This window comes from Gorilla gorilla, chromosome 1, assembly GCF_029281585.2.
Source record: "Gorilla gorilla gorilla isolate KB3781 chromosome 1, NHGRI_mGorGor1-v2.1_pri, whole genome shotgun sequence".
Taxonomy (NCBI): Eukaryota; Metazoa; Chordata; class Mammalia; order Primates; family Hominidae; genus Gorilla; species Gorilla gorilla.
The window spans coordinates 180,881,372-181,025,550 of NC_073224.2; the positions used below are offsets into that span (position 1 = coordinate 180,881,372).

General features: G+C 42.7%; 1 long non-coding RNA gene and 1 pseudogene across 2 annotated transcripts; both read right to left on the reverse strand.

The window, feature by feature from the left end:
- Positions 1–17,799: 17,799 nt before the first annotated feature.
- Positions 17,800–85,613, reverse strand: LOC101147157 (uncharacterized). Of its 2 annotated transcripts, XR_008671039.2 has the most exons (6): positions 85,416–85,613; positions 84,459–84,548; positions 63,856–63,914; positions 60,559–60,645; positions 43,945–44,014; positions 17,800–18,079 (listed from the first exon to the last, which is right to left on the reverse strand). It is a non-coding gene; the product is annotated as an uncharacterized lncRNA (long non-coding RNA). The 2 variants fall into 2 exon arrangements; XR_010130843.1 differs by lacking the exon at positions 43,945–44,014.
- A 19,927-nt stretch (positions 85,614–105,540) lies between these two features.
- Positions 105,541–106,359, reverse strand: LOC101146444 (prohibitin 1-like; annotated as a pseudogene).
- Positions 106,360–144,179: the final 37,820 nt, after the last annotated feature.

The following is a 144,179-nucleotide window of genomic DNA, read 5'->3' on the forward strand; positions in this document are numbered from 1 at the left end:
CCCCACCCCACCCCTACACCATTGCTTGCTTGGCATTTGGGAGGTTTCTCCTTTGATTGTTTGTGCTTGAGGATGACACAGTGGTAAACATTTAACATCTGACTACAAATGACTATTTTCTTTTGGATTTTTTTTTTCCCTTTGGGCTAATGTCCTCAGAATGGAATTACTGGGTCAAAAAGTACAGACAGTGTTATAACTAAAAGAAACCTAGACTTAGCAACTCTCCCAGGGGGAAGAACTCACTGCTCAGAAATCTGAAGGTGGCTGGGATGTTGGTGTCTGAAGCAAATTAGGGAGTGGAGGGAGAGCCCAGAGCTGAATCTTCAAGTCAGCAGTAGGAGATAACAGTGGCTGGGGGAAGAGAGCCCTGGACTGAGAACAAGATGCCTATCAGCCACTGGTAATTTCCCCAAGAAATGGTGTTTAGACCAATGCCTCTCAAACATTAATGTGCTTAGGAATTCCTTGGGAGATCTTACTAATATTCAGGATAAGATTCAGGAGGTCTGAGGGGGGCAAGATTCTGCATTTCTAGCAGTTCTAGATAAGTTTTGGTAATGCTAATTCTGCTGATCAATGGACCACACTTTGGAAAGGCAACGGTTTAGGTTACCATGCTTTTGCTCATGGTATTTCTCTTTCTAACCCACCAGTCCCACCATTTTTCAGGCCCAGCTCTGAAGATGTCCCTGGATTTACCTCACCAGGCTGGGCTGGGTACCCCTCTTCTATGGTACCCTGTACCTATGACTATGACAGCACTTACCTTGCTGTACAAAATTGTCTGTCCCTCTCTCTTCCTAGAGCATGGAGCAGTCTTATTCATCACTGTATTCCCAGCATCTAGCACAATGCCTTTTTTGATGTGGGCCTAATTATTATTTATTTATTTATTTATTTATTTATTTATTTATTTATTAAGACAGGGTCTTGCTCTGTTGCCCAGGCTGGAGTCCAGTGGTGTGATCTCAGCTCACTGTAATCTCCACCTCCCGGGTTCAAGCGAGTCTCCCGCCTCAGCCTCTTGAGTAGCTAGGACTACAGGTGTGCACCACCACGCCTGGCTAATTTTTGCATTTTTTAGTAGAGATGAGGTTTCACCATGTTGGCCAAGCTGCTCTTGAACTCCTGAACTCAGGTGATCCGCCCACCTTGGCTTCCCAAAGTGCTGGAATTACAGGCATGAGCCACTGTCCCTGGCCGCCTAATTATAATTATTACTCTAGTGGGTAAATAGATGGATAGATGGATGGATGAATTAATAAATAACTATAAGGAGAAGGGAATAGAAAGTGATGGGTTAGGAAAAGCATCATGAGCAACCAAATTTGGCTTCAAGATCACTGTTATCCACTTGGCATTCTTTGAACCATATTCACCTACTGAAAGCCCGGAGTCAGTGACCCTCCTCTGATCCTTGCCAGCTTTTTCCAGGCCCTGAAAAATGTTGACCCTGAACCAACAGTGAACTCAGATAAATGAATAAGATCCAGGAAGCTTAGAGGTCCTTCACAGGGTGGCTCTAATAAATACCAGAAAACAAATAGCAGGTGTTGGCAATCTTTCTCCTGCCCAAAGAGCTATTTACACAAGTTTCCAAAACAATCCCTTCATCGCTTTACATGCCTATTACATGGTTCTCTTTAGGGAAAGGTCTGGAGTTGGTTAGCTCAGTGGATTGAAGAGTGAGTCCCTGAAAGACAAAGGGTGGTGGGAGGGGGCCTTTTTCCTTCATTTTCTCCAAGGCTGCAAACTGACTCCCCAATCCTGGCCACTGTGCCTATGATCCTTTGTCTTAATGATTAGAGAAAGCATGAGTCTGTGCAAACCCGATTCTCCTGCTCAAAATGAAAGGCAGTGCCACGAGGTAGAAAGAACTTGAGCTTTGGTATCAGACAACCCTAGGTACAAAAACACACATGCCTCAGTCACTTCCAACTGTATACTCTTTTTCTAAAAATACTTTTTATTTTGTAACATTTCAAATCTGTAGAAAAGTTGCAAGAACAGTACAGAAAACTCCTGTGTACATTTTGCCCAGATTCACCAATTTTTTTAATCTCTTTTTTTATTATTATACTTTAAGTTCTGGGATACATGTGCAGAACATGCAGGTTTGTTACATAGGTATACACATGCCATGGTGGTTTGCTGCACCCATCAACCCATCATCTACATTAGGTATTTCTCCTAATGCTATCCCTCCCCTAGCCCCCTCCCCTCTGACAGGCCCCGGTGTGTGATATTCCCACAACCCCCGCCGTGTCCATGTGTTCTCATTGTTCAACTCCCACTTATGAGTGAGAACATGCGGTGTTTGGTTTTCTGTTCCTGTTTTAGTTTGCTGAGAATGATGGTTTCCAGCTTCATACATGTCCCTGCAAAGGACAGGAACTCATCCTTTTTTATGGCTGCATAGTATTCCATAACAGATTCACGAATTTTTAACAGTTTGTCATATTTGCTATCTCAGTCTCTTTCTTTCTTCTGAGTTTTTTGTTTCAGTCTTTCTCATTGAAGGTGGCAAAAATTCACTGAAACAAAAATATTAAAATAAAAAGGTTATTCAGAAGTCACAAAACTGAATTAAAAGAAACAAGTAAATTTCAAAATGATACTGTTTGTAAGTTGTAGCATTTATATTTTGAAAACTTTAAAAGTTAAATCTGCACTAAGATTTGTGGGACACTCTGTAATACAGTCATGTGTCGCTTAACGAAGGAGGTATGTTCTGAGAAATGTGGCATTAGGCAATTTTGTTGTTGTTTGAACATCATAGAGTGTACTTACACAAACCTATGTGGTATAGCCTACTGTGAACCTAGGCTTATGGTATAGCACATTGGTGCTAGGCTACAAACCTGTACAACATGTCACTGTACTGTTGTACACATGGCAATTTTCACACAATGGTGAATATTTGTGTATCTAAACATAGAAAAGATACAGCAAAAATACTGTATTATAGGCTGGGTGAGGTGGCTTATGCCTGTAATCTCAGCACTTTGGGAGGCTGAGGCAGGTGGATCACCTGAGGTCAGGAGTTTGAGACCAGCCTGGCCAACAGGGTGAAACCACGTCTCTACTAAAAATACAAAAATTAGCTGGGCATGGTGGCAGGCACCTGTAATCCCAGCTACTTGGGAGGCTGAGGCAGGGAGAATCACTGCCTCCGCCTGGGAGGCGGAGGTTGCAGTGAGCCGAGATGGCAACCTTGCACTCCAGCCTGGGTGACAGAGCGAGACTCTGTCTCAAAAAACAACAACAACAACAAAAACAGTATTAAAATCTTATGGGAACACCATCATGTATGTGGCTAACCGTTGATTGAAATATCATTTACAGTGCATGACTGAATTATATAATAATATATAATGTATTTTTTGAACCATTTAAGAGTAGGTTGCCTATATCATGCTCCATATAGCATACCTTTTAATACTTCTGTATATACTACCTAAGAACAAAGGTATTCTCTTATATAACCCCAGTGAAGTTTCAGGAAATGTAAAATTAATAGAATACTTTTATATATAGGTCATATTCCAGTTTTTAAAATTGTACCAATAGTGTCTTTTACAGTAGCCTTTGTTTTTCTCCAGTATCTGAAGTAATTATTTGGTATATTTGTTTCTGTTTGTATTCAGTTTTATGTTTTTCCTTGTTGATTTAACTTTGTCTTTTGAATCTGTAGAATACTGACATTCTTCCAAAGTCAAGCTATACAAAAAGGTGTACTCAGAGAAGTGTTCTCCCTTCATTCTCTCAAGCTTTGCAGGTAACCAATTTTATTGTTTCCTGATTTATCATTCCTGTGTTTCTTTTTGCAAAAGTAAGGAGATAGATACATATGAGTTTTCTTATTTCTTCTTTTTTTCTCACAAATGGTAGCATCCTATATGTATACTTTTGCGCTTTGCTTTTTTCTGGCAATCACTCCAGGTGCACTCATGGAAATATTCCTTATTTTTTTTTACACTTGCGTATTTGTGGTAGATTATTTGCTGCTCCTCTGAGCTACAAATTATCTGCTGCTCCTCCTAGGGAGAGGTAGAGTCTATTTCCTCTCCCTCAAACTTGGATGGCCTTGTGAACTGTTTGAGCAATAGCGTGTGGTATATGTGATGTTCTGGGACTTCTATGCTCAGACCTTAAAAGGACCATTGGATTTTGTTTTCTCACTCTTGGAAGGCACCTACCATATTGTAAAGAAGCTCAGGATAGGCTGCTGGGTGATAAGAGGTCACATGCAGAGTGGTCCTGGAGAACAAGAGACCATCTTGTGTGTTCCGGCACCAGCTGGGTGACCTCAACCTATTTCATATGGCCAAGAGAACCACCCAGCTGAGCCCAGTCAACTTACAGAATTATGAAGCGTAATAAGTTGTAGTTTAAAGCCAGTAAGTTTTGAGGTGGTTTGTTACCAAGCAATGGATAACTGAAACAATAGTATGCCACTGTAGGTATGCTTGATCTCCCACATTTGAGCATTTAGGTAGTTTTTGCGATTACAAATAATGCCTCAGTGAATGACCTTGTGCATACGTATTTTTGTATTATTGGTTGTGTATCTTTAGGGTAAAACTCTAGAAGTAGGATTACTGAATTTTGCTTCTGAATTTTTGCCAATCTGATGTGTGAGAAATGGTATCTCACTGTAGTTTTAATTTGCATTTGTATTAGTTATCTATCATTACATAACAAATTGTCCCAAAATGTAGTGGCTTAAAACATTAAAAGATTGCTATCTCATAGTCTTTGTGAGTCAGGAATCCAGGCATAGTTTAGCTGGTATTTCTAGCTCAGGGCCTCTCAAACAGCAGATCAAAGTGTCTGCTGCGGATGCAGTCATCTCAAAGATGACTATCCATTTCCAAGCACATTCATGTGGCTGTTGGAATGCCTCAAGTTTTTGCTGGCTGCCAACTGGAGACATTGTGGGCCTTTCCAGAGGGTGGATCACAACATGGCAGCTGGCTTCTCTCAGGGCAAATGAGTTAGAGAAAGAGAGGAGGTACCCAAAACAGAAGCCACAGACTTTTTGTAACCTAATCTGAGTAGTGACATCCCATCACTTTTGCAATATCCTACTCATTAGAAGACAGTCACTAGGTCCAGCTCACAATCAAGTGAAGGCAATTATATAAGGGTGTGAATACCAAGAGGGGGAGATCATTGACACCTTGTTAGAGGCTCCCTACCACAGCATTTCTTAGCAGGAGTGGCTCATTTATGCATATATCTCTGGCATCTATTCATGTTTTTTTACATACAATCTTTGTTTTTCCCCTTGAGATTTGAAGTCTCTTTATATGTTAGAAATTATCTGTGATTTGCATTGTAAGTACTTTTTCCAAATTTTTCATTTGTCTTTTGGCTTTGCTTATGGTATTTTGCCATGCAAAAGGTTTTTTGAATCTTTTAAGTAGTCAAATTTATCAATTTTCTTCTTTTATCATATCTTGACTTTGCATCACAGTTAGCAACCCTTTCTCAACAGTCAGCTTATAGGAAATTTGTCCATGTTTTCTTCTAATACTTGTATTATTCACTTATTTTACATTTAGATCTTTGATGCATTTGGAATTTATTTTTATCTATGGTATAAGGAATAGATCTAATTTTATATTTTTCAAATGTCTAACTAATTGTTCCAATACCACTTATTAAAAAGTCAATTTTTTTCTGATCATTAAAAAAAGTTTGAAAAAAAGTCCATTTTTGTCCTAATGATCTGAGTTATTACTTTTATTATATTCTTGAACTTCATATGTGGTTAGGTTTATTTCTGGACTTCCTAATCTAGTCTATTGGTATGCCTAGTCACATAGCAGTGTTACAGTATTTTAACCTATAGATGTTTTAATATTTGGTAGGGCTAGTGCCCTCTTCTAGCAATTTCCTTCAGTGTTTTCCTAGCCATTTTTTGCATTCTTATTTTATACAAATATTTATTTATTTATTTATTTTTTTGAGGTGGAGTCTTGCTCTGTCGCCCAGGCTGGGGTGCAGTGGCGCGATCTCGGCTCACTGCAAGCTCCGCCTCCCAGGTTCACACCATTCTCCTGCCTCAGCCTCCTGAGTAGCTGGGACTACAGGTGCCCGCCACCATGCCCAGCTAATTTTTTTGTATTTTTAGTAGAGACGGGGTTTCACCATGTTAGCCAGGATGGTCTTGATCTCCTGACCTTGTGATCTGCCTGCCTTGGCCTCCCAAAGTGCTGGGATTACAGGCGTGAGCCACCGCATCTGGCCTTTTATACAAACTTTAATATCAGCTTGTTTAGCTTCAGGAAAAACAGCTTTTTTGTATTTTTATTAGAATTCCAATAAATTAATAAATTAACTTAGGGTAGACTGGCTGACTGATAATGTTGAGATGTCTGAACCAAGAACAGAGATATTTTTCTATTTGTTCACGTCTACTTTTATGTCTTTTAGATGTGTTTTAGTTTTCTTCATATAATTTCTGAACATTTCTAATTTAAAGTTATGTAATCTTAAGTTACTTCATCCTTCTGAATCTCAGATTTCTCATCAATCAAAAAGGGGATTGTAATATCTTTCTTGAAGACTTGTTATGAAAAGTAAATGAGGTAAATTGCAGAATAAGCGCTGTGTTAATCCTGGTTTCCTTATTCCTTCCCTTGAAGCTCATGCTTGCTCTTGGGCAGGGAGAGAAAGAGAATAATTTGTTACATACATCTAGCAATAACATTGTCTGTGTCAGTCAATAAGTAAATCGATATTCTGGAGTTCATCGTGTACCAGGGGCTGCGCCAGTTGTTGGGGATATAATGATGAGAAAATCAAACATGATTCCTGCTGTTATAAAGCTCCTGGTTAATGAACCTTTCCTATTTATCATGTGGGGTTTTATAAAAGCAAAATGTAAACCCAATTAGCAAGCCAGGCCCTGGAATTTCAACAGATTCTATAATAGCATAGCATAGAAAAGTGAAGGCTTTAAATACTTTTATGATCCAGATCCCAGTTTGACTCATCACTCAAGCAGATATTACCTAAAATGAGACAGAATCAGAACTGGAGGGAATACATGAAGGAGGGAACTGGGGAACAGTGGGTCATGATCTGACCAGGATCATATAATTAGTGAGTAACCGAACTGGGACGGGAACCTTGGTATCCAGCCTTCCAGGCTGGGGTGCTTTCCAGCACACACCCACTGTCATTCTACTTTCCATCTGCATCTTTTGTCACTGCCATGGATGTATCAGGGTTTCAGTATCTGTGCTGATTGTCTAGGGAACATTAGCCAGAAATGAACAGCACGTTTCTAAGAAGGACCTGATATCACCAGTCATTATGTCATGAGGCTGCAACTCAATCCCCAAAGAGGGTAATTTAACAAAACTACACTGATATGTAGATTCAGGATGTGGACTGAATGTGAAAAAAATTAGAGTTACTCTAGCACAGAGTTCTTTGGAATCAGACGCAATAATTTACTCTCTGTGTGACTTTTTTCAGGTTGTTTAATTTCACTAAGCTTTATTTTTTTTCCACCTTTGAAATGAGCTTACTAGCATGTTTCTTGTGGGATCCAGGGAAGAGACTGCTAATTGTTCCCAGTTTAGTTTTCTCCTTCCTCTATAATAATAGAACTCAAAAAAATAAAAACAAAAAAACAAAACAAAAACAAATAGAACTCTTAGTTCTTAGCTGAGCAAACAACTGTCTGGAATGAAGACAACATTTCCTCAGTTTTTATTGTAGTTGGGGATAGCCACATGAATCTGTTCTGCACAGCGGGAGGTCAGCAGAAATGGCATGTCCAGCTTCTAGGAAATATCCTTAAAGTACCAAGGCATGGCCTTCTTTTTCTGCCATTTTTCCGCTGCCTCCCTTTGGTTGGAATACGGGGGTGAAAACTTCAGCTAGAGGAGCTATCGGGGACCATGAAGTAACTTTGGGAATGAAGGCCACATGCAAGGAAGCATAAGATAACAGTCTGGGATGCTGTGAGCACTAAACCCCTATCCTTTTTAAACTATGGCTATTTGAGAACTAAGATGTCTCACACAGTGATGGGAAGAAGTCCCGCTAATATTAACTCCTTGCTCTAAGGACAGCTGTTGCTTTTGTCTGCTTGGCTTCCCTTTCTCCTGATTTTAATAATTGCATCTCACGTTTTCTTTGAGGAATGACCTCTTCCTCCAGACTTAGTGGAACTGTCAATTTAAGTTGTATCACCCTTTCCTAAACTGGACCAACTGGACTTTGATTTTGGATGGAACTTGAATCTTGAGCAGTGTAACCCAAGCATGAAGAGTGCAAGAATGGATATGTTCTGGAGGTGGGTGACAAGGAAAGCTCTTTCCTACTAAAGAATATCAATATGGAAATGTAGCAGGAACTCTAAAAATAGAAAATCAGCATGGCTATCATACTGGATTCAAACAAAAATCATCAATGGAGCTAAAACCATTGCATGAAAAGATGCTGGGAAACAGAATATTCATACAGTCTCCAAGTATAGTACTCTACAGATTACTTATCAACTACAAAGGCATAAAGCTACATCCCCAGTGGAGTAATCTGGTGAGCATCACTTAGCCAGGTGATCAAAATGTATATCACCAATGATAGAGCATACTGTCGGGCCCTGAGAAGGAACATCACCTATCTAGTATTCATGCCCAAATGGGTTAACCCGAATCGAATCAAGAAGAAATAAGCAGATGAATCCAGACTGAGGGAGATATTTTATGTCAGTTGGCCTAGACTCTTCAAACATTTTACTGTTATGAAAGACAAAAGGCAAACAAACACAACAACCTGGGAATTCTAGTTGAGGAGACTAAAAATAATGATAGTTAAAATACATGATGCTTGATTGAATCCTGGGTAAACATAACAACTTTAAAGGACAGTTTGAGGACAATTGGGGAAATTTGCATCTGGACTGTGTATTAGATTATAGTATTGTATTAAGTTTCCTGAGTGTGAAAACTGTGGTTATGTGGGAGAATATTCTTGTTTCCTTGTTCCTGGAAGCTCCATGCTGAAGTATTTGGATCAAAGTATCATGACTGCAACTAGTATTAAAATGGTTCAGCAAAAAAATTGAAAATAAATACACACACATACACACAGGAGAGAGAGAGCGCGCAAATGTTGCCAAGTGTGAACCCTTGGTGGGCTGCTTGGTGGCTTGATGAACTTGTACTCATTGTACTATCCATGCAATTTTTCTGTAGCTTTGACACTTTTACAAATAAAAAGTGGAGGGAAAGTCTTTCTTCCTCTTTCCATTTATAGAGTGAAACACAAAGACCTTCAGTGCAATGCTTATCTCTTGTCACATGCCTTGGGTCCTTAAAGCCAAAAAGCCAGTGGATGGTCGGGGTGTGAGTCTGCAGCTATCAGCACGGAGCCAAGGAGACTGTCCGCTGCTAGGGGTGACACTTGATGTGACGTCCGTGAAGTCCGCTCAGTCCGTGTATCAGTGGCCTTTGGGACATTCCCAGTGCAAGGAAATTGAGAGCCCATGGCAGAAGTAATGAGGCCTGGCCCCTCTCCTTCAGACTTGTCTCCTACCTCTCTCCTGGCCTTCTACTCTCTGGTTCCTTCTTCTCCATAAATAGGTCCTGTTGGTCCCCACCTCTGGACATTTGAGCCTGCTGGTCTCAGAGTCTGTAATGTTTTCCCTCAGGAGCCTTGCATGGCTGCCTCTCTCAGCTAAAAGCAACCTCATCACCAAGGTCTTTCTTGCCCGCAACAGCTAATGCTTTCCTCCTCCCCCAGACCCCTCTCTACCCCATTTCACCCTTAGGTTTCTTTCACAACCTTCATCACTAGCTGAAATTCTAGCTGGAATTCTCTTACTCATTGTCTTCTGCACCCAGATATTGTATTATTCAGGATTCTGCAGAGAAACAGAACCAATATGAAAGGAGATTTATTATGAGGAATTGGCTCAAGTGCTTACAGAGATGGAGAAGTCCCATAATCTGCTGTCTGCAAGGTGGAAAGCCAGGACAGCTGGGGGTGGAAAGCCAGGACAGCTGGGGGTGTAATTCAGTCTAAAAGTCTGGGGGCCAGAGATCCAGGAGAGCCAATGGTGTCATTCCCAGTCTGAGGGCAGGAGAAGATGAGATCAGCTTCCAGCTCAAGCAGTGAGGGAGGAAAAAAAAGGGGGGAATTCTTCCTTCCTCTGCCTTGTGTTCTATTCAGGCCCACAGTGGATTAGATGATGCCCATCTAGGCTGGGGAGGGCTGTTTGCTTTACTAAGTCCACTGATTCAAATCCTAGTCTCATTGGAAGTACTCCTGCAGACATATCCAGAAATAATGTGTAGTCTGGGCACACCACGGCCCCATCAAGTTGATCCATAAAATTAACCATCACAGATTGGACAAGGCCTGCACAGCTGCTGGTCTTGTGGTGCTTACATTCTAGCAGGGAGGGTGGCATTGGACAAGTAGCCAGGAACATGATGGGGTTAGGACATGGGGAGGAGCTATGGGAGGGGAGGGCAGGCACTTGGGCTGGAGGTTGGTGGGATTATTTGCAATCATCCAGGGATGGAGTGATTCCACTCAGGGCAGGACATATACTCTACCTGTGTCTAATAATAAAGCTACAGTGAGGAACTAGGTCTCACTGAAGCTCCTTTCCCTACTCCTAGAAACCACTGTATCAGGCTTCTATGGGTGTGGTGCCACTGAAGTTGTCCTCTCTAAAATCATTAACTGGCCTTCCAACTGCCCAATCCACTGGTCACTTTTTTAAAACTTTACATTTTAATTTTTTATTTGATAAGAATATTTACTCCTGCAAGAAAAAGCTCATAAAATTAGATTAAGTGAAAAAGGTAGTATACAAAACCAAATAAAGTATGCTCTCACTGTCGTTATACATAAATCTATGCTTTTGTTTATTTGAGCATGTAAACCGATGTGCACATTGCAGGAATATGCAGCAAAATCCGAACAGGGATCATGTGAGGAGATGGAATTATGGTGATTTTCATTTTCCCCTTCATACTTTTTCATGATAAGCATGTATTACTTTTAGAGTCAGGGGAGGAATATTGTTATTTTTAAAGTGTACTGAGTGTGTTCCACCATCTTGCACTATGAACTGACTGTAGCAGCCATTTGTGGATGTGAGATGGCAGCTTAAAGAAGTGGCACCAGCTCTTCACCTTTCTCTGGACCATGTGACTGCAGCTCCTCCCACAGTGGCAGAGTGAACCTCATGGCCTCTGTTTTGTTTTGTTCTTTTTCTTTTTCTTTTTTTGTTTTAGATGGAGTCTTACTATGTCGCCCAGGCTGGAGCGCAGTGGCATGATCTTAGCTCACTGTAAGCTCTGCCTCCCAGGTTCACACCATTCTCCTGCCTCAGCCTCCTGAGTAGCTGGGACTACAGGCACCTGCCACCATGCCCGGCTAATTTTTTGTATTTTTAGTAGAGACGGGGTTTCACCGTGTTAGCCAGGATAGTCTCGATCTCCTGACCTCATGATCCGCCTGCCTCGGCCTCCCAAAGTGCTGGGATTACAGGCGTGAGCCACCATGCCCAGCCTGTTTTTTTCTTTTTCAACTGTTACTTTAGAATTGGGGGTATATGTGCAGATTTGTTGCAAAGATATATTGCCTGATGCTGAGGTGTAGGGTATAGCAGAACCTGTCACCACTGGTTACTTTTAAGGCCTCTTCTCACTTGATTTTTCTCTCTGACATCTCTAGCATTGATGGTCAGTTTTTCAAAACTCTTTCCCTTCTGTGTTTCTGTGACACATTCTCCTGATTCATTAACATTTACCACACTCTTAGTAATTGCAGGACACTTTTTTTTTAATCTTACTTGCAACGTCTCACTTGATCCTCACAACGATCTTATAAGCTAGATGCCATTGTTGTTTCCTTTTACCAAAGAGGAAATAGAGGCTCAAATGTGAACTAAGTTGCACAAGCTCACAGAGTTCAAGTGGCAGAAACTAGACTCAAGTCTACTCTTATCTGATGCCCAAGACCATGGCCTTAGTTGGGCTCCATGCCGTCATGCCATCTTTTCTCTCCAACCCCTCTCAATCCTTCTTCATCAGTCTCCTTTGTGGGCATTGCTTTCCAGCCAGCTTAGCAAATATCAGGGTTCACTAAGGTTTTATCTTCATGTCTCTTCTTCATAAACTTAGCAGTCTCCTCTTAAATAACCTCAGCTACCTTCAGCTTCGAACTACCTACATGCTGATGATAACCTGTCTATGACTTGGATGCTCCCAGGATGCTACTGTACATCAGTGCCTGGTGGTTGTCTCCTGGGCATTACTGTCCTAATATTTTCCAACTTGAACTCATCACTGTTAAATGAGACCTGCTTTTTGCCTTCCTGTGTTCCCTGTAGATGGTGTGAATATCCATTTAGTTGCCTGAGCCTCATATCCTGCATTCCAGCAGTTAGCAAAGCCTGGGAAGTCTATTCTCACCTGTTTCTCCTTGCTCTATTTGTCCTAGCACTGGTCCTCTTAATCTCTCAGGATTGTTCTCCCCATCTGGACCCCTCCAACCCATCCTCCACCCATTGTCTAGAATGTGGAGACCATCACAGAGACCATCACTTCATGTCCCAGCTTAAATTTAGGCAATGTCTCTCCACTCGGGATGGAACCCCAGTCCTTGTTGTGCACAGAGGGCCTTCACCCTTGGATCTTTTATGCTTCATCCAGATATATTCTAATTTGAGTCTTTTACTATGTTTTTGTACCTATGTACAAGTCAGTCTGGACCTTCTGTTGTTTGCCAGCTTCAACACGTGCTGCTTTACATTTCAAGGCTGCCCACCAGAAGTGGCCCTCCCCCTTACCCTGTCTCCAGTGACCATCCACACTTCCTTCAACCTTAGCTCAGTGCCTTCTTTAGTGGAGTTTTTCCTCGTCTCTCTTCCTGATACAGAAATTACTATGTCTACCAATCTCCCTCCCTGACTGACCCCAGTATACACTTTCATTCTAATTGAGGCATCTAAGACCTTTCTCTCTTCATTGATCTTTCTCCTTCATGATTTTGTGAACTTCTTGATACTGGAAATGATGACTGAACCATTCCAATGTCAAGAGAAATGTCTAACACAGAGAAGGCACTTCAGGTTTAGGAACAAATGAATCAATCAATCAATCAAAGGTAAAAGACTTCAGGTTTAATGATAAGATCAACCACAACAGCAACACTGTTGATAACAAACATTTATTGAGTAGTTATTCTGTGCCAAACATTGTGCTAATTGTTTTTACCCAAATTACTAAGTTCCCAGAGGAATCATGGGTTATTGGCTCCTAATAACAGACAATCAGTATCAAGCTATTATCATGTGTCTAGGCATTTACATGCACTTGCTCATTAAGCCTCACAATAGCCTTAAGAAGAATATTACTACTATTATTATTTTCTCTTGAAAATGAAGATACGGAGGCCTCAAGAGATAAGGTTAATTGTTTCAGGTGACACATCTAGTAAGTGAGGGAAGTGGGATTCATCTCCCTAAAGTCAATGACTAGACTCCAGAATCCATTATCACATACCTCCAAGTGTCCTTTTCAAAGTTTAGAATAACTGTAACTATAGTGTATAGTTTTGAATATTCAGTGTGGTCATTGCAAACAGTTCTGAACTTCAAAACAAATTTTTGGGAGGTGAGAATGTGATTCACATGCCTATGCACACCACACCTCTGAGTCGCCTGTTACTTAAACTCAGATGTCATGATAACAGACATTTTTACTTGCATCACGTGAGATAAGTAACATGATAAAATATCTTAGCATGAATAAGTGCAGAAGATGTGACCAGGAGTGCTTTGGAAAAGCCATTCGTTCTGGATTCCTAAGTTGTAATCCTCCAGCAAAAGGACTTGAAATTCAGACTTGCTGGAAACCAACAATAGACTAAACATTGCATGCTCACATTCATGCCAGAAGGTGGGATGTTAGAGGAGCCTGACTTGCTGGCTTCAGCCTCCGGCTCCTTGGAATATGGAGTGAAGCAGGATCTAGAAGTTCACAATTTGTACATTCATTTGGCATGAATGCTTGAATCACAAGTGGACTTCAGAAACGTTGGGAGCTAGAGTCAGAAAGAAGGAGCTGAGAACAGTGGATATAGTGACAAGTCTGGAATCCTTCAATCTGGGGCTAAATTCATGCTCTATAGCCTTCTTTCTGTGTGAACCTAGGCAAATTACTTAGCCTCTCAGTTTTATTTTCTGTAAGATGGCAATAATAGTTTCTACCTCATACATTTGTGAGAATTAAATGAGAATATGTCTGTAAAGTTCTTCGTAATAATGAACAACATTTATTGGGAATGTCCAATGCCATGCATTGTTTTAAGCATATTTTATATGCATTAACTTATATAATCTTCCCAAGAACCTATAAGGAAGGTACCTGGAAATCAATAGGCTTTCCTGGGACACCAGAGACCAGGGATCCAGGAATGGAAGTAGTCAAACACTCTGACTGTCCCACATAGCAGGTACATCTTGGAAAAGCTACTGCTTAATCTATATGCCTGCCCCTCACCTCCACCTTTAACGAGGAAGCACAGCAGTGAATAGGAGCAGACAACTTTAAAGTTAGACAGACTCTGTCCTCATTCTAGCTTTTCCACATACCACTGAATGTCCTTAAGCAAGTTGCCTAAACATTCTGAGCTGTAGTTTCCTCATTTATATTATGAGGGATAATCCACTGAACTAAGAGGTGGCAATGAGAATTAACTGTGATAAGATCTACAATGATCCTAACTTTAATGAGGGCTCAGCAATGAAGCTGCTCCTGTTATCATTTTAATTATTATTTCCCAAATGTAGGCAGTGCACACCTGCAGCCCCACCCTTGCCTCAACTTTATGCAGGTCTCAGCGCTAATTTCCACTCTCCAGAAGAAATTCGTTTCTACCAAAAATGGATTTTGCTGGAGATCTTATCAGGGAGACAGAAGAGGTAATTTACATCCCACATTCCAGATCAAGAACTTGGAATCCTCTGTTATCTTTCTTCATATACTTACTAAATCTATTTTCTGTGCTGCCCCTAAACTAGCTCATCTGTCTACCATACAAAGCTCCATTCTCCAACTTTCAAATTCTTCCAGGATCCTTTCAGTCTCTCACCGCTTCTTAGTCTTGACTGAATTTTACATCTAAACTCACACATCCTACTCAACAAACACAAAGGGCTTCCATGAACTAGCAGAGCCTCCTTAGAAGCTGTTTAACTCTTTAGGGATCTCAGCTCTGCCTCCACCCTAAGCCACCTATTAAAGTTCCTTCTAAACTCACAGAGCCCACCTGAAAGGTATTCCATTAAGTAAATTTTCTCTAACTCATTCCATTACTACACCCTTCACTACTAATATTGGGTAGTGAAACCACCTTTGCAGAATTATAAGTGACAGAATTCTGACATAGCTGATTCAGTCTTGCTTCTAACCTCACAAGTTACCTTTTCTCATTCCTACTTGTATGCCAAGCTAACTATGAGAAGAATTTAGTTTACATTTTAATTTTAAACTGAGGATGATAATAGCCTCCTCCAAAAACTAACCCCTTTCTTGTTCAGTGACTGAAGCTGTTTTTGTAAAACTAATGAAAGGCCACAAGGTAGAATTATGGTGGGGGCCTCAATTATGCTGAGATGTAGGCATAAACTCTAATTGGTCATTGTTTCTTCTGCTAAGATGCAGGTATTGTTAAACTGTAACCAGGCTATGTTTTATAATCTGTCTTTTGGAACTGCTTATTACTCAAGAGTCACATAGCCAGTGGTCATAAGATTTATAACATCCCCAATTGCCCCTTTAGATAATGTCACTATTGTAAAATCTAAGACGGGTGTTTGAGATATTTTTTAGACCTTCCTTTCTGATGGACCAACTGGCACCACCTGGACTGGTAACCCATGCCAAGAAACTGACTCAACTGGTCCTGTAACTCCCAAGAACTGACTCAGTGCAAGAAGACAGTTTTTTGGTGTTTTTGAGAGAGTCTCACTCTATCACCCAGGGTGGAGTGCAGTGGCACGATCTCGGCTCACTGCAACCTCTGCCTTCTGGGTTCAAGCGATTCTTGTGCCTCAGCCTCCCTAGTAGCTGGGGTTACAGGTGTGTGCCACTAACACCGTGCTAATTTTTGTGTTTTTAGTAGAGACGGGGGTTTCACTATGTTGGCCAGGCTGGTCTCGAACTCCTGACCTCAGGTGACCCACCCTCCTCAGCTTCTCAAAGTGCTGGGATTACAGGTATGAGCCACAGCACCCAGCCAAGAAGACAGTTTTGACACCCTATGATTTTATCCCCGATCCAACCAATTACACTGTCTATTCTCTAGCCCTGCTGCCCACCAAACCATCCTTGAAAAACCCTAGCTTCTGATTTCTCAAGGAGGCAAATTTGAGAAATATCTTCTGTCCTCCTCATTCAGTTGCCCTGTGATTATTAAACTCTTTCTCTGCTGCAACATCTGCTGTTTTCAGTGTAGTGTCTTTTTCTGGGAAGCAGACAAGAATAACTCAATTGCACAATAGCAGTAGCTTGGCACATAATAAGTATTCAGTAAATGACAATGATCATATTATTATTTACAGATGACTCTTTCTGTTCTTAGTAAAGCAGGTTTCTTACTGACTTTTCTACAAAATACACTTAACGGATAGAGTAATTCTGCATACGTGGGTCACAAACATATAACTTTTTAAGAACATGATAGTAGAGTGGCTGATATGGTTTGGCTCTGTGTCCACAACCAAATCTCATCTTGAATTGTACTCCCATAATTCCAAAATGTTGCGGGAGGGAGCTGGTGGGAGATCATTTGAATCATGGGGGTGGTTTCCCCCACACTGTTCTCATGGTAGTGAATAAGTCTCATGAGATCTGATGGTTTTATCAGGGGTTTCTGCTTTTGCATTTCCTCATTTTTCTCTTGCCACTGCCATGTAAAAAGTGCCTTTCACCTTCCGCCGTGATTCTGAGGCCTCCCCAGCTATGTGGAACTGTAAGTCCAATTAAACCTATTTTTCTTCCCGGTCTCAGGTATGTCTTTATCAGCAGCATGAAAATGGACTAATACAGTGGGCTTACTCAAGATTTATTCAAATGATGGTGACTCTTTCCACAGTTTAACATGTAATGACATTTTTTAAAACTAGGATTTTCTTGAATATTACTCATTAATAAGTAAATAAGGAAAGTTGAACTGGTACAGAAACACCCTTGCTTGATCCTTTAATAACAAGGAAGACAAAATTATATCGGCTCTTTATAAAGCAGCAAATGACCATTAGTTTGTTGGATGTAAAACACTGATGACCTGCAAGTGATATTAGCAGTTAGACAAAATCATCAAAATTTCAAATATTATTCTGGTTTCAAAGGATTGGACTATCAAGTCTCATTGAATATTCTACTGACAAACAAAGTGTGTGTGTGTGTATAGAACAGATGGAGTGAGTCTAAGCAGTTTCTGACTATCCAGGCCACTTTCTAGAACAAGTTTTTAACTTTCCCCCCAAGGCTGATGAATCCTATTCTTCACTACTGGAGAAGAGGGAAGGTCTTCTATTCTTGGACAGAAAAGAACTCAACATAAGATCCGACTTTCTTTATTAGAACCATCGGCTCTGGGCAGAAGTTTGCAGATCTTGGTAATATGCTACATTTCTAAAGACTTTTCTTATTCTTTTTGACTTTGGGTGTTTCCAATTCAGGTGTATGAATCCAAGGGAACAGAAGTAGGGTATAGAAAGAAAATACAAGAGACCGAATGTGGGGGATAAAAGCATTTATTGAGCACTCACTATATTCCAGGCATGCTGCCAATTAGTTTCACCTACATAAGGATGTTTAATTTTCATTACATTTCAGGTGATCTGTATTATTATTTCAATTAAATAAATGAGGAAACTGAAACTCACAGAGGGTAAGAGGCTTGCCCAAGTTCTCAGAGCTCTGGAGGGGCAGAGTTAAATTGTTTCTTGGTCTTCTGATTCCAAGGCTATGTTCTCTTGTATGTTCTTGGTCTTCTGATTCCAAGGCTACGTATACTATAATGCCTATGAGAGAGAGAAGAGAGGAAACGTGCTACGGTTTTCCGTAGTCAGACTCCTTGCATGCATTTTGGGGAATGTGGGGTGGTGGTAAGAGCTCAGGCTTTGGAGAGAGTTTGCAATGTACCTGTAAGGCTGCACCAGTTGTTAAAATAGTAAAAATTGAAATATTTTTATACCAATTGATAGATTTCTGTTGCCCTGAGTCCCTTGAATATTCTCTGTTACCTCAGCCATTCCAGACTCTACTCCAGGATTTTCCATACCCCCCTGTGAGTCGGCAGCCCAGTGGTTAAGTCACTGGACATTAGAGGGCCTTGAGGACCCTAATCCAATTCCTTGGCTAATCTATTCTGATTCATAGGTGTCATTATGATATGGTTTGGCTGTGTCACCACCAAAATCTCAACTTGAATTGTATATCCCAGAATTCCTATGTGTTGTGGGAGGGATCCAGGTGGAGGTAATTGAACCATCGGGGGCTGGTCTTTCTCATGCTATTCTCATGATAGTGAATAAGTCTCACGAGATATGATTGGGTTTCAGCTTTTGCTTCTTCCTCATTTTCTCTTGCTGCCACCATGTAAGAAGTGCCTTTTGCCTCTCGCCATGACTCCGAGGCCTCCCCAGCCATGTGCAACTGTAAGTCCAATTAAACCTCTTTTTCTTCCCAGTCTCGGGTGTGTCTTTATCAGCAGTGTGAAAATGGATTAATACACTTTACTATATCCATTGTTAATAATTTTGAGTACCATTTCTGCCCCATTCTCCTTCCTCCTCTCTCATGAACCCAGTCCATCTATGGAGATTTCTATCTTTGCTAATATGAGTCCTTGATTTTTGTGGTGCTTTATGTGAAATATGGGTAGGGAAAAGCAGGAGAGGTAGTCCATATGAGGCAGAAGACAGAAACTCAGTTAATCTACATTATAAAGAATTGAGAGGAGATATAGGAAAGAAAATAGCACCTTGAAGGCTGAAGTTTGAGAAAGAGTGCCAGTGTGTTTGCTGAGGATGTGGTCCTGCAACAACAGTCAAATTCAATAAATTAGTAAGGAAGGAAAGATTTCTTGAGACATGTTTTTTGGGAATTGATCTTTCTTAAAGTTTTCAAAGGACATAAGAGAAAATGAGAATTTGTTTCTAATTACTACTGGGTTATGCTTCTTTATATTCTAGTCAATGCAAAGACTGGGCCACATGAAGCTCCGGATTTCTGAAGGCGACAAGATGGTCTCTAAGATTCCTTCCAATGTTAATCACAAACAAAACACCTGAATCAATCCCTCAGAGGTCCATCAACTTCTGTGGGTTCTATAGGTAAGATGACAAGCTATGAGGTCACATGAAACTGATCTCAGTATGTGAGTTACAGTCTTGGATGTACCTACATTTGACTGTGAGTTCTTAAGAAAGTATCTTACCTTTATTGGTCTCAGTATTTTCATTTGTAAAATAGTAGGTAACATTTATTGCTGTTGCTTATTTTGAAATTGTTTTTGTTGTTACTATTTTTTGAGTTTGACTTGTGCCACTCTACTTTTTGTCTATCATTTAATTAAATCCGTACAGCAAATGTGTGAATTATGTATGATCATTTCCTTTTCACAGAGTAGACCTAGAAAACATGAGAGGCATGCGTAAGACTCCTTGCTAGACAGCGGCAGAGCTGCAATTCACGGTGTCCTCTCTGCTCCAAATCCAAAGCTTTCTCCTTTACAACATATGGCTTCCCAACCTACCTCAAGACCCTAGACTGGAAGTCATGAGTAAGCTTTTGTCTAAGAGAATGCTTTGAAAAATATAAAATGCCATAGAAATATCAGGGTTTTAAATATATATTATTAGCTACTCGTCTTCTTCTCTGTACTTTTTGTTGTTTCATCAAAATTGACCTTATAGATTTGAGGTGGACACTGGGATGCATCTCCCATATCTCCTTCCTTCCTTCCTTCCTTCCTTCCTTCCTTCCTTTCTTCCTTCCTCTCTCTCTCTCTTTCTTTCTTTTTTTTTTTTGAGACAGGGTCTCACTCTGTCACCCAGGCTAGAGTACAGCGGTGCGATCTTGGCTCACTGCAACTTCTACCTCCCGGTTTCAAGTGATTCTCCTGCTTCAGCCTCCCAAGTAGCTGGAATTACAGGCAAGTGCCACCATGCCCAGCTAATTTTTGTAATTTTTGATAGGACAGGGTTTCACCGTGTTGGCAAGGCTGGTCTCGAACTCCTGGGCTTAGGCAATCCGCTCAACTCAGCCTCCCAAAGTGCTAAGATTACAAACGTGAGCCACTGCACCTGGCTCCAGATCCCTTTTCAATCAAGAACTTGTTACTCTAGTTCCTGGGGTACTGTCAACCTTTAGGGAAGAGATGGCTGATCCCAAGTCACACTCCTTCCTGTAGCAACCTACATCCAGTGACTGATTGATACAGGAGTATAAAGAGCTCTGGCTTTCTTGGCTTCACTTTTGACAACTCTGAAGGGTCATTTTAGTTCCAGAGCTGTTGGTGGGGTTGGCCAAGATAGTTTTAGAGCCTGCATCATGCTTTGCCTTCTCACTCTGCCAGTCCTGATTGTGGCCTTTCCCTCTTCCACAAGTGTTCATCTCAAGGCATTCCCTGAGAACACCCTGAGTGCTAAACACCTTCTGAGCCTGCTTCCTAGGGGGATCCATCCTGTAACAATATTTTATTAGAATTGGTTCTTCATAAGTCTGACTTCCCTACTGACCTGAAAACTTCTTGAGGGCAGGAAATGTGTCATATTCATTCCTAAGTCGCCAGTGCTTGGCTTGTTATTAGGTCCAGAAAAAAAAAGAAAAGGTTCATTGTATGTTCAATGAACCTCTGGGATAATAATAATAATAGTTAACCATTATATAGTATCCTCGATTAGCTAAATTCTATATTAAAAGCTTTGAACATATTAGCCTAAACCTACAACAGTCCTAGAAAGTAATATTATTATTATTACCATTTTACAGATAGGTAAAGGCAAGCACCTAATGGTTCGAAGTTCTACCCAAGCTTACATATCTAGTGGTGGATCTGGGCTTTGATTGCTGGAAGTCTGTCTCTGAAATTCACTCTCCTAGCCATTACTCCTTACTGTTTCTTGTATCTGTGTACCTATCAATCCACCACTTTATTGAAGGGGGATAGGAAAGAGCTAGGTAAGAGGATAGGAAGGGTAGTTTTTTTCTTTGTTTGTTTTTTGTTTTCAATTTCAGGGGAACTGGAATTACCACAGAACATTTCTGGGGATGGAGTGTCTGCTTGTTTTGCCTGGAGTCCAGGCATGGCATATGAAGAGTGTAGGGCAACAGAGCTCCCCAGGTGACTCAGATGCACAGACAGGTGTGGGAATTCCTGATGCAGGGGGCAGTTTCAAGTGTGCAGAAGGCACTTACACAATTGCCATAACAGAGGCCCTAAGATGTGAAATGATCTGGCAATAGCTACCCTGGTAGAGAGAGAGGAGCCAAGACTCTCCCTTGTTTCAGGGTCCTGGTCCAGGGCTCTTTGAGCTGCACTTCCTGAAGTGGGGCCAGGAATCTGCCTTGGGCATGGGGGAACCACATACCTCACACGTGCATCTAGTGATTACTCAGGAAGTGGAGGCTTTGGGGCTGACAAACGGTACACCGGAAAGGAGAGGGGAGAGCCTGCCAGGAGGGGGTCGGCAAAGCCAGTTCCCTCAAAGCATTGTCCTTTCCTTCCTCCAACAGGATGCCAGGAGCCCCACAGAAAAGGGACTCATTTGTCTTCCTTCCCAGCACAATAACCTGTTGCTGGCCTTTCTCTTGGGCCTTGCTCAGAGCAACAGGATACAGTCTTTGCCAGGGGAGAAGGAAGGAAGGAGGGGAGGGAAATGACAGGAGCTCAGGATCTCCAGTCCCTAGCCTGGGCCCCGGAGAGACCCAGCACTGTGAGGCCAGGACCCAGACTAGGGCTGTCCAGGTCCATTGGGCCTGGTATGAGGAACAATTTCGTTTTACAGAAAACTTTAATCAGATGTAAGCTGAGTAACCGTTAGAAGCTGAGCTATCATTTCTGAGCATATCTGAGTGGCCTCTCTCCAACTTTTATCTTAATCTCATTTAGAAAAGAAAAATAAATTGGGTCAATTTAGAACTGTACCTTCTTTCCTTTTTTTATTCATTGTTAAAAAGAAGAAAAGAAGGTATGCATTGGAGTTTGTTTGCCATGGAAAAACCCTCTTATTTGCTTGATTAAACAAAAATAACACAAGCTACATAGGAAAAATTTCAGCTACATAGACACCACCTTTGTTTTAAGGCTGTAGTTGTTGACATAGCATCTTCTTGCTACTTTCTCCAGCCTTCTCTGTGGACCACAGTGATACATTCAGAAGCCTGTTAGTTAACGCAGGAGTTTTTGAACACTTTTCTATTGGTTTTTCACCTGCTCATTGTCCGTCATGCCTGAGGCCTGCAATAGTAACCTTTAAAATTTATAGGTGAAAACTACTGGGCACAGTGGCTCACACCTGTAATCCTAGTGCCTTGGGAGCCCAAGGCAGGAGGATAGCTCAAGTTCAGGAGTTCGAGACCAGCCTGGGTAATGTAGTGAGACTCCATCTCTACAAAAAAAAAAAATACAAAAATTAGCCGGGTGCCGTGGTGTGCACCTGTAGCCCCAGCTACTTGGGAGGCTGAGGTGGGAGGATTGCTTGACTCAGGATCACTGGAGCCTGGGAGGTGGAGGTTACAGTGATCTGAAATTGTGCCACTGCACTCCAGCCTGGGCAACAGAGTGAGACCTTGTCTCAAATTTAGAAAAAAAAAAAAAAGGAGGGTGGGGTATTTGGGGGGAAGCTAAAAGAGAAAAAAAATTGGGGCATTTTTAAAGCTCTTTTTTTTATAATCGAGGTTCTTCTGGTCTCACCCGAAACCTACAGCATCAGAAAGTGCATGTGTGTGGATGGTAGAGGCGTGGAGGGGGCTTAGCTGTGGAAAAGATGGCAGTGGGTGGGTTGTAGAGTTGGAATCAATATTGCAATCCACCACAGAGGTATAAACAAAACTGAACAAATCAATGCATTTTAATAAATGTTTATTTGTTGCATTTACGAACACATATAAATGCCAGACCCTGTGCTGGGTGTGGGTTGTACAAAGCTAATTCTGAAGCTTACAGTTCAATAGGTGGCTCAGATGAGTAGTGAATAACTGAGAGCATTAGAATTATTTACACAGGGAGAGTCAGCTTTCTGGGAGACTGAGGGGCCCTCCTGAGGTCCCTTACCCTGGCCAAGCACATGGGGGAGAGGGACAGATGGAAGTGAGTCTGAGCTCACCTTCCTCTGTGGGAATGGTTGAAGAAATTTGCACTCCTTTTAGATTAACATTCTAATCTTGCCTCTAAGACTCTTCCAAGGTGAAAAAAAAAATTCGTTATATTCAGTTAAAACATGGGCCCTTGATATGAACTCTGCTGCCTGTCAAAGAGATCACATAATTAATTTTTAAAATTAAAGTTATTTGGATTTCAGCACCGACAATTTAGTGATGAGACTAGTGCTCTCGCATACACACACTCTCTCTCTCTCTCTTTTCTGTGTTTCCCACCTGGAGTTGAGATGCAGGTGTGAGGTGGTGAAGAGGGCCTAAAGGCATTTCTGTGATGGGCCCTGAGGGAAGAAGGGGAAGAAAACAAAGTCCCTGACCTGTGTAGCTCCCAGCCCTGCTGGAGGTCATAGTAGAAAGTAGTAGACTGGGACAAGGTCTAGAGTCAACTGACTCCACCCTCTCTTCACCACTCAGAGTTGCCCTTGGAGAAGATTTCCTAAAAGAGGTGAGAAAAACAGGAAGGGTGGGAACGAGCGAGAGGGCCAGGGAGAAAGAGGGGCAGAGGAGACACTCATTTAAGTGTGCGCTCTGTCAAGCACTTTACACATAGGATTTCTCTTGGTCTTTACTATTAATACATCTCCATGAATTACAAATGCTCATCCTCATTTTCCCCGGGGTGAAAATGGAGGCTCAGAGGGATGGATGATTCATACACAGTCATATCACTGGAGGGGAAGAACTGGGATTCTTCCCCAAACCAGCCTCATTCCAAAGCACATGTTCTTTAGACTACCCCACCCTTTGGATTAAAGACCCTTTCCTGGCTGATTTTGCATTATCTGATGAAACTGAGATGTGACTGGACGGCAGGTGAACCTCGCCTGGTGAAGAGCCACTCCACTGCCCAATGGGGAAGGTGCCCTCTTTCAAGTCAACAAGGGCACACTTTCTTTCTCAGAACTTTAATCATTATTTTACAACTTGTAATTTATCCTCCTTTCTGTAGGTATCTGGTGTTTCTTGATTGTTAAGGAAGGGAGGAAGTTTTGGTTTATTAAAAGAGAGAGAATTTTTCTGGCTAATGTGTGGCCCATGAGCCACAGCCTTCGCATCACCTGGGAGCTTGTTATAAAGGAAGAATCACCAGTCACAGTCCTCCAGAATCAGAACTTCAACAAGATCTGCAGATGTTTCATATGTACATTCAAGTTGGTAATGCATGGGATAGAGGACATGATTTAGATTCAGACCCGGGTTCAAATTCCCATTCTACAAATAAGACCTTGGGCAGTTTACTGAATTCCTGTGGGTTTCACTTTCCTCACTCATAAACTAGGAAAGATGATGCCCATTGAACAAGCCTGTTGGAATAGCAAGGGAGCAATGTTAACTTCAGTGCTGCTACTCAGTACGTCAGTATGCCATCCATGAATGGTACTTCTTTTCTGCCCCATCTTCCCTTCCAAAAAAAAAAAAAGCATTTCCTCTTCAAGAATGTGCACACTACAGAATCTGTTCTCTGAAATAAAATGCTTCTGAAATACTAATCATATCCATTTGACCAGTGCTTTGCAATGTGGTAGCGACTTGTCATGCATGACGATTTAAATTAAAATTAATTAAAATTAAATAGAACACTTCAGTTTATCTGTTACTCTAGCCACATTTCAGTACTCAGAAGCTGCATATGGCTAGTGACTAGTGTGTTGGACAGCATTGATACTGGACATTTTCATCATCATGGAAAGTTCTACTTGACAGCATTACCTGGACACCTCCTATTTCTCCTGGGTATTTGCTAACCCACAGCTTAACTGCTCATGCAGTAGGAGCTCAATAGGTGCTCCTTGGCTTGAACTCTGCAGCCTCCCTTATTGGAAAAGAGAAATGATTTGAGAATCCCAAGATCTGTTTTCCAATTACTGCTCCATCTACTCATGAGATGCGTGACCTTGGGTAACTCACTTTTCCTCTCTGAGCCTCAGTTTTCTCACCTGCAAATTTAGAGGGGAAAAGGTAACAAGAATACCTCATATTAGTCTAGAAGCTTTTTCACTTTTTATCTCTTTTGGTAGTTTCAGCAGCCTTTCATCCCATGGGGTGACCAACTCATCCTAGTTTGACTGGTCCTGAAAACTGAAAGTCTCACGTCACAGGAACCCCATCATTCCTAGGCAAACCAGGACGGTTGGTCGCCCTACCTACAGGTCCCCTCCAGTTATAAAATCCATGGTCCTGTGCAAGCCTGAGAGTGGTGTGCCAGAAGCCCCAAAACTGCTGCAAATACCAGAGGAGTATGAGCTCAGGCTCTGAAATCAGACAAACCTGGGTAAGATGCTGATGCTCCCACTTTATTTCGATGCGAACTTAGGCAAATTCCTTAATTTCTCTGAGACTTAGTTTCCCCCCTGCAAAATGAGAGTGCTAATGATACTTCTTCCTCCTGGGTGTTGTTGTGAAGATTAATTTAACAAAGCTTTGCAGAATGCTGAGCGCTCTGAACAATGTGAGTAATTCAGCAGACTCTGGAAAGGGGGCTGATCTACCTTTAGGGAGACTGTGATTAGGACATTCATGTGTAGTCCAAAGTATCTGCTAAAAGAGAGATGACTTGCTTATGAGCCATTAAGTTCCTCTTATCAAAAACTCCCGCAACCTCTGCCCCAGACTCAATTCGAATAAATAACAGTTCAAACTGGTTAAATAGAGCACATTTCAACTCCCCCTGCCCCTGCTGGGATAGTGACTCTGATGCAGCAAGTTTACTGAAACACAAACTAATCATTCCTGTTGCCAAAGTAGGCTTTTGGCAGAGGTCTGTTAAGAAAGAAGAGTGAGAAAAATGTCCTGGATTGCTGAGGCAGCACTGTATTTAGACAATTAAATTTGGAAAAGCAAGACAGTTCCTGTAACTACCTCCCACATCCCCTACTCCAAGAACAAAAGGTTTTGTTGAAAGTATTCATATGGATATTAATACTGAAACTTTAATGAGCCCCTCAGTAAACTCATCAGCTAAGTAATTACACCCAGCCACGGTGCTACCAGTGGGAAGGGTACAAAATCTCGCCTCCAAAAATTAGTCACTTGTAAGTTAACCCCACAGTCACGTCAAGCAACCCACACTTGACAGCTGATTCACAAAGATTCCTTGACATCTCTGTAGTTAAAGGGGCCAGATCACCATGGGAAGTCTGCAGAAAGGGAAAAGTTCACATTTACAAAAGACCTTTATGTTGGAGAAGAGTTTTGAGGAAAGCAGGGTTATAAGTTAGTCACTGGGTTAATGAGGGCAGAAAAGACTAGTACTGCCAAGCACTTGTTGGGTGCCAAGCAGGGCGCTGAGCATTGCACCTGCCTGATCTAGTTTAATACTCACCTAAATCCTGGGGGCAGGGATGTTTCTACCATGCCCAGGGGAGGAAACTGAGACTCAGGGGATGTGGAGGGCTTTGTCCAAAGTCTCATTGCTAAAGTGGCAGAGCCAGAGCTTTGAACTCAGGCTATAGGTGAGATTTGAGCCTCACCTATGAAATTGAGATAGAAGAAAAAGATGGGAGTTTTCTTTTTTACTTACAGGAGTTGTTGCAGGGGTTACATATTCACCTTGGGTTTGGCCTTGACCCTCGGAATGTAAATCCATACAGGAAAGACTCTCTTTGCTTTCCTAACCCACCCAATCTCTAATTGTCTCTCTCTCAGTCTCAGAGTCTACACAAAAGATCAGGGCTCAGACCTCTCATCTACTACCCGGACTGCTATATCTTTGTCCAATCTTTTATCTTTCTTTTTTTCTAGCTGGTTATATAGGGAAATAGGAAAGACTAAGAATGAAAGAAAGGGAGCAAATAAGAGTGAATGAGAAAGAATGAAAGAGAATAAAGAACCAAAAAATTAAATAAGGAACATTGAAGAAGAGCAAATGAGAATGATAGGTTAGGCTTTTTTGTCACCCAGACTGCATTTGAATCATTGCCCTTACATATACTTGCTAGCTGTAAAATTTTGAGTAAATCGCTCTGTCACTCAGTTTCCTTTTCTTAATTTCATAGGATCATTGTGATGATCAAATAATATTGTCCATGCATTTTCTGTTCCCCATTAGGCACTCCATAAACCAACCAACCTCCCTCCCTCCCTCTTGCTAACTTCCTTCTGGTTTAGTCCTTGAAACAACTCATGAAGCAAGTGGTATTTATATTCTCATTTTACAAATGAGGAATGGGGAGCCTAGGGAGAGGAAATAATAAGGATCACCCAGCAAGTGAATGTCCTAGCCAGAATTCAAATGCAGATCTGTCTTTCTCCACCACTTAAGAAAGAAAGAGCAAGGTTGAGGGTGGGGGGCAATCTGAATGGCACAGGCTTTTACAGTTTCTCCTTTAGCTGCTCCACTGGAGGGCTGTTGAGAAAATTATCCAAATCATGTTAATGAGCAATTGAGTGCTGAGTTTCTCTGAGGGAAGATAACGAACAAAAGCTCTGGTTAGGGCTGGCAGCCAGGAGCTGCGATAGTTATCTCAGCTGATACCACCAAGGGGCTCTCAGCTCAAATAATTAACTCAATTGCCTCCTCTCAGGGGTGAAGTGGGGCTAATAAAACGTAACCACCTAGCCTGTGGGAAAATGACTGAGTGCCCGTAGATGAAGTGCTTTCAAGACCATCTGGCACCTAGTGGTATCATCGCAGAAGCCTTGGTGAGTACCGGCTGGGCCCAGGGAGAGTTTTGACTCCTTGGAAGGAGCCCACCAGTCTTGATGTTGGCTCAACAGAAGTGGATCTGAATCCAGGATGTATCACTCCAGAGCTTAGGATGTTGGATGTAGCTCTCAACCTCTCTTGAGACTTGGTTCCTCCTCTATAAAATGGAGTTAGTAGAATTTATATCCTGGAAAAGGTGTTAGATGGGTATAAAAGAAAGATCTCCATACAGGACCTGACACAAAGCAGTTACTCAGCATACTTGAGATTTCTTCTCCTACAACAGATGTCTTTGGGGAAGGAGAAGAAGAAAGAAATGCAGTCCCCACAGGCAAATAAACTGATTTGCATCTTCTTGTTAGGGAAATGGCAGTTTCCCAACTCTAAGATTTGAGTAGGCAAATCACTTTTACTGACAGTGAGTTTTAATGGCTTCAGCCAGTTGGTCTTTTCCTCCCACCGCTCCATTACTACAGAAATGTATTTCCTTTATCCTTCTGACCCACAGTCCTTGTTGATTGAGAGCTTACTTGAGGCACCGTGGTAAATGCTTTCCCGAGATCTCTTATTTCACAATAATAATAAATGAGTGATCGCATGTATCCTCCAACAACTCTGGAATAGGTGCAATTGTTATCCCTATTTTACAGATGAGGAAACCAAGGCACGGAGAGGTCAAGTCACAGGCCCAGGGTCATTTAGTAATAAGAGGGAGAGTTAAGACTCAAACACAAGTCTGTCTGAGTCCACTGCTCTTAGCATGGTTGGAGTCAGGAACTCTTTCCTAGATCACCCTGCAAACACCAGCTGACCAGGCTGAGCAGCTCATCTGTTCAGTTCAGTCACTCGTTCCTAGAGTCTGATGTCCTGTCACCCTCACCTCCTGAAAGCAGGTTCAGAGCTTCATAGTCATTCGGAAGTCACTGGTTACCTTTCCCAAAGCATCAGTAGGGTTGCCTGACAAAGAAGGTTATACTAAAGTTGCCAAATTGAGTCGTGGCCCCTCTCCCCTTGCCCAGCCCATCTCTGCTCCCTCATTCTGTAGATCCAGGCTTCCTCTTCCCCTCAGTGCTGCATGGCACACAGTAGATACCTCCCCCTCAGTGCTGCATGGCACACAGTAGGTACCTCCCCCTCAGCACTGCACGGCACTCAGTAGGTACTTGTCTGTGGCCTGAGCTCTCATCACATTTACAGTCTTGCTATATGACTGACCACTGGAAAAATCATATTCTCTGAACCTCATTTTCCTTATCTATAAAACCAGCAGGGGGAGAGATGGGGATAATTCCCAGAGAGAAGTAACATAGCTAGAGATTAAGAGCATAGGCTTTAAAGCAGACTGCCAGAGTCCATATCTTGCTCCTACTAGCTCTGTAACCTTGGCCAGTTCATGTAACCTCTATATGACTCAGTTTACTGTAAAAGGCGGATGATAGCAATAGTACGTAGTTTTCAAGGGTGTTGTGAGGAGTAGTGAATACATGTAAACTACTTAGAACAACCTTCTAAAGGGCTGTATTCAGGATTTAATAATAATAAAAAAACAATTATTACTGCTTGTATCCTGTTACAGAATATAAACATTTCACAGATCTCATTAGCCTCTCATGGAAGCCTTTGAGAGGTTTACCCTACCTCTTTACTTTTGAGATAACAGAGATTCAGATAGGCCAAATAATTATTCCAAGATCACGCAGCCTGCGAAGGACTGAAAAGGGATGCAGACCCAGGGTTTCTCTCCTCTGCAGAGGCAGATATATGGTAGAGCCTGACATACATCTTGGTGAGTTTCGCTTTCGCTCCACGCCCCTTCCTCCTCCATCTCTGCGTATACCTGAGAATGTCTATGTAATCTAAGCCTTAGTTTCTTTAACTATAAAATGGGGGTGATACAGACTATCATCTGGGAATATCTAAACCTTTGCTGCTCAAGATATGAGCCACAGAACAGCAATATCAGACCCCCTGGAGCTTGTTAGAGATGTGAACCCTCAGAACTGCTGAGCCCAAATCTGCATTTTTAACATGATCCCCCAGGTGATCTGCATACATGTCAAAGTTTGACAAACACTAGACTAAAAGATGTAAAAGTGTTTTGTAAACTATGAAGTCAGGTACACCATGTTAATAGTAATTTGATAGAAATGAATAGCAGCATTTCCTATACATGCTCACTATTTCCATTCACACGGTCATTACTGGTCACTTGCTCCTGAAGAAGGGGAGGACAAGAAAGTGACCAAAGAGAGGCATTCTCTTGGTTAAGTGAATTGGTTCCTGGGGGAACATGCTTATGTGGGACATATACTAAAAAATTATTGTTGCTTATCTGAAATTCAAATTTAACTGGGTGACCTGTATCTTTTGTTTTTTGTTTTGTTTTGTTTTGTTTTGCTTTTGAGACGGGGTCTTGCTGTGTTGCCCAGGCTGGAGTGCAGGGGCAGGATCTCGGCTCTCTGCAACCTCCGCCTCCTGGGCTCAAGCGATTCTCCTGCCTCAGCCTTTGGAGTAGCTGGAATTACAGGTGAGCACCACCATGCCTGGCTAATTTTTGTATTTTTAATAGAGACAGGGGTTTCACCATGTTGGTCAGGCTGGTCTCGAACTCCTGATCTTGTGATCCACCCACCTCAGCCTCCCAAAGTGCTGAGATTACAGGCATGAGCCACCACACCTGTCTGTGACTTGAATCTTATCTGGGAATTATTCCTAAATGGATCCAGTTGTCTTTTAAGTGCAAAGTCCCTGACGTTTGGGGTATTCATTTAGCTAATCGCAGAGCCCAGTGTTAGGGTCTCTTTTGATCCTAAGGTTACTGAACAATGGTAGGGAAGGGAATCCTATTAGCAAGTGTCCAACTTTGTGGAGTACCCATCATTTCCAGTCGCTTTACTTAGACAATTACTCCTTCAATCTTGAGCCTTGCTACTCCAAGTGTTGTTATGGATCAGTAGCGTTCCTTGTTAGAAAGGCAGAAAGAATCTCAGGCACCACTCTAGACCTACTAAGTCACCTGCAGTACAGGTGACTAACATGTACGTTAAAGTTTGAAAGGCATTGGGCTAGGCTATTTGGGGTAAGGAATAGTCAAGTATTCCTCGAAAAAAAGAATCACTAGTAGACTTGATTTTTTTTCTAGACTGGTTTAGGTGTACAGCAAAATTGAACAGAAAGTACAAAGTTCCTATATACTCTTCTCTACCTTCACCTAGTCTTCCCTATTATAAACATCTTGCATTAGTGTACTACATTTGTTACAATGGATGAACCAATATTACATTATTACTAAGTCGAGTCCATAGTTTACACTGAGGCTCACTCTTTGTGATGTACATCCTATGGCTTTTTGTGGGTTTTCTTGAGGTGTAAATTTTACAATTTATTAAAATTTAAGGTACATTATAAAACTTAACGCTTGTAATAACCCCCTGAAAGTAGATAATTGAGGGTATTTCTAATTAAATTTTACAAATGAGAAAACTGAGGCTCGAGGGGGTTATTTAACTTGTCCAAAGTCACAAGGCTGCCATCTGGCAAAGGCAAAATTTAAGGCTAGATCTCTTAATTGAAATGAATATATTTTCTTCCTCAACTACAATGACTTACACAATCTGTTCTCTGTTTTAAAAAAATTATTTCAACTTTTATTTTAGATGCAGGGGGTACTTGAGCAGGTATATTTAATGAGTATATTGCATAATGCTGAGGTTTGGGATACATATGATCCCGTCACCCAGGTGTGAGCATAGGATTCAATAGACATTCAGTCTTTGCCCCGCTCCATGCCTCCCCTCTTTAGTAGTCGTCAGTGTCCATTGTTGCCTTCTTTTTTCTTTCTTTCTTTTTTTTTTAGACAGAGTCTCGCTCTGTCGCCCAAGCTCGAGTGCAGTGGCGCGATCTCGGCTCATTGCAAGCTGCGCCTCCCAGGTTCACGCCATTCTCCCGTCTCAGCCTCCCAGCTGGGACTACAGGTGCCCGCCACCACGCCCGGCTAATTTTTTGTATTTTTAGTGGATACGGGGTTTCACCGTGTTAGCCAGGATGGTCTTGATCTCCTGACCTCGTGATCCCCCTGCCTCGGCCTCCCAAAGTGCTGGGATTACAGGCGTGAGCCACCGTGCCCAGCCTCATTGTTGCCTTCTTTATGAGGACCCAATATTTAGCTCCCACTTATAAGTGAGAACATGCGATATTTGGTTTTCTGTTCCAGTGTTAATTCACTTAGGATAATGGCCTCCAGCTGCATCCATATTGCTGCAAAGGACATTATTTCATTCTTTTTTCTGGTGACTGTGTGGTATTCCATGGTATACATGTACCATATTTTCTTTATCCAATTCACCATTGGTAGGTACCTGGGTTGATTCTATATCTTTGCTATTGTGAATAGTGCTGTGATAAACATACATGTGTCTTTTTGGTAAAAATGATTTACTCTCTTTTGGATATATTCTATGGGTTTTGACAAATGCATGATGTTGTGTATTGGCCATTACAGTATCATATAGATTACCGTGTTACTGCCCTAAAGATTCCATGGGCTCCACCTGCTCATCTCTCCGTTCTTTTCCTTGAACAAACTACTCATCTATTTACTGTTGAATACCGTCTTGATTTGTTTACAAAAAAGAAAGAAAGAAAGACTCCATCCATAAGGACAAAGAGTATGTTTCTGATAAAGAAGCTGATACTTGCCCAAGGTCACCAAACTAGTAAGTGCAGAAGCTGAGTTTTCAAGTCATGTCTGCCTAACTCCAAAATCTGGGTTTTTTCTTTCTTTTCTTTTCTTTTTTCCCCCTCTCTATTATGACCATGCCCTTTCTTACTAGGAGAGGAGACATTTGTACTTTTGTGCTATAGGGAGGGTGTAGAGGTCTCTGCAATTGTTCCCTCTAAGGATAGTTTTGGGGCAGGGAGAGGGCATCTGTCTGGTGTTTGGACTACTGAGGCTCCCAAGGGTTCCCAGTGGGCACTTCAGCTGGACCTGTAGGTAAATTTCTAAAATCTCCCACCAGCTGTTCTTTTTTTTTTTAATCACCTCACTCAAACCAGTTATTATTTACAAGTGGGAACATAGAAATGCTAATGATCCTGACTGGGCTTGCTAATTACTCCTTAATCAACTGCGAATGGGCCTTCACTACCAGCCCTGGGCGGCTGAGAAGAGGGCTCCAGCTGGACAGAGTTAAAGGGAAGCAGGTTGCTGAAGTGCCACTGGTCTTGAGAATAGGAAGCTGTGGAGTGTGGTGGGAAGTGTCTTCTTTGCATGTTTTCTGCTCTGCTCTTTTGTCCTGATGCTTTGGCCCCATCATGAAGTATCCCAAGGGAAGCCAAGGTATTCAGAGGATGTATGAAGCCAGACAAAGCCGTAGTGAACAGTTAGCAAGCAGAGGTTAGTCAACAAATGATGATTGGATCTATACAAAATGTTGGATATTGTGTTGAGTGCTTTCTTCCTGACCCTGTGAAGATTCTGGTTTTGGAGAGAGGACATGGAGGCAAGTAAATGTGTAGGGAGGAAACTTCGAGGAACAGTTATGAGAGAGGAAGTCATGAGTCAGAGGCACCTGCAGGGGGGCAGGAGAGAACAGGAAGAAAACACTTACAGGGCATGTTCTAAAATATTTGTTGAATAAATTATCTAAAATAAAACACTTTCTATGAGACATACTTTAATAATAATAGCTGCCACAAATTGTTTACCTAATATGTGCCTGGCCTGTGCCAGTCCGTCACAATGACCATTTGAAGTAGAGGTTTACTGCACCTATTCTATAGATGCAGAAACTAAGACTTATAAAGGTAAAGGGTCAGACCCACAGTCATACTTCCAGTAAGTAGCTCTGCTGTTTTTCTGATTACAAAGCTTATACTTATTCCATGGCTGGGTCTGCCTTTTTATTTGGTTAGACGTTTAGATGATACAATAAAAATAGATATTTCAAGACTCAAAAGTTAGAGAAGGGAAAATCCTACATTGCATCAGTAAAGGTCCAGCCGAGAGAGAAACCATACCAGTTATTTTAACATGGAGAATTTAATATAGAGAATTGCTGCCTGGGAACTCAACAACCAAAATGGCAAAAAGAGAATGCTAAGGTATCATGGAGCCAACAATTACAGGAAGCAGCTGCCTCTGGGACTGGGACAACCAAAGAAAGAGGTTGGCATTATTAAAACTGAGAAATATGGGAGAGAAGGCCCTGCAGAGATGAAACTCAGATTCTGAGAAGGGACACTGCCTGGCTGATGATAGTGTTTCTGAGTTTGAAGGACAAGTCTCATTGGTCTGGGACCCAGATCTCTGAGGAGGGGGCTCAGATTGGTTAGTGTCACTGAGGGGGCACAATGAGGCTGTTTCTGTGAGTGTTAGAAAAACTGCAAATTGGATTTAACCATTGCTCCTGAAACAACTGCTGCTGCCAGGGTGAAGAGACATTGCTTATGAACATAGGAACGGGAAGTAAACGGAAAGGAGGAAGCAAACAGAAAGGAACAATTGCTTCTTTCTCTCCTCCGGGTGTGCAGCCTCCTGCTGTGGCCCCCATGGGCTGAGCTCAGCAGGTAACTAGCTAGTCAAGCTGAAATGTGATTTGCAGTGTTCTAGCTGCAGCATCTCGAAGTACACGTTGTGGTTTGTGAAAAGTATCTGAAATTTAGCATCCAAAGACCTGGAGTACTGGAAAAGCTTTTAATTGGTTTTCCTTATTTCAGTCTTAAATCTATAAACCATGCCTACTGCAACCAGAGTGATTGTCTTAATCGTAAATCATTTCTCTTTCTAAACCTACAATGGATTCCTACTGCACTTACAACTACTTAAACTCCTTGATCGGTTTGCAAGACCTTGTTTGGTTTCCAATGTCTCCAGCCTTGCCTAAACCACTCTTTCCCTCAATTGCTATATCCTGGCTACAGCAGCCCTCATGGGGTTCTTTAAATTCACAGAGCTCTGTGCCACCTGAGGGACTCTAGACTTGCTGCTCCCTTGGTACAAAATCTTCTTCCCCAATTCTCAGTCTAATTCCTCTTCATTTTTCAAAGCTGAGACTAAACATACCTTTTCCATTCTCTGATATTTCTGTCTCTTGGCTGGACCTTTATTGATGCAATGTAGGATTTTCCCTTCTCTAACTTTCGAGCTTTGAAATATCTATTTTTATCTATTTTATTGCATCATCTAAAAGTCTAAGCAAACACCCCCCTGCCATTTTTCTTACTGCACACTGTAAATATTTACATACAATTTAATGCACTTGTGTGTTTTATTTGTAACTACTAAATATCTATCTCAGCCATTGCATTTTGAGCCTTAGGAAGGCAGAAATCCTGTCAGTTTTTTTGTCTCATAAAACCATGGGTCTGGTACAGAGTCATTACTCCTTAATTATTTGTTAAGGAATTTGTAGGTTTTTATCTAGCCCCCAGATTAATGGTTGTGTACCTCATATTACTTTTAGGGAATATTTAAGTTCTTCAAGGACAGGGACCACATCTTATAGGCCTTGTATAGTAATGGGCAAAGAATAAGCATTGATGGGCTGGGCGTGGTGGCTCACACCTGTAATCCCAGCATTTTGGGAGGCCAAGGTGGGTGGATCACCTGAGATCAGGAGTTCAAGACCAGCCTGGCCAACACAGTGAAACCCTGTCTCAACTAAAAATACAAAAAATTAGCTGGGCGTGGTGGCGGGCACCTGTAATCCCAGCTACTTCGGGAGGCTGAGGCAGGGGAATCGCTTGAACCTGGGAGGTGGAGGTTACAGTGAGCTGTAATCATACCACTGTACTCCAGCTGGGGTGACAAGAGCGAAACTCAGTCTCAAAAAAAAAAAAGAAAAGAAAAGAAAAGAATAAGCATTGATGAAGTCTTGTTGCTTTTTTATTCATAGTAACTAGTCATATACAAGGTCACCTACAGACTGTCCAGATTCTTTGGTGCATTTTCAAGTCTTCTATCTGGAGCTGGTAGTTGTTGTCTTAGGGGACAAAACAGGGAAACTGTAGTCACAAGTAAGCATGGAAAACATATATAGAAGTGCTGAAGAGCATAGGCTACTGATTGCCTGGGTGTGAAACCCAGCCCTACCACTTACATGACCCAGATAACCCTGGGAAAGTTGCTTTGCTTATTCTCATTGTTTCAGCTGCCTCAACTATAATGGTAATAATAATGCCTTCTTTATTGGGTGCTGGAGGGTGTATTGAGGTATTCATATTCACAGATGCTAATGGAAAAATACAAACTTAAGTGAATATGTAGGACAGTAGTCCCCCCTTATCCTTGGGAAATACATTCTAAGATCCTCAGTGGCTGCCTGAAACCATAGATATTACTGAACTTTCTATATATTAGAGTTTTTCCTATACACATATATCAATGATAAAGTTTAATTTATAAATTAGGTACAGTAAGAAATTAACAGTAATAGCTAGTAATAAAATAAATTATAACAATATTCCAGCATCACTACTCTTGCACTTTGATGCCATTATTAAGAAAAATAAGGGTTACTTGAACACAAGCACTGTGATATAATGTAACAGTTGATCTGATAACTGAGATGGCTACTAAGTCGCTAACAGGCAGGAAGTATATACAGTGTGGATACATTGGACAAAGGGATGATTCAAGACCCAGGTGGGACTACGTGAGATTTCATCATGCTACACAGTGTGGCACACAATTTAAAACTTAGGAATTGTCTATTTATATAATTTTCCATGCAATATTTTGGACCACAGCTGAAACTGCCAAAAGCAAAACTGCAAATAAGGGGGGACTACTGAACTGTGTTTGGAAATATAAGCACCTGACAAATATTAGCACCTGCCTCTCAGCTAAATTTTACTTGTAACAAGGAGCTGCCTATATTTTCTGTCACCCTCTTCCAAAATAGAATTGGTTATGCAGTATCCCATGACCTGAAATCTTTATTTTCTATCAACACTACTTACATGCCAGGCTAAGACTTCTTTGTTCACCTCACCTTCAGGTGTAACACTCAGTTTTTTTATTTGTTTTTTTTGCAAGGCCATTCTTGTGTGTTAACTTAGATTTTTCAACTGCATTATATGTTTCTCAAAAGCCACATTTTAATTCTATGTTACTTTTCATTTTGCTAATGAGACTTTTAGGATACAAAGTGGGCTCCACATCTACTGCTTAATTCTATCCCAACACAAGGTGAAAGCCCCTCTTGATATCAGTTTAAGTAACTGTAACAGTTTTCGGTTGCAGAGAGTATATTTAATTCTTCTAGCTAGTTTAAGGTGGACAGAATTTTTTTTTTTTTTTTTTTTTTTTGGTCAACTATGCAGGAGACTATTATTCACCAATATCCATTTCCTTCCTTTCAAGACTAGGACTTTATCCCCTTCCAAGTTTTAGCTGGGCATTTATGTGGCTGCCTACATTGCAATTACATTTGCCAATCCACTGGCTGATAGATATGATCCTGTGGATAAATTATGGCAAAGGGGATGTGTGTAAAAGTAACACATAAGTGTTAAGTCATTTCCTTAAAAGGAGGCTGCTTGCCTTCCATTTCTACTCCCCTACTTCCCACATACGGGATGATGGGATCTGGTGGTGGGAAAAAGCTTCAGGTGGGAAACACTCTAGAGGTTAACAGGACACCAAGAAAGAAGAAAACTAAGTCATTGAATATCTTTGGGAGATAGAGCTACTATATTCCCCTGGACTGCCTACCAGCTTATAATTTTATGTGAGAGAGAAAAAAAACTTTTACTTTGTTTAAGTGTCCATTATTTATCTTGGTAAGTCAGCCAACACAATGTCCTAATTAAAATATATTAGTATTAAAATAGCTTGTAGAATTGAGCTTTTATAAATCATTCCAAAGCCCTGGGCAATACAGGGATCTTCTATTTTTTTCCTTGGGCCTTCTACGAAATGGAAGCTTTGGTTCCAAAACTACCTCAGCACTGCCCTAACCTAGAAGAGCTATGTTATGTATGATACAGTCTGTACCAACAGAATGGATGTTCAGTGCCTTGCCTCCTGGTCCCCACAAAGCAAGTGACCCAGCACTGGGCCCTCCACTGATGGGGCTGCAGAAAAACCAATCACTCTCACAACTATGTTGGCCACAGATGCAGTAGAGGCAGCAGAAGTGTGTCCCCTCACTCCTCCATTCCAGAATTTGTGCTCCTGCATCTGACTGGCCAAGCCTAGTTCTCACCCATTGCTTAGCTGGCTTAGCTGTGAGAGAGTCTAGGACATATCTTATTTCTCTCTAGATTTCACACTGGGGATACATACTAGAAAGAAGATAAGATGTATTTTGACTGCCAATCCACCATATCTGGCATAGTAAATTTTTCAAATCCTGAAGGTATATAGCTAATCAATAGATATTTTTGAGCATTTATTATGTGTCAGCTGCAGCATTAAGTGCTGTGGTTACAGCTCAGTTGACACAGTTGACCCTCAAAGGATCATCTATGCAATTTACAACTCAGTGTGCTAAGTTCTGTGAGGTGATGGGATTCAGGGCACACTACCCCCAAAATATGGCACCTGGGCATACTGAAGAAAACAGCAAAAGCAGGAAGGGGACTCTGACTTTCTTGTGCTCTTCTCCCCTGAAGTGGGTCTTAAAACCTAGGAAAGAATTTTTGGCCTTCCCTTAAGCAGATCATAAGACTTCCCTGTGAGAGGTGCCTTCCTTATACCTGGAAGAAAGGAACATTTTGATTTCTGAAGACACAGGGACACAGAGAAGAATCTGAACAACCAGCCTTGATAAGTTTCCTCAATTTATTCCCATTAGATCATACCGTTTTTGCCTTATCATATTTCTCTATGGCTGTCTATACTTCATCAAACCTAGCATAAAAATATTCAGATTTAACTGTTTCTTTGGGTCCTCATTTCCTTATGAAGGCTGCCATGTCACATAAAATGTTAAATATATTGATAAATATATATAAATTACATTAAATAAATGAGTATGTTTTTCTCTCGTAATCTGTCTTTTGTTAGAGGAGCTTCAGTCCTGAACCCAGGATGGTGAGGAAAAGGCATTTTTCCTCCCTTACAGAGGGAAGCCTGCAGCCCTGAGGAAGGCAGAGCAGGGCTGCTCATAGGGGCCGTACATACGCATGGGGAAGGGGATGCGCTGCTCAGGGAAGGCCTGGGCTGCTCAGGGAAGGCCTGGGCAGGTGATGCCTAAACTTAGTCCTGATGATGATGCACACCACAGCTTTGTGCTTGAATTTGGACTCTGATGTGAGACTGTGTTGAATCCCACTCTATCACTTATTAACTAAAACCTTGAGTAAGTTCATCTGTATGTCTGAATAAAAGGCAACATTTGTTTTTGTTCTTTCCACCTTTAAAAAAAAAACAAAACTGTGCTTCAGAAAAGAGGGAGTGACTTTACATTTGACTTTTTACAAGAGTCAGTGTTTCATTAAACAAAAAGATATGACATTACCTTGAGATAATTATCCATTAATTGGATGTGTGATGCCTTTGAAAGAAGTCACTCACCCAAGGTCACATAGCCAGAGGCTGGTGAAGCCAGAATTGCACTTTTCTCCATAGCCCACCTCTTAGCTATTAACCACAACATTCTTCTTGCCTACTGGCTGCTTCTCCCTGGTGCACATTCCCTGCTCTGTGAGCTAATTTTCAGGCAGAAATTCTGATGCTTAGTACTTTGCCTTTACTGTGTATTTTTCACTCAGCCTGCACCTTTGGCCTTGGTATCTCCCAACGTCTCAGGCAAAGACTCAACTCCAGCTCTGGGGCCCTGGGGAGCCCTCTTATGTTCTGGCCACTTTGCTGATTGATGCTGAACTCAGCCCTTTCTTGAATCAGACATACCCCAATCTGAGCATGTTTTCAGATCAAGAGGAGGGGGCAACACTATAGACCCCAGACATGCCAACAAGCTGGGATGATTCCATGTGCGTGAGGGAGCAGAATTCAAACTCTGTAAACAGCTGGCCTGCTTAGCATTTGTACGAGCACTCGCAACTCAATTATAGGCAATTCCCTTCTCCATAACACACCAGCCACCATTTGACTCATCTGCCACCTGTATAAATGCGAAGCGATACATAAGGGATTCCCAAACCTTTCCTCTGCCCCTCCCTGAATTTCCAGAGATGCCCTGACGTCACTAGCTTTACCTGTTTTTCCACCCTCACTTGTTCCTAAATCCACTTTGAGCTTTCTCTCAAACACTATGAGAATATGATTCGAGGCCTAATCCAGGGCTGGTGAGCCCAGTTCCCAGCCTGCCACTGCCTTAACTTACCTAGCAGTATTGAGCTGTATTAAAGGACTAAGGCTCACCTTCCATGTTACCCTGAGACTTAGAAGACATTTTCTTATAAAGTACAGAAAAATAAGCCTGGCTTCTGGAAGACTGCAAGCTGGAGAGGCAGCCTGAAGTCATGATTATTGGGATTCTAAAGATGGGAACTGGAGTCCTACTTCTGGTGCTGATAGGCTGTGTGAACTTTTGGCAAGTGATTCCCTCTACCCCTCTTGTTTCCTTCACAGTGAAATCCAGAATTTGGCTCGATGACATGAGGGCTTTTCAACTGCTAATATGTATATAAGTCACCTGAGCATCTGTTAAAATGCAGATTCTGATTCAGTAGGTCCAGGGTTGTCCTGAGATTCTGCATTTCTAACAGAATCCCAGGTGAAGCTAATGCTGCTACACAGTTGGAGTAGTAGGGCCTATATATGATTTCAAAAGCTCCCTCCCACTCCTGGTCTCCGTGTATCACATACTCTCTTAGTAACAATAACAGCTCCAAAGGGTTTAAATATATGCTTATACACACATTTATTAAATTACACACATCATAGGTCATTAAACCATCAAACAATACAGAAATATAAAAACACAGAATGTGGAAGCGCCCTGGTAACTCTACCTACCCAAAGAACTATTGTTAATGGTGCAAAGTACTTAAGAATATGAGGACCCATACAAAAGTTTATGGCCTTCAGCTAGCTGTCCCTGCCCAGTATGCCTCCAGTATGTTTTCTGGAAGGAGTTAAAGTTTCTTCTCTAGCTCAAAGTCACTGCAACACCCCAGTGTGGTAGATGACAAGGTGGCAAGCTTGGGCATATTAAGTGGAGGACCAGAGCTCTTTGTGTTGTATTCTTCTATGGGGATTTAGAGGTTATGGTGACTTCAGAAAGGGATCTTCACAGAGCTAAGGAAGGGAGAATGAAAATACAGGCTCAGAAATCCAGTCACCTGGGGCTTTCCAAATAGGGGCTTTTTCCTCTTTAATCTTTCTGTGGGGCCATTGCCCACTTATTAGGGGGGAAAGTTTGGTGCATGTTTTCCCTAGAAAATGTCCTGTGACATCAAAGAGTGACCTAATGGAACCAAGAACAATGAGAATTTCTTTAGCAATGGGGGCTCAGGATCAACTGGGTCCTGGCTATCCAGAGAAGAATGCTTAGCCCAAGGTACACAGGAGAGAGGGAGATTTTATCTTCTGCCACCTCAAGCATGCAGGTGAGAGGGCCAGATGCAGACTCTGCTCTTGCATATACCCTATCCTATTTAAAATGGTTTCTCCTAGGAGTTTATAGCCTAGAATGTGCTCATTGAATACTTGTTGAATGAATGAGAATCCTAGAAATTTCTATCACTCAAGGAGAATTTAAATGATCATAAGTAAAGGTGTTTGCGTGAATTCATTTCTGGTTTATTGAGGATTTACTAATAAGGATAGGGCTCTTGATGAACATTTTGAGGAGACAGTACGATACAGTAAAAAAGATCCTGGGCTTGAAATCAGAGAGACTGAATCCCAAGTCTACCATTTGTATATTGTTCATCTTTCAGCAAGTGATTGACATTTTTGGGCACTGTTGTCTTCAATGGTGAAAGAATGATTTTTGTCATTCTCACAAGATTAAACAAGATAATGGCTTGAAAGAACTGTATTGAGATGTACAGATGTCAACACATTATTATTATGGGGCATTAAAGGAAATTAAAGAATATTCCAAATTACAGTCACTTGAATTGGGGATGGCTTCACGTACAAGTGATGAGGATATTATCTCTCAGTTTCAGTTACAAATTCTTTCACCCCCATACTCTGTTTTGAGACACTGGGCTGGAACTCTACAAACCAAATTCCTTCTTTGTCAGCAGCTCCCTTTTAGGCCCTGCCAACAAAGGGATGCTCGAGAGAGACCGTATGACAGGCGGAGGAAGAAAAGACTGGCTGCTTCCTGTTTGCTTCCGTTTCTGTCACGTCAGGCTGGCTTCTTCACACTGGCAGCAGCACTTCCTTCCAGTTGAGTCCAGTTTGCAGTTTTCCAATACATGGAGGAGTAGACTTGTTGCATTGCCTCAGAGACACCAACATAGCTGCTGGAGTTTCCTCCAAAGAGGTCTGGCTTCCAGCTCCACAGAACTCCTCTTCCTAGCCCAGAGACCTCAGCACCAGCTGAGCAATTGCTATGCATTTGTGACCTGAATTCGAGTGCTCTGGGGCTAATCCTTCAAGTTTCTGCCTTTTAATCATTCTAACCTCTCCTTTTGTTTCCTCAGCAGTAGGAGTTGTAACTATTTCCTGTAATTGCTAACACTTGTTACTCTTTTTGTTATTATAGTTCTTTAGCACTTAGTTAACAATTCTTTATGTCAAATTCTCTCTTAAAAGTAAGCGAAGTGTTTTTTCTGTATCCTGAACCACTGCACAAATGGACATATTAGGCTAGGTTTGGAGAAGAAATAGGAGGAGAACTTGTATAGAAAAGAGCTCAGGAAACTCCAATAGTCCTTTATAAAGGTTCTTTGAAAAAATTCTAGAACGTTCCTAAGGTAAGTAGCTTCTGTGATGGCCCCCAATGATACTTACATGCTAGCATTCATGGCAGGATTGATTATGCCACTTCTAAGATTAGGTTATTTAAAAAATCTGTAGCTTCCATCTTAAGTACTCTCTCTTGTATTGCCAACTTTGGGGAAAACTAGCTGCCGGATTATTAGGTGGACCTATAGAGAGACCCACATACTGTGGGGCCACAGCCTGCAAACACATGAGTTAGCTCGGAAGCAGATCACCATCCCTGCCCCTGATAGCCCTCAGATAAGACTGCAGCCTCAGCTGACTGCTTACAACCTTGTGAGACGTTAAGTCAGAGACACTCAGCCAAACCACACCCAGATTCCTGACTCACAGAATTGAGATTAAAAACGTTTGTTATTTTAAGCTAGTAAGTTTTGGAGTAAGTTGTTATGCAGCGATAGAAGACGAATGAAGTTTCTTTTATTGAGAAACTATGGAAGGACGAAAAGAAAATATTTTTCCAACTTTATTTTCCTAATCAGTGAATATAGAAAACTGATTTAAGAACCAGCAGTTGTATATAATTATATTCCATTGATATTCTTTCAGTTTCTAAGATTTTACTTTCTCCAAACCTTAGTTTGTTTCTCTTTCTGTCTTCCTTTTTAGTGAAATATATGCTGTTGGAGAGGAAACTGGGGCAGAGAGAAATAATACATATTTCTAAATAATCTTCTGGCTCTAATTTACCCACAGGCATACCCTGAGCTAGGTATTAAATAAAGAAAAACTGTATATTTCAAACCCTAGCTCTCATTTCTAAGGCACTTACAAGTTAATTGAGATGACAAGACACGGACAAAATTAAGTAACCTAAGGAGACCAGGACTAATCAGGATTCTTGTTTGCAAACAGTGTATTTGTCATGGTAGGTTAACATCTTTAACAGGCAAACACAAAGTGTCAATGCTTGGACATTATGTACAACTTTATTTCTTGGCATGAAGGGACTGCAAGGCAGGAGGGGCTGTGTTCTATGTACTTACTTAAGAACCAGGAGCTCTGGGTCCTCCCATCTTGTGCCCCTGCCTTCCTCTAAGTGACATCAGTGAGCAGCTGGGGAAAGAGAGCAAATAGCTGATGAAGTGGGAAGTTTTTGTGGGCTAGCTCTGGAAGTACATCACTTCTTTTCATATTCCATTGGCCAGAATTCAGTTATACAGAGCCAAAGAACTGCAAGGCAGGCTGGGAAATGTAGTCAGCTGTGTGTCCAGGATGAAAAGGAAGTGAGGTTTGGTGAACACATAAATGCAGCCACAAACAAACAAATTCTTGTTGAATTCAACAGAAAAAAATAAATTGAAGTGGTATTTGCATAGCTAGTGCTACCAAGTAGAGTTGCGCAGGTTTTGTCCTGCAGAAAGTTTCCTGGGTGAGGGTGAGTGAAAGCTGTGTTCAGCTTGAAGAAAGGTTTGCTTCTTTCTAATGATCTACTATGAGGGACGTGCCTTTAAGAAACCCATACAAAGGCACTATGTGTGTCAGGACACCCTGTATCTAGCTTACAGAATCAACAAGAAGGCACAAGGGTGAGGCTTGGATATCAAGCAGAGCCAAATGCTGGTCAAGAACAATCTATTACAGTGTTGCTGGTGACCCTGCCACCACTGGGCATTCACTGCCATGTGACAGGACCCTGACACCCTGGAAGCTGTGTCCTTACATGGTAGAAATGGGTCTAGCTGGCTCTCTGGGGTTTCTTTTATAAGGGCACTTGTAAGGGTGGAACACACATGACCTAATCATCTTCCCACAGGCCCCACCTTCTAATATCATCACCTTGATAATTAAGTTTTAACATATGAATTTTGGGGGACACAAATATTCAGACCATTGCATCATCTTATTGTTTTCTCAGATCACTCCAGGGACCACTCATCTGGGTTCTCTGAGAAACAGACAGACACCAGATAGGCTTCAATGTGTGAGAAATTTATTAGGGAAAGTGCCTACCAGAGACAAGGGAAAGGAAGTTGGGAGTGTGGGAGAGAATGCAAGTGATGCAAGTTTGACCCCAAGTGCAGAAGAGAGGGGGGATTAATGAAGGGAAATTGGGCATTAAGGGTCTAGATTGCAGTGCACCTCTAAGAGAAGTGTGGCAACGTTGCTGGGGAGGCCTGAGCTAATGTTGGCTCATCAGAGGAGCCCCTGATCTCCCCAGGACTTGACCTATTTTAGTACTCCCAGAGTGCTCAGTGATTGGCTGGGAGCAGCAGTGGGAGCATGGCCCAGATGCAGGTGCAGAGATGGATTCCAGTGCCCAGCAATGAGGGCACTTATGCTCCATGTAGTTTGAGATCTGAGGAGCCCATTCTCATGGCCACCATAGCAGCAATTAGAATGCTCTAAATCAGTGGCTGGACTCAACTGTTTAAAGATTAAGCTTCAGTCATCATTCCAAAGAGTCAAGGGTAAAAAGCTCCCTGCAGGTGAAACCCTGTCTGTACTAAAAATACAAAAATTAACTAGTCATGGTGGCACGCACCTGTAGTCCCAGCTACTCAGGAGGCTGAGGCAGAAGGATTGCTTCAACCCAGGAAGTGGAAGTTGCAGTGAGCTGAGATCACGCCACTGCACTCCAGCCTGGGTGACAGAGTGAGACTCCATCTCAAAACAAAACAAAACAAAACAAAACAATCTCCTAACCCACGTATCTTTAAAATTAATTTCATTAACAAAGCCCTATTTATAATTTCTATTATGATAACTAATAAAACTTCTGGTGTTGAACAGAGATGAAAGTAACTGAAATGGCTCTGGAGTGGCCTTTTGAGTAAATGCTGGCTTAATACTCCAGCAGTGTGTTTTCCTGCTTAGGGTCACTAGACAACCATGGTGTAGAATAAAATAAACTGATATGGTTTGGGTCTGTGTCCCTGCCCAAATCTCATGTTGAATTGTAATCCCCGGTTTTGGAGGAGGGGTTTGGGAGATGATTGGATCATGGGGTTGAATTTCTCCCTTGTTGTTCTTGTGATAGTGAGTAAGTCTAATGAGATCTGGTTGCTTAAAAGTGTATCACACCTCCCCCTTCACCCTCTTTTCCTTCTCTGGCCATGTAGGACGTGCCTGCTTCTCTTTTGCCTTCCACCATGATTGTAAGTTTCCTGAGGCCTTCCCAGCCATGCTTCCTGTACAGCATGCAGAACCATGAGCCAATTAAACCTCTTTTTAAAAAAATTAATTGCCCAGTCTCAGGTATGTCTTTATGGCAATGTAAGAATGGACTAATACACTGACACAGACTTCCAGAGCTCACTGAATCTACACTGAATGACGTTAAAGCGCACTGGCAGCAATATAACATGATGATACCCATATATGGCAAAAATAACAAAGGTGGAGCAAAAATGACTAATATCTTGGAATCATCGAGATAATCCAAATACAACACTTTATTATTATATCTTACCATATCACGATTTAGTAGAATTTTGTAATATTATGGAAAGAAGCCTTTGATGCTATGGGATGACCAGAATTTTCTCATTTCCCTTTGCCAGGATATGAACAGAAGCAGGCAGAGGATGAAGCTGATGGTGTGCATGGTAAGAAAGGAGGGCTAGCCCTGTATGTGCTTAACATCTGCAGGATATGTATAGACAGGTAGCTGGATTAGGTGTATGCTGGAAGGAAGGGCTGCACCCCTGACTCTGTGCACAGGTGTGTCACAGGTGGGGAGACAGGAAAACACCAATCCATTCAGGTGCAACTTTTGATTGATCAGAATCTGTGTCAATATCACAATGAATATTTATACACAGCTTTGCTATTTTCAAAGCCTTTTCCTATACTACATTGTCTCGCTTAATCCTCATAATCCTGAAAAGCAAGTAGCATTTTTGTCCCCACTTTAAAAAGTTCGTAAGGCACACCTAGTCATTGTAAAGCCTGAATCGAAACTGAGTTCCCAGACTCATGGTCCATCTGTCACCTGTCACCACTAGTTCATGCTGAGGTTACAAAAGCAACTGGGATGTATTCTGTGCTTGCAAAGAGCTCTTCTCTGCAAGAATTCCTTGAGAACATTTGACACTACCGAAAATTCTGAGAAGCTGGAGAAAAAGTGCTTTTTCAATTCAGGTTCTGGGAGAGTAGGGGGAGTAGAGTCACAATGAAGGGAGGGTATTTGTGTGTGTATATGTGTGTGTGTGTGCATGTGTGTGTGTGTGTGTGTGTGTGAGAGAGAGAGAGAGAGATTGAGAGAGAGACAGCGCTTGAGAGAGACAGACAGAGGAGGGCAGACAGCAAGGCATGGCTAGCTACTGTCATAATGAGTTCTTTCCAGGCCAGTGCTTGCTTACCCCCCAGCTCTGATGGAGACACACACTTACTCCTTGGGAGAGGAGCCGAGGTGGCTTCCACGGCTCCAGCAAGTTAGTCTTGGGAGGCAGAAACCTGGAGACACTAGCTTGGTGGTTACCACATAGGTCCAGGCTTGGATCTCAGCTCTGCCTGTGACCTTGGGCCAGTTTATGGACTTCTACACTTTTACTTTGCTAAAATCCTAGCCTCCTAACCCCTCCGTCTTGTCCCCTCTCTCATTCCCTTTCAGAATTGCCATGTCGTACCCAGGAGTAATCTTTTAAAAATGTTAATCTACTGGGTGTGGTGCCGCATGCCTGTAGTCCCAGCTACTCGGGAGGCTGAAGCAGGAGAATTGCTGGAGCCCAGGAGTTCGAGTCTGCAGTGAACTATGATCAGACCACTCCAGACTTGCAACAGAGACCCTGTCTCACAATTTTTTTTTTAATTTTAAAAAGTGAATCTGATCAACTCAGGACTCCTGAAGCTTCCTCAATATTGTCATCAGTAAATAAACCCCAAAGATTTCTCATTGTACTTAGGACAAAATCTCATATCCTTTTCTCATGGAAAGGATTATGTGATCTGGCCCCTGCCTCCCTCTCTACTTCACCACCCCCTTCACTGACAGTTCTCCAGCCCCACTCTCTTTTTTGTAATTTACCCCAAGCAGCCACCTCTTCCCCACCTCAAGGCCTTTTTGCCTGCCTGCTTCTGGGGACTCCCTTTCCCTTCTTTTTACCTGGCTAATCCCTGCTCATTCTTTAAGTTTCAACTTACCTTCCTAAAAGAGGCCTGCCCAGAATACTTTGTTTGAATCCAACTCCTCAACCCCTTTCTTTTCCTTTAAAGCATTTAGCATGATTTACAATCATGCATTTGATTGTACAATTCCTTATTAATTTCTGTCTCCTCCCATAGGTTGTAGATCCCTAGAGAGCAAACAGTGTTTCTATTTTCTTCCTTTACGTCTCCTCCTGGAGTCAGTCACAGTGCCTGGTACATAGAAGGTACTCAAGAAATACATGGTGTATGAAGGAATGAATGATGGAGAGTCACATGTAAAGCACCTTGTCAAAGAACTTTAGCAGATTTTTGTAGTCCTGTCCCCTCCTAGTGGATACAGCCAAGCACCATTCTCAGGAGTGGGTGCAGACAGCCCTCACCCCAACCATCCACCACTGGGGAGAAGGCCCTGACCATGACCCTGTGGGTTAGCCAGGTGCAAAGCCCCCGAGGCTGTGGAACCAGGCTGAGCAGGTCCAGTGGCAGCCCTGCCACCCCGGAGCATAGGAGTGGCCTGGAGGGAGTGGGAACAGGTTGCTGGAGAGCAGGTCCCCTGGGTCCTCATCAGACTCAAACCCTCCCTGTCTCTTTTTCCCTACTGCAGAAAGCTATTCTGCCCTGTCCAATGCGAATGGATTGGCTGCTTGTTTTGTTGTATGTGCTGCTAGGCAACTGGCCTGTTTTTGCTTATTTACCTCCCCTGGGCCATTTCACAACACTTTGTAATAGGCTGTGCTCTCTCTGCTGCACATCTGGTTTGGATTGAGCCTGTCAGAGCTCCCTCTGCGAGGAGAGCTAGTACTTTCCCCAGCAGTCACCAAGACGGCCCCCCGGGCCTCTGGCTGCTCTTTGGTGCTGGACCCCTCTAGGCCTGCCCAGCCCCCATTCCCTCTTCACTCTGCACCTCCCAGTCTTTTTCAACAGTTCACACATTTCGAAGCCTGACGAGGGGAACTTTTGAGATGGAAAAAACTGACAAGTGTTCAAGGAATATTAGAGGAGAAAGGAAACTTAACAAGAATAAAATTTGAGTCCCAAACCCTCTCCTTCTCAACCGGAGAGGAGAACTGACTTACCCAATGGGACAGAGAGAGAAAGTGACAGACTCAAGACACTGCTTTCCTTGATATCACACTCCCCAAACTGCAGCTGTCTCATCAGCAAAACCACCCTGCCGATAGAGAGGGTTCATTTTGACATTACTAGGTTTGAAGGAAACAATAGGTTTGCCCTTCTCCCCATCCTACCTGAAAATTTCAAGTGGGGTTTCTGTAAAGAACCAAAAGAGAATCAGAGGTTTGATAGATGTCATCTTAGAGACAAAGGGAGAGAAATGAAATTTCCAACTTTTTTACCTACCTGCATAGAACATGTTGGCCAAAGCTGGGCAGGGGCAGGTGCAGGTGAGTGAAGGAAGACTGGGAACAAACACAAGACACCTCTCTCTGCAACTCCCACATTGTTCTGTCAAACACATTCCGTACACAGTAAAATCCAAAATCCTGACAATGGCTTGCCTGGCCCTGTTACCTCTCTGACCTCATCCTCCCCTTCACCCACCCTGGTACATTCAGCTCCAGCAATTTGTGCCAAGAGAGCAGAAAAAAAGGTTTTCCTCATGTGAAAGCAATGAGCCGCTGGGCAGAGCTCAGTGAACAGAGCAAGGACTGGATCACACACCCCTTTGTTCTGTTCATTGTTAGTTCTTGTACCTAGAACAGTTGTGCACAAAGATAGGGCTCCATAAGAATTTGTTGAATGAATGTATGAATGAATGAACAAATGAATGAGTCTGTTTTTCCTCCCAGCTTTTTCACATGATGGTATTTCCCTGTACTAGCCTCTCACTTACAACATAAAATGCTGATCTATCATCCTACAGTGTAAATCTCTCATGAGCATCCCTTTATCTCTCTGTTCCAGGTCACTGTGCTCCTGCCCATTTTTGAGCTTCTGGAATACAAGCTGTGCCTTTGCCTGGAATGTCCCTCCCAGTCTGACTAGGCATCTTCTGATAGGGTTTGACCTGGTTGCTTCTAACACTAGGATGGACCTCTTGGCAATCTCTGGATACCTTTCTGTGGTTTGTTATAATGGTAATTATTACTTATCTGGCTGCTTCACATTGATTAATTAGTGGCGGATAAGAAAACCAGATGGCTAGCTGTGTTGTAACAGACAGCAGTCCATGATCTCTATCCTCTAAGGTTTTCTAGTGATTCTTTTTCAGGTTTTTGTTTGCTTGTTTTTGACCTTAAATATAGACCACAAGGGTGTAGAGTGATATGCAAAGTGGAACCCTTGATTTATATTTTCTCCTCAAACTTTCATCTTCCCCAATTACCCACAGTGCATGGTAATACCATCCATTTAATTTCTTAAGACAAAAAAGCCTGGGACTTAGCAATTGATCATGAGTCTGTCTTTCTCTAGACCCAAGCCATCAGCAAGTCCTATCCATTCTACCTGCATGGCACCCCTCAAATTCATCTTCTTCTTTCTACCTCCATGGTCCAGGTTCCCAGCATTCTTGTCTGCACCGCTAACTCTTTATTTTTATTCTCCCTTGTCCAGCAAGTGATTGGAATCATGTTTTAAAACAAATTTGATCATGTTGCTCCTTTGCTCAAAGATGCCCAAATGGCTCCCTGCTGCATGTGGGATAAAAAGTCAAGCCTTTACCTTGGCCCTGGAAGCAACACTCTGGCCCCTGCTAACTTCTCCAACTTCAGTTGGTACCATCCTGTTCTCCACTTCTCGCTGTGCTTCAGCCACACCAGCGCTCTTTTTGTTCCTTGAACTGGGCAAATCATTCCATTGCCAGAGCTTTTTCATCACCTGTTTCCTCCCTTTGGAATATGGTTTCCTCCAGTCTTCACATGGCTGACTCACCTGTACTTTCAGATCTTGAATTAAATGACACCTCTTCAGAGAAGCCTTCCCTGACCAGTCCATTTGGAATAACATGACCTCCCTCCCCTCTGTACACACAGAGTCTTACTCTCTCATATCATCTTGTTTCAAGTTCTTCCCAACATGCACCACCAGATTTTCTATTTGTTGTCTCTCTTCCCCCAGTCAGAATGAAATCTATCAGAGCAGGAACCACTGTGGCTCCAGCACCTAGACATACAATAGGCTCTCAAAATGTTTGTTGAATGAATGAATAGATCAGTCAATAGTAACCTGAGAATAAACTGAGAGTCAGGCATCCTGGGTTCAAATCTTACCTGGCTGCTCTCAAGCTATGTGACTTTGAATATGTCATGTGTGCGCTCTGGGCCTCCCTCTCAATATCTCTAAAATGAGATCTGATTTAATGATCCCTAAAGTCCTTTGCAGCTTTCAGATATACTCTGATCCTATCAGCCGTTCAATATTGTTGACCATAAAAAATGGTCAAAGACACTGATGACAGCAATGACCCCAGCTATAGTTGAACTATTTTTTAATCCCAGGCAACATCCCAGGTTATATTTTATTTATGATTTATATTTAAGCATCATATCCAAAAAGTATTTGATGCAGCTCAAGTTTCAGGCCCACTTCCCCAAAGAAGTCCTTACTTGAACCATTTATACAGGGAGAAGAAGAAGCGCTCCCATCTAGATTGCTGTATCAGAATGGACTGTTATGATTGCAAATGGCAGAAACCTAACTCAATTCGACTATAACAATGAGGGAAATGTCTTGGCAGCTCTTGAAATCCATGGAAGAACAAAATGATCCAGGTGCTGGAGGGACAGCAACAGAGCTGGACCTCAGGTGCTGCTAGAGCCAGAGGCTCAATTCTCACTAGTCTTCCTTCCAACTTCATCTCTGTCTCTATCAGTGTATTGATATTCTTCTCTCTCAATACAGCCTGGTTCTTTCCACATAGTCCCAGCGCAGCATTTATCACACTCTGTATTAACTTATTTATTTGTTTTCTTGCTTACTTTCAGTCTCTCAGTACAATAAAATATGTTGAAGGCAAAAATCCTATGCATTTCTCTATCCCTTGCACCCAGTGAAGTGCCTGGAGCATAGAAGGTGCTCAATAAATATTAATTGCATAAATCAGTGGTAGAAAACATAGCAACCAACTTATTCAGTGTTTAATATCCAACAACTTTAGTTCCTGGAAAAAAGCTAACAAAACTCTCTAGGGTTCTGCTCAAAAAATAAAATGAGTTAATGAGAAAAACAAGTAAAATCTCAGGGAAGAGACTTATTTGTCCAGCTAGGCCATATGCTTACCCTTGGACCAAACAGTAGTAACTATTGACTGTGATAATGTCTTTGCATCTGTGTGAAGTAGGGGAGGAGAATCTTTTAGAAAAAGGTCATAGGAGGAAATCCCAGAGGAGTCAACACACTCACAGACTTGTTGTGGAGATCAAATGAGCCATTGCAGAAGAGGGTGCTTTGGAGAGCTATTATGAAGTTCCCATTTTTGTAGGTCAAAATTGATCAAATATTGGCAATTTTATATATTTCCACTTAATGTAAAAGTGTTAAAGGTGTTATATGGATGTAAAATATGACTAATTTGATTTCAAGTCAGCAGAATAAGAAAAGAAAACCATGTTTTTAAGATGAAGGGTTAAGTTGATTCCCTTTTATAATGATGGTAGCCAAATAGGGTTAGCATGTGCTTACTTTATGGGGAGCAGTGCTACATGGGTTATCTCATTTTTTTCTTCCAACACTTCCATGAGGTAGGTACTAATAATTACATCCCCATTCTACAGACAAAGAAACTAAAGTTTCAATGAGGTTAAACTATTTGCTCCAGATGACACAGTTCAAAAAGTGACAGAGCCAGGAATTGAACCTGGGTTTCTTGGCCATTTGTTACACTATGTTACAGAAGGAGTCAGAGTTCAGCTCCCCTTTGAAAGCTAATCCACTACTACCAGAAGACTGAATCTTTCCTTTTCCTGTGAATCTACAGACCTGGGTTTACTCTGCTTCCAAGTCATTTGTATGGCATTATAAGTAGTAGAGTATGTGTGACCCATTGCCAGACACATCTCCTCGAGGGCCTATCTTAATCACCTTTGCCCTCACAATGAGCCTTACATTCTACTCAGCCTGTGAAATGTACTCACCAAAGGTTCATTGAGGTAGGCAGAAGACAAAAGATAATTTGCTATCACAAAAGGATGTAGTCCTTGGTCTGCAAGGACCACAAGTTCCAGGGTGTTGAGAGAGACGGAACAATGGGAATGGCAGGGACAATTATAAAGACAAAGCTCTCATTTGTTGAGAGCCTATTAGGTTTCCGAAAGTTATGTCCAGGATCTTTAGTTTTTCTATTGCCTTGCAAGGTAAGTGGTGGTATCTCCAGATCTTACTGCTTGAGAGCTACAGATTTGTGTTATTTCTAAACTGTAAACATCTCTGTGATTACCAAAGTTGGGCCATGAAGATGTGTTTGCTCTAATTAGGATCACACAAATCACTGAACCTAAAAACTATCCACAGCTAGAATTTCACAGAATTCCATTCTGGGCAGGCCCCTAAATTTCTCCTGAATTCAAACCTCACCCACACTCCAGAGCCCTACAACTGTGTCAAACAAATGCTTGACTTGATTTTATACATGAACTTGATCTTGAGCCATGGAATTTCAGTGCTGTGCCTGCAAGTCTGGAATTTAAATATTAGCTTTCCCAACCAAGATAGCTTTGATCTCTCAAGTTTACACACATAAGTATTGATAACATGGCTCGAATCACAAGCAAGAGCACCAGGGCTGTAGCCCATGGCTGCCAAATGTGTGCATGTGTACACAGATCTCTACTGAGATCAAAATAGACTTAGGTTACACAAGTGCTTATCTGATGGAGGTGGGAGCCCCGCACATGGGCAGAGAAACAGAGCTTACTTTCATGCAGCCGCTCTTACTTGCTGCATCCTACAGGACAGACTTAAGAGTGAACTGTAGGTGAACTCTGGCGTGACCAGGCCATTACAATATGGCCCAACCTTCCTTAATTTTCTAAAGTCTGATTTCTCATTTGGGAGTGGCTGCCATGGTTAGCTACTATTTTTTTTTTTTTTTTTTTTTTTTGAGAGGGAGTTTCGCTCTTGTTGCCCAGGCTGGAGTGCAATGGCGTGATCTCGGCTCACCGCAACCTCCACCTCCCAGGTTCAAGCAATTCTCCTACCTCAACCTCCCGAGTAGCTGGGATTACAGGCATGCACCACCACACCTGGCTAATTTTGTATTTTTAGTAGAGATGGGGTTTCTCCATGTTGAGGCTGGTCTCGAACTCCTGACCTCAGGTGATCTGCCTACCTCGGCCTCCCAAAGTGCTGCGATTACAGGTGTGAGCCACCGCGCCCAGCGGTTAGCTACTATTTGCCAAATATCTGTCTTGCACCAGGTACTTTATGTGTTTATATAATATTAATATCCACATATATTTATATTAATATAAATATCCACTTATATTTATATTAATATAAATATCCACTTATATTTATATTAATATAAATATCCACTTATATTTATATTGATATAATATTAATATAAATACATTGTAAGATATACAATGCATTATATATTATAATCAATACATTATATATTAATTATATAATGTATTATATATTATATATTAATTATATAATGTATTATATATTATATATAATTATATATTAATTATATAATGTGTTGATTATACTATATAATATATTGTATATATTATAATATATATAGAAGTTCCCATTTTTGTAGGTCAAAATTGATCAAATATTGGTAATTTGATGAACTGGCCATGTTCCTCACTGCTCCTAATAAATATAGAAGTATATATTTACCATATATACCATATATAAATATTTGTATATATTTATTATGTATTATATGTCCTATAATAATGTCATATATTAATATATCAATATAAATATGTGTTTAATATAATATAAATATTATGTTATACTAATAATGTTATATGAACATATAACGTACCTGGTACAAAAGAAATACTTATTACTATGTAAAACTTATGCATGGCGGCTGGGTGCAGTGGCTCACGCCTGTAAACCCGGCACTTTGGGAGGCTAAGGCGGGCGGATCACGAGGTCAGAAGTTCGAGACCAGCCTGGCTAACATAGGGAAACCCCATATCTACTAAAAATACAAAAAATTAGCTGGGCGTGGTGGTGAATGTCTGTAATCCCAGCTACTTGGGAGGCTGAGGCAGGAGAATCGCTTGAACCTGGGAGGCAGAGGTTGCAGTGAGCCGAAATCATGCCATTGCACTCCAGCCCGGGCGACAGTGCGAGACTCTGTCTCAAAACAAACAAACAAACAAAAACAAAAAACACTTATACATGGCAGAAACTATTCTATGAGTTTTACACATAGGTCATTTCATCCACATATCAGTCATATAAAGTTGGTACTACTATTATCTTTATTTTGCAGAGGAAGGAACTGAGAGACAGAGAGTTTAATTAGCGAGAATCACACTGAAAACAAATGGCAGAGCTAGGATTTGAGACCAGACATATCTCTTTCTGTCTCCCTAGGAGCCTGGTGAGGTAGATGTGGTCATTTAACAGAGAAGGAAAATAAGTCTAATTAACTTGCCAAAAGTTACATGACCTGTTCACGGCAGAACCAAAATTCAAACCCAGGTCAAAATTCAATACCATGTTTTTCTTTGGACAGCCTGTTTTTGCATGGCCTGATTTTTGTATGGCTGGTGAGCTGAAAATGGCTCTTACACTTTTAAAGGATTGTTTTTTTAAAAAAGAATATGCAACACTGATCATATGTGACCCCCCCCCCCCCACCAAAGCCCAAAATATTTTCTATCTGTCTTTTTAGAGAAAAAGTTTGCCAACCCCTCCGCTATACTGTCTCCTCTCCATATTGGCCTAAAGTATTAGGTTGGTACAAAAGTAATTGTGGTTTTTGTCATTCAAAGTGATGGCAAAAATTGCAATTACCTTTGTACCAACCAAATACTTTATGAGGGTCAAATGAAGGTGGGAGTGTATATATATAATTTGGGGCAAGATACTTCCCATTCACTGGACCTCAGTTTCCCCACTTAGAAGGAGAAGTAAGATCTGCAAGCCTCACCCCAGTTCTAATCTGCCCCAATGTAAGGTGTTGTTCTGTTGCTGTACTAAAGTAAAGTATTACTTTTTCTATTCCACCTCCCGTGTTACTACTTGTCACCTAACTTATTGCAAGAAATTCAGACATTATTATACTTCAATGCTGGAGAAAACCATAACCCCCAAAATAATCCCTGGAAGCTAAAAAAATGCTTCACCTCTAAAACATCATCCCTTCTGTGATGTGCTCTGAATGCAGACACCTTCATCTTTGCTTGTTCTCCCAGCCTCTCTGCATTTCAGGTTGTTTATTACCTCAGAAGTGTTTGTTTCTGATCCTCCCTGTCTCCCCTACTCCCCTCCTTCTCTCCCAGTTCTCCATGATTTTTAACACTAGTGAAAGAAAAAAAAATCAAAGCAATCTACCAATTTTCTTCCAATTTGTTTCCTAGTGTCAGATGCACACACATTCCCTTCTCGGCATCCATTTCTTCTCTTGAGCATGGCCTCCCACGTATTCTAAGAACAAAGGCAGCTCCTTCTAATCTTCTGATCTCCTGTATCCTTCTCTTCCTCTCTCAGTGGTCAAGGCAGCCTTGCCCATTTACAGATTTGCAATCTCTCCCAAAGTCCCCTTCACAACCTCCCTCCACCCAAAAAGAAACCTAATCCAGAACTCTCCCCAGGACACTAAGAACTCACTCTGGTCTTGAGCACCAGCCCAGTGCAAGGGCTGACCAGCAGCCATACCTGTTCCTCACTTGCCCTTGAAGGAAGGCAATGGCACTATGGTGATGTAGATCCAGCCTCCATGGAGCCCACGGATCTCGTTTGTCTTCATCTTGCTTAAGAGAGGGTAGGCTTCTGCTTCTTCCGACCCTCACCCTCATCTCTGTAGGATGATTGCAGTAGCCTCCCAAGGAGACCCCTGCCTCTAGGCCCCTTCCCTTTCCTCGAATCGTTGCCCACTCTGCAGTCATAGGAAGTCCATACTTAACTGCCCTTCATGGTCCCCTGTGCCTGCAGAATAGTGCTCCCTGCCTTAGCTCTCCATGAGCCAGCCCCTGCCACTCTCTGAACACATTTTTATTTCCTACCATGCTGTCTCTCATTCCCTATGCCTTTGCTATGCCAAAGTACTTAGAATGTTCTAAGCGTTCCACACAAAAAGATTGCATATTCTTTCCCTCCATGGGATGTCCTTCCTCAACTCTGCTTTCCAGGAAAAGTCTGCATATCCTTCCAGTCCATATTAGGCCATTCTCACATTGCTGTAAAGAAATGCCTGTGGATGGGTAATTTATACAGAAAAGAGGTTTAATTGGTTCACGATTCCATAGGCTGTAAAGAGAGTATGATGCTGGTGTCTACTTGGCTTCTGGGGAGGCCTCAGGAAACTTACAATCATGGTGGACGGCGAAGGGGGAGCAGGCACAACACATGGCCAGAACAGGAGCAAGAGAGAGAGTGTGGAGCATGCCACACACTTTTAAATGACATCTCTCACAAGATGTGAAAACTCACTATCATGAGACAGAACTAAGGGTGTGGTACCAAATCATTTATGAGAAATCCACCCCCATGATCACGTCACCTCCAACCAGGCCCCACCTCCAACATAGGGGATACATTTCAACGTGAAATTTGGGTAGGGACACACATCCACACTATATCACGGTCCATGCAGAATACCTTTCATTTGCCCCTCTAGATCCATACATTACCTTTCCTCATCTGCTCTGTATTCAAGAGATTGATCTATGGGGATTGAATTGGTGGGTTCTTGAACCTTCTGTTTCTAGTTGGGTTTGGCCAACAGGGAGCCACAGGAGACCAGAGGGAGGAAAAAGAGGAAGGGAGAGAGTATGATATTCCTTTGATACACTGTTTGCAACGTCACTGAACTGGCCATGTTCTTCACTGCTCCTCCTAAGGAAAGCAACTCTGCAGGACAGTTCAGCAGCTATTAAGAGTTGTGAGAACAGTTCAGGAGCTATTAAGTGCCTACTCTCTCTTTTGTGATTCTTCTATATCTGCACCTTTGCATATAATCCCTCCTTGAAATCTGCTATTTCCTGGGAGCTGTCAGACTGTTGGGACCCTGATTGGTACACAGTGTGACCCAGCACAAACCTCAGGGAGCTCTCTGAAGAAACATCTGCTATAGATCCTGTTACATCACCTGCTGCTGGTTTGCTTCCCTGACTTCCCCACCAGACTGCTTCATCTCACCTTGTCTTGAAGATATGCAAGAGGCCTACCCACATTTAGTGAGCAGCTATTATGTGCTGGGCCGTGGCCTAAGCACTGAAGATTCAGAGATTGATAAATGATAATTCCTGACCTTGCAGATCCCTGACTCTAGTGCAGGAGCTGAGACTTGAGCCCCATTTAACACTGTGGCTCTCAAATCCCAGATCCACCACTGACTAGCTGTGTGATCTGGGCAAGTCATCTCTCTGAGCCTCAGTTTCCTCATCTGTAAATGGAAATCAGGGCAGCTACCTCGGAGGATGATTGTGAGGATTAAAGTAGTTAGCATAGTGCCTGGCATACACTAGGTACTCAATAAGTGCCCATTATTATTTTTATTGTAGCAGGTGCTTAGTGTATATTAAATGAATAACTGAATGTATTATCTCATTTGGTCTCCATAGCAACCCGTTCTCTACCCTTCCCCACTATATACAATCCAAGTAGACATGGAAGGAATTTCTTTCCCCATTTCACAGATGAGGAAATTGGGAATGAATGAATGAATATCTAACCCACCAGCCTGCTCTGCCTCCCACCTTTTCCCAGAGGCCACAGTGAGGCTGTTTGTCCAGGGAACTGTGAGCCCTGGGCCCTAGAGGAGTCATCCTGGCTTTCTGTCTGACTTTCTGGCTCCAGAGGACTTGTGCCAGTAGCTCACCACAATTTGCTCTGTGCCTAACACAGGCTGGGGTTCAGGTGCTCCTGACGTTTGTAAACACTGGGGTCTGCCAGGCGCTGCCCCCAAAGCCCCAGCTTCCCAGAACCGGTGGCCCCAGTTCCTGTTCAGCTGCTGCTCTTTCTGTAACTCCTTTGCAAGTACCACTGCCCCTTCTGGTAAGTGCAGGGGCCAGGAGGCAGGTTCTACTTTCACATTCACTATCACACCCACAGGAGGGAGATTTCTTAAAGTGGAGGGGAACTTTTCTTTTGCTGTAGGCCCAACCTCAAGCCTCCTCCTTAACACCTCAGTTTTTTCAGGGGATACTTAGTTTCCCACTGAAGCTCAGGAAGGGTAAGTCCCCACAACATCAAAACTTGAATCTGCCCCAGAAACACGGGAGTCCCTGATCCCTACAGAGACCCTGCCCTCCGCTTGGCATGTTTGATGTATATCCTCGTGTACTCCCTCCAATAACCCCTGCATGGTGGGCATAGCTTCTGAATGACAGTAGCAGAACTGAGGCTCAGGGCAATGGAATGCCTAGTATTGGAATGTTCGAATAAGAAAAACTTCACCTTCAAACTTTAGAAGCAGAGTTGGAAATCACTGCAAAACAAAAGTCCCTAAACAGAATGAATCTTTGCTGCTTCTGTACCATATGCACAGCCCTGCTACTTTGCTTTCTATGAACTGCATGTCTATTTGTGTCCATATCTGTCTCCCCTAGTTGACTATACCTCCTCAAGGATGGAGAAGATGACTCACCCATGTTCCTCTCCCCATCCCAGCACATGGCCTGAGGGAAGAAGGGACGGTTGACCTGAGAAGCTGAAAGCAGACCATCGTGCCTGGTGGTAGGGGGTCAGCGTAGGAGATATGCAGGGCCAGGTCACACAGGGTCCTGTAGGTCATGGTGAGGGATCAGGATTTAATTATAGGTGCAAATGGAAGCCACTGAAGGCTCTTGAGGAGGGCCCTTCCTTCCATGTTGTAGAAAGATAATTCTGGCTCTAGGATGAAGAATAGATTGGAAGGTGACAGAGGAGGAAGCAGGAAGCCCAGTTAGGAGCTATCACAACAGAACAGACAAGAGCCAGGGACGTTTTTTCAGGACTATGGTTCCCAGGCTTCAGCGGGCATCAGGATCACCTGCAGGGCTTGTTAAAGCACAGCTCACTGGCCCCAACCTCAGAGTTTCTGATTCGGTAGGTCTGGGGTGAGGTCTGAGTGTTGAGTTTCTATGAAGGTGAGATGCTGCAGTCCCCAAGAACCACTGCTTGAGAAAAAGGAGAGGAAGAAAGCGATAATGTGTGGTCTTGTTCTCAAAGAGCTTTCATCTCTGTGAGCACTACGTGAACAGTGCAATTCTAGAGAGCCAGATGGATGTCCATTGTGGGATCCCAGGGAAGAACATCTCCCCAGCATGGGTGTGGAGGAGAGGGTCAGAGGAAGTGTATTAGTTCATTCTCACATTGCTATAAAGAAATACTTGAGACTGGGTAATTTATAAAGAAAATAGGTTTAATTGGCTCACCGTTCTGCAGGCTATACAGGAAGCATGGCTGGGGAGGCCTCAGGAAACATTCAATCATGGCAGAAGGTGAAGGAGAAGCAGGCACATCTTCACATGGTGGAGCAGGAAAAAGAGAAAGTGCACAAAGTAGGAGGTGTTACACACTTTCAAACAACCAGATCTTGTGAGAACTCTGTCACAAAACAACACTAGGAGACAGTGTTAAACCATTAGAAACCACCCCCATGATCCAACCATCTCCCACCACGTCTACCTCCAACTCTGGGGATCACAATTCAACATGAGATTTGGGTGGGGCCCACAGCCAAATCATATTGGGAAGCTCCTGGAAGAAGAAACTCTTGAATGAAGTTATACTAGTTAACTGGGACTTAACCAAGGGAGGGAGGTCCCTGGAAAGAATGAGAAAAAGAGGATCTTCAAGACAGAGGACACAGCTTGAGCAAAGGCAAGGAGATAAGAAACGGCAAGATATGTTTGAGCAATTGGGGCTGAGAAATCCAAAATGAAGATGGTGTATGTAAAAACTGTGTCATGAATGGCTTTGCATTTCCTTTAGACTGAGAGGTTTGAACTTTATCCTGTGGAGCAGTGGTTTGTAAACATTTTTTAGTGCAGCAGGTTGGTCACAGACCTCTCTGAAAATCTGATCAAAGTTAATACTTACACAAACAGAACTAGGGTATACATTTCAGGGTGTTCACATATTTCCTGAAACCTATCCATGATCTTCAAATAAAGAATCCCTGCAGTTGGCCCGGTGTGGTGGCTCACACCTGTAATCTCAGCACCTTGGGAGGCCAAGGCAGGAGGATTACTTGAAGCCAGGAGTTTGAGACCACCCTGGGCAATATAGCAAGACCCCATCTCTACAAAAAAACAGAAATTTTTTGTAGAGTGTGATGTGGTGGTGGGTGCCTGTAGTCTCAGCTATTTGGGAGGCTGAGGCAGGAGGATTGCTTGATGAGCCCAGGATGTCAAGGCTGCAGAGAGTCATGATTGCACGATTGTATTCAGCCTGGGCAACACCGTGAGACTCTGTTTCAAAAAAGAAAAGACAAGAAAAGAATCCCTGCAGTGAATAATGGGTTTTAAGAGGGGAGGCAGCCTAACTGGATTTTTATTTTAGACTGCTCTCTTGGTGACTATGCAAATAATGGATTTGAGCAGTGGTAGTGGGCGCAGAAAAGCTGAGGTCTAATAGTCTGAGTGGGAGATAATAAATGGTAACACAGATGGGGGACCAGGTTAACACCTGTAGGCAAGGGTTAAGTTGGTGAGTGTCATGATCAGACTTTTCAGCAAGGTCACTCTGCTCAATTCAAAAAGCATCAGTTGAGAGCTGAGCTCAGAGGCCTTCTTTGCATGGCTTGAATCTAGGCTGATGGGCAATGCAGGCCAGTCAAGCAAGAATGAAACTTCCCCACCCTCACCCCACATACTGGAATCTGCTGGTCATCAGTCAGTTGGGGCCCAGATATCCCATGCCTGTCAGGGCTGGAAGCCAAGGACGTGAAGGAAGGCAGCAATCTGACAAGCTGGGGAGAGGCCACAAGGGCAGAGTGGGATGGTTAGTTCCTGGGAGGCAGCCGAGGTGTCATTCCTTCCAAAGCTTTCGCAATAGCCAGAGGAAGCAGACAGAGCTCAGATGATTATCTCCGTTGTACAGATGGGAAACTGAAGGCTAGGGAAGGTAAGTACTTGCCAAAAGATGTGTAAGAAACACCAGGGCAGAACTGGGACTAGAACCCCAAGAACATTTGATTCCTATGTCTGTGTCTTGCTTTAGGCCGGCCCTGGGGCAAATTCTGTCTTGCCCACTTCTGGTAGCTCTAAAATCCTGTAATTCTGTGATTTAAATTACTGAGTCCTAGCAAAAGGCTCTCCACCATTCCTTTGGGTTATTTTATCTGTATCTGCCGTTCTACCCCAAGATCTTATTCTCAACCACCTGTGAAGTTTGGAACGAGCCATTTGGCCTTTCTGACTTGAGTTTTCATTTCTAAAACAAGAGAGTTCCTCTAAATGCTCCCAAAATATTTTTCTTCTCTGAGTGGCAGTGGTTCAGCAATGGCTTCTGAGACCTTAAATTCTGCCCCAGCTTTGACAAGATCACATGATTCTCAATAGCCCAACTCCTTTTGTATATAGGTATCAGGGAATAATAACAGTAATAATTAATATCTTTTCTTCCTTCCCCATGGGCCAAGCACTGAACTAAGCACTTTGAAGCTTCAGAACAACTTTACAAGGTAATTGCTACTCTTGCCCGCATTTTACAGATGAGCAAACTAGAAAACACAGGGAGGTTATATTACTTAATGTAAGGCCATCAGCTAACCAGCATTCATATCCAAGCAACCTGCCTCAGGGTTCATGCTTCTTATCCCTAGGAGCTGAGGAGTGAGGGATTAAAAGTGCAGGGAAGGTATGAAAACAGCCAGGTAAGCTCTCTGTGACAAGAGGCTCACTACCCCTCAGTGCCATGTTCTATCATTAACCACTTTTTGCAGGTTGTGCTATGACATGGTACCTCCTACCACCTGCAGGGGGGCACAGTTGTGAGATGTTTCTAGTGACTTGTGGAAGGAATTGTCAGATTTGGCAAATAAAAGTACAGGACATCTGGTCACATTTGAATTTCAGATCAAGTTTGTGTGTCCCATGCAACATGTGGGACATACTTATTCCAAAAAAGTTTTATCATTTATCTGAAATTCAAATTTAACTGGGTATCCTATATTTTATCTGACAAATCTATTTCCAGTGCAACAGAATAAGGACAAGTGATGGTGATTTCTTTCCCTTTAGAAGACTTGAATGGGTGTGATTACTGCTTTGCTCAACTGGTGCAGAAGGTTGACATGAAAGGCGTGGCTGAATCAGTTTCAAGGGAATGGGGATGACCTCTCTTTGCTCATCTCTACTGGGAAGTCCTTTGAAGCCTCCAAAATCACCACTGAGGGAACCTGGAACAGCCCTCTAAACTGGAGCAGAACTCCCCAGAATGATCTGGAGCAGGCCTTGCTCACTGGCTGGCTGTGTCCTTGGCTTAGTTTCCAATGCCTGGTGCACAACTCAGAAGCTACCTTAAACAATAATCTCCCTCCTTCTCAACTTCACAAAGGATCTCCAGGGTCCTTCTAGGATGTTTGGGTCTCCAAGCACTAATTCCTGCTTCTTTCTGAAACTTAGTAACCTCTTCTGTGATAATCAGAGAAAAAAGAAGAAAAACCCATAGTAGATTTTCAATAGATATAACCCATTCACTCCCCTCAACCAACGCCGCCGTCTCACCATCAGATGTCATAGTAGTCATTCCCTTGGGTTTTCCTGCCGGTGAATATTACAGAGTCCTAGAAGAAGAATAACAAACCTCAAAGGATTGCCTGGTTTTAACAACATATTGTGAATTCCCAAAAAATTTCCCCCAGGAAATCCGTTTTGAAATATACGTGGGGTTACTCCACATCACAGACATCTGTGCTGAAGCTTGCTTTCCTCATGGCTGGCATCCCAGACAGACCCCTTGGCTGGAACAAACCTTCATCTCCTTGTCACAACCTGACCCCAATCCTTCCACCTCCCCCTCTTCCCCACAAAGTCACACCCCCATGCCCTGTGTGGAGTGGTTTCTATCAGCAGAGCATGTTTGAGCTCGCTGGGAAAGTGGCTTCTCATATGATTTTAATCTGCTTTGTCTTCCCTGATTACCAAGATGTCCCAGACCAAACTACATTTAGATGAAACTCATTTGGGTGGGTGTACTCTGCCTGCCTCAGCAGAAATATTGCAGCAGCCACCCAGCACATAGCTGAGACATGCACAAAATGCAGACCAGCATCTCAAAGCAAAGGGAACTTTATAAGGTGTATTATATTAACATCCATAAATATGCACATTTATAGGCATCCTGATTAGGTCTCAGGCAAAGGCCATAGTATTTTTTTAAAAAGGAAAACTCAGTTAAAAAGGACTGAGAACAGAGCAAAACCAAACCCTTCTTGGGTTTTTTAGCTTTGTGGTGTGGATAGGAACTTTTCCTTCCTCCTTGCCCCTCCTTAAGTACAGTACATTTCACTGTGGGATTGTAAAGGACCGGGTCCCAGCTTTTTTTCTGAATAACTTCTTAATGGAAGCTGCTAAACTGACTTTATCAGCCAGACATGTCCTTGACTTTGTCACCTGGAGCCAGAATATCCTCATCACCATTACCTTAATCATCATCCCATGGCTAAGAGTCATTGATCATTTATTTTGTGCCAGAAATTTTGCTAAATATTCTGCATGATTTATCCAATTTAATTTCATAGTGATCTTCTATTAGAGGTATAATTTTTTTTTTTTGAGATAGAGTCTTGCTCTGTTGCCCAGGCTAGAGTGCAGTAATGGCTCACTGCAGCCTTGAATTCCTGGGCTCAAGCAATCCTCCTGTCTTGGCCTCCCAAAGTGCTCAAATTACAAATGTGAGCCACAGGGGCACCCCAGAGGTATAATTTTTAGTCCTCATTTTAAGAATGAGAAGATTGAGGTTTAACAAGATTAAGTGATATGCCCAGGGTCATATAGCTAATCAAGGGGAAAACTCGTATTCAAATTCCAGACTGTGCAACCCAAGGCTGGCACACTTAACAACAGTGCCTATTGCTCCCCAGGGATTGATAGCAAGGCAATTCTGGTAACTACTGGGCCAGGGAGATTAAAGAGACTCATCCTTTAAGGCCCCCACTCAAAACCTTCCTGTATGAGTAGAGTGGATCCATCCCTCCTGTTTTTACTTCTCTGGTCTAGGAAGTTATTTCTAAGAGTTTGAGCTGTTTTGAGGAGACAAGAGGACACAGTGGGGCGGGGAAAAACCCAAGAACTTTGATGTGAGACAGAGCTAGATTTATAGCATGGCCCAGAATCATATGAGTTATATGAAGTCAGGAAACTAAATCTTAGTTTCCTTACCTCTAAAACAGGCATAATTATATTTGCCTCATAGGATTAATATGATTATTAACTAGAAAAACATAACCTCCTGCTATAGTTCGAATGTTGGTGTGCCCTCCACCCCAAAAATTCATAGGTTGAAACTTAACTCCTAAGGTGATAGTATTAAGATGCAGGGCCTTTGGGAGGTGATAGGGTCATGACGACTCTGCCCTCATCAATGGGATTAATGGCCTCATAGAAAGAGGCTTGTTTTCCACCACCATGTGATGACCCAGTAAGAGGGTGCAATCTATGAAGTAGAGAGCGCTATGAAGCTCCCTATGAATCTATGAAGTAGAGAGCGCTATGAAGCTCCCTATGAATCTATGAAGTAGAGAGCACTGTGAAGCTCCCTATGAATCTATGAAGTGGAGAGCTCTCACCAGACATTGAATTGCTGACACCTTTATAAAGTCCGTGATCTGGGACTTTCCGTTTGCTAGAACTGTGAGTAATGAATTTCTATTGTTTATAAATTACCTAGTCTAAGGTATTTTGTTTTAGTAGCCAAATGGACTCAGACACCAGCATTCAGGGATCCAGTTTTTTTTTTTTTTTTGAGTACCTATTATATACAGAGACCTTTAAGGCCTTGACAAATGTTCATTCTTATCTTTCAATGACAGGATTTCTAAATTACAGGCTTTATATCCCCAGGACCTAGCGCAGAGCCTGGGAGATAATATGTGCTAATTAAAGGTAGAGTGTATGATACTCTCATGAATTAATAAATGAATGCAATAAAAGCCCATCCAGTTTATCTTTCTGACCTCATGGACCACCACTCCCCTCCAGCTGCATATGACTAATTTGGTATTTAACATACAAGCCACGTCTTTCCAAATCTCAGCCTCGACACAGGGCTCATATGATTCTCTGTGTCTTGAATGCCTACCACACCCACTTTGTTGGCCTGGAAAACTACTTAGGAGTTTTACTTTATGAAAAATGCAGACTGAGTCTGCTCCTACTCCGTATGTCAGCTCTTCAAGCAGTTGAAGTCAGTCCTCATGACTCCCTTCCTTGTTCTACAAATTAGTGCTGCCTTCCAAGTCGAATTTCCCTCCAATAATTGTTATTGGAAATGGTCTCTGAATCCCATACTATTTTGGACACTCCCTGCTTTTCCAGTTGCCTCCTATGCATTCATTCATTGACTATTTATTGAGCACCTACTAGTTGTCACATGAAACAGATTTTTTCACTAGACTATAAGCTTATGAGGTTTACATTCTGATGAGGGGAGCTGAACAACAAACAAAAATGTACTACATATGTCAGCTGTTGATGTGTCGTGGAGAAAAATTCAGTGGGGAGATGAGGAGGGAAGGAAAGGAGAGGATAGACAATTTATGTAGAGTGTGGTCAGGGGAATGACCACAGTTTGAGCAGGGGGATGAAATGAGGGAGCAAGCCACGTGGCTGTCTGAGGGAAGTGTGTTCCAGGTGAAGAAGAGAAGCAAGGTGCAAGTGCCCTTAGGCAAGAGCACTTTGGAGAGTCTGAGGCAGCACCAGGAGGCAGGAGAAGGAGCAATTGGAGATGAGCTCCAAGACAACTAGAGGCAGATCATGCAGGGCCTTGAGGCCGGTGGAAAGGACATTGCTTTAAATAAGATGGAAATCCAATTCAGAGTTGATTTAAATCCCCTGAAAACTTCTCTCTGGGGCTCTGCAAAGTTGAGCTTTTAGAGGAACAATGATGGGAGCAGACAAAGCTGTGGGAGAGTGAGTGCAATGACTGCAGCAAGAGGTGACGGTACCAGAACCAAGGTGGCTATGCTGGAAATGTGGAAGATGCACACAAATTCTAGATGCACTTGGAAAGTGGAGTTCATTGCATTTGGTTTTCTGTTTGTATTTTTCCCAAGTTTTATTGAGGTATGTTTGACAAATAAAAATTGTATAAATCTAAGGTGTACATAGTGATGATGTGATGTATGTATTAATATATATCATGAAATGATTATTACAATCAAGGTAATTAACATATCCATCACTTCATGTAGTTACTGTTTGTGTGTGTGTGTGTGTGGTGAGAATACCTCAGATCTATCCTCTTAGCAAATTTCAAGTATGCAATGCAGTATCATCAACTGTAGTCACTGTGGTATTCATGAGATCCCCAGAACGTATTCATCTTATAACTAAACGTTTGTACCTTTTGACAAATGTCTCCCTATTTCCCTCACCCCCCTCAGGCCTTGGCAGTGATCATTCTTCTCACTACATCTAAGAGGTCAATTTTTTAGATTCCACATATAAGTGAGAATACATAATATCTGTCTTTATGTGTTTGATTCATTTCACTTAGCATATTATCCTCAACATTTATCCATGTTGTCACAAATAGCAGGATTTCCTTCTTTCTATGGCTTAGTAACATCGCATTGTATAAATTTGTATAGCATGTCTTTTTTTAATCCATCATCTATTGATAGACATTAAGGTTGTTTCCATATCTTGGCTCTTGTGAATAATGCTGGAATGAATGTGGAAGTGCAGATACCTCTTTGAGATAGTGATTTTATTTCCTTTAGATATATACCTAGAATGAGATGGCTGCATCATATGCTAATTCTATTTTTAATTTTTTGAGGAACCTCTATATTGTTTTCTGTAGTGGCTATACCAATTTGCATTCCCATCAACAATATACAAGGGTTCCCTTTTCTCCACAATCTTGCCAACAACACTTGTTAACTCTTGTCTTTCTTTATAATAGCCATCCTAACAAATTCCAGTTAATGTCCCATTGTGGTTTTGATTTGTATTTCCCTTATAATTAGTTATGTTGAGCACCTTTATACACCTGTTGTACATCTGTAGATCTTCTTTGGAAAAATCTCTATTAGGTTTTTGTTTGTTTTTTTATCAGGTTATTTGTATTTTTGCTATTGAGTTGTATGAGTTCCCACTGCATTTGTTGGAGAATTAGATGTGGGGCATGAGAGAATCTGCCCCTGTTTTCTTATTTGTGAACTAAGGATGATATTTTCACTGCAGGGTTGTTAACCTTCATGGTAGATGCTCAAGGAATGTGAATTTTCTCCTTCAACTGTCCAGTGCTATGATCAGCAGTGGTTGTAAGACCATTGATTGTGGCAAATAATTCGAGGAATGGATAGGGGAGGGGAGATGATGAATTTCAGGTACCTGTGGGATCCCCAAGGGAGAGGTCCCATTGGATAGGGGTGGCTGACAATTTTGGATATAAGCTTCAGATATAGGTTTAGGATAAAAGTTCAGGAGATGTCAAATAAATAGTTTCAGAGCTGAAACTATTGGGCAAGTTAAGAATAGTCTTTTTCCATTTCCATAGCAATATTGCATAATATTTATAGAACTAATATATATCTTAAAGAGGGAATCATTGGATCACTAAAAGTATGCAAAATCTGGTATCAAATGAAATGAAGGGATAATTATTCCAGAACTTTAGGCTAAGGGAAGTCAGGGAAGAGTGTGCATCTCCTGAAAATGTAGTATAAAGAAAAGCTGAGCAGCTAACATATATATTAGTCATCAAGGAAAGGAAGACAGTTTAGGCAACACAGGTATAAATCAAAGAGGCATGAGTTCTTATCCAGGACTTTCCCCCTACACTACTAACTACTTGCTTTTTTTCTTTTTTCTTTTTTGAGATGGAGTCTCGGTCTTGTCGCCCAGGCTGGAGTGCAATGGTGAGATCTTGGCTCACTGCAAGCTCCGCCTCCCAGGTTCAAGTGATTCTCCTGCCTCAGCCTCCTGAGTAGCTAAGATTACAGGCACCCACCACCACACCCGACTAATTTTTGCATTTTTAGTTGAAACAGGGTTTCACCATGTTGTCCAGGCTGGTCTTGAACTTCTGACCTCGTGATCCGCCTGCTTCGGCGTCCCAAAGTGCTGGGATTACAGGCGTAAGCTGCCATGCCTGGCCCACTACTTGCTTTTTAAAAGATTGGCCATGTAATTTTCACTGGTTTGAGTCAGGGGATAGTACATCCATTTGGTCAGTGCTTCTGCGTCTATGGATGTACTGGTGGTGTTTAGATGCATGGTCTGTGGTCCCTGAATGATGATACAAACATGGTAAATTCCACACATAGTGTTTGCATGTTGAGAAGGCTAGTCACTTCTCCTGCTGGCTTATTGGTGTTTTCTCCATCATCCCAGGTGCCTGGGGATCAGCAGAATGGGACTCTGTTCTGGCTCTCTCATCGCCCAGTGGCAACTGCAAGCTGAGATGATTGCTCTGTTCTCCATGCTTGCATAACCATGTATGGTTCTGGACCAACACCGTATGAAGGTCACTGATACACTGTGATTCCAGAAGAAGGGGACCAGGTGAAACAGAGAGGTTGGGATTGCCTGGAAGACTTGTCTCGCTCTGTCACCCAGGCTGGAGTGTGGTGGTGATATCCTGGCTCACTGCAACCTCTGCCTCCGGGTTCAAGCAATTCTCATGCTTCAGCCTCCCAAGTAGCTGGGATTACAGGTGTGCACCACCACACCTAGCTAAGTTTTGTATTTTTAGTAGAGACAGGGTTTCACCAGGTTGGCCAAGCTGGTCTTGAACTCCTGGCCTCAACTGAGCTGCTCACCTTGGCCTCCCAAAGTGCTGGGATTACAGGCGTGAGACACCATACTTGGCCCCTTCCTTATATTACAAGTCTTTTTTTTTTTTTTTTTTTTTTTTTTTTTGAGACAGAGTCTTGCTGTGTCGCCTAGGCTGGAGTGCTGTGGCACAATCTTGGCTCACTGCAACCTCCGCCTCTCAGGTTCAAGCAATTCTTCTGCCTCAGCCTCCTGAGTAGCTGGGATTACAGGTGCACACCACCATGCCCGGCTGATTTTTGTGTATTCTTTAGTAGAAACAGGGTTTCACCATGTTGGCCAGGCTGGTCTCAAACTCCTGACCTTGTGATCTGCCCACCTCGGCCTCCCAAAGTGGAATTTTTTTTTTTTTTGGTATGGGGAATAAGAAATTCAGGAGGAATATGATAATGTCTTCAAAGATTTTAAGGGCAACTATTTGGAGGAGAAATTGACCTGTTCCTCATTCACACTGACTAATATATTTATATTATATATCACATCTGTATTTATATAGATTTATATTTATAGATATAATACATAAAAATAAAATATTTCTAATAATTTTTGTTACCCAACAATCAAAAGAGCTCCCCTTGGAGAAGTCTCCATATTCAGGATGACTGACTGAACCCTTTGAGCTTGGGCTCAAGTGTGGGATCTGAGATTGAACTGGATAAAAAACACCCTCTCACCTTCTCGCTCCTTCTCAATTTCTCCCCTTCCCCATCTCTATGGTCCTCTGTTTCTATCTTGGAGGAGCAAAACTACATGAACTTTTTCTAAGTGGGAGTCAGAACTTAGGCCCCTTTCCTGTCAAGAGGCAAACTGTCACTTTGACCCAAGATATTCATAACTCTTCCAGGTGATTAATAGGGGAGTCAAATATCTCTCATTCCTCAAGGCTACTGAGGACCATGTGGTGACTGACCTCATCTGGGCACCGAATGGCACCCCAGCCCCCAACGATTCCTTCTCTTTGGTGTGGCCCCAGGTCATGGCCGATCAATTTTGCTTTGAGGGGAGGAATGTGAGCACGTCCTCCGCGAAGGCCCAGAACAGACGCTATGTTGTTCTTTCATGACTGCCTTTGCTAAGCGGCTTGTGAACTGAGCCCTTGACTGTGAGGCCAGGCATGACTGGGGAAACTAACTACACAGATGAGCAGTCCCCCTAAGACAAAGGGGGAAAAGTCCAGTGGGTAGGATGGAGAGGGTGAGCTGTGTCTCAGGAGCTATGGAACAATGCAGCAGTTTCAAACCCAGAGAACCTAACAGGCCTTATAGTCTTCTGACCACTTCATTTTACAGGTTAAGAAACTAACGGTCAGAGAGACAGTGACTGCCTTCAAGTCATGCATGAAATTAGCCGTTAGGGGTGAAATTAGGATGAGGCAAATGAGGCACCTACATGACTCTAAGAGGATCCCTCCTTAAACTCTGCACCCAAGGCCCCTCACTCAGTTTACCTAATCTTGGCCTTAAGTCCTACACCACCCAGGCTGCATAACACTTGCCAGTCAAAGACCTTCCTAGAGATTATTATGATATAAATGTTTGTATCCTCCCCTGGTTAAAATTCATATGTTGAACTCCTAATCCCCAATGTGATGGTATTAGTAGATGGGGCCTTTTAGAAGTGATTAGGTCACAAGGACAGAGTCTTCATAAATGGGATTAGTATCTTTATATTAAAAAAAAAGGACCAAGGGACCATCTTTGCCTCTTCTGCCATGTGAGGATGTATAGAAGGTGCCATCTATGAGGAAAGGGCTCTCACCAGACACTGAATCTGCCAGCACCTTGATTTTAGGTTTCCCGGCTTCCAAAACTGAAAGAAATAAATATTTGTTGTTTATAAGCCTCTCAGTTTATGATATTTTGTCATAGCAGCCCAAACCGACTAAGATAGAGTTTCTATCCATAGAAGGTGCCATGTTTTCTGGCAGATGCACCTGTCCTCATTAGAGCAAAGAAGGACCTCTGCCTACAAGCAGCCAATGGAAGTCTGGCAGGCAGCTGGGGAGAGCTTGTGTGGTCCACTGCCCCACTGGAGCCTGCGTGATTTCACTGGATGATCAGAGTCTGTCTTGGAAATTTGAACCGTCAATAGGGGAGAGTTTGTAACAGCTGAGAGATGAAGTCAAAGGCATTCTTGTTCCCCAATTCTTGTTGCTTGTACTGTCCTCAACACATTCCTGTGGTGGAAAGGGAGAGAGAGGTGACTAGTCTTATGCCTCTCCCAAGTGGCTGCTGTGCCACTCACTGTTCAGATTGCTTCCTACCTCATGGGAGAGTGGAGGCGCGGTGGCAGGGGGACCTGCCTCTCCATTCATTCATTTAACAATTATTGAACACCTCATTATTGCTAGACACAAAGGTCATTAACACTTGGTCCCTGATATTAGGTGCTTACACCTTAGCAGAAGAGACAGAGGCAACAAAAGAGATAATTATATTGCCATTGCCACTTAATAATTATAATGATGAACAAAGGCAACAGATGTTGTTGGGACACCAGGAAAAGATACATATCCATATGGAAAAACTGGGAATAAGTGCGAAACAATGCTTCCTGGAGGAGGTGTTGCCTGAACTGAGTTTTAAAGGGATGAGCAGGACTTCTTCATTCACCAAGTGAAGAGCAAGGGAAGGGCTTTCCAGACTTGATCAAAGGACATGGCTGAGAACCAGCATGGCAGGTGTGGAGGTACTGCAGACAGTTTGGTCACTATATGAATTTTAAGTGAGGCCGGGCACAGCAAGAAGGAGGCTGAACCTGGTTAGCCCGGCTAAGGAGCTTATACCTCATTTGCCAGGCCAGCTCTCACACACTGGTACTTAAGGCCAGGCACGGAATCTCAGGACAAACTTTATTTGGCCCATAGAAGGTTTTACAGAATTCTGAGTTTGGATGCCTTTAGACAGCCAAGCTCCATTTCACCGCAATCCCCACTGCTCCCCATTGCCTACCTATGGACCCGGCACTCATTTCTGTTTCCTCCTGCCTTCTGTAGACTCTAAGGATGTGGTGCCTGCTCTGGGGAGTGGAGAGTCTCTGAAGGGTTTCCACCAGGTGATAAGCATGATCATGCCTTTGCTTTACAAAGATTCCCTTGGTGATGATGCAGAGGAGGATGGAGGGGTATCATGGAGACAGACGAGTCCTTTTGGAGGCTGTTGCAATAATCCAGGCAAAAGATGTCAAGGGCCTGCAATTATGTCCTGGAAGAAAGCATAGTAGGCATGGCAGGATAACCCCACCATCACCCATTGCGGACCCTTGAGGCCTGGGGAAATATGGGAGAAGGTGGTGGGCCTGGAGCTAGAAATTCTATGTCGAGGACCACTTTAAATGACAGACTGTTGTAAGCATCCCTAACCTACCGAGCACCTACTATACCCAAAGGTATGACATTCATAGTCTTCTGTAATTATCCCAACAACCCTGTGGAGCTATTGCTGCCCCTCCCTGCACTATTCTAAGGCTCAAAGAGCTTTCAAGTAGCTCCCACAAGGGATCCTTACTAAGCAGTTCTCCTGGAATTCAGACTGAGAATTATGCGATTGGAAGGCTGGGGTTTTGTTCACTACAAGATACCTGTGTGGGTTTATCCTGATGTCATCAGAGTCCAGAGGCCATCAGAGTGGTATTTGAGGAGTGCGACCCAGTAGGGGATCAGTATGGACTTTGGCAATTCCCTGACTGAGAAAAAAATAACTGAGAGAAAACTACCCAAGAGGACAAGATGAGAATGTGCATTTGGAGCTTGTTTATTTGGCTTGGAGTCTTAGTCCATCTGGGCTGCTGTAACAAACACCATAGACTAAATTTATTTCTCATGGTTCTGGGTGCTGGGAAGTCTAGGATCAAGGTGCCAGCAGATTTGATGTCTGGCAAAAGCCTATTTTCTTATTCATATGTAGAGCCTTCTAGCTGTGTCCTCACATGGTACAAGGGGCTAGCTAGCTCTCTGGGCTCCCTTTTATAAGGCACTAATCCCAGTCGTGAGGGCTCCACCTTCTAATAGCATTACCATGGGGGTCAGGATTTCAGAATACGAATTTTGGGGGACATAAACATTCAGACCACAGTACTTGGCAAACACCCCTCTACTTTTTCCTCAGAAGATTAGGAAAAGTTTCAAGTTTATTTACACATTAGAACACAAATGCCAAAGCAAGGCTAGATGTTGTACTTTGGGGTCTGCTGGCTATAAAATCTCTAAAGGAGAAACCAGGCTGGAGAGGGCCTCAAGTGGACGGGCCTGGGAGCTCCAGTCCCTAGCTCTGTTCTCTCTGTTCCCCTCCACCAGCTTTAAGGGGAATTAGAAAACCACCTCTATGTCCCAAATGCCAAGCACTCAAAGTCAGTGGTTCTCAAAGTGTGGTTTCCCGACTCGCAGCATCTACACCACCTGAGAACTTGCTTGACGAAATTCTCAGGCCCTACCCAGACCTCCTGATATGGTTTGGCTCTGTGTCCCCACCCAAGTCTCACCTTGAATTGTAATCTCTATAATCCCAACGTGTCAAGGGCAGGACCAGGTAGAGTAATTGAATCACGGGGGTGGTTTCCTCCATGCTGTTCTTGTGATAGTGAGTGAATCTCACAATATCTAATGGTTTTATAAGTGTCTGGCATTTCCCTTGCTTGCACTCATTTTCTCTACTGCCACCCTGTGAAGAGTTGCCTTCCACCACGATTGTAAGTTTCCTGAGGCCTCTCTAGCCATGCAGAACTATGAGTCAATTAAATCTCTTTTCTTTATGAATAACCCCATCTTGGGTATTTCTTCATAGCAGCATAGGAATGGACTAACACACTTCCTGAATCAGAAACTCAGGGGATGAGGCCCATCAATCTGTGTTTCAACAAGACTTCCAGGGACTGTGATGTGCGCTCAAGTTTGAGAACTACACCAGTAAGTGATAATAAATATGACAACATATTTTTTTTTAACGCTTTAATGAACCTTATCTATTTTCCTTGCAATGCCCTGGGCTTCTCCAAATGAGTAAAGAATTTCTGCAAAGTCACTTAGGGTTCAGCAGAATCCCAGGTGTGGCCAAAGAATGTGCATGGGCAGGTAGACCATCAGTAGGTTAGAACTCAAGTCCCATGATGGCTTTGAAAAAAATTGACGTTGCTTGATCTGATCTCAGCTGCCAGGGCACCTCTTCAGGGCAGGCTTCCTTGAGCTTCCTGGGCTAAGGTAGAAGCTCCTGTCACATTTTCCCGGAAGCATTCCAAATTTCTGCTCATCATCACAGTGCTCATCATACTGCAAAAGGTCTATCTGTTTAATCATCTGCTTCCTTCACCCTAAGCTTTTTTTTTTTTTTTTTTTTTTTGAGGCGGAGTCTCGCTCTGTTGTCCAGGCTGGAGTGCAGTGGCTCCATCTCCGCTCGCTGCAAGCTCCGCCTCCTGGGTTCATGCCATTCTCCTGCCTCAGCCTCCTGAGTAGCTGGGACTACAGCCGCCCGCCACCACACCTGGCTAATTTTTTGTATTTTTAGTAGAGACAGGGTTTCACCCTGTTAGCCAGGATGGTCTCGATCGCCTGATCTAGTGATCCTCCTGCCTCAGACTCGCAAAGTGTTGGGATTACAGGCGTGAGCCACTGCACCTGGCCACCCTAAGCTTAGTGAAGGCAGAGACTCTGGTATTCTTGTCCTTGAATCCCTGGAATCTAGCAGAAGGACACTTAATAAATATGCATTTAGTTAGTTGAACATCAAGCTCACCTTTGCCTGTGGGGCCTTATGCTATCCCTCAGCCTGAATTCTTTCTCCCCAGATTCTCTGTGGCTTGTTTAGCTTCTCATTCCAACCATAGCTGCTAGGTCATCATCTCTTGACCACCCAACCCAACTCGGGCACTACGTTGGTCTCTACCATCCCCAACACTTTGTATTCAACACGGCACTTGATCACTATTCCATAGTCTACTGATTATTTTATGTTCCGACTCCTACTTCCTAGAGTGCAAGTTCCCTAGTCAGGGGCTGGTCTATCTTGCTCAACTCCACCCTCAGCACATTAAATCCCTCAGTAAATGATTTTTGAATGATGCATGACTTTTTACTGACTCATTTATCAAAACACTCTGACATTATCTATGTATGATCATTTTAGAGATGGAGGAAAATAAACTCAAGAACTGGTGACTTGCCCAGGTCACACTGCTGGTGGGTAGCAAAACAGCAGCTAGAATCTATAGCTTCTGGCTTTCCAGCCAGTCCTTGTTCCACTACATTCATTACTTCTTTGTTGGACTGAAAAGCTTAGGACTTTTCCTGTAACTAATACGGAGCCATTGAAGATCTGAAGTTTCAAGGAAGTGGTAGGATGGATTCTCTTTTACTATAAGGTAAGTGCCTCCCTCTCCCATTTTGCCACATTGACTGATCTTATTTCAAAGGCATCTGTTTTTCCACCTGGGGGTCACAAAGTTACTGCCTCACACCATAAATCCACCGTTGGCATTTCCTTGCAGCTGTGTTAGTTGACAGCTCTGCATCACCAGCTCTGTGAAGATGTGGGAAAGCTGGTGCTGTCAGACTCCATCAGCAGAAGATAACCTGTGATTGCTGATGGTTGCACTAATTTACCTGCACTGTCGGGGAGGCCCTTCTGCCCTGTCTGGCATTTCCAGGGAAAGGTACAGTGGAGATAGAGACGTCACTTCAGGAGGCAGCTGATTTATGTCAGAGGATTAATATGACCCTATATCAAGTTCAAGTTTTGGTCAATCAACTCAGAGCCTCATAAACTTTAGAGAAAGGTAACCCCTTTGCTGTTACTTTGGCCCAAAAGAAGAGCACCAATCTTCATTAAAACATGTTTGATAACTGCAAAAGTGGGAAAGGATTGATTAAACCAACTGTAGTACTTTCATAGGATGGAATATTATGTGGCTATTAACATTTGACTTAAAAATAGGTAGAAATCACTGGATTCTCATAATAAATTGGTTAGAAAAATTGGTTACAAAATGTAAAGCACCAAATGAGCCTATGTTTGTTTTGGAAAAGTATAGATGGATAAATGAATGGGTGGATGAATAAAAAGATCATCGATATGCAAACAAATGTATAGTTAGATGGACAGACAGATGATTAAGATAGAAAGACACCAAAGAAAGCGTGGAAAGGCCAACATAAATATGTTAATAGTGGTTATATCTGGATGGAGGGATTAAGAGCAACTTTAAAAATCAGTTACTTTTATTTCCTGGTTATTTAATAATAAACTTATATTGCTTTTGTTAACACAAAAGCATAGCTATTAATAACAACAATTCTAATATTCGGAATCAAGAGCTCATCTTTTACCTATGTGTCCTCTTTATACCCTCTTTACTCTTGTTACATGAATGTTCATAATACCCATTCATTCATCCATCCATCCATTCATCCATCCATCCATCCATCCATCCATCCAGGAGGCAGAATCTATCTGGACTTCAGGATGGTATTTATATAATCCCCCAAGAAAGTTTTATATTGATTTCAGTTCCTCTCATGCCTCTGGGCTATTTTATTCTTCTTGTTGTTGTTCCTCTTCTAGACCATGGAGCCCCTTTCTATATCCCATCATGCCACCCTTTGTACTCCTGGTCAATTTCTACTCACGCTCTAAGACTTTCTTCAGACCTCACCTTTCCCTCTTTCCTCTTGTTGCTTTCATCCCCTCCTTCTACTCCCTCCTCCCCCATGGCCTTTGTTTTCCAATTGCACCTTGTACTTTGCACTCTATTTGAAACTTTCCAATATGTACAGTTATTATCTATGTACTTGCTGTCTCTTGATTAGACTTGGTGCTTCCTGATGCAGAGACTATGTCTTTCATCTCTGCACTCAGGGCCTAACTGCCTAGTAAAAGCTAGTCTGCTTCTCTCACAAGTATGTTTCTGTCAGCCTAAACAGAAGATTGACCAACAGCCTTGATACCATTCATTTAATCAACAGGCACTTACTAAGCATCTACCATATCCGAACCACAGAGATTAGTAAGACACAGTTTCTTCCTCCAGGGGCTCACAGCCAGGTTGGGGAGGCAGACATGGGCACATGAAAAAGAACCATAAACAGGCCGCCATAGGATGTCAGAGTCCTATTTCAGCCTAGAGAGTGGGCCTTCTAGGAGTTCAAGAGACCCCTATAGGCTGTCTGGACAGGGGAGAGACTAGATGGCAGGGGGAGGCAGTTAAGGTTTGAACAGAGACTTCAAAGAAGAGAAAGATTTAGACAAACACGAGGGATGAGGGATGGCATTCCAGGTAGGGGGCACTGTGTGGCAAAGGAGCAGAGGTGGTGGGCTCCTGGCTTGTTATGAGTGTCCAGGCTGTGGGAGCTGAAAAGGCATCAGAATTAGTGTCAGCCCCTGGGGTTATGTCTAGCTAGTATCATTTAGAAGCAGTGCGACTTCTCAGAGCCTCAGCTTCTTCACTCATGAATTAAATATTAAATTATCTGCTTTATCTGTCTCATAGGGAAGTTGGGAGAATCCAGTGACACACGGTGTGTGGAAATTTTTTGTAAATTGTAAAACAATACACTTATGTAATTCACAGAATAAGAATAATCAGCAATATGGCTAGAGGAAGGGATTTATAAGGAAAGGAAAACACTTAGGCATGTTGGAATATTTAGAGCAGGGTTTGGGGAAGGCCTTAAAGATTCTGACTCTGACTTTTCCATTTAGCTCTCATGATCCCCAGTACCATTTCTCTTGTGAATTCATTGATCTGGTTCAGCCTGGGTTAGGTGCCCCACCTCATGTTCCCAATATCCCACTTACTTAGTAAGATAGCCTTTTAATTTCTGTTAACATCTATCTTCCCAACCAGGCTGGGAGTTCATTGAAAGCACACATCTTACTTTATTCATTTTGTAGCCTCAGTGTCTAGTACATTATCTGGCACACAGTCGGGATTCAGTAGATGTCTGTTAGTGATAACTGTTTTAATGGCTACTCTTCATGAAGCGCTTACCAGTTGGCAGTCATTTTGATAAGCACTAAACAAGAATTTGCTCATCATCACAACAACCCTTATTCCCATTTTGCAAATAGAAAAAGTGAGTCATAGGAGGCTTAAATAACTCAGTCAGTTTCACTCAACACATGAGCATTGGAGCTAGAATTTAAGCTGAGGTCCTGAGGTTTCTGAGTGCCATATGTTTCTTGTGAATTCATTCACTCATTCATTCCACCAATAATGATCATGTGCCTGTCACGTGCCAGGAACCATTTCAGGCTGAAGGAATGTGTCTGGAAGAAGTGATAAATGGGATATCAGATAATCTCATGCTCGGTGAAAATGTGAAACGTATGTGTGACCAAAGTACAGAGCATCCCAGAGGTGTGGGCAACTCAGCTGTGGGTGGGGGTGGAGAGAAGCCTCCAAGAGAAGAGGAAGAGAGCCAAGGGCATTCCATCCAGGTAGAAGAAAGGGCAAGTGGGAGGACACCAGGGTGGGGTGTAGCAAGTTGAGTCTGGATGTTGCAGTGAGTCTTCCTGACTAGACAGTGTACTTCTTGAAGGTGGAAACCGTGTCTTAAACATCTCCACTTTCATAACCCTGCACAATGCCTGCATCTGATTGCTCAGTGAAAGCTTGGTGGATGACTGAGATGGGTTTCTACATTTGAAAACAGAGAGCAAACCTCAAATTTCAGAAGAGCACTAGAAGGCCGCACGAGAAAATGACTCCAATTTGCAAGGTGCAGCCAAGCATGACCAGAAGGAAATGAATTTGTGTATTTACCAAGAACCTCTTTGCTTGGCTCAGAATATCCTCAGATCTCCATCTCAAACCTGCTCTCCTGTTAAGAGAATGCAAGACAAATTCTGTCTAAGGTACTTTGGCTTTTGCAAGTTGCTAGGATATTAATATATTTATCCACAACCACAGACACTTGGCTCAAGAACAGCCCTCACTTGAGGATAGATCATGGGGAATCAATCAACATGAGGTCCTGAAGGGGCTTTTAAGTCAGCCAGGGACGTGGTCATTTCTTGGAGGTGCCACAGCTGAAGTTTTTCTCCAGGTTTGGTGATAATAAGTTATTTTTGTTAAGTTGATTTGCTTTGGCCTCTTTTGAGGCTTCATATTCAGTTGTGATTTGCACCTGCCTTTTTTAACCTAAAAACACATGTGAAGGAGAGGAATGGAGGCATATTTTCCCACTCCACAGTCCCTGGGCCTCCAAAATGGGGATGCTTTGGGTCTAGATGTCCTCAAGGAAAATAGGACACTTGGGTTTCGGGGCTCATTACGTGGATGTGAAGGAAATATGGCGTAGAACCTGTTGATATTGTAGCCCAAGGGTCACATACTAGAAGACCACTACCTCTACAATGATTTCAGTGGTGGGCGTGGGGAAGGGAAGGGAACAGGCAGGGCTATCTTTTGTTAAACTGTAGGATATAGGGATGACTCATGACCTATACAGGGCCAGGCATTTAGCTTTCACATGCCTCAAACACAAATCAATTTGACTACACAAGGGGAAAGCAAAATAAACTCACTTCCTGATTATTTTTTCTTTGGATGGGGGTCTTGCCTTGTTACCCAGGCTGGAGTGTAGTGATGCAATCATGCCTCACTGCAGCCTTGACCTCCAAGGCTCAAGAGATCCTCACACCTCAGCCTTCCGAGTAGCTGGGACCACAGGCATACACCACCATGCCAGGCTATTTTTTTTTTGGGGTGGGGGGGAGACAAAGTCTTGGTATGTTTCCCAGGCTGGTCTTGAACTTTGGGCTCAAGCAATCCTCCCTCCTCAACCTCCCAAAGAGTTGGGATAACAGGCATGAGCCACCATGCCCAGACCTATTCTTTTTTTTTTTTTTGAAGAGCTGCAACCTCCTGTTGGCATCACCAACAAGCATCATTTTTTGAGGCTCTCTTCATATAGACCCTGAGACTATTAAAGCCAGCACTTGTTCCTACCTATCGTGGTTGTATAATAAGTCACAAAGGTGTCCCATCCCACATTCCCACAGAGATGATAAAAAAAGAATCTTCCCTCTGACTAAACTTATTACTTAAATGGATAAGTGATCGTCTATCAAATTATCGGCAGCAAGGGTGGCTTAATATCAATACTTCTGAAACTTTATTTTGAGCTGGCAACTACAAAAACATGACTGTCTCATAGTCCATAACCCTTACAATAGCTCAAGTTTTTTTCCTGGTAACTTTAGTAATATAATTGGCAACTAATTTAACCTGGAAGATTTACTGGCAAGTTATATCACTCAAAACTGCATGTTTATAGTCATAGTTTTAACTATAATTTAAAATAATTCTGTATAATGAAATGGGGATATATATGGGAATAAATTCTGTGCCATTTATTTCAATTTGAATTTCCAAATTGTGATGTTTGCCTTTGTGCTATAGGAATAGGATTAAATGGGATAAGACTAGAATTTATAAGGGCTGTATAAGAGGGGAGGGCAGAGATGAAACAATGAGGGTTATGATGATAGTGAATAGCAAAGAGTGAATTCTGTATGTTTTTGCTGTGGCACTGAAGTGAAGAGATACTAGCTTTGGCTGTTCACAAAATAGGGCATCATGATTTCCAGTGTTTGAGAGAAAATTGATGGAAAAAGTTTGCAGTACTTGACGTGTATTTGCATGCACAAAATAAAATTATTTGTCCACCTTAAAAAAAAACTGCATGTTCCATGACACTTTACTAAAATATTTATTAGTGGACAGATAACTCCTACTTTAAAAAGTGTTCAGGTCTAAATCATTCGACTATACTCAGTGGTTTTTATGAGCTTTCCCCAAAGCTTCCTTTGCCAAACAGAGTCCCCCAAGAAGATCATATGTGTAGAGGAGATCAGTGATCTGACTAACTCCATGCTTGGTTTTGGCCATGAGGCTGCACAGAATCAAATGGATCATTCATTGATAAACATCATGAGGGTTCTTATAATTTTTTCTGAACATCCTGATTTATGTCTCATAATTTGATTTTAACATTTTAAAATCTTATAAAGACATAAAATTATGGCTTTTTTTTTTTTTTACCATCACCAGTGATGCCTCCAGGCCCCTTCTTTTATTAAAGCCTAAAATGAGCCTTTTTATGTTTTTTACAAAAACACAACAAAACAAGATTCTACTATCCCAGTTCTGTTCTTGTTGAATTTAAGACACAATCTCTGACCTCAAAGTGGCCAAGGAGAAAGGGCAGAAAATGATTTTCTGCACTGCACCTTTACCAATGGAAGCTGGAGAAACAATACATACTCATGAACTCAGGTGTATTGTAGCAGCTTTGTCAGGTCTGGTATGTTATAGAAATGTCTGTTAATCATATAAGTATAAATAGCATGACAGGCCCACAAAGCAAAGCCAAAATCATCCATAACTGGTCTTCTGCTAGTTTCCAGGTGTGATTTCCATACAAGGATCCTCTGCTCCAGCCCAGTTGGAATTTTCCCAGTGGTGAACACCTCTTCTACATCACCACCTCTGCCCACCTCTGCCTCCTTCAGCCCCCTTCTCAACTACCCTGACCCAACCCTCTCCCTCCTTATATGTATTCACTCATTCAATCACGTATTCATTTGTTCTTTTAATTGATATCTACATCTATCCACATCCAATATCCACATCCAACTGGCAAGCAAGTGGTATCTGTTTCCTATTAACCGGAGTAGAAGTCTAAGCGCTTGCGCCCACTGCATGTTGGTATTGAAATTGCCACGAAAAACACAACACAGTCAAGCACTGGATGGAACAGGACTTTACTCACACAGAGAAGAGACAGAGCAAGATCTGCTTCACTAGTGGGTGTCAGTATCCCATGGACAGCAGGTCCATCCCAGTAGCTGACACAGGCCATTGAATGACCCCTCTTATGCTGCAGCAGAAGGGCCCATCCCCTGCCTGCAAAGGACAGATACAGTAGCGAAGTTTCTAAGTGCCATATGATGCATGCCCTTAAGCAAAGCAAAGGAGTATAAACAGAAAAAGATATTCCCACAAAAGGTGATAAGTCCAGCACAGGCTGAGGATTCTTTATTTCTTGGTAAGGAAGTCTTCCAGGCCCAACGTGCATTCTTAGGTGGCCAAGCAGGGATGGAAAGATGGCATGCAAGAGACTGCCTTTCCCAACATACATCCCCACCTTTATCCGCATTTGTACCTACATCCATATCTACCCATATCCATATCCATTTCCATATCCATATCCATATCCATATCCATGTCTATGTCATCTCCCAGGTTGCTATCACTTGTTTTCAGTTATGTTCATCTGCCTGGTCTTGATTCATTTATTTTGATGGTGTATTTTTTCTCCTATATTACACCATGAGTTTCTTAGAGATAGTAGCATGATTTACTGATTTCTGCATCTTACACCAGCACACAGTAGATCCTTAAGGATTTGAAGATATTGGGGAAAGTAGCACCTTTGTCAGGCATTGTTCTGGCCAGTTAGGCCGCACCACCTTATTTTAACCCTGGTTACCCTATGACCTTGTCTCACTTCTGACCTTTGCACTGGCTGCCCCCAGGTCTGCCTACGGTTGGCTTTTTCTTTTCATTCTTATTTAAATTCAAAAGTCATTTTCTCTGAGAGTCCCACCCTGATCACCTGACCCAGGGATCCCAACCTGATTCCCCCACAAAGTTATTCTATATCCCAGCGTCCTCTTTCATTCTCCCCATAACACCTATCAATTCCTGAAGTTAGCTTTTTAATGAATTTATTGATTTGTCTATTGTCTGTCTTTTCCAGCCCCTTTCCCACTTAAAATATAAGCCCCATGGTGGCAGGGGTTAGCTTGTCTTTTTTGAGGCTGTATCTACAGCTTAGAGTAATGTCTGACACACAGTAGGTGCTCACTTATCATTCAGTGAAAGAGTAACCTCAAGCAGAGGCTATTACTATACCATTTTTTTTTTTTCGAGATTGGGTATCACTCTGTCACCCACGCTGGAGTGGAGTAGCATGACCTTGTCTCACTGCAGCCTCCACCTCCCGAGCTTAAGCAATCCTCTCACCTCTGCCTCCCAGTTAGCTGTGTCCACAGGCACACCCAGCTATTTTTTTTTTTTTTTTTTTGTATTTTTGGTAGAGATGGGGTTTTACCATGTTGCCCAGGCTGGTCTCAAACTCCTGAGTTCAAGCAATCCAACTGCTTCGGCCTCCCAAAGTGCTGGGATTACAGGCGTGAGCCACCTTGCCTGGCCTATAGCAGTTTTGGAGATGAGGAAGCTGAGGTTCATGACAAGGCCCATGTCGACAGATCTGAGATCCAAAGCCCTTTTCAAAGCCCAAGTCTCTTACAGGACGAGAGACTGCCACTTACCAAGCACAGTGGATACGTTGATAGAAATATGATGCTTCTACTTTAATCAGACTTTCTGATGTTTCTCTTTTTCCCTTGTCTGTTTTGAAACTGTAGACAAACAGGCATGTGAGTCTCTAATTCCAGAAAGTTTTATTTACTAGCATAATAATAAAAATAATAGCTTCAAAGTATGCTAAGAACTTTGTATACACTATTTCACTTAATCCCCACAACAAGCCTATTAGAAGGATAATTTAATCTCCTTTATACACATAGAAAAATAAAATTCAGGAAGATAAAATACCCTACCTAAGATCAGTGGTATCAAAACAAGAATCAGAAGATACAAGCAGTAGCTGAATGTAGTGGCTCATGCCTATAATCCTAGCACTTTGGAAGGCTGAGATAGGAGGATTGCTTGAGGCCAGAAGTTTGAGACCAGACTGGGAAACATAGTGAAACCCTGTTTCTACAGAAATGAAAAAAAAAAAAATTATCCAGAGGCATTGATGTGCACCTGTAGTCTTAGCTATTTGGGAGGCTGAGGCAGGAGGATGGCTTGAGCCCAGGAGTTCAGGGCTGCAGTGAGCTATGATTGCACCACTGCACTCCAGCCTGAGTGACAGAGTGAGACCCTGTCTCTAAAGAGAGAGAGAGAGAAAAAAAGATACAAATGGCTTAATTTGAGAAGTGAGTGATAAAAGACTAAGGAAACCAAGACTCAAACTCACATCTCTTTGCCTAACCACAGCGCTAGAGTAAACACTCGCTAAAGGCAGGCTCTGAACTGGGTACCAAGGATACGAAGACTCATTCCCTGACCTCAGCAAGCTCGTGGTCTAGAAAAGGAGGACCCAATTTGGACAGGAAACAAACCAGGCACAAAACAAGGGGAAGAAGAGAATGGAGAAGGAGGCCTATGGGGACATGCTGGGCTCCTGCAACCTTAAGGGGGTAAATATAAAAGGGACTGACCTTCTAGTTTTTCAGTGTAACACCAGAGCTGTAGAGGGAGAAGGGCCACTAGGAGATTCCATTTCAGTGATGTAGCCAGCAGGAAAGCCCCCATAAGTGAGAGCCTGGAGAAGTATCTCCTACCCTGGACCGTGGCAGGAGGGAAAAAGAGCAGTCACTGTAGGGTGAATAGAGTGGTCCCTAGATTTAGTGTTTTACTTCCCCTCCCAGCCTTGAGCCAGCTGCTGTGACTCATGGCTCTTTGGCTGCAGGAAACCTGTTACAACCTAACTTTCTGCCTAGGTCAATTGGTTTTGGTTTCATTTTCTAGTCTGGAGTATGATCATGTTGTCTATTAAACTTAGAAATTTTCTTGACATTTTCAGTTTCATGCAGAATGAAAAAGAAGTGGTCTTGTGACAATGTGATCACCTTGCTGAATGTTCTAGAGCTAACCAGTGGGACAAGGGACAAGGGCTTCCTTATCAGGATGAAGCCTCGGTCTGTGAAGCCAGCAGTCCCAGTATTTGAAAAAAAAGTTGTCTCAGTCAGTGTTCTAGCAAAAAATGGATGGTACACTCAAACTGTGTAACTTGGAGGGAATTTAAGGAAAAGATCATTTACTTAGATGCAAAGGAAACTCTGGGGCTTACAACAGCAGGGAGTCATTACCTTCCCTATCTCTTAAAAGGCAAGAAGAGGGAGCAGTTCCTGGAAGGAAAAGATGGGAGTTGTAGCGAGAGGGCTCACCAAAAAGAGGCTGCCTTCATGAGAAGAAAGCAGCCAAGCCCTAGCAAAATCCTAAAAGGAGGGAGCAGGGAGAATAAATCCCCCATCCTCACTCTCCTGCCACTCCCTGCATCTCTTGCTGGTAACTTGCAAAGGCTGGGCACAATTGGGAGCTAGAAGACAAGGGAGATCATTGATGGGGCCCATGCAGATCGGCCTCCTAGGGTGCAGAGGTGGGTACAGAAGGGTCGGGAGATCTGGAGAGCCATGGAAACTCATGTAACATGTAACAATAGTTATGGCTGGTTGATAATAACTATACAAAGAGTGTCGATTGCGGTAGACAACTGCCATTGACTACTCAGGATACATCTGGCCCTTTCAAAGCACTTTCATGAACTAGCTCTTTTGATTCTCACAACAAGCCCTTAAGGTGGGCACTGTCCTGGAACCATTTTCCAGACAGGGAAACCAGGGATGAAAGAGGTTAAGCATTAGCTGGGAAATGAAGGAGTATGAACTCAAACCCAGATGGCTGTGGTTACAGATCCAGTGCTTGTTGTCCACTGGATGGGCCCATCTTACCCAAAATGATAACCGAGGAGCTAGGTCCTCAATCATTGCTGAAGGGTAGGGACATGAGTATGGCCTGGGGAACAAGAGGAAATAGTTCCATAAGCATTGTTAATCATAAATGAGATCAAACAAACATGCTTCATTTAAAAGACGTTAAAATATCACCCAAGTGGGTGGGGGTGGGGAGACAGAACCAGAGAGAATGAGCGAGAGCGAGCGAGAGTGAGCATGCACCAACTGCACGTAGGATACGAGCCAAATGTCTAATTATAGCTGATAAGGCTCCTCCTGATCTGTGCCCTGCCTACTCATCTTTCCCTGTTCCCCGTGGGGCACTGTGTCCCAGCCAAAGGAAACTCTACTTAGTTCTCAAAATAGCCCTAGGTCTTCTGCCTGGGACAGTTCACCCCACCTTGTATTCTCCCACCTCAAATCCTATTTATCTATTGGGTCCTAGTTTTGGCCTTTCTCTTGCCTTTCTTCCTCTCTCCCTCCTTCCTTCCCCTAGCAAACACTTATCGGCATCGGGTGTATGCAGATACAGTGGTCAGTGTTGCTGCCCTGGGTCAATACTGGTCCCTGCCTTTATGGAGTTTCCGTGAGGAAATCTTCCCTCCATGCCCAAGTGTAGGTCGGGGATTCCTCCTTTGTGTTTTTGCGGCCTCTCTTACTCTGTCGTCTAGCACCTGGTTTCGTGCCTGTCTCCTCTCTCAGACCATAGACCCATGAGGTTGGGACTCTGTCTGATTCTGTGGGTGTTCATTTCCTATCACTCCTGTAACAAATTACCACAACTTCACAGCCTAAAACAACACAAATTAATAATCTTACAGCTCCAGAGGTAAGAAGCTGGACACAGGTCTCACTGGGCTAAAATCAAGGCAGTGGGAGGCTTTACTGCTTTCTGGAGGCTCTAGGGAAGAATCCATTTTCCTGCCTTTTCAACTAGAGGCTGCCTGCATTCCTTGGTTGATGGCCCCTTCCTTCATCTTCAAAGTCAGCCAAGGCTGATGGGGTCTTTCTCACATCACATTTGGACATTGATTCTTCTGGATGCTGATTCTTTTACCTCCTTCCTCCACCTTTTAAGGACTCTTGTGATTACATAGGCCCACTCAGATAAAGTCAGCTGATTAGCATCCTTAATTCCATCTGCATCCTTTATTCCCTTTTGCCACATTCCAGGGATTGAGACATGCTAGTAGGTGAGGGCAAAAATGGAATGTCTGAATATGCAGGATACGCATGTGGGTGGAACACATAGAATCTCTATATATGTCAAAGGCATGTGTCCAAGTAACACATGTAAGTATGTTGCATGTCCACAAGAGCACATGTGGACGTGTGTGGTTTAGGAGGTATACACTGCCTGATCGCATTAGTTGTGGTCATATGCATGTATGTGTGTTGTGAGGTGGGAGGACCACTTGAAGGGGGAAATATAAACATGCATAGGCTACCAAGTACTATTTTTCTGACAGTTGTGAAATATTTGTGGTTTTTCCCCCATTATGGACACTTGTACTGCAGAGACCTGGATTTCTACGCTCATACTCACATGTACTGGTGACCACCCTCAGAGTGAAGGCAGTGTCCTCTCTGGGCCAGTAGCTCTTCTAGAAGGGCCTATATGAGTCAGCCTGCAACTCAGACATATTCAGTGCTGCAGGCAATGAAATCAATCAGAGCCTAGTTTCCCGTTGTCCTGTGAAGGTAAAAGCCCCTGGCATGGAATCCTATTTAAATCCTCAGCTCATCCGTTAGCTAATTTCACAAATCCAAGAGCAGCAGAGCCTTAAGGATCATCTAACCTGCACCCTTCATTTAACAGATGGATAGGGCTTAAAGAGTGGGGACTTGTGCAGATTGATGCGACCAACCAGAGCAGAATAGGAGGAGGGACCCCTATTACAGTTAAGATCTTTATGAGCTGACTATTGCTTGAGGTCAGGAATGTTGCATTACGTGCTCCTAAAACATTAGGCTTCTGTAGAGCCCCCTGCTCCCCAGGTCCTCATGTCTCTAAGAGATAAAACCCAGAGATGGCGCTTCTAGACACAGCCTCTTCATTCCGGAGAGAAGCTTCTACTCACAATCTCGGTCAGATTTCTCACACAGGGAGCTTGGCTGGACATTCTAAAAACCTCAAGGAATTTTTTCAACCCATCTCTTAAAGCTTAGACCCAAGCTAGAGCAAAACTGTAGCTTCTTGCTCAGTGTTCTTTGGTTCTGTGCTGGTCCCCTCAGCATTCCCAAGCATACATTCCTCACCCATATATATATAAACCGATGTGTTTATGCAACAATATTTGGGGTTCCTACTGAATATGGCCTCTAATGCTAGGTGTCAGGCACACTGTGGTGAACAAACTGACCTGGATCCTAGCCCTCAAAGGGGTGTATAATCATAGAACTTCCAGGTTACATCCAACTCCAGTCAGCCCTAAAGCTGTTTCACTTTTATTTATTTATTTATTCTTTTTATTTTTTATTTTTTGAGATAGAGTCTCGCTCTGTTGCCCAGGCTGGAGTGCAGTGGTGCGATCTTGGCTCACTGCAACCTCCTCCTGTCAGGTTCAAGTGATTCTCCTTCCTCAGCCTCCCGAGTAGCTGGGATTACAGGCATAAGTCACCATGCCCAGCCCTGCTGTTTCACTTTTAAATATGAGAGGGGAGAGAGAGAGAGAGAGGGAGAGAGAGAGAGAGGTGGACACCTGCATAGGAGTGAGAGTGAAGTGGGCAAAGAGAAAAGAGATCATGAGAGCAAGAAAAAGACATCAGAGGCACACAAAGACCCAGAGGGAGACAGTGTGGTAGAAGACCTAGCTGTAGTTGTGTGCACGCTGCTGTGACATCAGTGAAGCACAGCGGGTGTTCTGTAAATGGTCATGCCCTTCCCCAATAAGGCTGAGAGCAGAAACCATTCATTTATCCTCATGCTCTCAAAGGATATTTATTGAGCATCCACAGTGTGCTAGACACTGCACCTGGCACATGTCGCATCCCTAAATTTGACCCAGGGGTCTACAGAGCAGGTCCTCACACCCCTGTACTGCAAACAGAGCAAGGGTGCTAATCCCTATCATACAGACAGGGGTTGGGCAGACCCCTGAAGTCACCTCCCACACAGAGTTAAGAGTTCTTGTACGACAAGGATGCTGGCTTCAATCCCTGGCATAGAGTAGGCTCTCTGAAGAGTGAGTTTGCATGAGTGAAACAAGCACTGGAATTTAGGCCTCTCAGACCTGAGAATCCTTACTGTCTCATTCAAGTCTTAGCAGGGGGACCCCTGCCCTCAACCCCAGAGCCTCTTTGCTATCCTATTCCTAAATGAAACATGTGCCAACAGGCACAAGTGAGATCATCTTGGAAGCATCCTGGGACTTCCTCCTATGCAACAGAAGCTGAGTCAGGGCCAGATCAGAGTCGGGGGAGGTGGGAGCCTGAGCCAGGCTGGCCCTTACTTTAATTCCTCATGTTTAAGGGACATGACAAATTTAGGCTTGACCCTACATGGGTCCAAGGGGATGGAGGTACTTGGTGGCAGGAGGATCCAGACAATCCGTGGCACCTGGAGTTAGGGGAGGTCCAAGCTGATTTCCCTTTTATTCTCCAAGGGGATCTCTGAAGGGGACACAATTTGCTGCCTATAATAGCAGCCCCTGCCCTGTTCCAGTCTCCTCAGTCACCCTTAGACCTAGACAAAGCTCTATCCATGCTTTTCCAAGCAATGCTGGAAGCCATGTGTTCACCCTCATCACCAAGAGCACATCCCCACATGGGCGTCTCTTGAAACAGGCTCAGTAAGGCCTCCTATGTCCGTCTTAAGTCTCTCCCATACGCCAGACTCTACAACGGGTAGAAAGGATATAGTGTGAAGATGTGTACAAGCTGCTTCAGAAACACTTGGAGGGAGCAGCACTCTGCTTAGGGGAATTCAGGAAGGCTTCATAGAGGAGCTGGGGTTTGAATCGGGCCTTTAAGCATAAGGAGGGTGTTTTTTTGTTTTGTTCTGTTTTGTTTTTCCAGCTAGAGAAGAGGGAGAAGAGCACCCTAAGTCAAGGGACCAGCATGAAGCACAGAAGAGCATGGCAAGTGTTTCGGGGAGTGGCCACATGTCAAAGGGCATGTGGATTGTGGCCATTGAGTGGCAGAGCAAGCCTGGGACTGGCTTAGGGAGGGCTCTGAGTGCCACGCTCCAGGTCTTGGACCAGCTGCATAGGGTGAGAGGAACATAGGTGGTTTCTAAGCAGGGAAGCAATGATACTGAGGTCAGAACACTCTTGCAGCTCTGGAGGAGATTCTTTTCATGGGGGGTAGAGAGAGTGAGATTTGATGGAGACCAGCAAGGAGGCTGTAGCACTGGTCTAGGTGAGAGGCAGTAAGAATCTGAATGAGGCAAATGGCTGTGGGGAAAGAGAAAGGTGGACAAATTTGAGAGATATTGGGCAGATAGAATAAACAGAACTCAAGGCCTGATCAGATAAGACAGCAAAGAGTTAGAAGGACTCCAGGATTCCTGCAAGGGCTTTAGGGGATGCTGATGTCACCAGGTGGGGAATTTGGAGAAAGAACAGATTGGGGAAAAGAGCAAAAATTCCATTTTGAACAGGGTGGGTTTGAGGTTTCTGTCTGATATCAGGTGAGATGCTATGGCAGCCTGGACACATGAATCTGAGCTCCTGGAGCCATAGGTGGTAGCACTATCCAGAGGTGGATGGAGGGAGAGGTTGTACAGAAACAAGTGAGGCACTGAGAACCATATAACGATGAGAGAAAGAAACTATACACCATCTTTTCGAGCCTCCATGTCTCCTAGAACTCAGGATTGCTATTGGTAGAAAGATTCTTCAGTCTTCAAACCGAATATACAGACATCAAGATTAGGTTTACACCTTCTGGCTGAAACAAACATTTACCTATCCCAGAATCCCAAGATTTTGCTAAAACATACTAGCCTTTCATTTTAAAAATCTTTATTTCCTTAAAACACAACAAATTTCAGTCTGTGGTTGGAGGCAGAAAGAGCTCAACCTAAAATGAAAGCTCAGCGTTTGAGGCAGCCCTTTTCTCAGCTGGCTCTTACCTACATGATATTGTCCAAAATTCCTTGTACAAGATTAGCAGATTTTCTCTGTATTACCAATTTACATATTTTTCTTCCAGCCATCAAAAAGAGTATTTCAGGATTTTAAAATTTCCTTCTGGCATGGTACACAATAAGGAATAGCAACATGGTCCCCGGTCACCGAGGCTCCCATGTGCCTAGGAGAAAATGTTTACGGTACAATTTAGCCTGAAGCAAATCCACCATCAGCATTTTCATAAACCTCACAGAAAGAAGAAACAAAAGCTGTTGAAATGTGAAGATAATTAGGGAAGAGACTTTCCCAGGGAACGAACATGGCCCACACTATACAGAGGGAAGAATAAACAAACTTTGGAGAGGTTATGGAGCTGTAAAACCCTTGTTTATTTCTGAAAAAAGAAATAAAGTTGGAGAAAAGCCACTAGGTCTGCACAATAATAAATCGCGTTCCTGGGGGCGGGGAAGGAGGAGTGAGACTGTAAATTCAGAGTCAAAAACAAAGCAACATTCCAGCACACGTCCCTGGTGGCGTGTGAACCTGCGCCGTTTGATTTCTGGAGAGATCTGGCTCCTGCCAGTGTCAGTGTCCTTGCAAAGTCAAAGTACCCTGCCTGGTTGCTCCTTGGGGTGGTCACCCATCAGAAAAGCATTTGGCTTGGGTTAAGATTTCTAAATCAAGTCTTAGGGTTGTTCAACTTTCAAAAAGAAAGAAAAAAAGCAAAACACCCTAGTTCCCTCTTCTCGGGCTGAACTTTCCACAGCAGTTTCAGCGCTGACAGAAACTGCAAGGAGCTCAGTGAGGCGCGGCCAGGGCCGGCCCAGGAAGGCCCTGGAGGAAATTCCCATAGCCTGGTGCCCTTGGAAGGGGAGCTCCCTAGGCCTCTTCCCGCCCTAGGCTGTGAGTAAATTTGCCTGTGAAAGGTCACAATGGTCTCTTGGCTAAGGGATTTTTCTCCAGGCAAACACCTCAGGTTTCTGGGAGAGACAGGTACCGTTTCCTCAGAAGTCAACCTCCTAGAAACACCGAGAATAACTGAAAACCCTGTGCCTTATAAAATGAGCACAGGGGTCGGGCACCAAGCTGCAGTTTTCACATGTGGTGAAGAGCCCAATAACATTCTTTGCTTCAGATCTGTAGACTTTTTTCTGTGTTTTTAAATGGAAATTCAAGTGAAGGAATTTAATTCATTGAATATTGACTGAATGCCTACTACCTGCATATGCCAGCTTCAAAAGCACTGTATTATATATTCCGCATAACAATTCTATGAGATAAATACCATTATCATTTCATATTACAGATGAGGATGAGGAAGCGGAGGATCAGAGTTTACGTGATTGGCTCAGTATCACACAGTACCACACAATAAACGGTGAGAATAGAATGCAAACTACAGCCTCTACCTTCATTTCTCTTAATCACTAAGCTCTGCTGTTTGAGTAACAGAAGGTTCCTGCCTACAGAAGCTAACTGGTTCAAAAATACAGGAGTCGAAATTTTACTACAGTTAATTAGGTTCCCTGAGAGCTGAGTAGCAATAATAACAATAATAGTGCTAAGAAATTACTAATTAATGAGCACTGACTATATACGCTCAAGCTAAGTGCTTTCCCTGTGTTATTTTAACCTCTCCACAAAAGCACCCTTTGAGGAAGCTGATATTCCCATTTTACAGACGAAGTAACTGAGTCAGAGAGCAGATGACGATCTTCCCGAAGCTCACCCAGCTAGTAGGTGGCAGAACAATCTCAGAGTGTCAGCTAGGTTCTACCAGTGGCTCAAAGACAGGTTCATGTGAAGAGTCTTGGGGTCTTGGTGGTCACTGCAGAATATCACCTATAGGCATAATATTTTCTTTTTTAAACTTGAAATGACTAAATGTATAATTTTGTGCTAAGTCGCATGCCATCTTAACAGGTTTCTGGGATGGGCAAAAGCCAAAGACCTAAATGAAAGTATAAGGTTGAAAAAGTATGAAGGCAAAACATAAAATTAATACATCTCTATCTTTTGACTTCTTTCTCTCCTTGTAAAGTGAGTATAGAGGGTTCCTATTGAATTTCATCAGTGGGTCACATCGGTTCAGCTATTGCATTCCACGAAAGGAGAGTTAAAACCCACCTCCATCACCCGGCCATGTTTTGTCATTCTTTAATATTAATGTAATAGCAGCTGCCCTTTTTCGAGCATCTACATATGACAGGTAGGTTTTTATCCTATTTTACAGATGAGATTCCGGCTCACAGAGGTGAAGTGATCTGCTCAAGATGAAATAGCCAGCTGGTGAAATTACTGAGAAAGGCACTCAGGTCTGTGGAGATTTTGTGCAGGGTTATTTCAAATCCCCCACATTAGTTCCATGCCTCATTCTTATTTCTTTATTTCTGCTATTTTTTCCCCCTCACTTGATGTCATAGTTTCCTATTGACGCTGTAACAAATTACCACAAACTTGGTGGCTTACAACAACACACATTTGTTCTCTTACAGTTCTGGAGGTCACAGGTCTGAAATCAGTGTCCCTGGGCTGAAATCAAGGTGTTGGAAGGGCCGTACTCTCTGCAGAGGCTCCTGGGGAGACTTAATTTCCTTGCCTTTTCCAGTGTCTAGAGATGCATTCCTTGTATTCCTTGGGTCATGGCCCCTTCCTCCATCTTCACAGCCAGCAGCGTAGCATCTCTTTCTCTGATTCAGCACCCATGGCTGCTTTGGAGCAGTCTAATCTCCCTCTCTGCTTCTTTCCACACATTGCCTTCTTTTCTATCTGTGTCAAATCTCCCTCTGCCTCTCTCTTAAAAGGGCATTTGTGATTGCATTTAGGACCCCTCTGGACTATTCAAAGTAATCTCACTAACTCAAGCTCCTTAACTTAATCACACCTTTTTCCATTTAAGAAAATACTCACAGCTTTCAGGGATGAGGACCTGATATCTTAGGGGGACATTTTTTAGCCGACCGCACTTTCCCTCAGAAAACTGCACTTTGCATTATTTTTACGGAAGTGGAAGTGGGATTAAGTTTGATCATCCACACTATCTTGCTTGGTCTGCTTGGTGACCGTGAACACTATATGTTTACTGATTTCTTTCCAGCTATCCAACTTTGTGAGCCAGTTGCCTCATCGGAGTGTCCAGTTCATGGTGCGTGCCCTCTCCCTTACATGGTTGTTATGAGAAAAATTCACACAAGACAGTGCCTACTCAACAGTAAAAGATAAGGAATTAAGCTCATGAGAAGGAGAAAAGTGCCTTTAGGGAGCTGATGACCAAATTGTGGCAATATATCACACATACACATGAAAAGTTGCCTAGTAATGCCAAGGATTGTTTACTAATTCACAAGCCATGAAGGGCAAATCCAATTCAGAAGAGAAAGTGTCCGGTGAGCTGAGGAGGTCAGAGAAGGCTGGAGAGGCTGCAGCTTGTATCGAGTTTCGAACAGTAGGTAGGATTCGTAATAAGTAGAAGGAAGCTACCATATTTGAACATCTTCTATGGGCTGAACCTTTCATACCTATCATCTCATTTATTCCTTACCACAACCTTGGGTGGTGGGTATTATATATATATTATATATATATGTTTACAAATGAAACCGAGGCTTGATCAGAGAGTTTATGTCCCTTGCTCAGCTAGTAGATGGCAGGCAGAGTTGAGATCCAACCTTAAGCCACCAGACGGGTGTGTGTTCTTTCTGCCTTCCAACATCTTTGGCCTGCCACCCTGGTCTCAGGGCTAAGTCATGGTAACATGGTCATGGTGTCCATTGGACAAAGGGAAGAAGATGCCAATAGTGCAGAGGAAAGAAACTACACGATATGAACACCTACAATAGTAGAGGTGGCCCACAGGCTAGATCAGACTTGAAGATACATTTTTGGATGGGCTCACCCAAGGTTTAAAGAAAATATGAAGCCCATCCCTGCAGTTAAAAAAAAAAAAAAAATAGCCGCCTGGGCACGGTGGGTCACACCTGTAATCCCAACACTGTGGGAGGCCAAAGCAGGGGGATCACCTGAGGTTGGGAGTTCAAGATCAGCCTGACCAACATGGAGAAACCATGTCTCTACTAAAAACACAAAATTAGCCACGCATGGTGGCACATGCCTATAATCCCAGCTACTCGGGAAGCTGAGGCAGGAGAATTGCTTGAACCCAGGAGGCAGAGGTTGCAGTGAGCCGAGATCGTGCCACTGCACTCCAGCCTGGGCAACAAGAGCAAAACTCCGTCTCAAAAAAAAAAAAAAAATAGCCATTAACATAATGAAGGAGGTAGATTTTAATTCTTACCACTCACTTTCAGGCTTTAATCTCCAGGTTCCTATAGACATGCAGGTTGGGGACTCTTGGTAAACCATATCTTTCAACATGCAGGCACTCATTTTGACAAACAAATCAGATATTCTCTACCTTCAACGTTGACTAAACTTTCTAAATAATGTCAGTATACTGACTAAAGACAAACTAAAGCACACTTGTTGATCCATACCTCCTAGAAGCCCTGCCACGGGTCCCTTCTTCAGCGTCACTGAAGAAGCATCACATGACTATTTGAAATTAATAATACCTCTTGTCAGACATGTACTGCATTTGTGTACAAAACATTTTCCTATCCCTTTTTTCTTATTATCCTCAGAAAAGTGCTATGAGTTAGAGGTTCCTAGTCCAATATGCAGATGAGAGAATTCTTTAGATTGGCAGTGACCCTTATTGGAAAGAGCACTGTGTCTGGGTTCAAGCCCTTGTGAGGTATCAAGCCAGGGCTTCCCTTTCCTGGCCTTAATCTCTATACCATGTGGAGGTGGTCAGACAAGATAGCTTGTACCAACCCATCTACTCTGAAATTCTGTGAGAGAAGAGCAGAATTTTAGAAGCATATTCACCCTGCTTTGCAATGACACAAAACAGCCCCAATTTAAAATAAACTATGAACCTTGGTGGGCAGGTTTAGAGCTTTACTATCCATTTTGCTCTTCTGCCCCAGTTCTGCCCATGTCTCTGTAGGCCCAGAACACCTTGCCATGTCTCCTTAGCACAGGTTTTTAGAAGGAGTGAATTCCTGACTGTGAAAACTTAAACTGGTCCTCTGAAGAAAGTGAGGCTCAGAGAGGTTCAGTACCTTGTCTGGGGACACACAGCTGGTGAATGACATAGTTCAATGCAAGCAGCACACAGGACAGAAACAGTCTGTGTAGAGGTGTTCCAGGTAAGAGCATTTTCTCTGTGATTCTTCCTGGGGCTGAATGTCAGGTGAATTCAGATCTGTCCTTGAGGTTAGGCCCTTTTAGGTCAGATTGGAGAAGCAACCCTTGGCCTTTTGGAGGTCTGAGGCCTCTGCTTTTAAAATATACAGAGGGCCTGATGGCATTACAAGGCAAGGCTGTGGATATATCTGAGCCAATGTGGACACGTTTGGTTCTGAAGCCAAAGGTTTGCAATTGGCTGGAGTGGCCCAGTGGGTGGCGGTTTGTCTAGCTGATGGTCTGGCACCGTCATGAGTCACAGCCTCAGGAGACAGAACCATGTGCCTGGAGATAGCACTGCCTGGGCCACCCTGAGCCCTGGTCTGTAGTATCCTCTCCACCTCTCTACTTTGGTTTCCTCCTCTGGAAAATGAGAAGACAACGCGAATTCCCAGAACTGTTCTGAAGCATAAGACCACCGACTTCACATCTCAGCTTGTCTCCTTGCTGTGTGATTTGGGGCATGGTATTTAATCATCTGAGCCTGGCTTTCTTCATCTGTCAAATGAGCATAACAATGATATCTCCAAAAGGCTGTGGTTCAGATGAGATAAAATCCTAAGAGTAAGGAGCCTAGCACTTAGGAGAAAGGCAGCCATTTTTGTTAGACTATGAAAGAGTTTTAGGAAACAGAAAGAGCCGCTGCAGTCTACGGTGGAGGTGAAGGCAGCATCACTTCTGTGTTGTTGTTATTATCCTTGACAGATGGGCCTGGATGAGAGGTCTGAGGTGAGTCGGGGAAGGCATGAGTCATGTGAGGGCAGCCCCTGGAGCTCCCAGTGCAAGAGGCACTGCATTTTAAACTAGTTGTAGAATTCATTCCACTGCCTTTTTCAGCCCCAAAGACACTGGAAAAAAATAAAATAAAAAGCAAACCACAGCATTTTCAGGCCTCCCACTGGTTTTGCCTTTCTTCCCCCCACGTATTGTTTTTGGGAAGGGCTGTTTCAGCCACAGCGCTGTCAAGAAAACAAGGTGGTTTCCCTTGACCCTTGGCAACCAACACATGCTTTTTCCTATGCTTTGGTGCAGAAGCCCACAAGTGATTTTTAAAAATAATAAAATTCTTCTCTATAAATAAACCCTTATGCTTTCTGCTGTGGGTCTTGGATGAGTTTCTTCTTTCTGAACTCAGTAAGGGCTAAGTTCCCCTCCACAGAGGAACTGCACATTGTGAAGCAAGGGATATTTTGGTGAATCACCTGCCATTGCGTTTTCCACCAATGCAGGAATGGCAAAGTTCTGGAACTTTTACTTAAAGATCCACCATTCCTCAAGAAGACCTATAGCCTCCACGGAATACCCTATCCCCTCTTCCTCTAGAGATTTTACTACTGCTACCGTTACTGGTTTTCCAGAGTCTGACAAATTAAGCATTTGTAAGAATTGACTCAGTGACCACAGAGCAACAGAAAGAGGATGAGTTTTAGAGTCCAGAGACCTGGGTGTGAATTTTAACTTTGCTCCTGACTAACTGTGTAACTCTGGACAAAAGGCTTATATAATTTTGGGCAAGTTACTTAACATCTATGTTAAATGTACGCCTGCCTTGTTTTTGGGATTCCTGAAATGGATATAAGTGGTCCATAACTCATGGAGCTGTGGTGAAAATTAAATGGAAAAAAAAATGCATTTGAAGTCCCAAGTACACAGTAGGTACTCAATAAATGCTAATTGGTATCAGGTAAGTTCTCAGCATGACTAGTTATGATCAAGAAAAAGAAGGCTCATGCAGCGCGGACTTGGAAGTGGGATTTGATGAAGGGACAACAATTTATAGGGATAGGGACAGAGCTAAGGAAACCAATAAGAGATGTTGAAGCACTCAGAGACTTGCAACACCAGGGAACCATTGCTACCCTGAATCTGCAAGGACAGGAAGAGGGCGAGATGTTGCTGAAGCCATGGAGGAGGGGCTGCTGGCAGGAACTACGGTTGCAGAGGAACCCGGCCACTGGCAGACCCTGGCACGGAAGCAGGGAAAGAGCCGGAGGAAATTCCCAACCTCTTTCTCCTCCCACCCTTTAATCTCTTGCCGATGCCTACCACTGGCTAAACCCAACTGGAAGATAGGAGGCAAAGGAGTCCCCCGAGGCAATCAGGGGCATTCACCTCTCTATGGCACAGTGCAGACCAGAGAACAGATCTGGTTGGGAAGGGGGTACAAACGGAGAATCGCCAGGTCAGAGAGAATTTATTGTGATTCACATATCGGCTAGTATTAGTCCACCCAAACCATGAATAAATCTCCTGCAAAAATCCTAAAGTGGTGACTGTGATCACATCACTTCAGGTGTAAAAAAGCACATTGGACTCTAGTGCCTAAAGAAATGAGCTCCCTTCTCACCAGGCATCCTGGCCCAGGCCCTCTCTCCCAGCTCATCTCCTGCTTCTCCCCTTCTTGCATTCTCTGGAATGCACATGCCCTGTCATGCTTCCCTGCTTTCCACTTACAGTTCTGTTTGAAACTTTCAGTGGGTGAAAATCCTCACCAATCCTCTGCCCCCATCTTCCTCTGATTGGCCAACTTCTCATCCTGCAACAATCAGGCCAGTCATCACCTTCTCTGTGAAACATACCTAGCCAATCCTTCTCTATGTTCCCACACCTCTAGAAGCAGCAGAGAGTTGTAAGCAGGGCTATTCCTGGTTGCCCTAGTTTCTAGCTGCATTGTGTGCTTGCCACTTAATACTCTTGGTAAGTCATTATCGTCATCTATAAAGTGGGCTTATAATAGTGCCCACCACATAGGGTTTGCCTAGGGAAAAAATAAGTCCATATATACAAATGAATTAAAGCAATGCCTGGCATATAGTAAGTATGTAGTAAGAATAAATATTGGCTAACTTAGTTTTATTTTTTTATTACCGTTTTGTCATAGTACTTAACTCACTGTAGTATAATTCAAGGTTTATTTTATTCCACCATTGATTCTGTGAGCAACTCAAGGTTAGAGTCTATGTGTGTATTCCCAATGCCTGGCATAGTATTTGACACATAGTAGGTGCTCAGTAAATGTTGGATGAGTGAATGAATTAATAAATGAATACATGAATGATATGAGGACTCAAAGTGAGTTTTTGGAATCTGGTTTGAGTTTTCATGTGAACCACACTATATGCCTTTTCTCAAGAATTTGAACAGTGAAGAAGTCAGGTATAAAAACATTAAGCCCCTGAAGAGTGAGATGGGGCCACCCAGCAGGACAACTCTCCTGTAGGCCTAGTTTGGGTGGAACCCTGCCCTGAGCAGCCAGCCAGTTTGTAATCTAATTGTGTGATAAAAGAAACACCTCCTCCACCCTTCACACTTCCTCCTCCCACATTAGAAACCAAGAGTAATGATCTGCATTTGTGCCAGAGCCCCAGCCATCACTGGGGAAGACACACATGTTCCCCTGTTCAGGCAAAATCATCCTTAGGACATGCCAGGGTGGAGGGGTCTGATCAGATAATCCAGGGTTCTGGGATGTTCCAGGGGTCAACTCAGTCCTGAGAGCAGGTGTGTGCTTGGGGAGTGGAGGACACAGAACCTCTGCTCTAGGCCCTCAGCATCTGGACACACTTCTGGACTTCTAGTACTCCTTCCTTACTTCCATTGACTCATTTACTCTCTTATCTGTTTCCTCCCATCACATCCCATCATATTCAGTTAAGATTAAAGGCAAAATCCTGTACAGCCCTGCATGATCTGCCCCCTGGCAACACCTCAGCCCTCATTTCCTCCGCCATCCCCCTCTCTTACCTACAGCAGGTGAGCAAACCCCTTAGCTGGTTTTGGCTGAGCAAACACACTTGCTATTTCCTTGCTTGGAAGTTTCTTGCCTTAGGCATCCTCTTGGCTCTATCCTTCTCCTCATTCATTCATTAGCTCTTTTACTTAACAGACAAACGTTTTCATTAAATTTTAAATTTTTACTTTTAATTGTTGAAAAATAGACATAAAACTTACCATGTTAACCATATTTAGGTGTGCAATTCAGTGGCGTTAAGTTCATTCACACTGTTGTGCAACCATCATCACCATCCATCCCCAGAACATTCTTCATCTTCCAAAACCGAAACTCCATACTCATTAAACAATAACTCTCCATTTCTCCTTTTCCCCAGCTCCTCACAACCACCATTCTGCTTCCTGTTTCTATGAACTTGACTACTCTAGGCTCCTCATAGGAGTGGAATTATACAGTATTTGCCCCCTTTGTAACTGGCTTATTTTACTTAATATGATGTCCTCAAGGTTCATCCATGCGGTGACATATCTCAGAATTTCCTTCGTTTTTAAGGCTGAATAATATTTCATTGTATGTATAGGCCACATTTTGTTTATCCATTCATCTGTTAATGGACACTTGAGTAGCTTCCACCTTTTTTCCATTATAAATAATGCTTCTATGAATGTGGGTGTACAAATATCTGTTCAAGTCCCTACTCTCATTTCTTTGGGGTATACACCCAGAAGTAGTATTGTTGAATCATATGGTAATCCTATATTTTTTGATAAACTACCATACTGTTTTGTTCTGTAATTGCACCATGTCACATTTCCACCAGTAAGGCACAAGAATTCCAATTTCTCAACATCTTCATTAACATTTGTTATTTTCTGTTATTGTTCTTTTTTATGGTAGTTATTCTATTCTAATGACTGTGACATGGCATCTCATGGTGGTTTTTAACAGACTATTTTTTGAGCACCTACTATGATCCAGGTCTAAACTGAATGATTGTCAGAGCATGCCAGTGAAATCTAGTCCCTGCCTGCCAGGAAGGGAGAGGGCAGAAAAATAAACCAGAAGTGAACCATGTGTGAAATTGAGCCCCTTACTGATATTCTCTCATTTGATCCTTACAATCTCCCTAAGGTGGGTGTAATTATCCCATTTTAGTGAAGAAACCAATATTCTCCAAAGTTCAATAACTTGCATTCTGGTCATAGAACTAATATATGTGACCCAGCTGAAAACACATGTTTTTGAGACTTAAAAGCTCTTTTGTCTATGACAGTTGTTCTCAAATATTTTTTTTAATTTAACTGAGCAGAAAAATATAAAAATAATTTCGAGGCATCAATAGAGTGTTGCCAACTTTTTATTTGGCAAAATGAGAACATTGGAAATCAATTAATTTATGATCTAATGCCACTATCCCTGCATAAAAAGAAATTTTAACCACATACCCTTTGGAAAAACACACACACACACATGCATGATAAAAGAAAGTTTATTCAACTGAATAAACAGCTTTATAAGAACCCCACTCCATTGCCAGTATTTTCCTCATTTCCCTGCCCTGGTAGTGAGGATCATGTCTCAAACTATGGCCAGTCCTTGGCTTCTAGGTGTGGAGTAAACCAGCCTCCTAGGCCCTCAGGTGCTGTGTAGGTGTCGTGGGAAATGCAAAGCCAAACGTGAGGCTGCCTTCAAAAACTACAGAAGACAAATTTAGTCATGGACACGACAGAGAGTTAAGTGTTCTCGCTGCTTAGCCAGCCTGCTTTGCAAACAAGGAGGTCGGAATGTTCACCAAACCTCACCATTTCCTCCACTTTTATAACTTCTCTTGAATTTTCCTCTCTTTCACCCCTGAATCAGGTTCCATTTTCCAGAGGGAAGTAAAAACTTCTATATACAAAAGCCACCACAAACAAAGAGAAAACATGAGGCATGAATGGGAAAGTAGTTGCTAAATACATAAAATACACAAAGGTTTGCATTAAGAATATATAAGATTTCAGTACGGAGGCTGGGTGCGGTGGCTCACATCTGTAATATCAGCACTGTAGTAGGCCGAGGGGGTGGATCACCTGAGGTCAGACATTCGAGACCAGCCTGACCAATATGGCGAAAGCCCTCCTCTACTAAAAATACAAAAATTAGCAGGACATGGTGGCACAGGCCTGTAATCCCAGCTACTTGGGAGACTGAGGTAGGAGAATCACTTGAACCTGGGAGGCAGAGGTTGCAGTGAGCCAAGATCCTGCCATTGCACTCCAGCCTGGGCAACGGGTCAAGAATCCGTCTCAAAAAAAATAAATAAATAAATAATTTATTAAGGAAATCAATAAGCAAAAAGAGCCCACTATCGCCCTGCCTTCAGCCTTGCCTGAGTCTACACTGTTGTCCACACAGCAAGCAGAGTAATTGCTCGTGTGGTTGACCAGTTCAGGATTTGGGTCTAGGCTGCCTGGTTTTCATCCCAACTCTTATTTTCTAGCTTTCTGACTTGGAGCAAGTTATTTAACCTCTCTGGGTTTCAATTTATCTCTAACTGAGGATAGGTGTGCAAGCTTCATAGGGTTGTTGTGTAAAATAAGTAAGCTACTACTTCTAGAAGTTAGAGCATTACCTGGCATGTGGTAACTGTTTAAGAATTACTAGCATCACCTGTGGGAAGCCCTCGAAGACCTATTCTTTCCTCCTCCCCTACGCTTTGTGCTTCCGTAAGATCCTGAGGACGCTTTTATCAGAGTGTTCATATATTTTAAACATATAGTGCTTACATATTTAAAAAACTTGCTGGGCACAGTGGCTCATGCCTGCAATCCTAGCATTTTGGGGGGCTGAGGCGGGCAGATCACCTGAGGTCAGGAGTTCGAGACCAGCCTGGCCAACATGGCGACACCTTGTCTCTACTAAAAATACAAAAATTGGCCAGGCGTGGTGGTGCATGCCTGTAATCCCAGCTACTATGGAGTCTGAGGCAGGAGAATCATTGAACCCAGGAGTCAGAGGGTTGCAATGAGCCGAGATTGCACCACTGCACTCCAGCCTGGGTGACAGAGCCAAACTCCTTCTCAAAAATAAATAAATAAAATAAAATAAAATAAAATAAAATTAAAAACTATCAAATATTCACTATGCAGGAAAATACAGACAATGTAATGAATGGTCATGTCTCTTTCATTCTGCTCTTCAAATCTTATCATTTTGTCATATTTGATTCAGATTTTTTAAGAAGAGTTCAAACATTACAGTAAAGCTGCGGCTCCTTGTGTGTCAATCTCCAATCCTATTCCCTTCTGTCACTCCCCAGATGTGGCCACTATTCTGATTTTAATGTTTGCTATTCCCTTGCGAACATTTATACTTTATCCATAAGCAATTGTAATAATTTTGCACATAGCAAAACTTTATATAAATGATATCATACTATAAATATCCAGCAATTTTCTTTCTTGGTCAACATTTTATCTTTGGGATTTATTCATGTAGAATTATGTACTCTATTTTTGTAGTTGCCATTTACCATGTTAAGGAAGATCCTTACTATTCCTAGTTTGCTGAGTCTGCCATAGATAGATATTGCTTTTTCTGCATCTATTATCATGTAGTTTTTCTTTAGTCTGTTAATAGGGTGGATTACAGTCTTTGATTTTTTTCAATGATGAATCACCTTGCATTCTTCATATTAATCCCACTTGGTTGTGAGCTATTATCCTTTTATATGCTACTGGATTTGATTTGCTAATATTTTGTTTAATTTTCTTTTATATTATTGTGCTGTGTCTGGTTTGGGTATCAGGATAATGCTGGCCACATAAAAGGAGTTGAGAATGTTCCTTTTCCCTATTTTTTGAAAGCTTATATACAATTAACTTTTTTTTAATGTTTGGTGCAATTCACCAGTAAAACCACTTGGACCCAAACTTTCCTTCATTGGAAGGTCTTTAACTATAATCTCAATTTCTTTAGTAAATATAGGACTATGTAGGTCATATATTTCTTCACTAGTGAGTTTTGGTAGTTTGTGTATTTTACGAAAATGGACCATTTTATCTAAGCTGTCAAATTTATGAGTTATTTATAGTATATCAATTATCCTTTAAAATCTGTGAGTTCTGTGGTGATAGCCTCTTTTTTGTTCCAGATATTGGTAAATTATATCTTTTCTCTTTTTATCTTATGCTTTCTTCATTCCTAAAGTCCAAGTATTTTTGTTGTTTTATCATTTCCTCTCCACCTGAAGAACTTCCTTTAGCATTTATTTTAGAGCAGGTCTACTAGTAACACATTTTGCTGATTTTCCTTTATCTGAGAATATCTTAATTTTGTCTTCGCTCCTGAAGGATATTTTCACTAGATATAGAATTCTGGGTTTGCAGCTCTTTTCTCATAGGCCTTTAAAAATGTTGTTTCACTGTTTTCTGGTCTCCACGGTTTCTGATGAGAAATATGCAATCATTGTTCCCCAATGTTTTCTGGTTTCTTTCAAGATGTTTTTCATTGTATTCAGTTTCATCATGTGTCTTGGTGTATTTTACTTTGAATTTATCTTGTTTGGGGTTTCTTGAGCTTTTTAAAACTGTAAATCTATGACTTTCATCAAATCTGAGAATTTTTTTTTTTTTTTTTTTTGAGATCTGAAGTGATTTTACCTTTAATTCCGTCACTTTAAGCCAATCATGAAATTTCACAGTGATTTCTGGGGTGGGGGCAGAAGGAAGTCGATGTTAAATATCATCAGGGCTGTGGTCCAGTCAGCCCGTGGAGGTGCAGGCAAGGTGGGCCCTCACTGGGGCAGCTAGAGGAGCACGGACTGCCCCGCCGGCAGGTAGGTGATGTTCTGAGAGCGTGAGAGCTGGTACGCGATGTCCTCCGCAGCTTACAGCTTGCGCAGCTCGATCAGGCCGTCCCCTGCAGTGGCCAGTGAGTTGGCAATCAGCTCAGCTGCCTTGGAGTCACCCTCAGCAGAGATGATGGCTGCCTTTTTATGCTGCTTAGCCTTTTCCATCACAAATCTGGCCCTTTCTGCTTCCTGCTGAGCCACCTGTTTGGCTCCCACTGCTTCTGTGAACTCCTTCCTGAAGGTCAGATATGTCAAGGACATGTCGTCCAGGATGAGCCTAAAGGTGGCTGCTCACTCCGTAAGGTTGTCGCTTGCCTGCCTGGAGACCAGCTCTCTCTGGGTGATTAGTTCTCCAGCATCAAAGCAAACCACCACTGACTTGAGTATCTCAGTTGTGATGGATGGCAGCACACGCTCATCATAGTCCTCTCCGATGCTGGTGAAGATGCGAGGAAGCTGGCTAGCGATGGGCTGGAAGGGGATGTGCAATGCGATGTTGACATTCTGTAAATCTTTGCTACCAGTGATGACTGACACATTACGTGGTCAAGAATGGCAGTCAAAGATAACTGGTTTCTGTACCCATAGGATGAGAAAGTGAGTCCCTTCCCCTACCACAATTTCCTGTACTCCACGGAATCGGTCAAGGATGACAGCTCTGTGCCCAGCGTCCACATTATATAAGGCAGAGTTCACCACGCCTCCTGCAACAGCTTAGACCAGGCCAAACTTGCCTATGGACTCAAACACTTTGGCAGCCATGTTTTCTTCTGCTGGACCTCTCACACCTGTTTCCACTTTGACCTCCACATGAATTCCCCCGAATCTGAGAAGTTTTAGCCATGATTTCTTCAAATATTTTTCTAATACTAATCTCTTTCTTCTCTTTTCTATCATTCTGTCATTTCACTCTGATGACATGAATGTTACATCTTGTGGTATCAGTCCACTTGTCCCTGAGACTGCTTATTGCTTTTCAGTTACTTTTCTGTATTTTTCAGATTAGATAGCTTCTATTGATCTATCTCAGTGGTCAGAAAACCATAGACAGATATATATAGATACATCTGTATGTGTGTATATATGTACATATATCTTTATGTGTGTGTGTGTATATATATATATATACACACATAAAGAAAAAAATATATATATACATCCTATTGGTTTTCTCTTGAGAATGCTGACTAATTACACCCCTGTATCAGTTGTGCTTTTAGTTTTTATTTCCCTTCCCAACCCACCTGTTATTGTTTACTTGTCAGAATCCTCAGATAGTTTCTTATGTATTCTCTCCAGGCTTTTTAGTTGTCAGTAGTAAGAGAGACAGATTAGAGTGTGCTCACTAGCTAAAACCAGAATGTCCCAGCTCAGTTATTTTTAACTGTTATAAGTCTTACATGAGATGAATATACTACAATGCATTTCTCCATTGATATGCTCTTGGGTTTTGTCTGCATATTCTCTGTGAATATATGCAGAGCTTATCCACAGTATATACTTAAATGTGAAATTGCTGAGATACAGAGTATACCTATCATCAAATTTGCTGAATAATGCCCAAATGTTCTCCAAAGTGATGATGTAACAATTTAGACTTAACACCAGCAATGTCTGAGTCTTTTCACTGTTTCCTGTGCTCATCAACTGTTGGTATTATTAGATTTTTCAGTATGTGACAATATGTATGAAGTGATACCTCAGTGTTTTGTTTTTCTGATTACTAGTGATATTGGGCTTCTTTTCCAAAGTTTACTGCCCATTTATATTTCTTCTTCTGGATTTATTTGTTTATATCAGTTCTTTTCTGGTAGACTTTTAAAAATCTTTTTCTTATTGATATTCTTAGTTAATACTTGTATATAGTCTATTATCTTTCATATACATAGCAAATACTTTTCCCCATCTGTCTCTTGCCTTTCTCACTTTGTTTATCGTAACTTTGGTCTGTAGAAGTTTTTATGTTTTAATGCCAGAAGAGGGAATCATTGTAAATACTTTCTTCTTTCTTACCCTCTACATTAAGTTAGTTTCCAAACCCTATTGATCTAGATTTCCAAACCCTGTCTCTGCCATCTAGGCCACATTAACTGCTTCTGCCCCAGTTCAGGCCCTACTGCCTCTCTCCTGGACAATTACAATAGTTTCTTAATAGCTCCCCGATATCCGCTCTCACCTAGACACACAGTCTTTATGGGGCCCTTTAAAACATGCAAATCCAGGTATTCTTCCGGGTTAAGACCTTTTGTGTTTTCCTTCACATAGAGGACCAAGTGTAAGCTACTTCACATGGCAAACAACAACAAAACACTCCACCAGGCTCTGCCCATTGCTGGTTCCTCCAGCCCCACGGACTCCTGCGCACACCTATGCTCCAGAAACACTGTGCTGCTTCTTTCTTCTTCAGAACACCAGGCATTTTCACACACTGACTTCCTAACTGACACCTTTATATTTAAAATAACCGGTGACAACTCACTGTCTCCCTTGCCTCAAAGAAATATTTCCAAGGCTTCAGGGTGGGGTGGGAGGCTCTGGCACAGAATGAATAGCTGCTATGTACCAGACACTTCCACCTATGTGATAGTAATATTTAATTCTCACAGCAACACTCTGAGTATAGACCACTGACCTCATTTTATTGAGAAGGTGGCTGATGTCCAGAGATGTTAAGCAACTTACTAAAGACACAAAGCTTGAAAGCAGCAGAACCAGAGACTGAACCCAAGTGTTTGGTGCTCTAGTGACTGATGGAGAGCCTTTCTGGCTCATAAGGACTGGATTTGAATCCTGGCTCTGCCTCTCCCTAGCTTTATGACTATGTAAAAGTCACCTCACCTCTCTGAGCCTCAGTTTGCTCATTTGCAAAACTGGAAAATTGTACTTCATGCTCTGTAAGCTTCTTTTCCTCCTGGAGACATAGAATTCTCTGTAATACCCACATGGTCCTACACATTCCTTCGGTACAGTGCTTCATGCTGAGAAGTCGACTTTCTGATGATCCCAAGTCAGCAGAAACCTGATGATCTTCTCCCACCCCCTTTAAAGTTTTTATACCAGTTTCTGAACTAGCACAACAACTCCTGCCAAAAGTCTGCATGTCTAGGCTCATGCCTCGCTTATTGCATCTTTTCCTGGAGCCAAAAATCCACTAGAAAAAGGGAGACAATAAATCCAAAAGCAACATTCTCACGAAATTACATTAAATTGTGCTCACTCTCTGAGTGACCATGTGTAACCCTCTGCTCCACTTTGAGCCTTGATGTCCTCACATGTACAAAAATGAGGGTTGGTTTACAGTAGACTGAAGTCCAACCTTCTATGATACTGAGACATTAAAAACCATCTGTGGCAAGAATTTGCTAACAAAAGAGTGAATTATGAAATAAATCCCCAGTCTCCTAGGGAAAACTGAACCTCAGCATGTTCAGGCTGTCTCTTTTGGAATTCTCAGTTACTGTCTCAATTTCAAGGTGAGAGTGCAGGAAAAATTTCCCAAAGAGCAATGATTTAAAACTGAAGAAAGGAGGGAAGGAGAGGAGTAAAACGAAGTTCTGTCTTACCCAGGATGGACATTTAAGATGGTGCCTTTTTTTTTTTTTTTTTTTTTGAGACAGAGTCTCACTCTGTCACCCAGGCTGGAGTGCAGTGGTGCCATCTTGGCTCACTGCAAGCTCCGCCTCCCGGGTTCACGCCATTCTCCTGCCTCAGCCTCCCGTGTAGCTGGGACTACAGGCGCCTGCCACCACGCCCGGCTAATTTTTTTTTTTTTTTTTTTTTTTTGTATTTTTAGTAGAGACGGGGTTTCACCATGTTAGCCAGGATGGTCTCCATCTCCTGACCTCGTGATCCGCCCTCCTTGCCCTCCCAAAGTGCTGGGATTACAGGCGTGAGCCACCGCGCCCAGCCAAGATGGTGCATCTTAAGTTTGCAGAGACTTGGAATCAGGTGATCTTAGGTTTAACTCCCCGTGCCATTACTCACCAGCTGTGTAACATTAGGCATGTCACTTAACCTCTCTGGGCCAGTTTCATTATCTGTTAAGATGTAAGCTAATCATTTTTATCACAATTACCTGTGAGGCTTACAGAAGCTGGCATGTGAAAGTAGCTGTTTATTACAATGTAGGTGTTCAAAACTGCTCATCTATTTTCTTGTGTATTTTCTATTTAAAGAAAATTAGGAACTGCCAAGAGAACACAAAGAAACTCAAGGCCAGATGTTTTCAGATGACACATCTATGAAAAAGTGCTCTGGCAGCATCCTGAATCACAGAATCCTAAAACTAAAAGTGACTCTAGCAATGATCAATTACAGAATGATTACAGCAGCTTTACTATGCTGTATCCCCTGCCATTTGCCACTGCTTGAATACCGACACGGATGTCGGAGGTCACTGCTTTCCAGAGTTCATGAAGAGAGGTGGCTTGGGTGCAAAGCATTGGTACTTCAAATGTCAGACCCAATGACCCTTCCAATAATGAAGTCTCCCTATGTCCTCATTTATAATCTAACCATTACTAAACTATTTGCAGTTTCTAACACACTCTTGTGTCATTCTACCAAGCTTTTGTCCTTGCTGTTCTCTCTCCTTGGATACTCTCTCCCTGCTTTGCCCTCTTCTTCATCCTTTAAGATGCAGCTTAAACATAACCACCTCTGAGAAGTCCTCAATGAACTTCCTGCTCCAAGTTGGGTTAGGAGCTTCTCTGTACCCCCTATGTCCTTTTATAGAGCATCCAATTAAAGTAAGTGATATTATCTCTTCACATATTGGTCTCTCTCACTAGACTGGGGTTGTTCAAAAGCAGATACCTTTACTTCCACATGTCTATATCCCCAGCTTCTTGCACAGCGTCTAACTCAGTAATGTAACTATAAACTCTCTGAGGGGCTGAGCCACCCAAAGGAGCAGGGAGGTCTGCGTAGAGGAGGCAGTGGCTGTGTTGCATGGGGAGGATCTGCCCAGCAAGTGAACTCAGATCTGGTCTCCTGAATGGGATAAAATAGAGAAGAAAGGCTTTTATTTCAAAAATTCTCTGGGAATGCTTTTTGTTTTATGTCTGTCTGCCTCCACCTGAATGCAAGGAAAAGTCAGTGGAAAGTATCAAAACAGACTTTTCTATTCTTCCCCCTTAAACTATACCCAGCAAATGGGTGGAAAGCTTGAACATGTGTCTCAATCACACTATGCTCCAAGAACAAAATAGTAACTGTTCTTCAGGTTTATTTGAACAGGACAATGGGGTGTAATGCCATTATTCAATAATGTGGGAGTAGGAGGGATAGACATTCTACCAATCCAAATACTTGACATTGTGCTAGGTGCTTTCCACACATTAGTGCACAATACATCTGTGAGGATAAGGATTGTTGTCTGTTTCACACATGTAGAAACTAAAAGTCTAGAGGTTAAATAACTTTAAGCTAGTCCTACATGTAGGAGGAGACCGATCCAGCTATGATTCCGAAATGTATGCTTTTCTGTAACAGCCCAATAACCAATATGTTAGTGATTGTAAATTACCTACCAAATACTTGTTTTCCCCTTTGTGTTGCAATACGGAACTCCTATTCTTTACTGGGCAAATTGTCATCTAGAATAAAGCTACATTTCCTAGCTCTCCTTACAGGTGGGGAAGTCACAGGACAAAGTTCCGCTCAAGGGTGGTGTAGTCAGAACGGGCTAGTGGGGCTTCAGGGAAGGCTCCTCGAAAGGAATAGTAAAGTGTCCTTTTGCTTTCTCCTGATTTCTCCTGCTGCTAAGCTAAAACCAGATGTGTTTCATGGATCTCTGAAGCCATGTTGGACCTTGAGGTGACTTTGAGGATGGAAGCCATGTGATAGAATGGGGGTGTCCCTGATAACCATAGAGCCTTCAACCAACGCTGGGACTTCGGACTTCTTTTATACAATAGAGGAAATCCTCATGTGCTTAAACCTCTGTTTCTGAGGCTGATAAAATGCTTATGAAGTCTAGGCTGAATCACAAACTTACTGTGGAGCTTTAGGCAAATTATTTAATCATTTTAGACCTTGATTTTTTTTAATCTGGAAAATAAGTAAATTGAATTACGCAGCATTTTCAAAGGTTCTTTCTAAGGCTAAAGCAACAATTATAATAACTGGGCAACCAGCACTGCTGGGTCTAAAAAGACCACAGAATATCAAAGTCCTTTTCTCAGGATTTCCAAAGTAGTTAGGAAGACAAGCAGAACATTCATTCATTCATTATTCATTCATTCATCCATCTATTCAACAAGTGTAGAGAATGCTGTAGAGTACTGCCCAGATGCCCAACTAAGATCATTCCCCTAATTGCCAATAGTGTTGGTAACTGACAGCTCACAGTTCTTCTTGTTCAAGATTTACTCTTGGTTGAATGGTACTCCCCCAAGCAAAGCTATGCCTGGTTTCTATTGGCAGTCCATATCCATCATGGATTGATGTCAAAGGTACAAGAACCTGGTCCCTTGGCCTCAATTTGTGACAATTCAGAAGCGCCATCCAAACTGCAGAGCCTCTGACTGCTGCATCCCAGCTCAACTTCTCCCTCCACCTAATCCTACTCTGCTTACTCCCTCATGGCTGGTGTTTCCGGAAGCACTCACCAGTAAACTTCCTGCATGCAAATATCTGCCTTAGAGTCTGTTTCCCAAGGCACTGAACCTCAACCTAAGACAGTTGGTACCAAGAGTGGCTCTACACTGGGATTTTGGAGCTGAATCACCTGCTGTCTGGCTGGCAACTAAAATCCCATCTCTGGAGCAGGGAGAGTACTGATAGAACCTGGCATGCTATAGCCTGACAAATGGGAGAATTTTTACTTTTAGGGAGCTGAGATGGGGTTATAGTAAAAGGAAAGGCACCCACAGGTGTAATATATCAGATATTCGAGAGCTATGGAGGAAAGCACAATTATTAAGATGGTGGAATGAGATGCTGCTGCTGAGTGCTATCAGTGTATTGGAGAAAGTCGTGCAGGCTTGAAGTGATTATTCACTAATTTAAGACAAAGTGTGAAAGTCAGAGGGCCTCCTTGACAGCATATTCTTATCTCCTGCAGTTGGAGGGCAGGAAAAGCTGAGAATCAGGCCATGACTTAATTACAAGGGTAGCAGAATTTCAATGAAAGTCTAATTTACCATCCTAACAGACGAAGGCCAGGGCCCTGGTCAGGAGGTGTGGGACCCTTAGATGTGGGCTAAGAATATCTGGGTTGAAGCCCTTGAGAACCTGAGAATGTTGACATTCCAGCTCTGCTTGTACCTCCTGGGCTGCAGAAGTGGCTCAGTCTTCCCAATTATGGGCTAACTCTTCCTCCTTGCTTGAAGATGACAGAGAGGACTCTGCCTGGCAAGGTAGAACACTTCTGCTCCCCTTCCAGGCCAACAGACCAAAAATGAGGATCGACTCACAACATAATTCTGCCAGGGACTTTCTGGGCTTCCAGGAAAGGGACTAGACCCTGAAGGAGCTGTAGGGCCTAGCCAACCTGCACCGGCAGGAGCCAGGAGTGTGTGTCTAGAACTGGATCCTGAGGATCCAAGATGGGTGACATGGGGGTGGTGGGCGGGGGCGGGGGGTGGTGGTGATGGTATAGACAGTCGAATAATGGAGAATTTATTGATATGGGAGTACTCAGTAGTGTTACACAGGATTTAACACATGGTAAGGACCCTGAGAGACAGTCTCAATATGCCACTAGATTGGGTGTGGGGATCTTTCAGGAGGCCATGCTAGGGGCCCACACTAACTGAAATAGACAAGCCAGGGGCGAGAAGGGAGGAAGAAATCAGAAGACTCAGAGAAGTGAGCATGTTGGGGTGGATCAACTATATAAAGCCAGAGAATCTGACTTAAGGCCTTCAGTAAGTATGGTCTGAGCATTCCTGGTGGGGAAAGGCACTGTGATAGTGTCTTGGGATACTAGGATCGATAAGGCACAGCCCTTGTCCTCATGGTACCTATAAACTGTGATTATGAAGCAATGAGACTGATTTCTAAAAACAAAATCACTCAGAATACATGGATCCAAATGGGTGTGACTCTTGTAAGAAGTCCCTTTGGGAGACTCCAGACGTCTCACTCATGTGGAGAAATCAGGGGAGGTGAAGTCACACAGACTCCGGTTTAAGGGTTTAAGTCTAGTTTTGATTTCATTTGACCCACAGTTTAAACCTATAAGGCCTTGGGAAACTGTTTAACTTCTCTGCGCTCAAATTTTCTCATCTGTAGAACTCAGATGATAATATCTGCTCTGGTGGGGTGGTATCACATTTAAATTAAAGTAAGATCACATAAACAAAACGCCTGGTCCATTAAACACATTATAAACACCCAATAAAAGCTGGTTCCTTTTCCTTCTCTTATGATTCTGTCTATTTCTCTGCCAACTCCCTTTTTGTAAAGTGACATTTAAGTTTAGTCTAAGAGCCAAATAAGAAAATTCATCTTGTTTTTTCTTCCTTTTTTCCTTCCCTCCATGTCTTCTTGCTCCGGTTTATTTAACAAACATGGACTAGAGCACCCATTATGAGCCAGTCCCTGTTTCCATCACTCATCCTCTTCACCTGGTTCTGAAAGAGTTTTGACTAGTTTTACACAAGGTATGTAGACTTACAAGGTGAAGATTTGCCCCTCTAGGAGACACATGCCTTGGGTTCTGAAGCTCCAGGAAATGCTGAAGCCATAGCAGCTTCCCTGGAATAAGCCTTAGTCTTCACGATGTGATATGCTTGAGAAGTTTGCCCTCACTGGGTGTCTGACCTACATACCCGAAGTTCAATAGGAAAAGAAAGAAGTGACAATCCAGAACAAGAAATGCAAAGGTGCACTATCTCATGTGTCATAATATCGTATTTCATTTGTCTTTATTATTAATGAAAAAATACTTAGTGTTTACAGTGGGTCAGATGTAGACCCTGGACAAGCGATGGGGGAGACAACCATAATGAGACACAGCCTCTGAGGGCTCCAAGTCCAGTGGTGGCAGCTGACTGGCTCATAGGTAACTATGCCACATGCTAGGAGACCTAACAAAATATGTTGGAAGCAGATGCCTCTGCCCAGGGGTCAGAAGGCTTCACATGGGAGGCAACCCTTAGCCTGAGACTTAAGGATGAAATGGATGGAGTGAGGAGGATGGCATTTCAGGCAGAGGGAACAGCATGTCCCAGGCACAGTGGCCAGAACAAGCAAGGAACATTTGGTTAACTACTAGTTGTCCATCAGATGCTGGGAAACTGTAGGTTGGCTGGAGTACAGGAGAGGTCAGCAGGTCACACAGGGACTATGTGCCCAAATTTTAGTGTTATCCTAGTTTAGCCCTTGGTGTCATCCTAGTTTAGGCCTTTTGTCCAAGCATTATAATAACAGCATTGCCTTTCATCCTCGAAAGTATCCCCATTTGGGCAATCAATTGCAGAGTCACCTTGTTTAAAGTAGGAGAGACATATGCTCCAATCTGTATTGTAGGATGCTCACTCTAGTTGCCATGTGTACTAGCTTGGAATAAGACTAGAGGCTTGATGATGGCCTTTTAAGGTCCCATCCAGCACCAGCATTCTGTGATCCAGAGAGTTTTTAGACCACTCTTGGAATGGCACAAAACTGTCTTTTACTAATGCATAAATGCCTAATGAGCCTGCAAATGTAGCAGAGTTAAGAGGAGAGTGCTATTTCTATGGCCTGCGATGCTCTGGACAAGATTCCTGGAGAAGTTGGGTCTGGACCTTGACCATGAAGATGGATAGGATTTACACAGTCAGAGAGGTATAAAGTGGACATAGTGTGAGCCAAGGTGCAAAGGCAGGGATGATGAGGGAGTGCAATGAGAATGCCTAAACGAAACAACCCTCACCTAAATGTCAGCAACCATGACTGCCACCCAATAATAGAAGCAGCTTACAAGCATTTCCTGTTTTGTTATTTCTCCAAACTCCCTCCAAATCCCTGGGAAATATGGAGGAAGTGCGTTAACCTGTGTGTTCCCAGAGCACTTTGAGCCCAGCCCTGGAAGCCACTCCATATGCACAGAGGTGCTCAGTGTAGAGTCTGCCTCCTCCGCCACTATAGGTTCCCAAGGGCAGCACCAAGCATCCCTATAGCTTTGAGGCTTGGAACAGAGAAGACACACAATAATGCTGGCTGATTAATTGACCAGAGAGAAAACAAAGGCTCAGAAAGGTTGAGTGTCTTGCCTAAGCCACACATGGTGAACAGATGCTGGCAATGGACCTTGAGCCCAAGACTCTAGAACCCTGTTCTTGCCACTGAACCATGTGGCCAACAGGTATAAATTAGTGCCCCAAACACAGAAAGCATAGCATTGTGAGGTGGCACAGTTAGGAAGTGATTTTAACTACATAGGGTTTACATCTATCTTTCAGCCTCTTTCCAAAGGGGTTCCTCGCTTTACACATCCCTGGGTCTTTGCATGTCCTTCCACCCAGCATGACCTTTCCCTCCATCTTTCCATAAAATCTCGCACATCCTTCAAGGGGCAACTAGAGTGTACCTCCTCTGTGGCCGTCTTCCTGCCACCCTGACTGAGTGAGTAACCCCTCCTCTTTGCAGTCATAGCATCATGCTCAAACAGCAATTATCAGCATGTAATCTACATTGTACAGTGGGGCACTTACATAGTAGAACACATAGCAGAATCTTCCTTCTATGTCACACTGTGACCATTGAAGACAAGGGACTCTATCTTATTTATCTTTATATCCACAGCATCCAGAATAGCTCCTGGTACAATTGCACCAGGTATTTGACGAATATTTGTTGAATGAATGAAAGAATCTGCTTAGCCCTTATCCAGAGCTCTTGCTGTGATCCTATCCTAATTGTACCCTTATCCGGTTTTCAGTTGGGTTCAGCCCATGGGAAGCCTTAGCAGGAGATCAGAGGCTGGGAGGAGAGGGGTGAGCCGTTAGTTCCTCTCTCTGACTTTCAAGCTTAGAAGGGAATGTGTTCTTTTACCAGGGCTGCCATAACAAAATATCACAGGCTGGGTGCATAAACAATAGAAATTTATTTTCTCACAGCCCTGGAGGCTGGAAATCTGAGATCAAGATGTTGACAGGATTGGTTTCTTCTGAGGCCTCTATCTCCTCTCTGTGTCCTCACATAGTCTTTCCTCTCTACATATCTGTGTCCACATTTCTTCTTCTTATAAGGACACCAGTCATACTGAATTAGGGCCCACATTAATGACCTCATTTTAATTTAATTATCGTATGGAGACCTTATCTCCAAATACAGTCACATTATCAGGTACTGGGGGATAGGGCTTCAACTTGTGAGTCTGGGAGGAACATGATTCAGCCCATCGCAGGTGCTAACGGCTCCCTGCTATTGTGAGTTCCTGGGTGCCAGTCCCTAACTCTGCCTATACCTCTGTAATAGTGTCTTTATAAATTCTATTTAGCTTGAACCCTTTACAGGTATACTGGCTGTTTTCTGGCAGTTTCTTGCAGATACAGATATTGACAGCTCTGGTGATAATAATCTACAACTACTTGTAAGTTTCTTGAGAAGAGGAATTTAATGCCAGCTGTGTGAGAAATTCAAAGTCGAGTAATAGACCCTTCTGTCTCTCTCTCTGCCTCATTCTTTTCATCTGCAAAATGAGATACTGACAACAGCCCCCCTTATAGAGTCTTGCCAGAGTCCACTGTGATAAAGGGTGGGACAGCTTTGCAAACTGGGAAGAACAGTAAGACTGAAGGTGTTTTGAGTCCACAGAGTAGATTCATTTTACAAGAAGCAAAGAACAGCTCTACAACTCTGGATTCCCAGGTTAGGAGCCTGAAGTTCAAAGCTATAAGAATGGGGGGACATCTTAAAAGACCAGGCACTGCTGCTAACAACAGAGAGGGGTGAAATGTGGGCCATGGCATTTTTTCTGGTCTTCAGTCAAGAGGGCCTCTTGTCAGGATAAGTTCTAGGAACAAGGGAGGGTCTCTTTGTTCCTCCTTGGTAATAACGACCTAGCTCATGGGTTTGCTGAGTATCTATGGAAAACAGAGATCCTGGATACGTCTATTTATGATGATGTTGACATAGAGAGGACCAGTATGTTCATGCAAAGGCCATGTTTCCTGTTTCTATAAACATCTTCAATGTGAGAAAAGACTTTGATGGGTCCATAGGCACAATTTATGGCTTGATCTGTGCCAATATAAATCAAGCACACATACCATCCCAATGAAATCATGCAGATCATTGATTTAGGGTAATGAGGACCTGTAAGCAGGGTGGATTCCAAGGCAACTTATTTTTGCACATTGGTTAACCTTCATCTCTGGGACCAGAAAGGGCCTATTTGGCCATGTAGTGCCATGAAAGGGGTGCAAGCTCTGGCTTAGACATTGTAGGCTCACTGCTAGCGTGGGACCACATTGTTTAATACTTCAAGTCTTAGTTTTCTCCTCTTTTAAAACTGAGTTAATGGGGCTCCCTCAAGAGGCTGTTGGAGTGGGGGGTCAAGTGGTGCTACTTAGTGATAAATGTCACTAAATTGCACTTAGCAGGTACTACTTTAGTGTTAGTTGATACTCCCTTTCTCTAAGATCCTAGGTTTGTTTTGTTGATGTCTTGGAATTTTAAATTGGTCTCCAAATTGGCAGAAGCTGAGCCAGTCACAGGAGTGACCTCCAAAGGCAACCTGAAGCACTTGCAATGTACTCAGAGATAATGAACATGACCTTAAGACCCCATCAGGAGCTCGTCTAACCGAGTGTTGAAGACCACAAACCCTTTCATTTGCACTATTTCCTTTGGATGCTGATTCTCCTAACTACCTTTTGAGAGGAGTAGGTGGTTTACCTCTATCTTTAATAATAATTATAAAATAATGAAAATGGAATAATAACTTAGCATCACAGTAAGTCAAGTTGCAGTCTACAGCATTGTACTATCTCTTGGGAACTAAAATGGTTCATGGGTTACTGGGAATCCTTGATAGTTTCTAAGAAAGAGAGTGTTACAACCAACCCTCTACAACATAGTCAGATTGAGTTACCTGCATCTTCCACGGGCCAATTATTGCCCAGCCTATTCAACATTTATTCTACTTTAGAGCAGCGGAAAATATACATGATGTATCTCCTGTCACTTAGCCTTGGGGATTGTTAGTTTCATGGATTCAGAAGATCTGACTTTGGCACTTAACTCTGCTACTCAGTCACCATGACACCACATACAATCATTTCCCCACTCTTGGACTCAGTTTCTTCATCAGTAAAAAATCCTACCTGATTCAAAGGAGGGTAAGAGAAGACCCACTGGCCAGGCGCAGTGGCTCACGCCTGTAATCCCAGCACTTTGGGAGGGCAAGGTGGGAGGATCACGAGGTCAGGAGATCGAGACCGTCCTGGCTAACACGGTGAAACCCCGTCTCTACTAAAAATACAAAAGATTAGCCGGGCATGGTGGCAGGTGCCTATAGTCCCAGCTACTCTGGAGGCTGAGGCAGGAGAAGACGTGAACCCGGGAGACAGAGGTTGCAGTGAGCCGAGATTGCACTCCAGCCTGGGCAACAGAGCAAGACTCCATCTCTAAAAAAAAAAAAACAAAAAAAAAAAGGAGAAGACCCATTGAGAAGATAAGTGTATGGTAGTTTGCAAACTGACTATTGGGTCAAAGAAAAGGATGTTTGCTTTTTCTCCCCATACCTCATACCTCAGCCTCACCCTACTTTAGTCAAAGGCACCAGCATCATCTATTTCCTCTTGATTTCTTCACCCACCACATGGCATTCACCAGCAAGCTCTACCAACTCTATTTCCTTAGATGTAGAGTGATTCTTTGTATTTGTAATATATTTATTTTGACATATTTTAACTTTTTATTCCAAAATTATTTGACTTATGGAAATGTTACAACACTTATACAAAAAATTGTGTTGTACCCTTCATCCAGATTTCCCAAATGTTAACATTTTGCTGGATTTGCTTCCCTGCCACCCCGTGTGTGTGTGTGTCTGTGTGTGTGTGTGTGTGTGTGTGTGTGTGTGTGTGTGTGTCTACTGCTGGTCATTCAAGTTTTAGCTCAAATGTCTCCTCTTAAAGGTCATCTTCCTAAGCCCATGATCCCACCCTATGGCACCATTGCAATTGTAGTACTCTACAGAACACTGAACTCCAGCTGATATTTTTCTTGGCTCTTTATTTACTGGTTACCTCCCTGCTTCCCCCATGAGGATGGAAGTCTTATTGGAGAATTGGCCTTGTGTCCCTTGCCTTATTCACTGCTGAAACTTCAGAGCCTAGAACAGAGCCTGCGCAGAACTGGCACTTAATCATTATTTTGCTGAATAAATGAATTGGGGAACTGCTGTGTCTGTCCTGTACAAGATCTTAAGTGGCATGCAGTGTGTTCTCTGCAGTCAAGGTGTCAATGTCCTTTGGAGCCTATACTGGCTGCAACATTCACTTCCATCATGAAAATATTTGTCTGCTCTTGCCCTAGGAGGGGATTACTTAACACACAGCTAACGTTTGGGTGTAAAGTCTCCAAGAAAGAGAAAGAAAATCAAAGAAACCACAGAAACGTGGACACACATAGGAAGAGAGTATGGCAACTTAGTTGTTTGCATTTGGGCTCTGGAGCTAGAATGCTTTGTTCACGTGCAGGTTTTGCCACTTACTGCTGTGATTTTAGACAAATTACTTAAACACTCTGTGTCTCAGTCTCCTTATGTGTGAAATAGAGATAATAAGAAATCTTCTTCATAAACTTGTTGCATGATCAAATATGTTTAAACTGCTTAGAGCCATGGCTGGCACATGGCAAGTGTTCAGTAAATGTCATCATGATAAATAGTTACATAATTGAGAGCAGATGGTGCATACTGTCTTATAACCTTTTTTTAACTTGGCAAAATATTCTAAATATTTCATATCAATGAATAGTCTTTTACCACATGATTATTAAAGGCTAAAATTTTTCTGTCATATAGATGTACTATAAGTTTCCTGAGATATTTAAGTTGCTTCCAACTTTTTTTATTATCAACAATACTACGTTGAACATCCTTGTACATATATCTTTTCACACATCAGCAACTATTTCTCCTTCTTGTATTCCTAGAAGTGGAATTGGTGGGTCAAAGGCTATGCGTATTTTCTGACCTGAAATACAGATTCCAAGTGTCCAAGACAGGTTATCCCAACAGAGGCATTTCCTCAGAGACCCAAGTCCAGAGGCAAGGGCGGTTCCTAATCTCAGCCATTTGCCTGTCACTCTCTCCCTCTGCGCCAGCCAGGCTGCAGCCAGTGTGTCCAGCTGAGGCCACTGCAGGTTCCAATAATCCTGTTTACTCGGCTCTGGGCAGGAACACAACCTGGATGTTCTCTCTCCAGGGGATATCAGGGACTTTTGCTTTGAACTTCATCCAAGAGACTAAAAACAACCACATCCACCACGTCTGCTGTTTCACCACTGGCCTCACCCCTGTTGCTTGACCCTGTTGCCTGGCTGTGTTTACAAAAGCATCTACACTTTTTAACCCTTTTCAATCATGGCCTTCCCACCACTGTTACCCAGCAGAAAGCCTTCTGTTCTTTAAGACTTAGCTCAAGTGCCACCTCTTCCAGGAAGGCTGTTCATCTACGAACAATGCTTCCCAGTGTGGGGAAAGGAAACTCCTGGGTAGTGGAGTCAGACGCATCTGGGCAGAGCAGCAGCACAATCCCCTCCAGCTGTGTGCCCTTCTCCTTGAGTGTTTTCTTTCTAGCCTCAGCATCCTCTGCTAAACTCACAGGTAAAACGATGACCCTAACACAAACCTCTCAATGTCTTTGTAAAGTGCTGTCTTTAAGCTCCCAGTAAGATTGATACCAAGGCAGGTGATTTTTTAAAAAGGAATGGTGTCCACGTGTTCTCACTCATGAATGAGAGCTGAACAATGAAAACACATGAACACAGGGAGCGGAACAACACACATTGGGGCCTGTCAGGGGTTTGGAGGAAGAAGAGCATCAGGATAAATAGCTAATGCATGCGGGGCTTAATGTCTAAGTGATGGGTTGATAGGTGCAGCAAACCACCATGACACATGTTTACCTATGTAACAAACCTGCATGTCCTGCACATGTGTCCCGGGACTTAAAGTACAATTTTTTTAAAAAAAGGAATGGTGTTTTTGTGCTGTTGGCTTATATGTTTAGTTTTTGGTCTGCTTGCTTATATTCCAGGGCAAGAATGTCCTTTTCAAACTCTCCAAGAGAAGGAGGACACTCTTGTCTTTCTGACGGTCTGAACAATGCTTACATATACTCTCCCTTATTACTCTGCTTAAAGAGAGATCCATTATTCCAGAAGGAGAAGGGTAGACCAAGACCGGTGCTAAGGTTGAAAAGGTGGAATGGCCCGTATCTGGCAGGGATTCTCCAAGATGGCAAAATAAACTACAGTGGCTGCTGTTTCCAAAGATGGGGAGCTGCATCCTACTACCATATAGCATCCCAACCCAGGAGGGGCAGAACCTCTGGAAAAGCAAAAGAAAAAGCCAAAAGACTTCACATGCAGAGTTGTGGTTCTAGCAGTTACAGGGAAAGCTGCCCTTGGCCTTTGACTAGCACAGCAGGAGGGCTAGGAGAACTGTCCCCTTTAAATGGGGCACAGCACAGCACAGCAGGAGTAGATGTAGACTCTCCATTCTCATACAATCCCCCTTGGCTACAGACTTTTGAATATAGGACAGATATATTTTAATAAAGAGAATCTGTTATCCTAAAGAAAATTCTCTAGGTGAGCCAATGTATAAGAATTCAGGGTCACCATGTGTTATTATTGCTTTGGGAATTTGGATTTTTTTTTCTTTTTCTTTTTTTTTTCTTTTCTTTTCTGTTTTTTCTTTCTTTCTTTCTTTCTTCTTTTTTTGACAAAGTCTCACTTTGTAGCCCAGGCTAGAGTGCAGTGGCACAATCTCTACTCACTGCAACCTCCGCCACCTGGGTTCAAGCGATTCTCCTGCTTCAGCCTCCCAAGTAGCTCAGACTATAGGCACACACTGCCACACCTGGCTAATTTTTGTACTTGTAGTAGAGACGAGGTTTCACTATGTTGGCCAGGCTGGTCTCAAACTCCTGACCTCAGGTGATCCACCCCCTTTGGCCTCCATGGCTTTAAGCAGTTTAAACATTTTACACCCAAATTGATGGGATTACAGGCATGAGCCAGCATACCCAGCATGGATTTTTTTTCCTTTTTATTGCTTAAGGCTTTAATGTCTGTCTCAGTGGCCAGGATATTGAAGCATATACAATTTGGAGAGCTTTCTTTCAGAAAACAATTACAAATACAAAATGCCTATGGCCACTCTGTTACCCAGCAGGAGGGGAAGTGTGATGGAAACAATGTGGGAGTGGAAGGAGATGGCAATCTTCACTCTTAGAGACTAAAATATTATATTTTGGCAAATTTTATAATAATATCTGACAGCATGGACACATTGCTGGGGTCCCCCTCAGAAGAAGCCTGTGCAATGAAGGATTCAGAAGTATAAACTTGTTAATGTCACCCTTGTAGTTGGGACATCTTTATGCTGAAGACTAAAGACAGACCCTTATCTTAAACTCCATTCCTTGTAAGTCCCCAGGATTTGGGGTAACCCCTACCCCATATAACAGATAGAATTTCCTACCAAATTGGGGGTGGAGGTGGCAAGCCAGATTTATTTGATTTAGAAAAACACATAAACCTGACATTTTTGCACAAAAGCATCATAAAATATCTTAACTACATCATGCTCAGGAAATACCTTTATTGTTAAAAGGCAATCAAACAACATACTAAAGAAAATCAATCCCTTCAAGGGTCTCAGTTTCCCCATCTCAAACATGGAGATGACATCACCTACCCCATTGATTTGGTGTAAGAGTAAGATGAGCTACTACTCAGAAAGACCCTGGTGCAGGAGAAGGCATTATTTTCCAAACATCTCTGTGATCCCTTGCACTTGCCTGAGTTGGTACCAAGAAGACAGAGATAAATGGAACCAGCTCCTTTTCTCAGGGCACTTATGGTCTGATCTCTCTAAGCTACTAAAGAAGTTAGCTGTGCAAAACTGAGCTTTGCAAAGCAGAGGAGGGGACAGGCTGGTGAGTGTTAGCTCACAGATAAGAGAAGCTCCCTTAGACTGAGGCCCAGAGAGTTCTAAGAGCGTTGGCTGGCTTTGGGAGCAAACTTTCATACAGCAGTCTGGTGGAGTTCATCTCAGGGCTAGATCTGCCTGGCTGTGTGTTCTTTGTAAGGTAAATCACTTACCTTCTGAGGGCCTGAGTTTCTACTGGGATTTGGTGAGAATGTCAGAAGGACTAACTGAGTTAAGCATCCAGCACAGAACAGGTGCTCAATAGGTGGAAACATGTTCCGTTATATCCATTCCTACCCTAGTTGAGATCCTTTGGTAAAAATCATCCTCTAGCTCCCCGGGAAGTCATTTCTGGATCCTTCTTTGCTGCAAGAAGTCAATTTCAAGTTCCAAGCAGAGGGCTCAGTGTGCTTCCCTCTTGCACTTAATTCCACTGAATTCTATTTAAATGAAGCATCCTCCTTTAAGGAGGAAATTCAAACCACTTCCTCTTACTGGAGAGTTTTTGCAAGGTGTACTTTTCTTAACCTCTGGCCAGATGGCCAGCTGCGAAGGGTAAGAATCCTTTGATTTGAGGGCGGTTTTGTGGCGCTTTCTCCTGGTTCCTGTGCTGACTCAGGCCAATGGGTCTGACCCACAAAGCTCAAGTCTGCCATCCCAGAGCTCTTCCCCATCATCCTCCCTGTGGGTTTCTTGCCATTAGCACCCTCCAGTCTGCCAGGCAGTCTGCTGCCAAGACAGCAGGCCTCACTCCAGTGATTTCTGTTCAAACCCAGTTTGTCTCTTGTCCCTCGACGGCTTTCCCCACTCCATCGTCTGTGTCTTTGTTGCAGCTGCCTCATGAGGGTGAGGGCCACCCTGATATCATGGCTGAGTACCAGACTGAGAATCAGAAAACCTCAGCTCTGCCAGCAACATTTGCAGCCTCCAGGATGTCCCTAAGCTGCCATTTCATCATGTTCAGAATAAAGGGGACTGGATCAGATTAGTCCAAAGGGTCCCCCAGGAAACCGTCAACACCCCATCCCCCCCATCCTACTGCTTTCTGTTGAGAACTCTGCTCCCTGTTCATTGGAACATCAAGGTTAAATTTTGGCATGTCTCTTTAAATCATTCACTGAGAACTTGCTATAAACCAGGCCTATGTGAGGCTTAAACATACTTAAACGAATGACACAGTGCCTACTCTGAAGGAGCTCACAGAGAAAAGCATGAACTTTTGGAGATTATAAGAAAGGTGGTATGCTAGGAAGGAACACCTCAGAGGCCCCTCAGAGGTGTCATCCCAGATGAAGATCCACATTGAATCTTGAGGATCAAGTTGGTCTCTGTGCTCAGAGGAGGTAAGGGAAGGGTGTTCCAGGAGGAAAGAATAGCATGTGCAAAGATTGAGTGTTGGTTCAGAGATTTAGAATTAATTGACTGGGGCTGCCATGCAATGTTCACGTGTGAGCAGCAGAAGGGCCCCAGAAAGAGGACAGAGCACATAGTAGGACCTGGGGCCTCCCCCTGCAGAAAGAGAAACATCTGTCTGGTGGTCATTTGTGGAAGTCTCCAGTGCAAATCTGATGTCAAGGAGCTCACCAAATCCAGAAAGCAGAAATAACTTGTTGAGCCTGGGACTCTTAGTTTCACATTAGAATCTCTGACTAAGACTAGAAGGAAACAGTCTTAAAAGTAAGACAAATATTTAGAGTTTTAAGAGCTAAGCCTACAAATTAGGAAGAATGGGCAACTTGAATGTGAGCTGTATACCTTTGTCCTCCCTAATTAAAAGCAGACTTTGTTTTCTGGTGGAAGATAGGTGAAATCCCCCTGCCTGCTCAATAATATGGAAAACTACTTTAGAAGAGCCAGTGTTTTATGTTATAGGAAACCAAATTTAATAAGATAACAGACGAGAAAAGAGTGACGTCAATATGACTTGATCTGGGAATGCAAAGAAATAGATTGTTCATTTAGGCTGACATTGTTCCAGTCTTAATTGTAGTAGGGGAGAAAAGTGAAATTTTTCCATCTCTTGATCCTCTTTGCTTTCCCTTACCCTAACCCTGATATATTCACTCTGAAAAATAAGTGCTTGCTCAGCAAAAGAGATGAAGTTCACTTCTCTTCCCTCCATCCCTTCCCAATGTAGGAGGGAGCTGATATTTACTGATACCTGCTCTATGCTGGCCCTTTATCTACATTTACCTTTCACCATAAGACATGATCCTACAAGGAACACACTATTTTCTCCATTGTAAAGATGAGGTAACCAAGGCTGAAAGAGATGAGGTGAATTTGTTACAGTCACACAGCTCAGGTAATACTACGTGTGATTGTTGAGTTGGGATTTTGACTCCCCTGTTTTTGCTGACACCAAAGCCCATGCTCTTTCCACCTGTCCTTCTGGATTCCTATAATCCGGAGATTTGCTTAATGGAGAGTGGCTGTCTATGTGTAGCAACTGTGGATGAAGAGCTTTAAAGAAGTGGAATACAATAAGCTCTGTTTAACCATTCCTTCATTTTTTAATTTAACAAATAATTATTGGGCACCATGGTATGCCAGGTATTATTCTAGGCACTAAGAATACAGCAATGAATCAAACAGGTAAACCCCTGCCCTTGTGCAATTCACATTGTATGGGCAAAACAGTACAGTGGGTGTGAATAAGAACTCAGGAGGCAGATTCCTGGGATCATGTCATAACTCTGCCACTTGTGAGCTGTGTGACCTTGGACATATTATCTAACCTCTCTGTGCCTTAGTGTCCTAATCTGTATAAAGGAGCAATAGTAGTATTCTCTTTTATAGCTATTGTGAGGATTGAATGAGCTGATATTTATAAAGCAGTTAAAGCACATGAGTTTTGTTAAATGAATAGTGGAGTTTCACAGGCAATAGCAAAGTAAGTAAAATATATAGCATATCCCACAATACTAACTGTTGAAGATAAGAAATAAATCAGGGAATGATGATAGGGTATGCTTGTGGGTTTGCAATTTTAGATAGGGAGGCCAGGGAAGACCACACTGAAAAGGCATCATTTGAAGTAAGATTTGAAGGTCAATGAGCCAACAGAAGCTGTGTTTAACACTTTCATTGATTGTTCAAAAGGCACAGTATTCTGTGGCCCTGTCCCTGACTCTCAAATGTCAATTATCCATTTGGGAATACGATTAACAAATTGCATTCTTATATTGTGATGTGATATAAATTATCCATGGGTTTGTAAGACAGTCATCCTCTAAAGTGTTCTCAGAGACCAGTGAAAAAGCTGTGTGCCTTGAAAAATAAAGTCATTTCTGGAATATTCCTTTTAATAAGAACAAAATGACTGAAGCCTACAAGGTGTACTCACAGTACTTATCTCATAGATAAAGCTTGCCCCGGCTGGCTCCAGGGCCTGTACATGGTGTGCCTATATTCTGCCCTTGACTTTCTCTCAGACCACATCTGGCTAAAATCCTTTGGTCTTGGGAGTGGAGGTGGGTACAAGGAAACTGTTGAGTTTAGTTCTCTATTGAGTGAAAACAATCAAATTTAGCCACATTCCTGTTGCCCTGACCATACAGGAATACCATTCAAATATACTTTCTGGATGCCAGAATGCTTGAAGAACAATTTCATTTTGATATATTCTCTTTATGCTCTCTGAAAATTATCTTTTTTATGCTTCTGAGGCCCACAATTTAGGGATATGTTTAACAAATTGCAACCTTGTTATTATGATGTGAAATAAGAATACTGGCCTGGGAGACTGGAGATAAGTCTTCAAGTCCTGGCTCTGCTGTTAACTCCCACGTGTCTGTATATGTCACAACTTCTGTCTCTGGCTCTAGTTTCTCTGTACACACAGTGAAGCGGTAAGGAGGAAGACACACACACACACACACACACTGCTCTTTATTGCTTGTCTTCTCTGGGCCAGGCATATCACATATATTATTTCATGTTAAAAATCACAGCAATCCTAAGAAGTCAGTATTATTATTATTATACTTACAGGTATAATTTAGTAAGTGGGAAGAGGCAGAAGAATATTGGAACTCAGACCTGACTCTAGCTATTAAGCTGCAATTGCTTAGGCTTTTGCTGTAGACTGAATGTCTGTGTCCCTCCAAAATCCATGTGTAAAAACCTAACTCCAAGGTAATGGTATCAGGAGGTGGGGTCTTTGGGAGGTAGTAAGGTCAAGAGGGCATGACCCTCATAAGGGAATAATCCTCATGAGTGGGATTAGTGCCCTTATAAAAAAGACTCCAGAGAGGTCCCTTATCCCTTCCATCATGTGAGGATACAGCAAGAAGATGGCGGTCCGTAAACCAGGAAGTGGGCCCTCACCAGACACTGAGTCTGCTGGCAACTTGGTCTTAGACTTTCCAGCCTCCAGAACTGTGAGAAATAACTTTCTGTTGTTTATAAGCCACCCAGCCTATGGTATTTTTGTTATAGCAGCTGAACTAAGGCAGCTTGCTAAGCATCATTCCAAGACTGCAATTCCCTGATTTTAGAGACTGTAGGAACTATTCAGTCCGGCTTCCTAGGGAAGTCACTCCATCCCCTCAATTATTTTGTGTGAATTATAGACAATCTCTCTTTTCCTCCAGTGCCTATGTCATGGGTTTTATTCCAGCTATGAAGACTCTCTGGCAAAGGGAAAACACAATGGCAGATTGGCATTCAAGTGACAGAAACTGTCCAGGGCAATTATCCATTCCATCATCTTGCCCCTGGAGGCAGACCAGACTAAACACAGGAACAGCGCTTTAGAGGAGGGTGAAAAGCTTTCGTAGGGTGACTCCACTGGCCTTGAAAGAAGCCTGAGTCTTCAGGGATCAGCCTTGTCCTCTGGCATCAGCCTTGAGACCGTTCTCTGGAAATGCTTTTCCATGTCAGTGCATAGGGCAGACAGGTGATGTGGTCTCAGGAAGAAACACTAAACCAGGAGTCAAGAGAGCTGGCCCTGTCCTGAAGCTCCCTCTGATTCTCCGCGTGACTTTAGGCAAATTGAGTCCCACATTATTACAAAGAAAAGGTGGTGTAGGGTAACAGGCAGCTTAGAGTTTGGGAATAAAGCATCTGGGTTTAGATACTGGTTCTGCCTCTTATCAGGGGGATATGAGATGTGGCCTTTCAGCCAAGCCACTTAGCATCTAAGCTGGAGTTCCTCAGCTCTAAACTTAAGTCTGGACTGGAAGACCAAGCATTAGGCTTTGCTGCTTACTAGCTGTGAGGCAGTGAGGCAGTAACTTAGCTTCTCTGGGCGTCAGCTTCCTCATCTGTAAAATGCATAGCATAATAAAGGCTATTGTGAGAATTAAAGATCATGTATACAAAGTGTCTCACAGAGCGTGGGCCCTCAGTACCTTCTAGGACCAACCCATTGTCTCTCTCCACTCAACGTGGATCAAACTGTCCAAGAAATGCTTCAGAACTCCACATCATTTAGAAAGGTGGTCTGTTAGGAGCCAGACTACGTTCAGAGACTAGTTTGCAAATTCCATCTCTATGAGCTAACTCATTCAAGACTAGCAATGGAGGTGTACAGCTGGGTTCCATGCCCACTCAGTGGGGTGTACAGAGTTCTGTATCACTTTGGATGTTCCACAGAAGAAGTAGGTGTGGATATAACGAGGCAGTTCAACAATGCTGAGGCCTAAATGGACAATGGGCCTTCCTATTTATAAAAAGCAGAAATAGGTCATTCTGAGTCCAGCAATTGGGTGGCTCCTTCCAGGTCAAGATCCCAAGTCTGGGCTTTGGCATACTCAAACAGAAAGAAAAGATGGGTTCCCTCCATTCCTTTCTGGTTTAATTTTATTTTCCTTTGTGTACCTGACTCAAGTAGAGAAAAACCCGAAGGCATTCAAAAGTTATGTCTATCATTGTTAACATTTTCAGCTGAGACCCAGAGAGGTCAGAGAAGGAACAAATACTTACCAGATGCTACCTTCTAAGGAGGTAGGCAGATGACATGTGCTGACAGTAAGAAAAGTAGACACTATCCCTCCCCTCAGAAAGCATAGACTCAAGGGCAAATTCAGGTGAATTGTATGGATGATTCTAAGACATTCTTGTGTTGAGACATTACTGTATCCAGTGGATTTATGTCAGGGCTTGCATTGCCTTCTCGTCTGCAGGAGAGCAGACCCCTTGTCCAGGTGTCCAATCATGCCTCAGGGTGTCACAGGGGCTCTGATTAGCTGTTTGGGTGGGGTCCTATCAGGGTGCAAATGATGAAAAGGATCACTTCCTCCTGGGGTCAGGAATTGCATGGATAATTGCATGCACCCTGATAAGACCCCACCCGAACAGCTAATCAGAGCCCCTCTGACACCCTGAAGCATGATTGGACACTTGGACAAGGTTCTGCTCTCCTTCTGAAGACAAGAAGCCAATGCAAGTACTGATATAAATCCACTGGATACAAAAACATCTCAACACAAGAATGTGTTAGAATCATCCTTGCAATTCACTAACCTGGGAATAGTGCAAACCAAAACCAGACAAGAACTCTGACCTCAAAGAACATCCACTCTAATGGAGAGAAAAAAAGACATCTGAATGAATGCCCATGGTAATTTAGCATAAATTAAGTGATATGGAAAAAAAATAAAATGGGAATGAGAATGAATGTTTGTTGGTGGCGGAGGAGGACTGCTTTCCCTAGAGTGCTTAGGAAAAGTCTCTCTGAAGCAGTGACACAGAGTGAGACCTGAATGATGAGAAGCAGGCAACCATGGGGAGATCTGGGGGACACTCTGCAGGCAGGAGGAACTGCAAAGATCCTGGGACAGGCATCAGCTGGTGTATTCAAGAGACAGAAATCAGGCCATCATGGCTAGAATGGAGGGAGCCATGGGGTATATATTTAGTAGAAGATCCAGAAGGGCCCATTCACGTGCTTCAGAGAATGTAGCTTTTCCTGTGGGAAGAGGATTTAAGGACAGAATGTGGAATAAGGCAGAGGTTTTACTGTCAGAGTTAGAAGTGTAGCTTTCCTGGGAGAGTCAGCTTGATGCAAAGGGGATATCCCCACTCTGCCTCTTCCCAACTGTGTGAACTTGGGCAAGTGACTTAATCTCTCTGGACCTCACCCTCCTCCTGCATACAGTGGAGATGATAATATCTGCCTCACAGACCAGAAGTGACACTGGACAATAAGCACTGGCTCGTCCCCTTCTCCTGCTAGATAGTTTAAAAAAAAAAAATCGCCCTGGGGACCATGGGGCATCAGCATGCTCTTTAAGCTAGTCACTAGAAAGGTTTTGACAACTTATTTCTTAACAAATAGATCATCATCTGTCCATCTCAATGAATGGTATACTGTTCAAGCAGTACCAGTACCTCTTCAGGATCTGCACAGTTAAAACTACAGGGCTGCCCTAAGGTGATGTAGGTCCATCCAAGGACCACACTTTGATTAGCAAGGATTTAGAGCCAAGGGGCTTCCATAGCACAGACAATATTGGATCCACCACCAAAAGGTTACAAATCAACAGCATGCTTTTAGTAGTTTATTACTGAATTCATTAGATAAATAAATGTTCCTACAGTGCCTACTATGCACTAGACATCATTCTGGGAAGTAGGATTTCAGTGGCAAACATTGATCAGGGCTTGTTCTCAAACAACACTTATCCTAGTAGCAGACAGCCAATTAAACAAGCAATTAAGATCACCTAAGTGCAGGGCCTGGGGGTGTCCAGTGTGTTAGCTTGAGAATGTCAGGGAAGATCTCCTAGATGAAGTGACACTGAGGTGGAGAGCTGGCCCTGAGGAGGTGTGCAGGCAGAGGGAACAGCATCACCAGGGTCCAAGGCCACCCAGCCAGTCAGAGGCACAACCCTGATTTAAATCAGGTCTCTTATCTAAAGACTTGCTCTTACTAGTATCTTCCATGCTGTATGAATCAAGTCTTGCAAAAGAGCAGCTGCCAGCTGTCCTTCCCCAGCGATGTCAGAGCAGCCACTCCCGACTGGAAAGATATCTGTTCTGAGCAGAGGTCTCGGCATCACCTGACAGGCATGGCCATTACGAAATCTGCCTCCACACCAGACATGTGGCACCACAAACACCATCCAGGCATTGCTTCAAACATCCTTCCTCCCAAAGACTCCTGACTGGGAAATGTGATTGCCCTCTGATTGCTGCTAATAATAGCCTTATTTTTTTTAAGCAACAATGAACTTTGAAACTTGGGTGATGGTAGCTGGTCACATCAGCTTGGGTGAAGTTCATCAGAAAGTAAAAGTCCAGTGACCTAGAAGTTTCCAGGACTCTCTAAGAGGGAAAGATACAGAAATTCACCTGAAACAAGGACCCTCTATGTGGAAAGCAGTGTACACGCCTTATTTACATTAAGTAGAGGTGACACAGACCTGGCATGAAACTTTGAATGTAGCTGTGTGACTTTGGGCAAGTCACTTAACATCTATCAATCTCAGTTTCCTTATCTATTAAATGGGAGATGGATTCCTACCTTACCGGTCTTATGTGTGATGATGTTCATAAAATGCTAAGCTCAGTGAGTGGTACATTGTCAGCACTCAGTAAGTGAGGATGGGAAATAGTCTTATTACACCCCGGAGAGGTAAGAACAGATGAGGAGACAGATGCAAAAAGGTTAAGCGATTTCTCTAGTCTCCAAAGCAGGTAAATGATAATTCAGATTTGAAGTCAAGTCTACCTTCAAATCCTAGAATCCTTCTTCAGGTCTTCATGTTCTGTTTCTTTTAGAATTATACCCTTTGCCATTTGACTTTGCTGTGCCTCCCCCTAGAGTGGGCAAATGTGTCTTCCTGTGCAGTGATATTGGGCTTGACCATTGACTTGCCCTGGGCAAAGTTATAGGGGTGGAAACAACAGCATGACAGTTCTGGGCTGAGACCTCAAGAAGCTTGATCTGTTTCTACTTATCTCTTGCTTCTGCTCCTGTCTCATGTCTCATTTACCGCCATGAAAAGAGCAAGTCAGAGGTTCTTTCAGCCTGGCCCCCAGAATGAGACAAAAGAAGCAGACTCAAACTGACCCAAAGCCCTGGGCCTGCACCTTGAACCTGAGGCATCCAGCCAACTCTCAGTGAGAAAAATAAATGCTTGTAGTTGTAAGCAACTGAGTTTCGTGTGGTTTGTTACCCAGCATGATGGTGGCAATATCTGACTAATACACTGTCATAAAAAAGTACAGCCTAGCCAGGCCAGCACTGCAAGTATTTATTGAGTACCTGCTGTGTGTGACGGGAAGTAAAACAGAATTTAAAATTATTTCTACCCGTGAAGATGGTTTTATCATTCTTCCTATCTCTTTTGCCAAACATTGTCATGACATAGAGTGGAAAACCACAAATCTTTATTTTATTTTTTAAAAATGAAATAAATGTTTATATGTATTTATATTGTTGAAGAGAAAAGCATAGCTTCATTAAAAGATAACGAGCAATATTGAGGCACATATTTTCTAGGAACTCAGCAGTGGATATTAGATTAGCCTACTGAGAATTTGTAAGAGTTGGCTAGTCCTTAAGGGATGGGAAGGATTTAAAGAGGCTGGACATAGCCCTCCAGCCAAATCACACAGCTTTCACATTCCGGTTTATTTGCTGGGGTGGAGAAGAATGTGACAGACCTGAGTTCAAATCTTCAGGCTGCCAGTTTCTAGCTGTGGGACCTTGAGCAAGTCATCCATCCCTGACCTTCAGATGAGCTCCCCTAGGTTTCTTTCCTGTACCTGGAAGGGCCCCCTCCAGACCTTTGTATGCCTATAAAGTCCTACTTGACTCCTTCTCCCCCAAGAACTAAGGCTTCTCCCTCTTTTGTCCCAGCCACACCGGACTGAAATGATCTGGGCCCAAGGGTCCTCTGGGATTCTTATCCATGCATGTGTCTTTTTCTCTTTTTTCTTGGAGGAGAACCACAGCTTTATTAATAACACTTTAAAAATTTTTATACACATACAAATGTATAATTCAAATATGACAAATATAAAAATTAGTCAATTCTAGGTGGTGGAACAAATGGTAATTTGTCAAGTTGTCTGTGCTTTGTTTTTAGTATTTTTGAAACTACATGTTTACTGTAAAATAAAGCCAACTATTATCTCCATTTAGAAAACAATATTCCTCTTCCTCATTCTCTCACCTGATTATCACTTTTGTTTGTTTGTTTGTTGTTTGCTTTAATTTTTTAATTTTTTTATCTTTTAAGTTCTGGGGTACAAGTGCAGGATGTGCAGGTTTGTTGCATAAGTAAATGTGTATCACGGGGGTTTGTGGCACCTATCAACCCTTCACCTAGGTGTTAACCCTAGCATGCATTAGCTCTTTTCTCTAATGCTTTCCCCACTCCCCTCCCCCAACAGGCCCCAGTGTGTGTTGTTCCCCTCCCTGTGTCCATGTGTTCTCATTGTTCAGCTCCCACTTATGAGTGAGAACATGCGATGTTTGGTTTTCTGTTCCTGTGTTAGTTTGCTGAGGATAATAGCTTCCAGCTTCATCCATGTCCCTGCAAAGGACATAATCTCATTCCTTTTTATGGCTGCATAGTATTCCATGGTGTATATATACCATATTTTCTTTAGTCTATCATTGATGGGCATTTGGGCTGACTGTTTTCTACAGCAGCCACTGAGCTAGCTCAGGATGGGGCAGCCCCTTTAGCAACCCAGGATGCCCAGTGCCAATCTCAGTGCCTGGCAATGGAATAGACTGTCAGTAAATAGTTGCTGACTTGAACTAAACTGAATGGAATTGCTCCAAATATTCACCAGGAATAAATTATTTTAAAGTACAATTTTGACATTGTTTTTAAAAACGATCTTAGAGCTAAATACATAACTAAAAAAAAAAAAATACATGCTGAAAAACACATCCACACAAACAAACATGTATGCAAACAAACATTTGCCAAACACAACTCTAGGAGGCTTTTGCAGACTTGTCTGCCATTTAAGGCCTGTAATTTCCCTCTTGGCTGACACTGGCTTTGGCCTGGGCCATGTTTCACAGACTCCTGGCAGGCAGCCTCGTTGGGCTTTGCTTAGCTTTTTTTTTTTTTTTTTCTTTCATCAGACTTGAAACTGAAGCGACAGGACTTTCTGAAACCTTCTGTCAGCTGTAGCTGCCACGCTTCATGTAACCTCCTTACCCCTCCCAGGTTCTGTGGCTTTATAAATGTGTCTAGAGGTCCAGGAACAAGGTAGTAAACAGTGGATTCCTTCTAGAAGGAATAAGGAGGGTTCAGGAGGCACCACCCAGTCTGGGGACTGCCTGTGACCCAGGCCAGGCCCCTACTCCCCCAGAGCAGATTAGATCTGATGGTCTGGACTGCTGGCCAACTTTCAGCATAAAAAAGGTAGAGATACCGGAGAGGAAGTAAAGGAACATGAAAACAAAACCAAATGAACTCTGTTGTGCTGCTGACATGGGTAAAACTTGTATGAACCTAACTGCTGGAGGAAAGTGGGGGCAGCTGGTTTATTCTACGGAGTTCTAGTGTGAGATGCAGCTCATGTTTCTATGCCAATTTCTAATGAGCAAGCTACCCCACTTCTCTGAGCCTCATTTCCTTATCCATGAACTGGATAATATCTACCTTGCAGGGCCAATGTGAGGTTGAATGAATTCATGTTCGTAAGGAGCTAAGCGCTTCATAGGAGGTTAATAAATAATGGTTTTGTTATGGTAAAAGAGCCCCCAATCACAAAACTAGAAGACCCCATTAGAGGGATCCAGTTCCCACTCCTCCCCACACCACTTAAAGTGTAGCCTTCTCCATAGCTGCCTTTCCCAGCCCACGCTCATAGGCTCCCCCAGGGAGCCTGCTGCATCCTGGGGAAATTCTCGCTACTAGAAAGTTTTTCCTTGGGCTGAATCAAAATTGATGTCTCTGCAGCTTTCACCTATTGGGCCTTCCCCCTCAAGAACACTGAAAACAAGTCTATACCCTCCACCTCTCTGCAGTCTTCAGCATAGAGGACAGCTCTCAAGCCCTCTTTGAGGTGTCAACAGAAGTCTTGAGGCTTTAGTTAGGTATATACAAATACAATATACATATATACTATATATATACACACATATATATACAATATACATATATAAGTTTATATTGTATGTGTATATGTGTATGTATATATCTATATATGTATCTGTATATGTATCCCATACATATGAAGAAAGAGAATGTGTAAGGTATATTTATATGCACTCATATGTAAGTATGTAGAGGCAACTACAAGGGCCTACGTAGGCAAATACATGTGTACCTATCCAGGACTTGCGAGGTCCAGGAGGGCTTCTTAGAGGAGGTAATGTTTAACCTGAGTAGGCAGTGTAAAGTGCATGTGCAGTCCCACAGCTAATAGTGAGGAACCCAGCCTCAGGAGCATGCCCCTCTGCTGTAACAGTGGGTGACAGTTGGCATCAACAAAGTGTGTGAAGCTAGATATCATTATTGTAATTGTTTGTTATTATCCAAATTAACCTTTCTAGGCCCAGTTTCCTCAGTAGCCTTGGTCCATTCTTCTGACAGCATGTTTCTTGATTTGCCTCTGTAATAAACAGGGAGACCTGGGTTTGAGTCAGGCTCTGTCACTCACAAGCTGGGCAGCCACTCCTCTGGGCCTTGGTTTCCACATTGTGAGATGAGAACAGTGGTGCCTACTGCCCAGGTTGCTGGTGGATTGAATGAGGCATCTTTGGAAGGTGGCCCAGCACATGGCAGATGTTTGGCAGAAGCTTACTTTCTTTTCTAGTTTGACAAGATGATGCCGACTGATCTGATATTAGATATTAATAGTTGATGATGGCATAATGTGTTATACCTTCTGAGCCATTTACATTTGCCTAGAGAGTACCAGCCAGCTTAGTGATATGTCGTTGCCCAGTAAGCTTAGAACCCTGGGAGTGAGTGAGCACTGAGGTCAAGGAACTCACCCTAGAGAGGAGGAGAGGGTCTCAGGGGCTGACTGCGATAGATGCTACAACAAAGTTTGGGGCACACAAAGGGAAGGAGGAATTTCATTCAAAGTGGAGCGACTGGCAGAGGCTTCATGATGGAGGTGGCAGATGTCTCTGATGGTGGCCATGCCATAATCTCAAATAGAAACTATTGCGTCAGTCTCCTAAATATCTTCCCTGGGCTGCACTCACTCTCTAGAACCTGCTCTGCTCTTGAAAGATAAAACGATCTTTCTAAAATTACAAATCAGACAATGGCACTTCCCAGCCCCCAAATCTGCCATGACTTGTCTTTGTTCTTGCAGTAAAATCACAACCTCCCCACCCCCATGGCCCCTGAGGCCCCCTGTGATGGAGCCTGCTTCCTCTGCAGCTCTGCAGTCAAATAGGCAGGGCCTACGGGAGAAGTGCCCACATGGGACCTCTGCCTGTCTTCTTGGAAGGCACCAAGATACCAGGGGGCAAGGAGAGGGGCAGACTTGTGTTCTGCTCTTGGCGAGGGTGGAGTGTCTCTAAGGTACTTTGCAGACCCTCCGTGGAAGTACTGATCAGAATCATGGCAGGAAACAAGTCTTACACAGAAGGGCTTAGTTGAAAAGAATTTAGTAACAGGATTGTGTTTAGAGGTCAGGGCAAGGTGAAGGAAGCCAGCAAGAGAAGTTGATGCACTCCCAAGCTAGCAACAGTGGAAAGCCCGTACCTCTCTATCGGGGAAGGGGAAGTGAAGGAACGTGTTCTGGGATGGCTGAGAGAGCTGGAGCTAAGAAAGAGAACCTGCCCACCCCTGCCCTGGGAGTTACCACCATACTGGTCACAGCCAATGCAGGGACTGCAGCAAGAAAGGAGTTCAGGAAGGAGGGAGGCATAGACCCCTGGGTTCTCTCTCCTCCCAGCCTCCTATCTCCCACCAAAGCTTCCCTTTGACCAAATCCAGCTAGAAGTTAGTGGATAAGGGAGTCTGAGTGATGTATTATAGTTCTTAGGCATTAGCTCTCTAGGGCTCAAGGCCCGCAAAGAAGGGCAGTAAAATGGATTGAACAGGAAGGACCACAAAAAGGAATTAGCAACACAGCACGTGTCCAAGCATCCTGCAAGGAGAATAGGAATCACTAACCCTGAGTGGGTAAACTCTTCCCCAAGAAAGAGAATGCCATTTAAGGGGAGAAGTGAGCCTGGCTGACAGGCAGCTTTCCCAGCCAGGCTGCCGTGTTCACATAGCATCCAGGTCCTGTGTTCAGTGCATCTGCCAGAATATTCCACCCAGCCACAGATATTTCATACTTTGGCCCACACAGAGTTGTGGAGGGCAAAGGAGTTGTTCTCTAATGCTGGACTTTGCCCATTTTCCCCAGGACCAAGATGTGGGCAGGTGTTCTGGGTGCCACCACTAGAGAGGCAGAGATTATTCAGATCCAATAATAAAAATAGTGAGAACAGTAACAGTGGTAACAATAATACAGGATATTATTGTTATCACTATAACAATCACATGAATTAGGCTTTTCCTATGTGCCCAGGAGTGTGTTCATTCTATTAAGTTATGCAGTCTTCTCCCAAACCCTAGGAAGTGGTGGCTATTATTAATCCTATTTAAAAGATGAGAGTAAGGCCCAGAGTGGGTAAGTAGCTTGCTGAGCCCCCTCAGAGTGGATGGAGAAGTCAAACCCAGGTCTGCCGCCTGCAAAGGCAGGCTCTTAGCCACCATGCCAGACTGTCCTCAAAGACACCTGGAGCCCATAGACATATGAGAGAGAAGCAGAATTCCTGCCTATGGCTTATGCGATCTTTCATGGTCAAATGACCAAAGCTTGCCTCTGCAGAGTAGTCTTGCAACACTGGCCCTGCACACTTGACTTTCCAGCCATGCTAATCTCTGTGGTATCTAGAGCATGCTCAGCTTTCTCTCACCCCCAGGCCTTCGCACAGGCTGTTCCCTTTGTTGAGGACATTGCTTTCCCTCTTAATCCTCTCAAGGCTTGACTAGCTCCACTGAGATTTGCTATCACTTGCTCCACAAAGCCCTGCTGGACATTCCAAGTCCTGGATAGGGGCTCCAGTCCTGGATAGGGGCTTCTCTTGGGAGACCTCACAGCCCCTTACAATGCTCCACCACAGGACTCAGCCTCTGCAAGCCCTGTAAAGGCCAAGACATGCCTTTTTTTGTTGTTGTTGCTTATACCTCTGTGTTCCTAGATCCCAGCCCAGGGCCTGGCACCTAACAGGGGGCTGATAAAGAGGTAGAGAAGGTAGTTGAATGTTGGCACAGACTCGGCCACCCACAGCCTGGCACACACCATGGCCCACACACTGCCAGCCACACCTGCTACTACAGGAGGGAGGAGGAGGGGAGCAAACAGCAGCCAGGATCTGGAGGAGGGGCTCCAAGAGCAGGAGCTGCTGAGCTGATATCCACACATGGGAAGGCTTTTGATGGGCATAGTAGAAAGGAAAATGTATTCCAGGCAGAAGGAAGTGCACGTGCAAAGGCCTGAAAGAATAAAGATGCATAGCAAGACACAAGGAGGGGCCATGGGAGATGAGACCTGGAAAGGAGACAGGGCTGGGTGAGGGAAGTCCGGTTTGGGGAAGAGGGGACCAAATTATGTGGTGAAGAGCACATGCTTGGGTTTTTATTTATTTATTTTTATTATGCTTTAAGTTCTAGGGTTCATGTGTACAATGTGCAGGTTTGTTACATATGTATGCATGTGCCATGTTGGCTTGCTGCACCCATTAACTCGTCATTTACATTAGGTATATCTCCTAATCCTATTCCTCTCCCCTCTCCCCCCACCCCACAACAGGCCCTGGTGTGTGATGTTCCCCACCCTGTGTCCAAGTGTTCCCATTGTTCAATTCCCACCTATGAGTGAAAACATGTGGTGTTTGCTTTTCTGTCCTTGTGATAGTTTGCTCAGAATGATGGTTTCCAGCTTCATCCATGTCCCTACAAAGGACATGAACTCATCCTTTTTTATGGCTGTAAAAGTATTCCATGATGTATATGTGCCAGGTTTTCTTAATCCAGTCTGTCACTGATGGACATTTGGGTTGGTTCCAAGTCTTTGCTATTGTGAATAGTGCTGCAATAAACATACGTGTGCATGTGTCTTTATAGTAGCATGATTTATAATTCTCTGGGTATATACCCAGTAATGGAATGGCTGGGTCAAATGGTATTTCCAGTTCTAGATCTTTGAGGAATCACCACACTGTCTTCCACAATGGTTGAACTAGTTTACAGTCCCACCAACAGTGTAAAAGTCTTCCTATTTCTCCACATCCTCTCCAGCACCTGTTTTTTTCTGACTTTTTAATGATCGCCATTCTAACTGGTGTAAGATAGTATCTCATTGTGGTTTTGATTTGCATTTTTCTGATGGCCAGTGATGATGAGCATTTTTTCATGTGTCTGTTGGCTGCATAAATGTCTTCTTTTGAGAAGTGTCTGTTCATATCCTTTGCCCACTTTTTGATGGGGTTGTTTGATTTTTCTTGTAAATTTGTTTAAGTTCTTTGTAGATTCTGGATATTAGCCCTTGGTCAGATGGGTAGATTGCAAAAATTTTCTCCCATTCTGTAAGTTTCCTGTTCACTCTGATGGTAGTTTCTTTTGCTGTGCAGAAGCTCTTTAGTTTAATTAGATCCCATTTGTCAATTTTGGCTTTTGTTGCCATTGCTTTTGGTGTTTTAGTCACGAACTCCTTGCCTATGCCTATGGCCTGAAAGGTATTGCCTAGATTTTCTTCTAGGGTTTTTATGGTTTTAGGTCTAACATGCAAGTCTTTAATTCATCTCGAATTAATTTTTTTATAAGGTGTAAGGAAGGGATCCAGTTGCAGCTTTCTACATATGGCTAACCAGTTGTCCCAGCACCATTTATTAAATAGAGAATCCTTTCCCCATTTCTTCTTTTTGTCTGGTTTGTCAAAGATCAGATGGTTGTAGATGTGTGGTATTATTTCTGAGGGCTCTGTTCTGTTCCATTGATCTATATCTCTGTTTTGGTACCAGTACTATGCTGTTTTGGTTACTGTAGCCTTGTAGCATAGTTTGAAGTCAGGTAGCATGATACCTCCAGCTTTGTTCTTTTGGCTTAGGATTGACTTGGCATGGGGGTTCTTTTTTGGTTCCATATGAACTTTAAAGTAGTTGTTTTCCAATTCTGTGAAGAAAGTAATTGGTAGCTTGATGGGGATGGTATTGAATCTATAAATTACCTTGGGCAGTATGGCCATTTTCATGATATTGATTCTTCCTATCCATGAGCATGGAATATTCTTCCATTTGTTTGTGTCCTCTTTTATTTCACTGAGCATTGGTTTGTAGTTCTCCTTGAAGAGGTCCTTCACATCCCTTGTAAGTTGGATTCCTAGGTATTTTATTCTCTTTGAAGCAATTGTGAATGGGAGTTCCCTCATGATTTGGCTCTCTCTTTGTGTGTTTGTTATTTGTGTATAGAAATGCTTGTGATTTTTGCACATTGATTTTGTATCCTGAGACTTTGGTGAAGTTGCCTACCAGCTTAAGGAAATTTGGGGCTGAGATGATGGGGTTTTCTAAATATACAATCATGTCTTCTGCAAACAGGGACAATTTGACTTCCTCTTTTCCTAACTGAATAAGCTTTATTTGTTTCTCTTGCCTGATTGCCCTGGCCAGAACTTCCAACACTATGTTGAACAGGAGTGGTGAGAGAGGGTATCCCTGTCTTGTGCCAGTTTTCAAAGGGAATGCTTCCAATTTTTGCCCATTCAGTATGATATTGGCTGTGGGTTTGTCATAGATAGCTCTTATTATTTTGAGACATGTCCCATCAATACCTAGTTTATTGAGAGTTTTTAGCATGAAGGGCTGCTGGATTTTGTCAAAGGCCTTTCGTGCATCTGTTGAGATAATCATGTGGTTTTTATCTTTGGTTCTGTTTACATGATGGATTACATTTATTGATTTTTATATGTTGAACCAGCCTGGCATCCCAGGGATGAAGCCAACTTCATCGTGGTGGATAAGCTTTTTGATGTGCTGCTGGATTCAGTTTGCCAGTATTTTATTGAGGATTTTTCATTGATATTCATCAGGGATATTGGTCTAAAATTGTCTTTTTTGTTGTGTCTCTGCCAGGCTTTGGTATCAGGAAGATGCTGGCCTCATAAAATGAGTTAGGGAGGATTCTCTCTTTTTCTGTTGATTGGAATAGTTTCAGAAGGAATGGTACCAGCTCCTCTTTGTACCTCTGGTAGAATTTGGCTGTGAATCTGTCTGGTCCTGGACTCTTTTTGGTTGGTAGGCTATTAATTATTGCCTGAATTTCAGAGCCTGTTATTGGTGTATTCAGGGATTCAACTTCGTCCTGGTTTAGTCTCGGGAGGGTGTATGTGTTGAGGAATTTATCCATTTCTTCTAGATTTTCTAGTTTATTTGTGTAGAGGTGTTTACAGTATTCTCTGATGGTAGTTTGTATTTCTGTGGAGTCAGTGGTGATATCCCCTTTATCATTTTTTATTGCATCTATTTGATTCTTCTCTCTTTTCTTCTTTATTAGTCTTGCTAGCAGTCGATCAATTTTGTTGATCTTTTCAAAAAACCAGCTCCGGGATTCATTGATTTTTTGAAGGGTTTTATGTGTCTCTATCTCCTTCAGTTCTGCTCTGATCTTAGTTATTTCTTGCCTTCTGCTAGCTTTTCAATGTGTTTGCTCTTGCTTTTCTAGTTCTTTTAATTGTGATGTTAGGGTGTCGATTTTAGATCTTTTTCTTAATTTTTTTTATTATTATTATACTTTAAGTTTTAAGGTATGTGTGCACAATGTGCAGGTTAGTTACATATGTATACATGTGCCATGCTGGTGTGCTGCACCCATTAACTCGTCATTTAGCATTAGGTATATCTCCTAATGCTATCCCTCCCCCCTCCCCCCACCCCACAACAGTCCCCAGAGTGTGATGTTCCCCTTCCTGTGTCCATGTGTTCTCATTGTTCAATTCCCATCTATGAGTGAGAACATGCGGTGTTTGGTTTTTTGTCCTTGCAATAGTTTACTGAGAATGCTGATTTCCAATTTCATCCATGTCCCTACAAAGGACATGAACTCATCATTTTTTATGGCTGCATAGTATTCCATGGTGTATATGTGCCACATTTTCTTAATCCAGTCTATCATTGTTGGACATTTGGGTTGGTTCCAAGTCTTTGCTATTGTGAATAGTGCTGCAATAAACATACGTGTGCATGTGTCTTTATAGCAGCATGATTTATAGTCCTTTGGGTATATACCCAGTAATGGGATGGCTGGGTCAAATGGTATTTCTAGTTCTAGATCCCTGAGGAATCGCCACACTGACTTCCACAATGGTTCAACTAGTTTACAGTCCCACCAACAGTGTAAAAATGTTCCTATTTCTCCACATCCTCTCCAGCACCTGTTGTTTCCTGACTTTTTAATGATTGCCATTCTAACTGATGTGAGATGGTATCTCATTGTGGTTTTGGTTTGCATTTCTCTGATGGCCAGTGATGATGAGCATTCTTTCATGTGTCTGTTGGCTGCATAAATGTCTTCTTTTGAGAAGTGTCTGTTCATATCCTTTGCCCACTTTTTGATGGGGTTGTTTGTTTTTTTCTTGTAAATTTGTTTGAGTTCATTGTAGATTCTGGATATTAGCCCTTTGTCAGATGAGTAGGTTGTGAAAATTTTCTCCCATTTTGTAGGTTGCCTGTTCACTCTGATGGTAGTTTCTTTTGCTGTGCAGAAGCTCTTTAGTTTAATTAGATCCCATTTGTCAATTTTGGCTCTTGTTGCCATTGCTTTTGGTGTTTTAGACATGAAGTCCTTGCCCATGCCTATGTCCTGAATGGTAATGCCTAGGTTTTCTTCTAGGGTTTTTATGGTTTTAGGTCTAACGTTTAAGTCTTTAATCCATCTTGAATTAATTTTTGTTTAAGGTGTAAGGAAGGGATCCAGTTTCAGCTTTCTACATATGGCTAGCCAGTTTTCCTAGCACCATTTATTAAATAGGGAATCCTTTCCCCATTGCCTATTTTTCTCAGGTTTGTCAAAGATCAGATAGTTGTAGATATGTGGCATTATTTCTGAGGGCTCTGTTCTGTTCCATTGATCTATATCTCTGTTTTGGTACCAGTACCATGCTGTTTTGGTTACTGTAGCCTTGTAGTATAGTTTGAAGTCAGGTAGCGTGATGCCTCCAGCTTTGTTCTTTTGGCTTAGGATAGACTTGACGATGCAGGTTCTTTTTTGGTTCCATATGAACTTTAAAGTAGTTTTTTCCAATTCTGTGAAGAAAGTCATTGGTAGTTTGATGGGGATGGCATTGAATCTATAAATTACCTTGGGCAGTATGGCCATTTTCATGATATTGATTCTTCCTACCCATGAGCATGGAATGTTCTTCCATTTGTTTGTATCCTCTTTTATTTCCTTGAGCAGTGGCTTGTAGTTCTCCTTGAAGAGGTCCTTCACATCCCTTGTAAGTTGGATTCCTAAGTATTTTATTCTCTTTGAAGCAATTGTGAATG